The sequence below is a fragment of the Strigops habroptila genome, chromosome 14 (assembly GCF_004027225.2).
Source record: "Strigops habroptila isolate Jane chromosome 14, bStrHab1.2.pri, whole genome shotgun sequence".
Taxonomy (NCBI): Eukaryota; Metazoa; Chordata; class Aves; order Psittaciformes; family Psittacidae; genus Strigops; species Strigops habroptila.
In genome coordinates this window covers 3,415,371-3,537,266 of record NC_044290.2, presented here as the reverse complement: position 1 = coordinate 3,537,266, position 121,896 = coordinate 3,415,371, and the positions used below count along the sequence as shown (strand labels likewise).

The window sequence follows — 121,896 nt, the reverse complement described above, 5'->3', positions numbered from 1 at the left end:
TCAAAACAAAGTATTTTGCCAGTTTGTTCCAATTTCATGTGTACTCATCATGTCTAGATGTGACGTTACCATTTGTCCACCAAGAAAAGCCATTTCCCAGTGGCTCCTTCCTCTGCCCGTGTTCAGTTATCTGAACCGCACAGCTGAGCTGCAGGAGGCATCCTTGAGGATGCAGCATCCTCCAGCACATTGCAGAGGGGATGTCTGTAGAGGAAAGGGATGTTCTCCAATTGCCACTTTGTCCCTTCACCATGAGAGGACCAGCACGGACACAGCAGTTTCCTGTAGGGAAATACTGTATTTTCCCAGTGCCTGCAGGAGAAATGGTGGAAAAACACATAAGAAAAAAAAAAGTAATCCTTGTAGCCAACTTGGAAATAATATTTTAGCTGGGCTGGAGAGAGTCTATCGGCATATTTGATCCATGCACCACGTGTGCTGGGGAGCCAAGGGAGTTCTGAACAGAGCAGAAAGCAAGAGCACTTGCAGGGTATAAAATGTAGTTTTAAAGCCTTCCCACTAGCCTCAGCGCGTGTCAGATTCTTGTACTTTCACTTCAGCTTTTGTTGTCTGCTGGTTCGCCCCAGGCGTTTCACAGCTCAGCCGCAGGGATGGACAAATCTCTCCATGGCACGGACCAACCGGTGCATGTTTGACACCAGCTCTGATGTCCCCTGGTTTCAGTGGGGCAGCTGCATCAAAACCCATAGTGCTTTCTTCTTACACAGTGCATCATGGTGGTCTGGAAAGATGTGGAGGAAGGAAAGCCTGAGGCAGCATTCCCAAGTCAACACCATGGCTCTATGCAGGCAGGTACAACCAGCCGTGGCCTGTGTGTGCAGTGCCCCAGGCTTGCTGGACATGTGAGCTCTGATCCACCCCTCTGGGGTCCCATCTCCTCCCTGCCCATGCCATCACCCTGCCTGGGAGCAGCGTGGATGTCTGCCCCTGCACTGATGCCTGTGCAGTGCAAAGAGCCTTCCCAAGGCACCAGGCTCTCGGTCTGTTCTCCAAGTCCTCTGTTCCATGTCATCACAGCCATGCAGCCACACAACCCCTAGTGATAAATTCATCACTTACGCAATGGCTTGCCTCCTAAAACCCTCTTCAGGGAACAATTCTCCTATGTCTGATACAGTGACTAATTGATAACTTTCTTTAAGGGGACTGCACGATAACTTTCTTTAAGGCAGTATATTATGATCAGTGGGTTTTCCAAGGAGCGTGCTGCTCTCTTAATTCTCACCTTCATTATTTCAATATCTCTGTAAAATGGATTTCTAATGGATCTATATTGCCATAAAACTTTAGGGATGGTGGGTGGGTGTCAATAAATTCTTTGCAATCTGAGCGGCTCTGCCAGTCAGGTCAGGAGCAGAGTGACAGGCTCTGACGAGAAGCCAGGGCTTGACTCAGGACTGCAGCTTCCAGCAGTGTGACCTTCCCTGATTTGACCCCATCCTGCTGCCTCTGAACACCTTGCAAAACTTCATTAAGCAACATGACTAGTATCTGTCACAAGCAATTCTTTCTCTCTCACGTCTCCACCCCAGGGATAAAGTCAGATCAGCTCTGCCAGGAATGCAGAAGCTGCCCTAGGTACAATCCAGCCTGAAGTGGTGATACCTGCTAAGTCTGTGCAGGATAATAGTCATGGCATCAGAGCATTTTCACCCAAAGCTACCAAAGCAGGCAATAAATGTACGTTATATTGGCATCAATCCCCTTCAAAATATTTTTGCCACTGTGCTGGAAGGCAACAGCCACTATTCCCAGCTTAACCAAAGAAAGAAGTGGATGTTATGGCCCTTCAAACATATGGGGAGATTTTAGAGAGGTCAAGTTATTCCTACGATTATTAACATTGGGCAAAACTCTTTTACCATTGGATCCATCTGCCTGGTCTCACGAAAACTGCTCAAGAATCTCATTTATTTCTCATCCGGGTTCATGGGCTATAATAACTCATTTTTACCTTGGACATTGAAGGAGATGGCCCAGCAACTGATTAGGAACAAGCTGCAGCCATCAGCATTTGCCATTCTGCCATCCTTTGCCCTGAAGAGCTCCCAGGAACGGGAGCTGTAGGAGTGAGGGTGATGCCTACACTTCCTAACATGCGTGGTATAAAGATGTCCTCTACCAGAAGCATAGGAGACTGGAGTCAGATGTGTTGGCTTGTTTCACTGCTAGCGTTTGAGGTCAGAGGTGTGTTATAGAGTCCTGCTGCAAAACCCCACCACGGACTATGGTTTGTCCTATGGAAACGGTGTTTGGCTGCCACTGGCATTGTGGAGGCAATGCAGGAGTAGTGCCTCGCCTGAGGACTTGGGTTTCTTTTCTTTCTGAAGGATTTGCAACTCTGACAGCCTGACCTGTTTTGACGTGGATGGCTCAAACAGCTGCACCAGAATGAAAAACCCAAGGGATGAAAATTCTTCTGAAACAAGTGGTAGGGAGGAGAAAGTCTTCTAGCACACACACCCCTGCCAGCTATCAAAACAGGTCAGGCTGGTGTATACAGCAAATTAACCTTTGGGTGGACCGCATCCAACTCTGCTTTATTTCCATGGGGACAAGAGACTTTGCACATAGGTAGGAAAACCCAAAAGCACCTTGAGTTTTGGGCGCATCATGAAAACAGCTCCCCTGCTTTCTGTACATGCATGAGGCTCTCTGTATGAAGGTAAAAATCAACAACCTGAAGCTAACTCTGAAAAACCTTTTTCTGAAAGGCCTTTTCAGCAAGGAAGCACTGGCACCTTCCTCCCAGTGCATTGAAAGGTTGAGTCATCTTTTTATTTCCCTTTCTGCTGCAGGATTTTTATTACAGACCCTTGGCTTGGCATCCCCCCATCAGCCTGCCAGTGCCAGATGTAACACTTCAGCATTTCACTGGGGCTTTGCACACTTGGTGGTGGGTTTTCTGTAACATCTGCAGCCATGCCTGGATGATGAGCACCACTAGAACAATCTGTGTCTTCCCTCTGCTTGTTCAAATCCACTTGTACCAATAAATGATGACCATGAAGGTAAAAACCAGAGCAAGATAAACCTATTCTTGGGAATACTTTTATTCTCAGAAGCACCACAGGAAACTTGCATCTCTGCACCTTTCTCCAGCCTATAGATCTCGTGTGCTGTGTTCACGTTACAACCTCTAAAATGTTGCTTCCTCTCCCTAAAAGCAAGCCATAGGGTCAAGTCCTGGGCTCTGCCCCCTCTGCTAAGGTCGGTTATGTATTTATTGTTAAACAGCTATTGATAATAAGCAGAATGCTTTATTGTAGCTGCTGTGAGCTGCAATAAAGCGGGGTAGAGTCATGCGCTTCTTGCTTGCTTTTTGGCCTCAGGACACGCATGTTCTTGTTTATACAATAGCTCTGCTTGGAGAGCAAGAATAAAAAGTATGTTGTCTTCCCCCCTTACCAGATTGCTGTTTAGCATCATGCTACATCTCTCTCGTGGGAAATACAGGTTAGAGACTCACAGGTTGGGGAGGGGATTGAATCCAGATGTTATGTTTTCTGGGCAAGTGTTTGAAATATTTGGTTATTATACAAAAAAGGGCAGCAGCTCTTCCAGCTCAGGGGTAATAGATGGGCTTTCAGCCTCCTGTGATGATGCTCACTGCAGTGGGTTTGCTGATGTTAAATGCCTGTGCCAGGGATGAGGAGGAACCCGAGGCAGTGGGTTTTCAGGAATTCTTTCTACTTTGGGCCAGTGCCATGGAGAGGACATTTCATAACTGGATACAACCACCCCAAAGTGGTTGCCTCACATCAGGGCATTGTCCCACCAAGCGGGCAAAGAACGTTATTCTTTTTGCATGGGGAGAGAAATATAAGTTATTAAAATGAGGTTTTCCATTACAAGAATGACTTGTAAGTTCATTTAAGCATTCACCCTAAAGATGCAGTTTGTTGGTGGGGTGGCCAGGAGGGATGTTTGCGTCCCTTCGAAGGGAATGGACTCCATGTAAGTGTTGCACTCACCCATAACCCCCTTGGAAACCTGGAGAAAAGCCTGTTTTGTCCTGGATTCTGCCCTGCCAGTGCAGTCATATATAAAAGCATCAGCTCACACAAGGGAGGGAGGGATTTTGAGGTATAGCTTCACCTGTGTGGGATCTGGGAAATCTTGTTCAGCATCAGAGAGCAGATTCTTTAAGGCATGAGGCTGCATGTCCTTAAAGCATGGCTAGTGCTGGTGTCAGGCTCTGTGGTTAATCTTGTGTGTGCTTTTTATTGCTTGGTAAGAAGTGCTGGGTGAGTATTTTGACTCATTTCTGTACTTGGCTGGATCGTAGAAAAATAAGCAAGAAGTGTAAAGTCTACAGTGGAATTTTGCCTCGGTGCGGTTAAGCCATCCCAACACAGCTTAGCTTAGCTTTGTTACTCTCAGCAAAGAAAACATCGTATCTGCATGAGTACCTGGTGCTTCACGCTCATCCCCATCCACTCAACATGTCCAGCACCCCATGAACATTTTGCTCACAGCCCTTTCCCCAAGCACAGGCGCATTGGGACACTTGAGGTTTACAGGCAGCGGTGCAAACACTGGAATTCCTTCTCCTCTGCAAGCAATGATCCGCTGGCGTTGTATGTCTCTTTTCCTTCCCTTCACACTAGCTCACATCTGTTCTTACTCATGTGTGACAAAAAAAGACTACCTGAGTGCTGGGGGGAAGGAGAGAGTTCAAAGGCAGCAGCAGATGCCCAAAGCCGTGGCTCCCATGCCAGAGCAGCTCCGGAAAACACAGCTCGAGGAGAAGCCTGAGCCCCACCGGGGTCCTGTGAAGGGGCTGTTAGGGGACAGATGTGTGCTACATGGTGCCAGCCGTCACCAGCCACTGCACAGCCTCAGCCCGTGGCACTGAGGGTGCAAATGCACCAGGATCCCTGCGAGCTCCCAGGAGCAGGGAGCAAACCCCCAGGCAAAATCCCACAAGGAGACCAAAGCTGGGGAAAAAAATCAAGTTTTCACTGGATAAAGGGTATATAATGCTAAAAGTGCTCAGGTAAGGAAGGTTTATTAGAATGGATTTTTACCCTTTACAGATAGTATTTTAGAACGTGGGTATCAAACACAAAGGGCTCCCTGTGTCCCTGTGGCTGAGGTTATATCAAGCTCTTTACGATCATTTTGCCAGGGCCTAGAAAACATATAGTTACACAAATTGCTTTCAGTTTTATTCCATTTTGACAATTCAGGGTCTCCAGCAACTTGGCGTCACTGATGAGCCAGCCATTCATGGAAATATTTGCGTGTTCAAAGTGTGTTTTGAATTACAAATATTTGCATGTTCACAACACATAATTTTGGGGCCACATCTGCCCAGGAACATTCCTCCGTGCAAGTGCCAAGCAGGATTTTTGGCCTAGTGCAGCCTCCTGTGGGTACATTCTGAGTACAAGGATGCTCCTGGTCCACGCGCAGGTGCAAAGGGCACGTGGCTTTATCGGGTTCTGCTGCGTCCATGGGGCTGTTGGCTTATCAGGAGAGCAAAATCTCTTCCGCAAGAGGCAGTGTGGCAACCTCCTGCTGCTCTGGTGCGGTCCCTGTGGGAAGGAGTCTATAGGTGCTGCCCTACATTTAAGTTAAGAGCAAGCGTGGAGCTGTGCCAATGACTTGCAGTGGCACCGGAGCTGCTCCTGGGGTTGCACAAGGAGCACGGAGGCATTTTCACTCTACTCCAGGTCTGCCACCATTGTGGTGTATGAATTCACTCCTGGTGAAAGGTGCCAGACTGACATTCAAAATGTGGGAAACATCCCCACCCCCCCCCACCCCATGTAATATTTTTTCCTTTCTTTGTGCTGATGAAGTACAATGGGACATTTAAATCTGATTTTAACATCATTTTGCATCTACACAGACCACGGTCTGACCTGGAGAAGACACTTTGTTCTGACTACAATTATGTGATAGTTCATATCTGATTATTTTTTGTCTTCCACCCAGTATTCCGGTTGCAGTCTGGCACAATATGGGCTCCCTCCAGTGGTCAAGGGGCTCCTGGTGCCGCTTGCCCGGGAGCTGCCAGGATGGCTTTGGCTCACAAATCCCAACAGAAATCATATTGGGACTGTCCTTTCCTTATTTCCCCCCATCTCCTGCTGTGTGTGTCATCCCACTTGCAGCTGTGAACGCCCTGCTCTGTAACCCACATTCAGTCAATTTGGAAGCGGAACGGCCTGCGCAAATAAAGATCCGGGCTGTAGATTTCCTTGCAGTTCCCAAAACGTTCACTGCAGGAGGGGGAGAGGAAGCAGAGGAGGAGAGGGGATCTGCTGAGAGACCTAGACACAACAATTTCTAACGAAAATGACTCATTTTTGTTTGCATTCCACTCTTGCTGTGGTGTTTTGAGAACAGATCCCGAGTTTCGCCTCAAACCCGCAAACAGTTAATGTGGTTTTGGGGGGGGGTGAACCAGGAGGCTCCCCCTGGAGCGTGTCTCCCTGCTCCTCAGTGAACTCCTCCACAGTTCCTTGCGCCTCCCTGGTTCGGTTCCCCACGAGTTCATGCACAACATTTCATTTGCCAGTATTGTTTGTCAGCACTGAGGTGGGGACGCATGTCCCTGCTGGTGGCTGGATCCAGCCTGGGCCCGGGCGCTGGCAGCAGGATCCAGGAGCGTGTTCTGGAGGGCTGTGTGTACCTGTGCATACATGTCCAGCCTAAACCGAGTGTGCAGTGCGATGTGTACCTGTGCATACATGTACCTGTGCATGCATGTGCCTGTGCGCATGTGTGTATGTGCATGCGTGTGCCTGCACGTGGATATGCCTGTGCATATGTGTGCCTGTGCATATGTGCCTGTGCATGTGTCTGCGTATGTATGTGCATGCATGTGCCTGTGCCTGTGTCAGCATATGTATGTGCATACATGTGCCTGTGCCTGCCTGTGTATGCATCTGTACATGTATGTGCACACCTGTGCCCGTGCATCTGTGCATGTGTTGCGTGTGTGTATGTATATGTTCAATGTGTGTTTGTGCATGCACACGTGCAATGTGTATCCGCGCATAGAGTATGTGCACACGTGTGCCTCTGCATGCATGCATATGTGCGTAAACACATGGGGCACATCCACTCAAGCCACACGCACCCTGTATCCCTATATGTGCTCGGGTACACATAAACCCGGCAGGATTATTTCTAAGGGCGAGAGACCGCGGGGCCGGGACGCTTTTGGGGTGCAGCGGGACCCTGCTCCCCCCCGAGGGGCCCATCCCGCGGGGGTCCTACAGCGCGGTGCTGGTTTATGGTTCGCAGGGCTCGCTTGCACGGGGTGTGTGTGTGTGTGTGTGTGTGTGTGTGTGTGTGTCAGTGCCCGCACCCCCGTTCCTCTGTGTGTGTCGTCCCCCCCCCCGAACCCCCAACCCGGGGGGGAGGGGGGGGGGTCCCGGACGCAGCGGCGGGAAGAGCGCGCGCGCGCCGCCGCGGGTAAAGGAGGTGGGGGGGGTGCGGTGTGGAGTGGGCGGGGCCTCGGCGCTGTTTGGCTGCGGCCGCCGCGCTCATTTGCATGTGGCGGGGAGCTCCCCTGTCACGTGGCCCCGCGCGCGCGGGGAGGCGGGGTGGGGGGGTGGGTGCAGACTTCCTGTTTGAGGTCAGCGCGCGGAGGGGAGGGGAGAGGGGGGGGGGAGCGCGCGGCGGCGCCTGCCCGCGGTCTCGCGCTGCCTGGCGGGGCTCTTGTCAGTCAGCAACAAAATGGCCGCGGCGGCAGCAGCAGCACCAGCTCTGCTCCTCAGGACGGCGGCGGCGGCGACGGCCCTGGCGGTGGCGGAGGCAGAGGCAGCAGCAGCGGCGGCGGCGGCAGCGCGGAGGAGCGGGGGACCGGCGCGGCAGCACTGAGCCCGGCACCGCCTGCCCTGCGAGCGGACGAGGCGAGAGCGAGCGACGGAGAGAGGCGCTGCGGCCCCCCCCCTCCCCCCCTCCACTCACCCCAGCCTCCGCCAGCGAGCCCGGCTTGACTGACTGACTGACCGACCGGCTCTGCCCGCGGCGCTGCTGCAGCCCCTGGGGAGACGCTGCCGCCTCGGCCTCCAGCTTCCCTCCGCTCCCCCTGGGGGCACCGGGGGCCCTGCCCTAGGGCGAGGGGCTCCGCTGCTGCAGCCTCCTGCCGCCCGGATCCCTGTGGAGGAGACGGAGCGAGCCCGCGGGATCTCCCTCCTCCTGCCCGCGGCTCCCCTGTGCGAGCGAGGCAGACAGACTGCTGGGCTTCCCCGCTCCCCCCCGGCGCGTCCCCTCAACCCTCCCTCCCTGAAAGACTTTGCTGGATCCTCCCCCCCCTCCCCGGATCCCCTCCCCGCGCCCGCTCCTTCCTGCCAGAGCGGCTGCGGAATCCTCCTCCCGCCCAGGGGCTGGTGGGTCGCTTCGGGCTCCCCGCGATAGAAGCGCGGATCCTCCTCCCCGAGAGACTGCCGCGGGCCCTGCGCCCCACGATCGACCCCGAGCCAGACCCGGCGGGACGCCCCTGCCCCGAGCCCATGTGAGACTCCGGATCCCCCGTGGCTCCGTGCTGGGATTTTTTTAATTTCTTTTCTCCTTTTTTTTTTTTCCTTTTTTTTGAGGGGGGATCCATCTTAAAACTATCTTCTGGATCCCGGTTTCTCTTTTTAATTTGCACTTTTAAAAAAAACCCCTCAGATGCTCCTCCATGTGGACTGAGAACCCATCAAGACACACACACGAGAACTCATCCCGATCAACTCCAAATCCTGGCGTTCGTGGGTTTTGCTGCAACACGTAAAAACAAACTTGTATTTAAGACATACTCGTGCAAAAATTTAGCTGGGGACTTCAACGTGTATTTTGGTCTTGGTTTCTTGGTCTTATTTTTATTTTTCCTTTTTTGCTTCACTGGAAATCAAGAGCTTGTTTTGGAATTGGACCTGCTTTCGCTGCACTTCTTCTCTGGGCTGGATAACACTGAAGCTCTTTGCTTTTCTACTTGGATAGTGTTTTCCTGTTGATCTGCTGGGGGTTTTTTTTTTTCTTCTGTGTGGCAAATTTTTAGATCTTTTTTTCCTTTTTTTTCTTTTTTTTTTTTTTGAGGGAGGTTAAACAAACGACAACAACAAAAATCTAATTTTCTTTTTTTTTTTGGCCGTGTGAGATTTTTTCGTATTCAGATTCGTGAAATTACGGGTACACTTACAAAAACAAAACTAAAAAAAAAAAAAGGCATTAAACTAAGAAAGGAACACGTCAGAAAGACCCCTACACGGTAGACAAAATACTTGTTTCCTTACAGCAAGACTGAATCGAAAGCTGCCAAAGAGCCCCATAAAGAAAAGACTAAAAGGTAAGAAGGGGGAATAGGCTCTCTAATCTGGGCATGGTAGAAGTCACTTTCATGGTAGTGAAAGGGACCTGTTAAGGCAGCCTTGATCTCTTCCTTCCGAGTCTAACCCAGATTATTATTAGTATTTTTTACTGTTAGTGAAGTAACACCCCAAAACAATAAAAAGTCCATTGATTTTAACCCTTTTTTTTTTCTTTGAACAACTTGCAGAAATACAGTTTTTTCCATGCTAGAATGAATTCAGTGGTTTTCTATGTACCTTTTCCCAGTTCAAACAGCTGGTGTGTGCAAAACAGCAAAGTGCCATTCCTGGGGCTGTCGTGCGCCTTGGACAGTAAGACAGCTTCTCTTCTAGCCGTGAGCGCCTGCACTTGTTTTATAACTTAACACGCCTGGAAATTACCCTGGTGGAAAAGATCCCAAGTCTGGGATCTTTCCAAGTGGGATCCCAAGTGGGAGGTTGTGGGTATGGTCAGCAGCGATGCGCTCGTTGGGCGAGCAGCTGAGCCTCCAGCCCTGGCCTTCGTGGCTGCTTTCTGGTACAAGTTCCCACCTCTAGATCCATTCTTTTTCCCTCTCCCGGTGTAATGAGACTGTGAGAATCTACTGGAATTTTCTCCTGAGCATTCAGAGAGTTTTTCGTCGAAACCTGAAATACCCAGTGGGGGAGAGAACATTAAAGGGTTTGTGCTTTTAACTGGGAAGAAACTGGGGAGGGCTGAGCTGTTAACCGGAGCAATGTGGCAACACTGAAAGTTTATTAATTGTTTGAATCTTCTTTGTTTGTATCACAAGTTTGTGTCAAAGGTTAATCTTAATACGTAATTAGTTGACGGTCCAATTACAGGATTTATCGAACTCAATTGGTTTTTATTTCCCTCTTTTTCCATCCAATCCAATCCTACTAGTCTTGCTTTGTGGCTACCTTAGTTTCTGCTACAACTGGAGCGTTATCTGTGGGAAGATATTTATTGAGTTAATGTAAGAGTTTAAATTTAGAAATAATCTGTAGTACGTCATACCCATGGCAGTTCCATACAGCTACATACGAGAGCGCAGAGATGGATCTGACGAATTTAGGCTGATTTATAGACTGCAGTTTGCTCTGGACGTGAAGCCAGTGAAGGTAATAAGAACCCCACTAAACCCCGGTGTTGGGGGGCTGCTGCAGGGGCAGGGGGGTTTGCAGTGCTCGGTGGAGCTGAGGACAATGCCAGTGCAGAGCAGCAGGAGAACATCTGCACTGCTTCTGGGCAAGCCGTGCCTTTAGAATCTTGCCCTAATCACGTATAGTGGGTGGGTTTTTTGGATTCACCTGCTCCTCAGAATAAAAATGCAGTTTCCGATCGGATATTACTTAATTTATCCAAAGGAACACGGCAGTTCTCCCTGCTTCCCCCCTGTGTTTCCCAGGGAAGTAGTAGGTGACTTGCAGTGGGTGCAGCCTGTGCTTAGCAAATCGCATAGTTCTCCCTAATTGCGGTTCCTCAAATTCAGAAAGCCCTCGGATATCTGTCTGGCCTCTCCAATGGGATTTGTGAACCCAAAATGGTGCGTGCTGGGCAGCCTGCCCCCCGGATGCGATGGTGTTTCTGCTGCGGCTGCTGGGATTGTTTCCACAACGTTGAAGTATCAATGTCAGACTTTGTACACAACTAGTGAGGAAAAACTGCTTTAGCCGGTGGGAGGCTTGTTCTTTAATTTGTGGGACTAATGATGTATTTGGGGGTGAGATCACGGAGGCTGTGTTATGCACGGCTGTTGGGTGCTGTGACTGTTGAGCCTATGAAGAAAACTACAATAAATCAGATCAATACCAACTTTTTTAAGTAGACATGGCTGTTTAAGGGGACTAACAGTAGGGAAATAATGCCTTGTATCGCTTTGACCTTATCTTCAGAGGAGAACATATCTTTTCTGACTCGAAGTTACCTGGCTGGCACGCAGCTTGTGTGATAAGGTGGGTTCAGCCCTGGCTGAGCGGGTGCTGCCAGCAGGAAAACTGCTGGAGCCTGGAGCAGTTCAGGGCTTCCTTCAGGGCAAGAGTGATGCAGATTCATAGCGGCAGTATTTTAGGCAGTATTCTGTACTTTTGACTAAGCATTTCTAGTAATGAAAAAACCAGGGCAAACAAACATCTTTATTGAGAGCTCTGCTGGATCGCAGTGTAGTAGATCCTACGTATTTTAACGCTTCTGTTCTCGGTGTGGATTCTCATACTGACAGATGTAAATATCGGAATGCATGAGCCTCAAAGCTGACTTGAACCTACTGGTGAATGATATACAGTCCGTTTATGTGTGCAGTTACATCTGTTGCATGGGTTGTTTTGCAGTGAGGCTGTCACTGGTGCAGGGTGTCAGTCCCACTTGCTGGGAATGTACTTGTGGGGAGCCGCGGGCTGTGCCATTGCTGTGCTAGCACAAAGTGTAGCCGAGTTTACTTTGGAATACTGCCCTTGGGTCTTGATGTTAAGAAGCATTTGGTAACTTCAAGGTTCACCCTTTTGACCTGGCATCTTTGCACTTTTGCAAATCTGATCACCTGTGCATGGATAAAGCTTATCTCACCTGCTATTGCAAAGCCTGCTGAAGCTTGCTGGGATGAGTGAAAAATCCAGCTCTTTGGCTTCATTTCTTTTCCGGGGTTTATCTTTCCCATTAAAATATATATGCTTTTGATGACTTTTGTGATCTTTAGCTGGTGTTTAAGGGAAAGAAGGTATAGGGGGTTTTTGGGTTTTTTTGTTTGAAGGAGCTTTTTAAGATTTTGGATAATAAGAGGATGAAATTTCCTTAATATGAGAAGTAACATAATTGGACGTATGAGTGCTTTTAACCTGAAGGTTCTTAGTTCACGTTCTCAAAACTTCCAAGTTCCATACTTTGCCTATTTGGAGTAACAATAAAGGGGTAAAGTTAAAGGTTCTGTCAAGCAGGGGCTGTAATTGCTTTGTGTCTTGAAGCAAGCTGTTGCTGAATTGCAACCTTATACACAGTACAGCTTTAAATTAGTCTAGAAATAAACCCTGTTATTTTTCTGGTTTTTGTTCAGAAAGGCCAGGGAGTTTTATTCATTTAAGGGATTTGCAGCCTGCTGTTAACTCGAGTGCCCCATGCTTTTACAGTCCGTCCAGTGCGATGTGGACACCTTTCCTCCTTCGTGTCAAGTTAGGTATTAAAAGCCCAATGGCAGCATTTACTTTCAGTTTTAGCTGTGCAGACTTAACCAGGGCTGCCGTATGTGGGAACGGGTAATACGTTAACTAAGCAGCTGGCCTTGCCGAGATAAACACGCTCCTTCCCCAGTGCTGTCATCTGGCCCCCTTCCAAACCAAGCTGGAGGAGGAGGAGGTCGGGGTGGAGCCATCCCTTGCTTCAGCAAAGAGAGGCTTTCATTTAGAAAGAATTGCTAGATAGCACTGAAGTGCACATTTAAAAATAAACCGGCCGAACCTTAAGTAAACAAAATAATCTCTGTTGATGACTTGCAGCTCAGTGCCTGTTCCTGTGCTGCCTTTCTTTGAAGGTACAACTGAAATGTGGCATGCAGATTGCTGCTCTGTGAAAAAGATTGGTGCTTTATGTAAGACTTTGAACATGAGAACTGCTGAAAAATTTATCCTCTTTGGTTACAGGAGAGATGTGCAGCACAAAAGTGCTATTGTTTTAATTGTTTAAAATTCAGATTACAAGATAATGGTAATACCATTAGAAGGTTTCCCTTTGGCCTAGCAGCTGCAGGTAGGAGCCTGTCGATCCCTTAGTATTAAAGATGAATGATAAGGAAACCTCTTAAATGCCTGTGACACGGCAGTCTAGCCAATTTAGGATCAGCTGATGCCTTCTAGTGATAATGTCTTGAGGTTTTCAGCTGTATTATGAAGATATCAGCCAGGGCAAATAGTATTTAGAAGAGCAGTATACGTTATTGAATGGGGAGATGATGTAGAAGTGACAGTAAATTGCATTACTAAATGATCTATGTGCTGTGCAGAGTCTCTTCACCAGTAAATGCTAGTGGTAAAATGAAAGATGATTATTCTTAATGTATGAAAGCAGAGGAATCAAAGTATTATTTGATCTTCCTTTAGGAATCTGAGCTATTGATGAAAACCATCTACCAAAAGCACGGCTTAGTTTTGTATCTTAATTACCAGCTGTAGTTATGCTTATTTTATCATTACTTAAACATGATTAACTTTATTTTGATTCCCGTACACAGTTATAACTGTTTTCTGAAACTTTATTTGTGCAGCTTCCTACCTTGTCGCTAATATGTTTTAAGACCTGTACTAAAGAAAAATGTCTGAATTTGATCATAACAACAAACTGTTCTTGCACAGAATAGCAACAGTGCTCTTTAAGCCTGTATCAAAGATTGTATCACTTGCAGAAAATGCTGAAGTACTTTAAAACATGCATCTGATTCTTTGTCTTTTTAAGAAATGTCACTTCTCTCTGTCTCCATCCCAATAAAAAGGCTTCTTTCATTGAAGACATCTGTAAAATAACCAGCTGTTCTCAAGTCTCATGGTTCAGGGTACCAAGCATCAAAATGTGAGCTAGTTTTGGGCTTAGCCCTGGGTGTGCATCAGCACTGTAATTTTTCAGTGTTGAGATCTAGAATGTAGTTGGAATTCAATGTTAAAACATTAGAAGCTTTGATGGTAGTGAGGTCTGCTTTCTGGAGCTCTTCCCTGTGGGTTTCCAGCCAAGGATGGCTTGCAAGTGAGAACAGTTATCTGTGCTGCAGCAGTGATGTTTTATGGCTGGGTGCCCAGATTGTCTAGCTCTGCACTCAGCTTTATAGTTTGCCTTTGAGGGCTATGGAGGTGGAAGTCATTTGTAATAAACAGCTATCTGCAGTTTGCTTTTTCGCTGTTTTGAAATGTACAGCCATTTAAAAAAATGGCAAACTAGATGCACATTTACTTAGATTTCAATCAGGAAAAGATGTTTTAGGAGCTCGCTTATGAGACATGTGAACAATTGCTTATTGCTTTGGATTAAAAATAGCTAATAGTTATCCCTTGGCTTTTGGGCTTTTTTAGCAGGAAGCTCTGGATTGCTGGAGAATGAGATTTTTCTAAGTTTTCTTCTTTTTTTTTTTTTCTTTAATTTCCATTGGCATCCTGTGTGGTCATGAAACCCCAGACAAAAATATGTTTATAGGTCTCAAAATAGTTATCATGCAACTACCAGCTATAGGCTTATTTAGGAAAGATAACACCCACCCCCCCCCTTTCACCACCCAGGTGGTGGAAGAAAACCACCCCCCGGGGCTGTGAAGTGCTCAGTGTGACCCATGGGCGTTTTCTGGAGGCAGATCCATTCTTTTTTTATCCCTTCCACCTCCAACCCCTCTCCATTCTTGTTAACCGGGTCTCCCCATGTTTTCCTGTGATGACTTTCTGAAGGGATACTTGGTAGTGCCTTTATTATGATCTTGGTCAAGAGCTAACTCCTAGAATGCCATATCTGGTTTTTCTTAGATGTGCTCTTTTCCTTCCTATTCCTTCCCCTGCCCCTGCTTCTGTGTGCTCTCTGCTTGAAGTTTCCAGTTTTCTCGCTCGTACTATGTTGCAAGACTTCCTGATGAGAAATGGAAGAGCTTTTTGGTTTATTTGAGGGCTACAGAGCACTTACAGTGGCTTGGATACCAGTCTGGGTGGTCGGTGTGTACACATATCGATTGTTAGTTCAAGCCGACTTCTGCCAAGTCTATTTTAAGCTCAGCCAGATATCTCTGTTGTGTCAGTCTGCTTCCCAGTCCTCCTGTGGACTCTCAGGTCTTCTAGTTCTTCAGAATTCCAAACCTTTTTCATGGCTGATGGTAACATCATGGGTTTTGACAATGGAGATGCTTGTTTTTAAACAGTAGCTGGTTACTGGTAAACAAAAGAACATCAGCCCAGTGCTTGAACACAAACCATCTAGAAAAAAACAGCAGTTCAGTGACAGTGCAAAACCAAATTCAGCTGTACAGATGCATGATGTGCTGACTGCCATTTCACTGGATTTTCGTACAAGGTCATTAATAGAAGACCACAGAAGGTGGTCTTTGGCATTGGTTGTAATGTTTTTGCTTGAACTCTATGTATGTTCATTATAGCCTTGAAGATACTTCATATGAAATGGGAAGTTAAAAACTTTACTAGCACTGCAGGCATAGCCTAATGGCCTGTGTGTAAATCAAGTAAGACTTTACACAGTGTATTACCAAAGCCAGTCTGGAGTAGGATTCTTCACTAACATCATTCTTTTCTATCTGTAGGTCTCAATTCCCTCTTCTCTCAATGTTTTTAATCAATTGCACAAGCTTACTTAACACAGGAGAATTGCTTCCAGTGGATTTTTCCCACATTTTCAGCCTTGAAATGGATGCTCCACATGCAAGCTTGCCATTTACTCCCTGGCCATGTAACAGAAGATGTTACATCTCTGCAAATCTAATAATTCCTGTCTCTTCATGGTCTCATGGCATTAATGCTGTAAGCACACAGTATTGTACCACCTTCTTGTTTTGTAATGCTGCAAAATACTGCTGTTAGTTAAATATAACCTATTGGTATAAGAGTGCTGATCACATCTGTTCATAACACAACTCTTCATTTTCCTGCTTATGAAACTACGTAGTTTCTCTTTGCATAACATCAGCTGATGTATGCTATAAAGAGGTATATATTTATCTGTTTAAGCCTTTCAAAAATAAATTAATATGGAAAATGCATCATGCTCTGATAAGGAAGGAAAAAAGCCTGGTGGTAGCGATCTAAATGCTATTTAGTATTTTCTGGTATGATCATTGTGGAACAGAGCTGTGTGATCCAGATGTGGAACTAAATTTGGTCTGTCACAGTAATAGAATTGCTGCTATTGAGGAGGAGAGTCTGTATTCATAGCACCGGTTCAGGTGAAAGGCACTGTTATATGGGAATTACTGGGCTTAGTGAATGTGTCATCTTTTTACTGTTTCTGTTCTTCTAATGAAACTTTTACAAGTCCTTCACTTTTAAAAAGAACAATCCAAGTTAAGGAAGTCTCAGAGGGCACTACATCTCATGGTGTAGTGATGTCAGTCTCTGCATTGTGCTACCACATTTACGTGTGATGTTTGACTAAAGCAATTGTTGTGTTACTGGATGGATGCTCACATAGTGACTTGCTTAAAGAGGCCCTCAACTTTAAGTTTTTTCTTGCATTTGTGAAGTTGAAATGTTCTTCACTGCAGTGACAACAGCTCCACCCCCATGCTTTTGAAGCAAATAACCCAGACTGATGGATATCATCTGTTTTAGCTGGATGATACTGAAACACTCTGATAGTCCAGCTGCACTGGAACTGTGGTTTCCCCCCCAGCCCAATCCATCTATCAGCATCCAGACAAGCAAGCACTGATCTTTGTGGAATTCTGTCTGCATCTACTGATCAGATGATGGACTTGGAGACATTTTGGATGTATTACTGAGAATATTTGCTCCCCTGGGTGTTTCATGGACTAACCGAAGGCATAAAAGTTATTACCAAGATCATAATTGACCATAAATTGATTTCCAAAGTGGTATTTACTGCAACTGGTTTTCCTGTCTTGGAAGATCATTTATGGCTATTTCCTTTCCCTGTCTCTTCCCCCATCCTGTCTCTCTTGTCCCCATGAAGATGCTATTCATGTGCTAAGTTGAGAAGTGGATGATGGCCCATTCTTATGGGAACTCTGATATTCTAATTTGTTAATAATTGGCAGGAATTGGCATCCAGATGCTTTTACTATTGAAAATGAAGTGGAGGAACAGAGAACTTTAAAACTTGATTAACTTAATGGGAATCAGGATGATGTTTTCAGCAATGCAGAGTTCGTCTTTTAAACTCTGGGAAATTCATGGGGGAAAGGTTCTAGTTTGGACCTTGCTGTTTCCTTCATTTTGTATGATAGAATGGCTTTTTCTGAATTTTGTGGATTCCATTTCAAGCCTAATGATAGGTACAGAGTAATGTAAAGGTTCTTACCTCACGTGAGTTACGTTGCTATATGAATTTTCAAAACAGCATTGTGGCTGAAGATGCGCTAAATAGCTTCAAAAAGTATTTAAGTTGAATGATGGTTGGGCAGTGTTTTGGTTTTTGTAGTTAAGCACTAAGAAAATATAAGAAGTGTTTAAAACAATGAAGTAGAATTCATTTGTGTTTAAACTTTCACATATTCATGGTGCACAACTTTTAGTACAGTTTAATAGTATGTTTTGTCTTCCTCGACTCTGATAAAATCTGGCGTTAACCTCCTGCAGAGAATTCCAGGACTCCTGACATTTTATTGTGACTCTTGATTAGCTCACCAGGGTTCCTGCTAAGAATTCTTCTTTCATTCATTTGATAAATTGAATTCCCTATTCACAGTGCCTTTAAATAGAATGGTATTTGGAAAACTTGAAGACAACAACTTGAATGTTCAATGAGCTCACCCAGCAAATGTAAAAATGCAGCAGGAGGAAATTATGGGTTTGTGTATTCTGAAGTCTTTTAGAAGAATAAACGTTTTAGAAGAATGTAAATCTCCATCTTCATCTTACCTTTAAATTTATTTCCCTTCTGGTTTCTACAAGGAGGAGTTCTGTGGACATCTGTTTTCCCTTTTTCATCTTATCTTGCCTTGTTATGTCAGGAGCTGTGCATCCACCTAACTTAGGTCTGTGCCTGGGAGCAAGGATAATCAGGTGGTTTACACCCATAGTGTGGAACATCAGCTCTCCGAGGCAGCCTGTGTGCAGTGTGGAGAGCATCTTGTTCTTTACACCCAGTGTACCCTAGACTAGCTTACGCACACCTTGTAGCTGCCTTATGCCATTTATGTTCTTTTACCATGTACCCCCTTCCTGTTGCTGCTGCACTGGCAGGGCTTGCACTGTGGAGTATGTTCTGAGCTCTACAATATGAGGAATAGTGTTGTTACTTTTCTAATTCTAAATATTGAGACACATCTCCCTATGAGGCCACTGTCCTTTTACTCCGCCATCCAGGTCTCTCTCCATGAGCCTCCTGGAGTTGAGGTTTGCAGCAGCGTCCTGCACCTCCCCTGGTTCGTTCCGAGTGACATCCAGGGATCTCGGCAGTGGGATGGCAGAGGCCCCTTCCCTGTGTGGGATGCCACCTTCAGGGGCTGAGCAGGACTAAGGGAAGTGCAGATGCATTTTTCTACTGTGCCCGTGGCAGGAGCTCTACCTAAACAAGAGGTATTTCTTCCAGACCTCACCTTCCAGGGCCTTTTTAATCCCACCGGAGCCACTGCTGTAAGCTACTGTCTTTTGTTGAAGATGCGTTGGCACCACCTTTTCCCCAAAATAAGCATCATAAACATATTTGTCTTTAGCACACATGCTGTTGCCTACTTTTTTTGATCCTGTAGGTTGTGACTTCTAGCTTGACCTGAGTGAGAGTACCAGCCTGGCTTTCAGCTCCTGCAGTGAGTTGAATGTGCTTTCATCTGCTGGTAACGAAGGGATTGGGCTCAGAAAGAGTTGAGTACTGGAATGTGACTGTGATGGAAGAGGGGGAAAGAAGGAGTAGGGGTGTTGGAAATCCCCACGGGTGAAATAGTACATAATTTTAGTTATGCAAGCTTGGGTTTCTTTTTAACAAGCATAAAGGTTTAGTGGTGTTTGTCCGAAGGCTGTGAGGGTCTGCCACACACACAGAGGCAGGGTTCCTGTTGTCTGTCTTGCAGCACACATTGTCCCTCCTGTCCTGTTGCTGTCCAGCAGGCGACCTGCTTTGCAGTATCTCTGTGAAGTACCCCAGGAAGCATGCTCCTCTGACATGCCCTTCAAGTAGAGCTGAACAGTTGGAGCCAGAAACTTGCCCGTAGGTTGCTTCTGCTTCTAGGTTAGTTCATCAGTGGTACTTGGTTGAACAATTTCACTGGGTGCTGAGGCGCCGGCACAGGGTGCCCAGAGAAGCTGTGGCTGCCCCATCCCTGGCAGTGTTCAAGGCCAGGTTGGACACAGGGGCTTGGAGCAACCTGCTCTAGTGGAAGGTGTCCCTGCCCGTGGCAGGGGTTGGAGCTGGATGAGCTTTAAGGTCCCTTCAACACAAACCAGTCTGATTCTATGTTCCTATAATTCATCAGCATGGGGCTTTGCCTCTGTTGGCACCGGGCTCTTGTCTTCTGAAGTATTTGCAGAAACGAAAATAGCAAACATAGTATCTGGAGAGAGACCAAGATGCTGCGCTCTTGCTGAGCTGCTGGATTCTAAAGCTGGTTTCCTTTGTGTATTATGTCCCAGGAAGGTTGGGAAGAGCTCTGGACCAGATGCTAGATCAGCTGCTGGTAAATATCATCAGGCCAGGGAGGGAGACAGTGCTGTGAGAGTAAACTGGGTTATCTGCACTGTTTATGGTGTGTGGCTTAAATTTCCCAGAGAGGAGTAGGTCCATGTTTGCTGGAGGAGGAGAGATGCTGTTCATAGCATGTTTCTTGCTGCTTCTAGCCTGCTTTGAGTGGTGGATGTAATGCAAGCTGGGGGTTTTAGGGGTGTTTCTTTTCCTTGGTCCTTGCATAGCGGTGCACGTGATGGGATACTTGAGGTCTGCTGAGGTGTTGTCAGCAGACTGAGGGAGCAAATTCTGATACAGTTCATGCCTGAAATGTGTACAAGGGTGAGGTTTTGTGTAATGTTCTAGACCATGTCCACATTTCCCTACTAAGTACTTAAGTTGCTCCAGAGTGGAATGTTACATATACATTAATCAGACTGTGCTATGGAGAGCAGCACCTTCGCAGGAGAGGTGGTGTACCTGTGTGACAGCAGCTTCATTCCCTGTAGTATAATCTACACTAGTGTGTTAATTTAGATTAGGAGTTTCATGTTTAAGGAAACCTTCTGATTGTCCTTGGTTGCTGTGCTTTGACATCATGGAGTGGTCTTGCAGAGCAAGTATTGGTTTCCTTTTAAATAAAACTTCCTCTGTGATTTGCTCCAAGGTTGCAGTTAATACTTTTCTGCTGCAGGTGAGCATTTGGTGCGTGGGAGCAGGCTGGGCCTCCTCTCAAGTCGTAAAGTCAGCTGGAATGGGGATCATGTGGCTCCCAAGTCCTCTGCACATACAGTTTTGCTCTGCAATTCTACTCCTATTAATCTGCACTACTTACTAATGAAGGTGTAACATACATCTCCTGAAACATTCCCATTTGCACGTTAGGATGGTCTTGCTTTCTGGTAATGATCCAGGAGACTCTCCACAAAAGGAAGTCCGTAGATGAAAAACAAAACCCCCAAACCCTGCACCATTCAGTGGGACTTGGGCAGTGCTCAGATATGGACTCATCAAACTTCTGATGTCTCACCACCTACAGTTGATCTTCATTGTGAGTTTATACAGGCTTTTTCTTTGGGTTTTTTCCCTGCTTCTCGTGGCTGGTAATCAACTAGTAGGAGCTAAAAGAAGGTCAGCATGCTTTTAAAAAATGTCCTGAATGATAATAACTACCTAGTCTGCTTTATTTTTGTTCTAATCTAATTTACTTCAGTGGTTGTTTACCTTGTGTGTACATGAAGTAAGGTCAGCACAAGTCAACACTGGGTGAATTGAAAACTTCCACTTAGAGCCTGGGTCCTGCAGAACAACAGCAGCTGGCGCTTTCCTTGAGGTCCTGCCAGTATTTTATTACTCTTTTACCAGTAATCCAGCATGACCATGTACTACTGCTGGAGATGCAGCCTTGAGACAAGGTGTGTAACACAGATGGGGTTTTTTTCTTCTGATCATGGGATTTCTATTTTACAGATTGGAAGAGCAAGATTATTAATTCAGTCTCTTGGGCAACTTGAAATCACTCTGTAATTTCAGTAAGATATTTTAATTGAATATGTTGCTTTTCACACCCTGTTCTCAACTAATGCCATAGTGTTCTTCGGTGTCTTTAAACAGCAGCTTCATTCTGCTCCTGCACAAATTACAGTTCTGAATGAAGTTGTCTGTGCACATATTGCATCTCAGTCAAGCGTGCTGTGGTTTAAAGAAAGCCTGGAAGGGAGTACAGAGGGATCAAGTCTAATCCCTCGCAATTACAGGCTAAGGTGGAGAAGGGTCCACAGAGCATCATAGGCCTGAAGATATCTACCAGTACTCTGTAACAAATCATGTAAATGCAAACACACAAGGAAGACCTGGAACCAAAACTACATTGTACAGTAAGAGGAAACATCAGAGCATTAGTGCTCTGTTTCCATGCAGGAATTTACGTGGAATTTCTTAAGTGACCTCAGAAATCAGACTGCTGGGCCTGTTGGGAGATAGATTTGTTTTACGTGCATCAAGGTAAGTTGGCCAGATACTGGGAGCATCAGAGCACCAGGCCCACAGTTGTTAGCGGTGGGGGATATTTTGATGCTTCAGAGGAAGGGAAGGAATCCCCTGTCAAGGCAAATAATGTATTAAAGAGTGACAAGTGCAGGACCGGGGCACAATTTGACAGTGAGAAACTCCAGCACAAGAGATTAATAAATTATAAATTGAGGTCAAACAAAACCACTTCCTAAGCTCCATTTATGGTTCCCTGTAGGAACAAATTTTGCACCCAAACCTGCAAATTACTGGGTTTAGTTTCAAGCTGCGTGGTCACGCCTGTATATGTAACTTATCCATATACTGATCCTGTCCACAGTGGTGTGACTGAGGGCTTTTCCCCCCATTAATTCCCTTGGAAGGATATTGCAGGATTTTACTTTGTGAATGGGTAGAGGCCTCCTGTTTCCAGTCTAATGGTTTCTGTCAAGGAGTTGGTGTGGTCTTGTATCAGTGTTACTTCATAAAAAGCCTTCCTTTCTTGAGGTATTTTTCCTCTTCTCTCCTCTGAATGTATATTTATAAAGATTTGGTGTGTCTTTAATGTGTGGGGTGGTTTGGTTTGTTTGCGTGGTTTTTAAATGGTACAGTCTGGAAGATTATTTTTATAATGCCTAATCCAAATCTTTGTACAATTTAAATTCAGTGCTACTTAGCACAGCTAAAGTAGAAAGATTTTACTCCATTCTTCTCTTATCTCTAACACCTACTTGAACGAAGGGGTTGCAGTCTCTTTAGATGTAAGTTTTTGCCAAGGGCCCTGCCTTTTTGATCTCTGATCCTTCTTGTTTCTGTTTTCTGGCCTCTCTTCAGTTGCTGTATGTCTGTTGCTGTAGACAGTCCCAAACTGGACACACAACAGCAGCTGATGAATTTCTGACCATATGTGACATTGTTGCTTTGCCTTTGGATTGAGAGCTGCTGAAACATCTCATTTTTATCTCCCTGAAACTGGTGTTTAGCCAGTTGTTCTCTATACTGTATTCATACATATGATTATGAAGCCAGCAAAGTACTTAATAAGAATGTTTGACATGTGGCATCCTGCAACAAAAATCCATTGGTTCTCTGCCTTGTTGGAAAGGGAGGTGCTGGGATGAATTGTTTTGTGGGTGTTTTATTGTGATTTTGCTTAGCTTGTGTTCTCTACCTTGTTCTTGGTAAAAACCCCAACAAAAATTACCATGTTCTTATTAACGAAACTTTGCATTTTGCCTGAAAAAGTCCGTTGCTTCTGTTATTTCCCATTTGTCCTCATAAAAAATACCTGGAACTATGGGATAGGGAAAAAACCCTAGGCTTTGTTATCCCCACAGATTCTTGTGGGGGAGATTCAGCTGTTACTGATGTTTTTATCCTCTCCCCTTTTAAGTACACGCACAGTCTTAGCCATTTGTTAGTCTTCCAGAGTGCCATCCATCTTCTGCTGATTCTTTGGGGTAATCTGGGATGACTTAGACACAGTTGGTCTTATGGTAAATTATATCAGGCCCAGCCAGCGGAGAAACATCCGATTTCTCTAGGGCCTTTTTAAGCTGTTCTTACTTTTGCCTGTTTTCCTATTGGGAGTGGTAGCAAAATGTTTAGTTCCATCTCCTTTTTTCCTTGCCAGTTTGTGGAAGTTTTCCTGAGAAGTTTGATCATTCCTTCTTCTCAAATTTGGGGAAAAAGGGACGTAAGAAACACATCTTGACATTCTTGCTTGCAGTTGCATCCAGCCCTTTTGGGCAAGGAAACCAGAATGATAAATGGCAGAGATCCTGGGGCAGGAGCAGGTTGGTTGGTGGCTCCTTGCGGTCCTGCTACCAGTGTGGGGCAAAGCCTCCCTACACAGGGAAGAGCACTATGAAATCCCTCCGTGAAGCCATCATCATGTGCAGGCTCAGCACCGGTTCAGATGGTTGTTGGCCATCTGTTCCCAGCTGACCTCTTTAGGGAAGGCTAAAGCAGAAAGAGCAGTACTATCACTTTACCCCTCGTAGGGTCATCTGTCCTGCTTTCCTACCAAGTATCGAAGCTAATGCTTCCCCTTGCTCATTAATGAAGCACTGAAAGGTTGATTAATTGTTACTTTTTATGTGCGCAATGCACATAGTTGTTGGCCTTCCTCATTTTCATCCCCATGTGTTTGTGCTGGCATTTTTTCATATTCTTTCATATTTGAGCTAGTTTTATGTGCTGCTTCTCTCTTTTGAGGCGGTTGGAGAGCTTGTGGTTATGGACCAGCTTGACTCTTCTTGATTAATGACTGAGCCTCTATCAAGGGAAAAAAGCTGCACTTTTAAAGTCACACCAGCTCCTTGCCTTCACCAGTATTTACTCCAGAAAGGTCACAGGGAGCTGGGCTGGATAAAGATGAAGCAGGAAGCAAAATTGGTGTTAGGCAGATGTGGAGTTTTAGTCTCCCTGTTCTAGCTGTCATGAAAACAGAGACTGCTGATGATACGGCGACCTCTTGCTTTGTGTAGGATTCCTGCTTTACATTAAGGTGTAGCATTGTCATTTAGATTCTTGGTGATTTTCACAACTATCAGTTTTTCCAGCATAAAGTAGGGTGTGAATTTAAGTTGCAAGAGAGGCATTCCATAATTAAGCTATGGGAGCTATTATCTCAGTGGGGTAAAGCAGGCAAAGGCATTTGTAGACCAAGGTAAGAATGCTGTTCTGAAGTGGTATTCCAGGCAGTTTTCCTATGTAAATAAATATACCTTCAGCATCTTAAATCTATGCAAACAGAACTCATTAGGGTTAGATTTGGAGCTGTGTCACATGGAGGGACAAGAGAGGCAGGTCTCTGTCTAGTCCTTTGCCATTGCAGGAACTACTGAACACTAAAACACTGCATGGGTAATAAATAACCTTGCATGGAATGACACAAATAGTGTCTACTTGAAGTTTAAGAGCACGATATTCCCAAAAGGTATATTGCAAAATCCTGTTAGGATGTCACATGCGTGGTAATTCACAGTGCCAGCTGTGGCTTCAGATGTGAAAGCAATCCAGTGTCTGGTACCAGCTAGAAAACTGAAGTTCTCACGTAGCTTAATAGGTAAAATCAGCATAGATTTGTTAATTTGATAGTTTTTAAAGGGATTATTAAGCCCTTCTGCAACAGGCATTGCCAGGACACAGCCATAGTTGTGTCAGGCTGTCTGACCGTGACCTGCATTTCATTTTAGCTTGCTTTGCTATTCAGAGAGAGCTCTTTGAAGCGTGGGTCCTTCAAAGCTAACCTTGGTTTAGGTTTGATTTAATAAGCTAATTGCAATCTATAAAAGGAACACTCGATGCTATAGTAGAACTCTTTGCTCTCTGCTCATCCCCCGTGATTCTGATACATCAAATCTATATATACATGAAAAAGGCAAACTCCTACAAGTATATTTTAAGACACTTCTGGTTTAAATCATATGAGCTTTGTATTCATATTTTTTTTTTAGCGTATTTCCTGTAATAAAGATTAAATTGTCACTCAGGAAGTAAAACTGCAACACATGCCTTTAACAATGTAATCAAACTTTATATAGCAATGTTTTTATTGTTTTCCTTTTGTTTTGCTCTTGGATGACTAATTTCTGCCTAGAAGTGACAGTGAGAGTTGCCGTCTGAGAGGCCACTTGGAGCTTTATTTCTATTTTAAGCATATTTAAAGCACATGTATTCAGAAGTGTCATTATGTAAATCAGGTTTGATAATGGAACTCCATTAAAAATTCCAGTATCATTTTCTGAGGTAATCTGAGGTGAATTTAATCTTAGAAATGAAAGAAAACCCCTAAACAAACCCAAACAGGTTTTCACTAGGAGTGGCACTTCTACCTCTCATGTTGTAATTGATATGATAATAAAATACATTGTATTTTTAATGGAGCAAAATGTTTGCTCTTGTTTCATTTGGAAAATCCTCTGACATGGTGTATTACCTGTGTAAGGGAGGGAATAACATATAATATTGCTTGGGAAACAGCAAAACAGAACCACCTTTAGAGGACGAAGAGCCTGGAAATAGAGCAGTTGATAGTTGGAGTCCAGGGTAAGTGATGAGAATTTGGCAGGGATGGAAGGTGGTCCCCAACATTGGACAGCTTTAAAATTCAGCTGGACAGGGTGCTGGGCCATCTAGAATGGGCCATGCTTTTACCAGGAAAGGTTGGACCAGATGATCCTTGAGGTCTCTTCCAACCTGGGATTCTGTGAGGCTGTGGGATGAACTTCGAGGCGGGGGGAAGCTTAACAAGAAAGTTGGGAAATAGCTACTTTAACAGCTTACAGAAAACTCTGCACATTAAGCGCTGGTGGTGGGTTTTTGTTTTAAATACTGCACTAACTATTTAAATGTCATTGTGGTGGTCTGGAATTGCTGTAATGTCACAGGTTTTCTTAAGTACTAGCAAGGGAAAACCAGGAGGTTCCTCGTTTCACACTAACTTGTTTCATTCACCTGCTTTAAAAACACAAAAAAGGCTGTGGAACTTCCCTTGGCAATAGCATGAGAGTTTGGGAGAGTTCCCTTGAAGGCGCGGGCTTTGTAGAGTCTGATGTGACTTGGGTAGGGAGCACTGGAAATGAAGGGGCTGGATGTTGTTACTTTGTAGTGACTGAAATCCTGGGGACTTCTGTTCTCCTCCGGAGTGAAGAGGACTAAAGGCAGATCTGTTATGGTTTCAACTCCGTTTCTTGTGGTAAAGTCAGTCATCACTTTCTGCAGAGTCCTAGAACAAGCCATTTAAAAGTACAACTTCAAGTACCCTTTTCTGAAGTGCAGTGTTAAGTACATGATGCTAATACCCACCTGCAACTCTTCAGAGCCAATGTTTCTCAAACGTTGATTTACAGCACAGTATTTGAAAGGTGGCCCTTTGAAGTTGGCACACGGTTGAGCAGTCATGCAGGTGATGAATTTTTGCTCATGACAGAAAGTGATATAGCATTTAAAATACAAATATCTAATGCCACTTTCCATGTCCTGACCTCCAGTTGTGCACCGAGCACTTCCAGATGTGCCTGACCTCCAGCTGCTGTTCCAGACTCTGGGGCCTGCTGTATCTGTCACTTCTGTAAATAGTTTGAGTGCTGTCAGGTGTCTAAAAGGAAAGGACCTGTGTGTTTAGACCTCTGGGTTGCTCAGTGTGATGTTTATTGTCTGGGGTAGCACACAGGAAGGGAAAGCTGCTTTTGGTTTAGTCTGGAGTGCTGTGTAACATCTCTGCAAGCAGTGAAGCATCTGCAGTGGCCAAACCCAGTATTTTCAGGCAAGTGAAAAAGCTAAAAACTAAACCACCCTTCAACAGCCAAAATCTCAAAAAATGGACTACAATATTCCTTTTCTTTTTAATAAAAAGGGAAACTATAGAATAATGTGCAAACATGTTAAAAGGGAAATAAAGACACAGTTAAAAGGGAAAATGTGACAGGGGGGAATGTTTGAAGACGTGATGTGCAAAATCTGTTTCTCCCTTAGATAAAGAACCCCCAGCCCCTGCAGACCTGTTGTAAATCTGTAACTATATAAGTACAATGATCTTTACCCTCCTCCCCCCCCCCAACCAAAAATAAAGGAGGACTGTGAGCTTTGGCAAGTTAAAAGCAATAATAAGTCAGGCTACAAATGATCTCAGTGAATAATTGGGAGACATCAAATCTAATAATAGTAATAGTCGTGGTTTGAGCCCATCAGAAATGGAGTATTCTCAGAAGATCCGTAAGGCTGATAAATGATCAGGACCTGAAGAGCTGTCAAGGAAGATGAAATGGTTGTAGAGAAGTCAATGAATTACTTGCATTGGTATTTATTTGAAAGGATGTTGGGAGGGTCATTGTTATAACCATTTGTTATGGTGAGGGACAAAGAAAGCAAGGATGGTGAGGTTTCCTATAGATCATCTTGATTTGGGATAACTTAGGTTAAATTTTAACCAAGATACTACTGAAACAGTTGTCTTGTATTCCTGCAAATTCTTCAGATAGAATTTATAGGATGAACACAAAATACAATGATTTGAATTCATCTTGGCCTGAGTTTACAACTTCTTGAGAACAAAATTAATGCATATGAGAAACGAATACAGGATGTGTTTGATCAGAGAAAGAAAAACGGTTGGAAAATACTGCATTCACTCCTGATCTTTAAGGTTCCAAATTGATTCTTTCTGAATTTTCATTGCTTGCTATTTTATTTGTCACTGGTTTCAATTTTGGAACAGTTTTTTTCAATGCTTTTATTACAGCCGCCTTTTTTAGACGTGAGATGGAGAAAGTTAGCAATAGAAGTATGAATTATTTACCTTCCTAGATAAACTTTTACCTTATTGAAAAGCTCTTCCCAACCTTTATTCTTATCAGGGAGAAAGAACAAGAAACACAAGAAGAGGAACATTTGATGGAAGAAAAGAAAAAGAAAAAGCAGGAAGAAAAGAAAAAGAAGGAAGGTGCTCAGAAAAAGGTTTGTTTTCAATGATATATTCACTTTTATGTGTAACATACTGACACTGACTCTGCAGCCTTTACTTCTGTGAGTAATTGTGACACAAGTGACCAGTCCTGTTGACTTTGAGTGAGGCTGGGCTCAGAAAATTCCTGCAAAAGCAGTTGTGGCAGTTTATTAGCACTCCCCAAGCTCTTACCATCTCCTGATGTTACTGCTCCCACCACTGTCTCACATGAACATGCCTCTTCCATGGCAATGCAAAGTCAGCTGGATTAGTCTCCACTGGTACTGAAGTGGCTTAAGATTCTGAGGCTGTTGCACATTTTGTGTGGTGTGCATTTTCCTGCCTCATTTTCTGGATTAAACAGTTTTAATCTTAAATAGCCCTTAGGAGGTGGGTAGGAATTGATCACTGTCTTTTCCAGTGTAAAAATTATTTGACATCAACAAAGTGGGTAGATTCTGAACAGGTAAAAAAAAAAAAGATGGGTCTTCATAAAAGTGTGCACTTAATCTGTGTAGGCTAATAGTTTGTATGGGTTCAAAGGGATACTGCACAAAGTCAGGGAAGTTAATTTTTTGAGTGTTAAAAAGTTCATAACTGAACTGTTTGATTCAGGAAGCCTCTGAAGTGGGAGAAGGCTGGGGCCAGACTGCTCTCCAGGTTTTGTACTGTCTCTTTGGCATCAGTTTTCCTTACATTCCTAATACCTGGAGTTAAACTAGCATTTCCAGTCCTTCATTGGAGCTGATGCCTGATTCATGCTAGCAGTTTCTCCAAAAAGTTAGGCCCGAAGCCCTATAATTGTTAGGTATCATTTTGAGTATAGACAAGTAGTTGATTTGTTTTGTTCTTTTCTTCTTTCAGGCTGCTGAACAAAAAACCAAAGGTAAAGTCACGTTTATTCTTTGTGAACCCTTTGATATTTCTGTAAGTTTGTTTAAAAACTGTGCTTGTACTCTTTATTCTTTGTGTCATTTTAAGGGGGAGAGTGTATCTTATTAGGATAGTTTTGTTGGAGAAGCTGGGTATATGTTGGGATTCTAAGCATAAGCTTTTCTCTTTGCTTATCTTGCTGGGTATCATGTGGCACGCTTTTGACAGGAATATATGGACTAAATTCCTGTGAAACATAACACGTGTCATCTTTTGTCTCAGATTGAGATGGATGTAGTTTTCCATTTAGTTGCTACTAATTATTTATCTATCTCAAAATCAACTAATTGCCACCCAGAAGGGTCAATCTTTCTTCCTGCTTGTAGGATTCAACTCAGTTTAGTGAGTAAACTCAACTCATGGAACCTATGAGAAAGTTATTTTCCCAACTGCCTTTTATTCCCTTCTGTGTGGATTTTCTGCTTGGTAAGTGAGTTAAACTGGTCTGCAGCATGGCCCAGGAAGCAGCAGAGATACACAAAACATTTTCCTCTCTGTGGCAATGAACTCTTAAGTGTCCTAGGAGAAATGTTAACAAAGCTATGGCCTTAAAAAAGGCAAGGAAGAGAGTTGAGGTGATGCCTCTCTTCTGGCTTACAGGTATTTTGTCTAGTCTGTCCTTTGATTCACATGACAGGACACAGGACTCAGGGCTGTAGAACAGTTCTGAATGAGTTAATACACACTTATTTATTGCTGGGTAATTAGGTGACAGACAGGCAAGTAGAGCTTCCCAGATTCCCAAAGACTGGGAATTAGAGCAGAGCCAAGCCTAACATATGGGGTTGACAAAACAACTTATGTTTCAAACACTTTTTATGTGTTCATAGAGCAGAAATTAAGTATTGCTTCGGTAATACTGAATTCAGAAAGATAAAGTTGTAACTACGCGATGAAGAAACTGTAACAAGTGATTTATTGTAGCTGTCCTTTTCTTTCTACATTTTTCTTATGTAGAAAGTGTGAAATGAGAAAATTTTAGTCTGAATTTTGTTTCTTCTGCCCTGTGAGATCTCATGTAGTTTGTAGCAGTGGATTTTGCTTTCAGAAGAAAGCAGCCCACAGCTAAGCCCCTCAAAATCTGAAGTACATGAAGAAATTCAGAATTTAGATACATTAGAGCAATTTCTATCTAAATGGAATATTTGGTTCCACAGTATTACATGTTTTGTTCTCTGTATAGGCTTGTTCCTGTATGAAAAGGTTTCACTGTTCTATAAAGTTCATTTTCATGTGTTAATACAGTGGCTCTTCGTTTCTGTTGACACCGAAACAGACAGTGCCTTCTGCCTTCTCCTGTGGGATATTATTGTTTCAGCTTTGGTTTGCATTGCTTGAAAATGGCAAGTTAAAGTTTTTGAGGGTAGCATGAGAGTAACTGCAGTTTTTCAGGTACGCTTGAGAGTTTGCTTCCTGAAAGTTTGAATTTTTTTTGGTCCATTATCCCTATATTTAAGCATCCCATGCTACTGCTGTAGAATAGAATTGGAAAGAAGTCAACAGGAAATAAAGGTAGTTATGTTAAAGATTAAGCAGTTCTGGCTTTTACTATTCATCTATCGGAAGCAATAATTCACCTTTTTGTAGTTAGACTTCATTGGAAAGAGTTGGCCTGGCCTGTAGAGAAGCCAAACCTCTCCTGTTCATGTGCAGTGCAGGGGGCAGTGATTATTTACAGTCCTGTGGATGAACCACCTTCTCTTTTCCTTTAGCGGGCAATTATTAGTTGCTTTACAGATTGGTCTGTGGGAATGTTTTATTTCCACTTCATTATACTGTTCTCTTACATTTAGCTTGAGGAGGGATGTACAGAAGATTATGCTAGGTAGCACGAGTGTCTTAAAATATAGCAATACTCAAAATTAATAAGAGGAAGAAATTGACTGAATGTTTTTCATAGACTATTTGACGATGACTGTAAACTTTACTGCAGCACTGCACCAAGTATTCTATTTTTATTTTCAAGGTTGAGTGACAAATGCTACTAGAACTAAAAGGCAACACAGGCATTATTACTGATTTCAGTTGATTTATTTCATATCTAGGCAATTAAATTCATTCTAAAGACAGGACAACACAGTAAAACTGGGGGTACTGACTGCAGCAGGTACTGGGTGCCAATGGACAGGATGTACTAAAGCTTAAAACTGGGGTGGGACTGAACCTTTTGCTAAATATCCCTATTGCCAGTTTTTGGTAGGTAGGATCTTTATAAATATGACTTAATGTAGCTGCTTGTGGTAACTTAAAAGAAGAAATTGCTTCCTTTTCTGTATGTGTCATTCAGTTCTGCAGCTGGGTTGCTATAGCAATGGGAGATGCTTCGGGTCATACAGGAGAAAAATAAGTTATACAACTGGAGATGGGATATGGAAGGGTTTCAGCTGATGGGGGACAGTATGTTTATACTGTTCCTTCTTTGCTCTCAGCAATATTTTTGAAGGAGGTGGCGCTTTCTTGGAGTAGCTAGGAATGGACAAACAGTGGGAGATGTGATGGTAGGAAAGCTTAGCTCTTCCATTTGGCTTCTTCTGTACTTGAAACCTGTGCTGTGATGAAGGTATTTTTTGTTTTTTAATGACTATTAAGACTTAAATGTATTTCTCTAGCACAATGGGAAATGTGGATCTAGTGTCCTATCTAACAATTAACTCCTATGCTTTGTATGTGTAGTTACAATTGGTTGTAGGGTGATACGGGCTGTTGCATGTTCAGTTGCGGAGGCCTCAGGAAAGAGAAACTGGTAAGGAGGAAAGAGGTTTCGTCTGTGTGTGTGTATATGTGGTGTGTTGTCAGTTAAATATTGCTCTGAGGCCTCAGCCTGAGCTGAATGTTTCCATTAGTGATGTGGAGCACAAAACCCTTCCAAAATAAACAGGCATTTCCACCAACAGAGGAAAGGTATGTGGCTGCTGCTGAAGGTACTGGTCCAGGGGTAGGAAGTGCTCCCTTACGCAGCTCTGGCCTCTATTTAAAACAATTTAAATTATTCTTTCTGTTTAAACAAGGATCCATGTCTTGAAGTCTTCTCTACATAACAGCTTCTTCAGCTTCTGATGGGTTTTTTTCTGCAGCATTGTTTGCCAGAGTATTTTTGTTAGGCTGAATCTTTTATAAATACCCTGTTGGCAACAATTCTAGGGAATGTGTGAAAGGAAGAAAGATTGAAGAGCTGATAAGGAGCTGAAATGTTTCTCAATTACTTGAAAACAAATGAAAGTAGTCTTCCTGTTCAGCTGGAGAGGAGCACTGCAGAATGAGATGAGGTGGGAAATGAACATGGTTTTATTGCGCGCTGCGTATTGTACTTCCACGTTACTGTTCTTTTATGGTAATTCTTTTGAGAACAGGACTATTGAGCACAACCTGTTAGTGTTTATTTTAACCGTGTAAACTCTTGCCAGTTGATATGCACTTGATGAAGAAACTTTGTGTATAAAAGCTTTTGTAATGAAAACATTGAGCTGTAGCTACCAGTAAGAGTTTTGGACTGTGTGGTAAATAGTCCCTAGTATGGTAAATGGCTGTTATTAATAACTACAGGGGGCTTTAAGAGCTACGCTTGTGATAAATACGATGAGGTCAGGTATTTTGCTGCCTCTGTTTCCTCTAGCCATCTTGCTGCAAGTTTAGTCAGCGCAGCTGTGATGGGTTCCTGGGCTGCTTTACTCCCATCCCAGCTGAATTCTACGCGCTTTGTGTAAAACAAAATTCAGGTGCTGGTAGAAAAGAGCTTAAATGTTTTGTTACTCAAGCAATCCACCATAGTAATTGGAAGGCAAAGTATCTGTCCAGTTCTCCAGCATTACCTACAATGGAAGCAAGTGTTAAATGTGTAAACATAGAAGTAAAAAGAGTTAAGTGTAGACCGTTTTTAGTCTAAGAGAAGATTTTGGTAAATATTTTAGTAGAAATGTTAGTCTGGAAAATATTGTTCTCCCTTTAGTCTAAACCAGAGATGGTCAGTCTGCCTTTTTGAAATTCTTGATCGTCATAGGTCTGTCTTTAGCATGTTCAGGGCATGTGACTTGGAAGAGATGTGGGCTTTCCAAGGGGAAAATGGGAACTTCAGCTCACGGTTTATGGGATGAAGCAGGATGGCAGAAGCTGTAATAGCTGCAATAATCCTGGAATTCAGCAGCCTGCTCAGCGCTGGCTGTCCTCTGTTAAAGTGGTACAGTGAATCCTGAGAGGAGCATCATTCCCTTCCATTTGTGGTCTGTTTCTGGAGCTTTCCCTTCCCCCAGGCTGTCTGTACCGTGTGCCTTGGGGACTCCTCACCGAGTGATGATTTTAATATGCAACTTGCAGAGTCAGGAAGGTTGTTTGCAGACTGAGAGATTATTCTACTAAGGTAGAGGCTTTAATGCATTTAATTTTGGGGCGCTTCAAAGAACAGAAAGCATTCAACAGTATGTGGTTGATAAACCATTTGTGGTGTCACAAATGTTGGTTTGCTTTTTTGAGCTTCCTTTTAAAATGTGCATAGTGTTTTTATCCTACAAGCAGTACTGTATATTTTCTCTGGAGGAACATGCTCAACTGTATTGTGAATGGGAGTTTTAAAAGGAAAAGAGTGGATAAAAAGCTCTGAGATCCCATCCCCTGCTCTGGCATTTCTGTTTGGATGACAGAAGTAATGGCATACCTTTCTTCAAAGCCAGGTATTTTCATTTCCAAATCAGCTGCGTAGATGGTTGCATAGTTTGAAATTGATTCCTCACTTCCCCTGCCCAAATGGGCTGTTAGAAGGTTCTCTGCTTGTACATGTTTGGATGTGAATTACTTTCCTGTAGCCTACACTCAATTCAGCTCATAGAGAAACGCAGTTTTATGTGCATTCATAGTGTCCTCTTTCTGCCTATGGTGGATTGTTACTGATGTTTAATGGTAGTTCCATAGAAAATACCCCATCCCTGGCAGTGTTCAAGGCCAGGTTGGACACAGGGGCTTGGAGCAACCTGCTCTAGTGGAAGGTGTCCCTGCCCGTGGCAGGGGGTTGGAACTGGATGAGCTTTAAGGTCCCTTCCAACCCAAACCAGTCTGGGATTCTATGAAATAAGGAAAACTCAGTATTTTAAGTAGGATTATGACAATATGTAACACAACTGGTTTTCTTAAAATATGTTTTGAGTTTTTCTGGTTTGTGTCATGTTATTGTAGGAGCTAGCAGAGGTTTTTACCTAAGATTAGGAGATGTGTTTCAGCCTACAAATCAGGTATGATTTACAACAGACTTACAACCTCTGACTCATTTGAGTATTTATAGTTTCTGCTTGAATATCTGCTGCTGCCATCTTGTTAGTTAAGTGCTGTGTTTGTACTGAACTGTGGAACGTTGTACTCACAAAATGTGTCATAAATCATCATTGCAGAAGGAGGGGGGGCACTGTAATAACTGTTTCAATTAGGTCTTAATATGTAGTCGTTTGATAACCTAATGATAACCTATTGTCATATGTTAAGGTTTTATAACACAAAAATATTTTCTTTCTGATAACCGTTGTCATGGTGGTGTTTTGCTATTACAAGTATCTTTAAACAAACATGGATTTGTTCTTATAACAGAGATATCGCTTCTCTGATAGAGAAGTAATTATGTTTTTACAATCTGCAAAGAATAGAGTGTGAGGATAATTCACAGAGTCCCTGCCATAGTACTGGGTGGAAAGGAGGAGAAAATACAAAAAGATGAGAGCAGTCAGGGGGAGAAATTTGCATATTCCAGGAGACAAAGCAAGAAGAATGAGCTGGGAGGCTTGGAGTTAACTAGTACAGGGCAAACTTTGGTTTCCTGCTTGCTGCTCCAGGTGGGATGGCTGTGACAAGCCATCTTGAGTTTTTGGTGGCAGTAGTTCAGTGTTACTTAACACACTTTTTGCTCTCATAAACGTTAGCAACATTATGAGTATCTTAAAATGCAGTTCAAATCAACTTTGCCATTTTGAAGTGAAGGAGAAAAAAGTAACAAGGAAGTGCATGGATAATGTTTACACTGCAAGCTGTGTTTGGCTCTGTGAGCGTTTTCTGTGTTGGACTTTCTGGTTTGCTAGTCAAAGGTGTCCAACTGGAGATTAACGGTGGTGTTGAGTACTGTTGACTTTTTGCAGGAGAGAGCACTTTTCAAGGCTGGACACCCTGATCTCTACAACCAAGGAGTGTCAGTTCTGAAGGTTTAAGCCTTCTGTAGCTCTTGTGAAGCTGTAGACTCTTTTAGCTTTCCATAAACACTCTTTTCAGACAACGAGGCACCAAAACAATTAGTACATGTTTCTGGCAAAAACTTGTAAGGAACAACACACACACATACAAACCTCCAGGGTTATTTGACAATAAAATGGAAACCATGAGAGAGACTCTTCCTGAGGTGCTCCTCTCCTGAGCTGGATTTACAGTACAGCTGCCCCCTGAAGAGATGCAGAGCGCTTTGGCGACGTGTCCTAGAGTTGCTGCTGCTTCTGACCACTCAAGTAGGCACCTCCAGTCCTGTTCAATGGTTGCCTTGTAAGCTCTGCAGATTCCTCAGCTGGACATAGAAGAGTAGGTAAGAGCTTAAATCAGAGATCCTTGATATTATTAGCATTCCTCAGAGGTAGTTTTTAATCTCCTTAGAGATAGTCAGTTATAGTTTGCAATCATGCAAGTTCAGGCATGTGCTTATAGTAGAAATACAGACAGAATATTGCTCTAGTCTTCTACGTTGTTTGCTTTTTCTCAGTTTCCTCAATTAGGAAATGATCTGGGCTTATCAGATTGAGGATGGCAACAGCCTGACCTGTATATATTTAGTTTTAAAACCGGGTGAAAATGGGAGCTTTCAAACACTGTTATTTTTCAACTGTTCTAAATGTTGTAAGGGTCGATACCCTGCTTAAAGGCAGTAGGACTACATGTTCTCATCAGATTTCTCTTTACATTGTTTGTTGTCGAATAAATTTCAAGCCTGGGACATTATCTCTACAAGAGTACTCCATGAAGAGAGAATAAGAACAAATTAGATAACACCAGTTGGGCTTTTCTCATCTAGACCTAATTGGCAGGGTGCCCCTTGGTGGGTAATGCCTTTCAGATAAATCCCTGGCTTGCTTTCTGAAAAACAAAACAACTGCCAATACAGTTGTTGACAACTGTATATTATAGAATATAAATTTTAACACAGCTACACAAATGATAATAGTGGTAGTTAGGATCAAACGGCATGCTGTTTTATGGTTATTTATCTGCCCGCAGTGGGTGCTTTCATACTCCACGATAGACTGCTTTTTTGTTAACGGGCATTGCCTAATGCAGTGTGTTTAAGCATGTAGGCTGTGACACGGTCAAACTGCTGCACTTGCTGGTATCACAACAGGTCAGACAATAGTGTATATTCTGTTCTATCAGTTTGCTTATCAAATAACTCTTTTCCAGTTATTAATAGAATGTTGTCTGATACTTGTCGATCAGACCATATAATAGTAGAGACCAGATGCATTTTTCCAGTTTAACATGCCAGTGCCATGGTCTGCTTCTGCTGATAGTAACAGATGCAGAACACTCACCCTACACCTCTCAGCTTTCTTATCCAGCCAGCAGAGTCCAGGATTTGTTTTCCTGGAAGTGGCTTTATGGCACAGCTCACCTATTTTACCAGTGTGGTCCTTTCCTTTCTGAATTCCAGCCTGTCATTCGCTTTCACCCTTATTTTAAAGAAACACACGCATGAAGGCAGCTTCTTGTCTGCCTTAGGGGCTGTCTGAGGTCATTCTTTCATGGAAAGCTGTCAGCTGCTGTGATGCCTTCTTCATGAAAACTTATCAGCTTTGATTTGCCTGCAGTGTCCTGACCGCTTCCCATTATTAGATTATCATCTTGCTACCTGGAGGAGGCTTGTATCACATATAGATATCCTATCTAAAAGATCTGCAAACTGTGAGCTTGAAGAGAGCTTACAGTTACATCAGGAAATGGATCAGCTTGGTTTGATAATAATTGTTTTGAGATACATGCCAGTTTTCTACTGTTACTTGGTCCCTTCCTTGGGAAGGATGAAAGCAGCTTTGAACTGTAACACTGGTGCATGCTGTTGGGGCAGTTACTTTACAAATGTTGAACAGGGTTATCTTGGGAAAACGAAGGAAATGAAAACGTGTTTTGATTCTTTTACACTGTGTGTGAAGCCTTTGGCCTGAGGGACTTCATGTTCTCCTGTTGACTGTCTGCTGTTGACATTCCTCTACTCTGAGAACCTAGGCTGCCTCTTGACTTCCCTTGTGTTTTGCTAGATTATTGTAATGCTTTTCCTGAGTTGTTAAAGGTGGTAGCCCATACTTTACAAATCCTACAGGACTGCTTAAAATGTCTGTTTAACCAGCTCACGCTTGGTAAATGCTCTGAAGCATTCTGGTCGGGTTTGCATCATGCGTCTCATCAGTCAGGTTATTCCTGAACTGGTTTAGGCAGTGTAGTGTGCATTAGCATCCAAAGAGGTGGTTACTCATGAGGTGGATTGTAGATCCAAGATCACCATGAGAGGAGGTGATTTTCCTTTCAAGCATCCTGCCCTAGCTTTGTGGCATGGCAGCAGTGGCTCATACTAAGCAGTCTTGTGGGACCTGCGTTTAATAGCACCACTAAATGCTTTGGACGCTCCTCAGCTGCCCTGAGCGTGTCAGCAACTATTATTACTGTTTGCCCAAAGGGAACAGTTGAACTTGAGGCATTATTCAAGCTCCCGATTGCCTCTTCTCATGTTAACAGAAGTAGTTTTCCTCTGTCTTATCACAGTTTCCTGAAGATTCATCTTCCCGTTTCCAGGATTCTCTTAGTGTTTCTGACATAATTTCCAGTGTGGCTGCTTCTGCTGTCTCTTTTTTTCAGCAGTCTTTATGGAGCCAGACTATCAGCTTTCCAAGGCCAGACAGGCTCTCATGAACTCCTGTTTTGAAGAACCTGAGTTACTACGCTCCAGAACTGTCGAGTCCTCAGCTCCATTAAAAACTCAGATGCCACAGTGAAGCCTTAGAATCGAAGGACTACATACATGCCTTTAGATGAGCAAAAAGGGATTGTCTTCTCCATCCTCCCCCTGTCAAACAGGCCAAACAGATGTTCATGAGAGACGTTTTGATTATTGTTGGAAAGTTGTCTTCATGCTCAGCCTGAACAGTCTTTCCTATAACTTAAGGCCTTTCTTTCTTGGCTGATTTCTCAGTATGTGGAGAGCAGATCTTGGCCCTCCTCTGCAAACATGAGCATCAAGCAAGAAAGTGAAATCACGTCAGAATTTCACCTGTAGATGTATGACTTGTTCTTCTAAAAAGAAGAGCAATAAAGAGAAGGTGAGTAGAGAGTAAAGGTAGTTTTGCATATTGCTACAGAACTGACTGTTGAGAGTTTTGAAGGTACAATAGCAATACACTTATCAAGTTGAAAGGTCAGTTTGAAAATGTTTTAAAAAGGCCAAAATTCTAAATTACTTTCTCCTGTCTTAGCTATTCTCACTGTCTCTTGATGGGTTTGTAGTGTCCTGGCCATTCAGATATATTTTTGTGCAGTATTTGGGTAACAGAGTCAATTCCATGAGCACGTGCAGTGTTTTTCCAGTTTGGTCCCTGAATACTAAAGTACATTTTAACTATGAAGACTTTGTGATTTGGTGCCTTGTTATGGCTACTCAGACTTTTAAGTTAGAATTAGGTTTTGGGGTTTTTTTTTAATTTCTGGATAACAACTTTGATATAGAGTAACCATGAACAGTGAAATCCATAATCCCATTTCACTGGTACCCAGAATGTAGGTGGGATGTAAAGCTTACCTTGTTCTGCTCCGTTGGGTTGTTGCTGCATTAACGTGCCCTTGCTTTCCTCATTTGCTTTTATGCCTGTTTTCCAGTTGAGACTCAGAAAATGTTTTAAGACTTATTTACCATATTCTTTTAATGGAAGAACTGTCTTTCCTGTGGGTGTTTAACAGAACATGAACTGAACCTTGCGCTTGGGCTCATGTTGTGGTCATCAGCATGGCCAGTGGTAGATACGACAGTACCATGTGCTCCCCCTGCTGTTAATAGCTGCCTTCTCACACGGAAATGAAGTTTCTTTCTCAAAACTAAAGTCATAACGTGGTTTGTAATTCTGAGAGATGATTAATGTTAGATAGGGCCCATTTTTGCCTGAAGTATCTTGGCAAGTCTTCAATGAGTAAAAGTCAGGGTCATCTGGACAGCGTTAATACCATCAGGTGGCAATTATAACTTGCCCTTTATTTACACTGGGAGCTGAGGGCATTTAGATTTGCCTCCCAGCTGACTATCCTACTCAAATGTGCAAGAAACTACTTTAAATAACAAAGTTAATAATACATTATTAGGTAAATCTGTAATGCCGTTAAAAGAGCTGTTATTTTTGCAGCCTGCCCAGGCAGGCTTGGCATTTTCCTCTTTCTTTGCACTTGGATTTAGTGCAGAAAGTTTTCTTTTTGTCTGCAAAAAGCAGCAATACAACTCTTTGGAAACTGGACACCATCACTGAAAGTGTGGCAATTTACCAAAAGCTTGAGAGTGTGTATGTGTGTGGAAGAAAAACCTTAGGGTGTCACATATTCAACCAAGCTGTATTTCACAGGTGAACAGTTCTTATAATGCTGGTGTTCTTTCTTTTGGATAAGTCTGAGCACTTCTGTATGAAATAAACATGTGTTATGTATGTGGAGTAATTAGATATTCCTTCTGAGTAAAGGGAAGACGTGTCTAAAATAAACTGAGCAGAATTTTTGAATTAAAATGAAGTAATAATATTAAGTTATTATTAGTAATCTTTATTAAAACATCTTTAATTTCTTTTTAACATTCATGTAATAGAATCTGATTTACTGGGAGTGGCATTTAATTAATTTAATTCAATTTAGAGAGTTAACTCTATTACATATTAGTACAGAAAATTACCTCTGAACAGTCATTTCTCACTGGTGACATGCAATAAGTTAATTTAGCTGGGAGTTGGTTTGGGTGCATTGTGAGTTCTTGGTGAAAGTTGCTATGGTGACAGCCCCATCAACCAGAGCTGTCATCTCCAACAACAAATACCCCAGCTCCGCTTGGTGCGGTGACACTGCTGCTGCCAGGCTGTAAACACGCACAGATGGATCCTCTCTGCTCCCTGCTTGTTTCTCATCCTGGTCTTTTCAGTGAACTTGGTCGTTTAAATCCTCAGTGATGCCAAGGCTGCATTGCACGGAGAAGGGAAAAGCCGCCTGAGGAATGCTCAGTCATTGACAGACCTGCTGCGGCTGTACCCTTCCCACAAAAGGGGTTTTCTCTCAGACTCTGTTCAACAAATTGAACTGAGGTTGGGCTTTTTTTTTCTTTCCAGCTTCATCTTGGCTGCAGTGAAACGATGGCAGAATCCCAGTCAGGTTTTAGTTTGCTTTTATTGAGGAAATTTTCCCGAAGAATCTGAAAAGCAGCAGGTCTGCAAACGGCTGGAGCTGCCTTCTTCATGTGTCTGAATAATTTAAAGCCTGTTTTTCATATGTGGCATTAATGCACAATGGCACTGGAGACATAAAAAATCTGTTCAGCTTAAACTGAATTAATGAAGAGTTTTTCTTTAGATTCTGTGTTGAATCTGAAATGAAGAGTTTGCTTCAGATTCTCCTGCCACGGGCAGGGACACCTTCCACTAGAGCAGGTTGCTCAAAGCCTCGTCCAACCTGGCCTTGAATTTAGTTCGGTTTATCTGAGTAAAGGCTCATTTTTATGGAGGGGCGTCACATTCTTTATCAGCCACTCATTTCCAAAGGCAGAAGAGTGACATTTCCATAGGGCCGCTTGTCTTTTCCAATACTAGGGACTGCATCCAAAATTGGATGTTTTTCTTTATATAAAATCTGTGAAGTTTTGTAGGTACAGTCTCAAATGGTAACAATGTCCCTGTGGGTTTTGTATGTCTTTAAGAACTTACTTCCTCAAAGCCTTGATTCTCCAAACAATCTTGGTAGAAATTAAATATAGATGAACACATCCTCAGTTAGCCCAGTAAGGATTCAGACTTTGAAATATAAGGCCAGAATATTTCAGGTTTAGCTTTCTTTGAGTTGGCTGCATACAGAGTTTCTCTGGGTGATGCTACCTGAGACTTGCAATACATCCACGCTGCAGGTCCACACTGGACTCACTGCTGGCACTGCTGACTGATTTAAATGAATAGCTCAGGTATCTCTACACTATCTTTAGGACTGTAGTATAAACATACTTCTAAACCTTCTTTTGAGATAGAATGTGAACTGGAAGGGTTATGCCAAAATTACAGAGACCTTTTACTAGTTGCTCACAAAGTTGTTACTATTTTAGTATCACACATAAAACACTCATGTGGTATAATAAATGTACATGACAGTAGAGTCAAGGCTTGGTGTTTACACAGGACTCTAGTCAAGTTCATGTGTAGCAGCAATCCATGATAGAAATGCTGGATTTATGAGGTATCCCTTTACAGTACCCAACCACTTTTATATTTAAAACTGGAAGCATTTACACTGTAATTCACTCTCTTTAATCCCTAATGGAAGAGCTGCCTTCAGCTTCTCTTTAGTCCTGAGCAGCCGTACGGGGTGAGCTGGGCCCTCTGGGCTCTGAACGGATTCTGCTGCAGGAGGGCTGGTTCTAACAGCAGTTGTTTGACATGGAGTAGGCACGAATGACAGTTCCTAAAGCACAGGTTTGTTTATAATAGGCTCTTTTGCCTCTGCTTACTTAAATATAAACCCCGCAGGTTAATGTGTAAGATGGTTATCCACCAGATTGCCCTGCTTTCTGACTTGTTTTAAGCAAGTCTCAAGGCTTGTCCATGTGAACTGTAACCTGTAGATGTGGAACTGTTCAAAGCTCTTGTATACAGTAAACTGATCGACACAGAGATAATTCTAGTTATCAATTACTTGTATAATTGTCAAATACTAGTTACTGTGAATCTTCATATTTATCTGTTTGTGTGAATGGTTTAACAGTGATGGGATTTCTGCTGTAAAGAATATCTCCTGTTCAGTCTGTGCCTGGATGTGGCCTGGGGAATGAAGCAAAAAGAACGTTGCTGGTGTGATGACATAGCACCTTCTGTAAATTTGTTAAAAAAGAACCCCAAAAAACACCACAAAACCCACAAAAAAACCCCAAACCTTTTGAATGCGAAAACTGTGTATAAACCATTGTGTAATGAGATTAAAGGCACACACCTTAAAATTAAAGGATTTGATTCCTACTTCTGCCCAGACTTCTTATGTGGCTCTGTATGAAGTTACTGAATCTGTTATTAGATGCTTGGATTTCCCACTAGTACTCTCAGTGATGGTAGTGTTAGCATTGCGTAATTGAACTCCAAGCTGTTTCCTCTCTCTCTGACTCTTACATTGTCTGGTTACTGATGGGAGCAAGACTTGGGAAGTATTTGGAGGGTGAGCACATGCTTGTGGCTTGTACCTGATATGTAAAATGGTGTAATCCTTCCCTGTGCTACTGACTCGTTGAGATTGTGTTTGTGAGACTCCTGTATCCTGTTGGTGGGCTACAACTTCATGTGTTTCCCTAGCGACTCTTTTTAAAAGCAGTTGGTTGAGTTTAAGTTTCTGAATGCTCAGGGAAGGAGCACGAGACCTGGAATCTAGCTGTGAAGGGGGCTGAGCTTGCTTATAGGAAAGTCTTCTATCAGAAACCTGAACAAACTCTGCAAATGTTTCGAAACACCAGCTGAGCAATCCCTCTCTTCCTTCAGAGCTGCCCTCAATTCATTGTAGAGTAGTAGTTTCATGCACAAGCTAATTCACCTCAGCAGTGCCTCTATCTCCTTTCTGTCCTTTTTAGACAGTTCTTAATGCCGTTGTTTCTTAATATTATTAACACAAGTGATTAAAAACTTCCAATAGCTTCATTGTTTTCTTTTTGGGATAGGCGAGTTGCCTTACTAATGTCAGTGTATTGTCCTGCTCTGGAGGTGGGAATTGAGTTAACAGGAGTCTGAATTTAAAGCTACATGTATGACAACATGTTAAATGAAATACGCCCGTGCTGAAATGTCAGAGGCTTCAGGACAAATATAGTCTAGAGACCAGCTTCTAGCAGGATGGATTTACTTATTTATTTGTCATTGTTTTAGGGTGGGTACAAATGTAGACAAGTCTCTGTGTAGTGAAATGTACCTGATTAATACTGGGGTTTGAGTTACATGAATTCATAAGTGCGGCTTCACATCACCTGTAAGTGGAGAACTATCGCTTGAAAGAAGACAGAGGAATTGTTAAGTTCACCTCCTGAAGGAATGCAGCTATAATTTAACTGTTCCATTACCCAGAATCTTGGTTCATAACTTGGACTTTCAAGTTTGAGGGCTGATGTATATGGTCCAACTTCTACTCATCAATTAGGCTGTGGTAACCCCATGTGTGTGCAGTCAGAGCCTTCAATAAACAGGAAAGAGTGTGACTTGCAGTGAAAAAGCATCATATTTGCTTTGGATTATCAATGTATTGTTGGTGCCAACCTATCAACCTAATTAGGTGTACCATTTTTAATGGCACAGCTAATTAATTGTGAATTGAAAATCAGAATTCTAATCAGTGCTAACAGGGAGGAAAGCAGTGAGGAAAATACTAAAGCTGTAAAAAGTGTAAGTATTCTTCACAAGGTTGCTGCATGTGAGACCTGACTGAATAATGTAGAATGGGATTGAAGAAAACTTCTAAAACATATGTTGAATCACACAAACCAGGTTTTGTAGCTTCCAAAAGTATTTGGCAGTGTCTGTGCTGACAGATCTGAAAGAAAAAAATGCAGATGCTGTTCCAGAGAGGGAAACAAAATGTAGTATCTGAGCTGTGAAGTATGCAAAGATCTATGTTTTTATTAGGAGCTTCTCCAATTCCGAAGAGAAAAGTAAAATCCAGGTTTGTATCAATAGAGGTGGGCTGGGATTATTTGCTGCACATTAGATCAGCAGCTGGGTGGGCTGTGATGGGATACAAAGAGGATGCAGACCCACTTGTGGTGGAGGGATAAAGTGTCATTCCGTATTCATACAATTCCACGTTCATGTTAATCTAGAACAGAATGGAGAGCCTCTGGACAAGTGGGGCTGATGGAAAGAACACGTTTTAAACATTTAAAAACCAGCTGGAGAGAGTGCTGTGGCTTTTTTCTTTGTCATGGCTGAAGGACGTGGGAGAGCTGAGTAAGATGGATTTGGAGCTCCATTTTACATTTAGGATTGTGGAAAATAATGCTAGAAAGGTTTTTGAGAGGTCATCTGTTCCACCCTCTTGCCCTGAGACAAGATCACCAAACCTGTATCATGTTTGCAGATAACCCTTAATCATCCTTATTGTTAGAAATGTAAATCTTAATCTCCCTGGCTGCTATTTAAACCCAGCAAGCCTTGTTTTACTGTGGGATGGAGCAAATTATTTCCTCCTTCTCCTTTGTATTTTTTTCTTGTTTTGCATGCTCAGTGTCTTCTAGACTGAACTACTTCTTTGCCTTCTGTCTGCTGTGGTAGTCCATGTTTCCAGATTCCTGTTTCCTTTGTACTTCTTCCAGGTGGTCCAGCTCTTTCTTGAAGACAGATGATCAGCTCTAGGTACAAGCACTGCCTTAGTGAAGGCTGTAAGATGCCAGACTGAAGTAGAAGGATTACTTTGGGCCTTGTAGCTGGTTATTTATTCCATTACAACATTTGTCTTCTTACAGTAGCCTGATCTTTTTACTTCAGTTTGTGATCTGCTGAAACACTGCATCTTCTTCAGCAGAACTGCTGTTGGGTGAGGTGTTTGCTGTTCTGCCTTTAATTCCTCCTGCCTAATAACGTGACTTTCCTTACTGAATTTCAGCTGCTTTTTTCACACCACTTCTCTCATTTATCATGGCTGAGTTCTGATCCTATCACTCAGCAATCTGATCACCCCCATCTTCTCTCTCCCCAGCTTGGTGTCATTGGCAGATTTAATATGGATATTCTCTAGTCCATCATCCACTTGTTAATGAAAGAACAATGTAGGCTTGGATCAGGTCCCCGTGGAATCTATTCTGAAGCATACTTCTGTTTTGACAGCAAACCATTGATTCTCCCAGAGAATATTTCAACCGGTTTACATTTAGCTCACATTTCCCCAATTTGCTTATGACAATACCAAGTAAAAAGTCATGTCAGAAACCATGACAAAGTTAAGATGCATAGAGAGAGCTTTGGATAGTGAGACACAGGTGGAAAATGTGAGGAAATGGAGGACTTGTTTGGACTGAAGCAGATGACTGGATCTAAGCGGAGGGAGGAACAAATGAGTGTCAGGGTAGGTGTTAGGGGATTTGTGGTGTTGATGGAGTCCTGAATGTTTCCCTGTTTCAGACCTTTGCATAAAGCCAACAGTTAAGAAGGTAACACCTGTAATGAAATGAAGTAGGAAGAAAACCAGAAGATGATGAGATAAAGATGGTAAGAGCTAACAAGGGCTGGATTTAGGGAAAGCTTGGCTATCTCAAATGGTTCTGATAAAGTGGGTGTATTGAGACACCAAGTTCTAGCGAAGGAAATGCCCTTAGAAACCTCAGAAGTTCTTACAGCTCCGTTTACAGAGAGAAATTGGGCTGAGAGGTGCCATGGAGAGGGGCAGGTATCAAGAGTGGGGCAACGGTGGGTTTATTAAGACACGCTTGAAACATGCACGTCCTGGTGGGAGGACCCTGGCACGCAGAGAGAAGAGAAGAAGAAGGGGAAGAGAGTAAATGGTGTGAATGTGGGTAGGGTGGTGTGTGGAAAGGATGTGGAATTGCCTGAGAAGACACAAGGACAACAGGTCTTTGTGACTAAGCAGCTCACAAACTTCAGTGCTAGTGATTTGGGGAGGTCTTGTTTGCATGGCCTCATAACATGCAGAAAGACATGAGGCCCTTACATTGCAGGTATAGTGTGTGTTCTTCCATCAGTAACTGAGGCAGGATCTGTTTATAACTTGCTAATTCAAATATTTAAATTCCTCCATTAGTCCATGATTTATGAAGCTATTATTTGTTTCATTTTTCCTGTTAATTCCTGTTAATTTTCCCCAAAAGATTCCTACTCTCTTTGTTGATATCGCTGTTAACTTCTGCAGAAATAGTGCAGGCTCGTAGTAGCTTTAGAAATACTCTATATAAAACTATGGAAAAATGCTCTAGTAAATAGATTTTTCTGGGTACGTTTTTGGCCCAGTTTCCTAAGGAAATTAAGCTTATGAGATGGGGTTGTATTCCTGTCTCAGTCTCCCTGTTTAGCTTTAGGCTGATCCTCACCAAATTTGGTAGGAGGTCCACAGAGATTCCTGGAGGTGTGCACCTGCGTGCAAAACAGCTCCTTATTTAGTGCCATTTATTCCCTTTCCATCTGCTGAGGTCTTAAGTGTGAAGTTAATGGTTCTGTGTTCTAGGTAGCGTGCCAGCTGGCAGTGGGGAGCTTTGGACAACCCACAGGACTGCCAACACCGATGTCTGTTTAAGAAAAGTTGGTTTAGTACTTCAAAAATGATGATATGCAGCCGAATGGAATACATTTTCCAGCTTGCTTTAATATCTCGATGGTTCTAGCAGATCGAGGAATAAAGATTAAAATAAAACGTTTAATTTTTAATGGGGTAATATGGGAGTCTCACTGTTGGGAAGATGATTTGTGACTGGCTCATCACTGTGAGCCCTGTAAGTTCATATGATGTCCTCATAAAATAGTGGTTTCCCACAGATGATTGTAAAATCTTTCTGGATGACACATTTTCAAAGGTTTCTCAGCATCAAAATTAGGAATTAATTATGGTGGATAGTTCCCTGCTAACCTCACGCAGTGATCGTATGGCTGAATACAGTTACAGAATACATGATGCTCATATCTTCGTGAAGCCTGTGAAGTGTGTTCAGGTGAGCAGATCAGGCTGGGAGCTGCAGGGTTTGAATTCACCCTTACATAGGTACCTTCTCGTGCAAACCCAGAACCATTTGTGCATGGTTGGAGAGCTCCATCAGCCAACAAACACATTGGTAAACATCACTGAAACATTACTCCACAACAAGCAGAAAAGCCTTCACCTGTAAGTATGTCCTGAATAAAATATCTCTTTCTTGAAAGAGATTCTTAAAACCTGTTCTTTTTTCTGCTGTTGTAAAAAGCCTTTTCGGTTGTGATTTGGGTTTAGGCTGGTGCAGTTCTATATGGGTGGATTCTGAGCTTTGATTCCTTTTTCTTTTCTGGAGTTGCAAGCTCTGCCAAGTTTCATTCATTATGCAGTGTGTAACTGCATTAATAGTTTTAATCGGTTGCATTATATATAAAACATTAATAGTTTTAAGAGGTAACATGTAAGCAATAGCAATTATTAAGAACTAAAGCCAGGTTGGACAGAGCAACCTGATCCGGTGGAAGGTATCCCTGCCTGTGGCACAGGGTTGGAACTGGATGAGTTCCATTGGGTTGGAACTCAAACCAATCTGTGATTGTATGAGAGCTGGTTTGTGGAGGCGTGAGGCTGAGGCTGGCTGTACAACCACACTGTGTACCATTGCTGCTGCTAAAGCAGAGGAGACTGGAGCAGGGATGAGGGATTGGATAGTCTTATCTTTTCAAGGAACTTCCTTCATTATCTCCTACCACTAAATTACACAAAATTGGGTTGTTGAAGATGGTCGAGAAATCCTAACAATTGATTTAAAGGTTTTCCATGAACTTTGCAGCTTGCTCTAAATTCCAAGCCTGACTTGAAATTTCCTAGTTATAAAGTCAAGTTCTGTGTACAAGGACTAAATTGGTAGAAGTGAGAGAAGTCTGTAGAGACTGTTGGAAAAAGAGGTTATTAGAAGTGGGGTGTTGAAAAACTGAAGAAGGAGGCAGGAAAGGTTGCAAAAGTCAAGAGAAGGAAGTGGAAAGGAAACGTCTGGAAGAGGAAGTAGAAGATGCGTTGTCGTCAGTTAGGAGGTCAAATGGCAAGGGGGGGGAATAAAGTTAAACTGGGAAAAGACTTTGTTCTGAGTATTGGATAAATGATACGTTGAGGAATTGGTACAAAATTGAAGGATTTCTTTAAATAAAAGGTGTTAAAGTTCTAAGGCCATCATAACACATACTTTTTCACTTTTAACCCTGAATGTGGGCTTTGATGTTAAATTGCAGCTTCTGGTTACATTTTGCCATTTTGGGTAATAGTCAAAACTAATTTTGGGATTCTCTTGGCTTTAGATTGTAACTTTTTTGCATTTTTCTTTCAGGAGGAGTTTGTGTATTTGGAGGAAGGGAAGGTGCAAACAGAAAATTACCCACTTTTGTATAGAAACATTGGGAAGTAGGGTTTTGTGCGATAGTTTACTGAAATACCTGTACTTTTGCCAGTAGATGTCACTGTGGATAAAAAATACCAGCGCTTAGTAGACAAAGGAGATAATTTGCTAAATGAAAATTCATCCTTTGAAAGTAGATTGGGGGGGCAACATTTTTTTCCTAAAGGAGGCCTTTTTTCACCATATAAAAATGGGTTTCTGACTAATCAGGACATCTGGTTTTGCCCACTACAATCCTGTATTTTTGGGTTATCTTCACCCGACTTGGGTAAGTTCATGGCTTTCTGTCTGACTTCAGAGTGGGGGTTTGTGTATGAGCGTGCTCCTGATGGGCTTGATTTTGAAAGCATTTAGTGTTTGGAGGTTGCTTTAATAAGCAGCAGTCGTCACTGCAGTGTGTATGTGCGGGGAATTGGACATGGAGGAAGTGGCTTCATTAAGGTTGATTTGGAGGGGGGAGCAAAGATGAGGAAAAAAATTGCCCATATGATTGGCTGGGAGAATAGCTCTGAATTATGGGATCCATCTGTTTCCTGTAATGAATTCATAAACCCATCAAACAATGACCTGAACGAATTGCTGAAGGAAAAAAATAATACACTGGCATGATATGTTTAACGCAGTGAGGCATTGGCATTGTATAATCAAAAATTCTTCTCACATCCAGCACTTTGTAATGGAGCTGCTGTGTTTAATAGAAGCTGTAAATAAATCCTGTCACAGTAGCAGCCAAGAATGCATTTCTGGGTTTAACTGTTTCTCTTCTGGAATGTCTGGTCCTTGAAGGCTTTAGAAATGCAAGTTTTATAAAGGAGCGTGGGGGCTTCTGAAATATAGAGAAATGTTAATGAGGTGAATGAAAGGAAAAAGCTGCCATAAATCAGTATTATGTGGCTTAACCAGTTTCTTTCATTTATGCATGTTCTTTCCTTATGTCATAGAAATGTACTTAAAAGCTATTGTTGTAATTGAAATCTGTTAGACTGATCCTATTCATTATATTAATAAAATCCACCTACAATTGCTTGTAACACTTTCTTATGCAGTTGGGATTCCCGAGATTGTAATCATCAAAAAGCATATGGAGTAATTATTGGATTTGTTTGGGTAAAATTGGATTAACAAGTTTAGATACCATTAAGTACTGATAATTATTACAAGCAAGCTCATTGTTTAGCGTATGTACAGCTCTCAATGCAGAATAAGCAGATACCCATCACAAACATCTTAAGAGCAAGCAATCTCAAGGCTTTTATTTTACTCCTTTAATTGTAGTTTTGCAAGAGGCTTTCTACTTAAATGTTTGTGCTACTTAATCAATGTGCTAGTTCTGAAAATCACTTTGTATTCAATCCTTTCCCCCTCTTATATTTTGAACAATATTTTTTGCATTAAAGCAAATTTCACCGTTAAGGCTAAATTTTAATGCCTGGGTTTCACACAGCTGCCAACCTCCCATTAGCTGTGACAGTGCATGACTTGAGGTGCAGGGGTGGGCAGGCTGCTCTGGCGGGACCGTGAGAGCTCTCTCCAGAGTGGCAGCTTGGCCCTTGGGGCTGATTAAGTGTCGAGAGCACAGAGCAGCAGCGGCACAGGCAGCCCCTGCTGACTGTATGCAAAAGGTTCCTGTCTGCTGGGCTTTTTTTAGGATGCAGTTGGCTACAACATGACGTCTTTGTACATTGCGTGTTCTGCAAGGGATAGCCATAGTCTCAAAATACATCCCTGGGAGGAAGGAGAAGGTTTAAGAGGCTTGTAAAGAGGTTCTTAGAGCAAATATCACATGACAGTTAATAATTAGGAATCTAATGTAGACGCTTTGAAGGGTAGGTGTTTCTCACAGTGCATAGCAAAGGGAAATTGCTGTTTAAACATTGCTGAAGATGAGACTAATAAATAGGTGTGAGGGTTTTTCAAAGAATACAGTCCTATTGTCTTTGTAACATATATTCCGCAAATATTAATGCTGTATTTAAAGGCTAATTTCTAGCCAGATACAAAGCTGGAATTTGGGAATCAAGCGTGTTCCTATGATGTTGTTCACTCTTTTTGCTTTATGTCCTTTCAGTAGTGTAATTAAACGGTTATTTTCTAGCTACCGTGATTTGTATACACAGTATTTGTGTAAGAGCTTCATTGAACTAGTCTTAGAGATGTTGATGTACAAAATAAAAGCCACGTTGCTGTGTTGATTGCAGAAAACCCAGTAATGCTAACATGCAGAAATGTTATTCTAAAATCTGGTGGGTTTGATATTTTAATTTGCTTTGTTCAGATACGTAGAAGGAAAGATTGTTTTCCAACACTGAAATTGGGTTTCTCTGGCCACACCTCTGCAATGAAGCAGCTTTGTTAATTTACACTAAAGTAAAGGGTGTTGTGGACTCTATGACTTGCATTAGTGATGGTTGCATTCATATATATGCACACCTATTTGGAAGTATCAGATGTGATAGATGGATGCAGTACTGAGAATATAATGTTTTCTAAAAAGCAGCCTGCCTTGCTCTGTGAAATACAGAATCCCAGACTGGTTTGGGTTGGAAAAGACCTTGAAGCTCATCCAGTTCCAACCCCCTGCCACGGGCAGGATGTTTCCAATTAATTAATATTCCTTAAGAAAATTTTGGAACCAGGCAAACATTGACTCTGCTGGCATTGTGCCATTAGTGGGTTTAATTCTCTTGTACACTTCTTTAGTTCCATGGAAAAATCACTCCTTAGTTTAACAAAATAATAAGTATTAGAGAAGGCTGCAGTTTGTCCCTTTGCCATGTGTTTGTCCCTTCCAGGCTTTTCCCCAGCTGACCAGGACCTCGGAGTACTTTGGTGTTGGATGGCCAGAGCTGAGCTGGTCAGGGAGAGGCATTTGATGGCAACTGAGGAGCAGTCCCCATCCTCACCTGGCCATGGCTTCTTGCCTGACCCCTCTGCCTGCTCTTCCCTGGTGTTCCCTCTGCTCTGCTGGCACAAGGGCTGGGGGCTGGTCCGTTATCCCAGTCGGAGAAGCTTCCTGGCTGAAATGGTTAATTGTTTTTGATGGAGCAGACTAGGTCTAGAGCGTGCTTTCTCAGTCTTGTGGCCTCGGGCAGATTGCAAACAGCTTCATCCTCTGCAGAAGTATAGAGTACTTCAGATTGCAGTGTTTGTGAATGCTTACATGTCTATAATAATAGTAGTAATACCACAAGTAATACCTCTCATTTTCCCATTCATCAACGTTTCAATCATTCAGAGGATCAGTTTCATAGATTATACTATTGTTTTTTGAAGGCCAGGTAGAGTGGTAAAATCAGCAGGACTTAAAACAGACCCATTAAAACTAAGTAATATTATGTATTGATGGGTGACAGATTTATATTGAAAGCAAAATAGTTTTCACATACATGTTGAATATGCAAATTTTTGAGATTTAAAATTAATTCCACATTTTGTGCCATTTTTTAGATATTTTTTATCTTATTTTTAGATTTTTTTATCTACTTTTTTAATTGTCAGAGTTAGGATAAACTTAGTTTCTGAAGCTGGTGGTATATTTTGAAAAAGCAAAGGTGGTTTTATTTTATTCTCTGCTCTTCAGATATTACTAGTTCTTTTTTATATATTCAGAGTTCCTTTTTTGTGTTAGAAATAAGCAAAGGTGAAAGGTTATTTAGGCTTCCAAAGGCAGAAGCAAAGTGCTGATGTTTGCTGTCAAACTGGTGTCCAAGCCCCTGCTTGCTTTGAAAAACCCCCGTTGACAGCACCATGATGCCTGTTCGCTGCCGCTGCTGTGGAGATCCATCAGTTCTTCAGGTGTGTCAAACCCTGAAGGGAGGCTCCGTGCTGGTTTTATGCTGGTAAACCCCACCTCAGACTGGGGTGGCCCTGGACTGCTGGTTTAAGGCAAGGTTAGTATGGGGCTTATCAAACATATGCCTGGAGTGCAAATGCAGAAAATTGGAGTCCTGAAATGCTTGATGCAAAGGCCATGAGAAAGCAAAAGCTTTGTGTGAGTGCTGAATAAGCTGGTGGATCAGGTCACTTACCTTGTTTTTTTAGGAGATCATTAGGAGTCTGCAAATTCGTGCTTTCATGGCTATAGGCAGTGTGATTTGATGTTAATATTAGCAGTCTCACATCCAAAACTGAAGAATTGCTGAATTAAAAAGGCGGTGAGTGCTCTGGATGGGTGCAGTAGCTTGGCATGCAGTTCAAATGGGATTCTGTTCGGTACTGAATTGTCGCATCTTCTCTCTCTACTCCTTCTTCTCTTCTAAGCCATACAGATTTGTTACAGTAAGGAATAAAAGGTTCAAATACTGTAACAGGCAGTGCCTAAGCAGAGAATCACCAGAATTTATCCTTATTTTTAAGACCTTATGCTGTTTTAATTCCAGTAGTGTTTATAGGACATTGTATTTTGTCCTGGTAGTAAAGAAGTGGTGAAAACTGTGGAAAGGGAAGAGCGGAGGCAGTATTTAATATGTGAACTTGGTTGTGTATATACGAATTTCTCAGTCTTCTGCTGATGTGCTCTCTCCTTGTGTAGTGGGTACCAGGTATATAGTAACCAGCATCTCTGTTGTGTGCTGCTGACTTCTTATGCAGCCTGTGGAGTGGGAAGGGTGGGAGGTAAGGCCAGGGCTTTGTATGGTTAAAACCAGACCCGCAGGCTCTCACAAGGAGTTGGGGCCTTTATCAACTGTATTCTAGTACATGAAGTTTACAGCTGTACAAAACCTGGTTTTTTAGATGTAGGTTTCAAAACTGTTCCATGAAATGTTTCAGGAGGCTACATACATAGTAGTACACTAACCCTGAGTTCCAGTCGTAACACTTTTGTATTTAGAATGTATTCTTTATGTATTTTATAGTCCATAGAATGATAGCGCGGTTTGTGTAGAAGGAGACCTTAAAGCTCACCCAGTCCCAACCCCCTGCCACGGGCAGGGACACCTTCCACTGGAGCAGGTTGCTCCAAGCCCCTATGTCCAACCTGGCCTTGAACACTGCCAGGGATGGGGCAGCCACAGCTTCTCTGGGCACCCTGTGCCAGCGCCTCAGCACCCTCACAGGGAGGTAAACCCTCACGTATTTTGCCAACTGTTGTTGGGGAGGCTGAAAAGCATTATCCGTTTTCTCAGTTACAGAATAAACCCCACCAAACACAACTCTTCTGATACTAAAGCCATTCTTGTTTTTGTTCTTTTCTATGTAGTGCCAGAACCTATTAAGACCAGTTTAAGCCAGCCCCAACCTGCCGGTACCGGTACCAGTACTTCCACCAGCACTATTACCAACAGCAGCAATGGCAAGCGTGCGTCTGCAAATGGGCAGCAGCCAACTGCATCCCGTTACCTGCCTCGTGAGGTGCCTCCACGCTTCCGCCAGCAAGAACAGAAGCAGCTCCTAAAGCGGGGCCAGCCACTGCCCACCGGGACTCTGACCGGCACCAGCCCAGCGCAAGGCACTGGCCAAGCAGGGGCAAGTCCTCCTCCGCAGCAAGGAGCAGGTGGACAGCATCATCCCAGTAAGACCCAAACGGGTAAGAATTGAAGCCCAGTGGGATACCAGCTCCTTCTTTATGTGGTTCTGCCCTCCGTTGTTAGCACGAGTGTTGCAGAAACTTAAGGAATGTTCAGAATTGTCTTTAAATATCAGGATTTCCAGCCAAGGTTATGCTCTTTTCCTTGCAGAATACAGTGTGTCATTTCCAGGATCCAGTTTGAAAACATTCTCTTACCTATTTAGATGCTCAGACCTATGGGGTTGTCTTGCAGTTGTTTTCTATTTCTTTGATAGCTATAATGGATGCAATCCTTAGGAAATGTAAATATTTCTTTACTTTCTTACAGAAGCATTGTTGATTTAGGTATTTCCAAGTTTTCATATATTGTTTTGGCAATTTTAATGCTTTTTAAAGATAATTTTGCATGTAATTATAGGAAAATAAGAAATAGGAACTTGGCTAATGTTATGTTGTGACACTTCTATGCCTTTACCTGCTTATGCTCTCAATTGTTATTTTCACATTAGGAAAATACTGAAGCTGCTAATGAGAAAAGCAGCAGCTCTCTTTTTATTTGCCCTTCTGTGCTAGAGAAATGTAACTTCTGCAGCAGGGATGAGCTTAGCCACTGTTTGGTGTATATCACCTTTTTCATCATGTCTCTGTGTGTATGTCATGTTTGGCAAAGCAGGGAGTGTTCTAAGACATAGTTATCTATGGCTTAGAAGAGGTTATCTGGAGTAAGTCACACGAGGCGGGTTTGATTTCTTGGATATTAGTGATTTCTGTATGATCTCAAGTGTTGCTCATTATCACTCATTAATGCTGTCAAACATCACAAAATTTGGATCTGAACTGTCTGCAGTTTTTCCCTTTGGGCATTAATGAATCTTTCACTATGTTGCTGTACTTGCTGCTGAGCTGAACTCCAGCAGAGAAAATTATTTGGTGTTGTCCTTAGAAGTTTTAGTTAGATAAGAAAATCGCCACTCTTGGAAATGAAAGCTTTTATAGTTATTGAGATGCATTTGAAAATATTCAGCTACTCTCCAGAAAGAGAAATCTGAAAAGGCAAAATAAAACAATAGTTTATTTACTTAAATGCTGGGGGTTTTAGGGAGGAAAGAGGTTCTACTTGTAGTCTTGAGCATTTGACTTTAGCGAGAGGGAGAGTAACGAGTTCTCACCAGTTAGAGCAGCATTCTCATCTTCTTTGCAAAGCATAGCAGCAGGGATGGTGGCTGGCATTTATGGCTCCTTTTTGATTTGGAGATGTTTGTAAACTGTCAGACTAATGTTCTATGTTAGATTAATATATATGTTTATTATTTTCAGAAATCCAGTAATGATTTATATAGTAGACAGATTGACAAGCTCAAGTGGCTCAGGCTGTCTGAGGGTCAGTACTAGACATCTTCCAAACATCATTACAGACGTATCTGAAACATCCTTGATGTTTAAGAAACATGCAGTAAATCATTAAATGAAGTCCACCATAAATCATAACATAATCCATAAAAGAACTTGGCTTGGAAGAGTGCAGCACTAGCTGTCTGACTTGGATCTTGCTGGATGCATTTCTACCTGAGGTTTTAGGCTTCTTTTCCCGACTCCTATTTAAACTTGCTGTATTAAATAAGCACTTTTTGCGAGGCTGACAAGCTACAGAAACTGTCAGCAGATGTTTTACACTGTTGAATTATTTTGGGTTTTTATTCTTTTGCTACGTTTGTGTTACCATTGTAAACAGAACACAGTGAAAGCTGGTACAAATGAGAGGAAGAGGAGTGCAGCTGCTTTTCAGCTTCATATTATGTTCCATATTGCACAAAGTTAACCCGTATCAAACTCAGCAATCACTTGAAAGCAATTAGTGCAGAGAGTCAGAATTGTCAGGTTGTTGTTTACTATGTAAAATCATAAGAAAAGCTTTCAAAGGCACCAGAGAATCCATGCACCGTTCTTGGAGCAGGGAAGAGAATCTTAGACAAGCTAAATCTTTGGCGACATTCTTAGTCTGCTGACAGAAAGAGGTTGTGTTTTGAGACTGAAATGGTTGCATCTTCCTCATAGAAAGAACTTGCTGAGTACTAGAGCTCATTTAGTTCTCTTTCCAGCAGGTGGAGCATCAGTTCTCGTTTACTAACTATGAGCAGGAGGGAAAAAGAAATCTATCTAGCTCAGGTTAATTATAACCTGTTAATTATAACAGTGTGCCTGGCTGCTTGATGAGGCTGGGAGGAGTGTGGAATATCTCACTTCAGAGAGACCTTTGTAGCCATGAACTACATATTACTACAGTCTTACTCGGTCTCTCATACTGACTTCGTCTTCACCTTGACAAGCATAAAGAGCAAAGTAAGAATATCCAGGGAAGACCAAAACCTATTCAACTCAGCTGTTAGGAGTTGAGTAACTATTAGCCTTAGTAAAAATGTTGGTATTCTCTATCACAAAACCCTCCAGCACTTAGGTTAGGAATTTTCCATGAAATATAATTCCAACTGGGTCGTATTTTTGTGTGAGTATGAAAAGAATTGTAAACATGAGGATTCTCACTGAGCAGTACTTTGTCAGAAGGAAACTTTTCACCTTCCTCCTCTTTCCATCAGTAGGAACTATATTGCTTTAAATGACCCTCTGGTTCCCTGGGTATTTAATTTACTAAGACGTCTTTTCAAGTAGTTCTCAGGGGAAATGAGGGAAAGGAACAAAAAGCATCAGAAGTTGTCCAGAAGAATCAGTGTTGGGTGCCTGCTGCACATACACGGGAATTTTGTCTGTCTGAACAGCACCTGCATTGTAGAAGAGTGATCACTTCATGGCTGTTGTTGGACATCTTCAAAGTCCGGAGGCAGTCAAGAGCACCTCAGTGCTTTGGGTTTTCTCCCTCTCTGGTAACCTGAGGGCCTGACCAGAGCTTGTTAGACCTGGGCTGTGGACTGCCCAAGGAAGTCTCCATATGTGGCTTCGTTATACTCCTGATGAACAACAGTAACTTTCTTTTTATGGATGAGCTGGTATTAATCACAGAGCCAGGATCCGTGTCCACCAGCATCTTGTATGCGGAAGATCCTTCATGGAAATTCATGTCTGTAGCTTTTCTTTTTATATGGTCGTATTCCTTCAGAGTTAACTTGAAATTATGCAACCACGTTCCTTCCAGGCCGTGTTTATAACTACCTGGATGCAAGGAATGCTGCTGCAGAGGCATTGCAAGCCTCTTCACTGTAAACATCACACTGTTTTATCTCTTTATTCTCGTATCAGCAGTCTCTGTTATCTACTGCCTTGGCCTAACCAAAGCACTTACCAGGACTCTAACTGCAGTGTCATGAATTAAAAAGGATGTTCTGCCAATGTAAGTCGAGTGGGAATTAATGACCACTAATATATATTTCTTGTTGGGGCTGTCATCTGGAAATACCAGTGAAGTGGATGCGAATATTGATTTCTTTGTTTCTCTTTTAAGGCAATTCCAAAACATGAACTAGACAAACTTAAGAGAAGAAATTAAAGCGTTTCATATCGCATAGAATATTTTAGAAACTTACCCCTTGAAAACAGTCTTTTATGCATTGTTAACTATAATGAAACTGTTTTCTGCACTACTTTAGAGCATTTTTTTGTAGAATAGTTACTTGTCAGGAACTTATCTTGAGCTACAATGTTTATTCTTGAGATGCCCCCTCAGTAATTAATCCTTTGCAGGATTAGACCAAAGGAAAGGTGCAGTTCAGGAGCAGTAATCTAGTTTGTTATTTTTGCTTGGAGATGGAGCTTTTTATCTCTTCCCTCCCCACTTTGCTAACTAACTCCAGTAAATGCAGTGAATACTTAACTTCTTTAAGGTGTGAGGCATTAGTGGAATGGTCTTTTTGCCATGTGATCTCAAATAACTTAGGTAATTTCTGAAAGCTACCATGGGAGATTAAAAATAGCCAGTAATGTAATCCTCCTTTGTCTCTTTACAAAGTGTGAAGTTTGTATAGGAGTCTCCAGGCAGCCCCTGGGTGTTTGATGATTGTAAGAACAAAGATCAAAAGAAATAAGCAGTTTTTCTTGAAGATGCCTTTCACTTTTCTGCAACTCAGCAATGTGAAACCAGCATCTGTCAACTCAACAGGAACGTGCCATGTCCTGCAGGAGTCGTGATGAAACTTCAGTGGAGTGTTTTGTGGAAGGGAGCTGTAACATGTTTCCAAAGTCTAAAAAGAAGTGAAAGCAAGTAATTCATCCAGATGCAAAACCACACAAGCATTGTGGAAACTGAAGAGTTGAGCTTTTAATTTGTGCTCTGTTGTTTCTTGGGAAGTGAGAATTTGACAGCAGTTAGAGGTTTGTTTTCCTGCTGTGGCATGATGCCAGATTCTGTGCTGAACTTTCTTCTTTTTATGAAGCTTGAAGTTTTACTTCATTTTTCAAGACTTCTTTAGCTGCAGTTTGCATATTCATGCTTGTGGCACAGGTATGGTCATGTTGGTGTTGGGGACAGTTGGAAGTTGCTGAGTTGCTGTTGTGTGGCAGGTTAACTCTTCTTAGAGATCTGTTTGTATTAATTTTGTGTTTGATAATTTTTTTAGGAAGAAAGGTAAAAAAAACCCCCCTACTTACTGTTCAAATCATGTCCAACATTACTAATTTCAAACATCTACTCCTTTAACTGTGGGCTGTTTAGAGTTACTTCTAATAGGGCAATTCTAGGCAGTTGCAAAGTCAAATTTGGAGAAGAGTTTTAGGAAGAGATAATGTCTTTTCTAAACCCAGTCAATATAGTTGGAATACACAGATAAGCTTTGACATCCAGGTTTTTCATTGGAGTAGTGACCTTCGTGCTAAAAGCATGTTTGAACAATGGCCCAGTTTAGCTCATTGTACACTATGCAGATGGTACGTGAGGCACATGTGTGCAAAAGTAGTTCCAAAGTGTATGAGCAAGGTCTCCTATCAACAGTTTGAAATAAGATTTAGCTTGATTTCCTGACAGCATGGCAAATGGATGGATTTCTTGACAAATAAAGCACATGAAAACTGCCTTTATGGAAATGGTTTGCCGAATTTTCTCTCTTTGGGCCCATATTCTGTAATTCCATTAGCAGAATATCTTTGCTGGCTAGACATTGCTGTGGTTTTTGCTTCTAGTTGGAAAGTTACAGAATTAAAACCGGAAACTTTAGAAATCGATTTATTGTCGATCTTCTGTAAGTAGAGGGTTTTTTATGCAATGGTTAAACCACTAAATGCTCTAAAGTAGAGATCAGGGATTAGATAGTACATTTATTCCTCTTGCTTGCACACATTGTATGTATGTAATTTCACACTCTATATAGCAAATACACTTTTTCAAAGTGTACTACATGATACCTGGAACATGTGCTATCTTGTGGCTGTTGATCTCAGGTGAAGGAACTAGCACGGTGATATTCCTTTGTAAACACAAGAGTCAGCTATTTATCCTACTTCTGTGGAAGGTAACTGTATATAGCAAACACATAATGCTTATTATCTGCAGTAAAACTCAACAGCTTCCAGTTTTTGCATCACTTGACTAGGTGTTGGCCACGAGCAGTTCACTGTACAGCTCATCACTGTACGCAAAGCTGCTGCAATGCGGCTGTGTAAAAGTTTTCCTACTAATGGGATCAGATGTGATGTTATGCCATTTGTATAAAAAAGTACGGAAATTACTAGAATTTGTTTTGATTGCATCTTGTCTCATCGAATTAGTGTTGTAAAGGGATGCTCAGGTACTGCCAGAGGTTGCATGAGTGGGGACTGTGCTGCTTTCTTCTCATTTTGTTCCTCGGGGCTTTGTTTAGCATTTGGTAGTGCATGTCCCTGGAGATGAGGCACTCTTCCCAAAGGTCACTGGTGACAGGTATATGTTTAGACAAAAGGAAGTTAAAAACCATTGTACAAGGACAAAAATGTAGCAGTGAACCTGGAGATGGGATCTAGGCAGTACTGCCTGGATGTGCTCCGGAGTGATGAGCATACTCTGAAATGCAGTAATGAGGAAGCCTGTGGGAAGTGAGTCTCGGCCACAAAAAGGTTTTGTCTCCCGTGTAAATGTTGAGAAATGCCATATAGTGCTTTGAATATAGACGGAGAAGTAGCAACCTCTGTGTAGCACAAACACGGGCATTATAAATGAAAAATGATGGTGAAACCTCATCAGTAAACTAATCTTTGGAATGAATTTTTCTGTATTGTGTGTGTTATGTGACATCAGGCAGCCAAGCGTGAAAAATTAATCTGCTGCTTCAAATTTATTTGACAGAGGTTAGAATTTTTTCCTGGGAGAAGGAAAAACGGACATCTGTAAAGGCTAAATAGCTGAGATGCCTTTAGAGTTCTGCTGTCCTCCCTTGCAAAGATCGGGGCTGTGCTAAAGCATGATGACTCAAAGGCCTCTGCTTTTGCTTTAGAATCACGAACCTGCATCCTTCCTTCAGCCTCACTGTAGATGGCTGTGCTCTGCTGTGAGCCAGGTACATGAACTGCCAGGGTGTCTGCGGGGAAAAAGGTCGGGAGACAGAGTCTGGCAACTTATTAAACTCTGCAGATGGCAGTTTTCTGGCAAACCATGTGGAGAGACTGAGTAGCAGGACCTGTCTCTGGTGGTGGTGAAGTGAAAAATAGAAAGAAACTAAGGTCAAAGTGACCAGGAAGTCAGAGTTTGGTCCTTGGGAAGAGCAGTAAGGGAGTAATGTCATATGAAAGTTGTTGGAAGGCTGAATTGGTACAACTCAGGAGGCAGGTATGATACTACAAGAAACACATGAAAACCAAAGATGCTTGTAGCTGTTAGGGGAAAAAAAAAACTGCAAACCCAACAAAAAACAGTGAACAAAAATATAATGCTTCCGTAAGTGCATTAGTAGTAAAAGGAAGGCCAGTGGAACTGGTCTGGTGGTGAACAGGGAGAACCATTGATAGATGGCATGAGGGATACTGTAAATGACTTTTCCCTGCATCTGTAAACTAATGATAGACGTAGGACTAAGGCTATAGTGAGTTAGAGTATGTAAGGAAATAAAATGTTTCCAGTCGTCTGGAAGTGCTGAAATTCATAGTGGACTACATAGATGATGGGTTGGAGCACTCTGGCCCACTGGCATTCCTTCAGTGTAAGAAAATCAACCAACCAGTGTTGAAAGGTGAGAAAGGAGGAACCGAGGGACTGCAGATCAGAGTGATCTGCTAGAATGATATCAGAAAAAATAACCGAAGCAGCTAGTTTTGTGCATTTAGAGCTTTGCAAGAGAGAAGGGCAGAGCCAGCATGGGTTTGTGGAGAGGAGGCCATGTCAATGGAGAGTAGTTCCCTGTCAAGCGTGTGACAGGCAAAATGGGAAGGGAGATCACGCCCTAAAAGTCGACTTTGTCCCGCCTGCGGTAGCACCTCGGAAGACTTTCTAGTGATAGATGTGTGGCGGTGCAAAGAAGTGGGAAGTATAAGACAAAAGTATTGTGAGAAGTGTCATAGCTGCTCAGGAGGATGTAGGCAGGGGTTAGCTGTCAGTCCTCACTGGCAGCATGAGAACATTTCAGTGAGAGTGCACATTGGTATTCTTCAATGTTTGCATCAGTCTTTTGGCTATAAACAACACCCATCATTAAAAGTTTGTATGATACCAACTGGAGAAGAGTGCAAGGCAACTGGGAGACAAAATTACCGTCTGGAATAGTGGTGACAAAATTGTGTAATTGAATAAGAAATAAAAGGGAAAAGTTCTTTCTTTTGGCCAGACCAGCTCTGTGCACAAACATGGGTATGTGAGTATCACACTGCGGATACAGGTCTGAAGTTGGTCACAGGGTAAATAGATTAATAGTGTCACACTGTTGAAAAGGAGACAGACATACTGAGGGATACGAACATTGCTGCTTTCCATGAGGCACTTCTGATAAGGCCTCTGAATATTGAGTTCAGTTTTTGGTACTGTGCCTTCAGAGGGAGGTGAAGCAGCTGGGAGAAGAGCAGAGGAATGGAACAGAAACAAGCCTTGCAAGGTGGGAAGGAATTGGAGCTCCTAAGTCAGAGGAAGACTGGAGTTATAAATGCAGGAATACCTAAATGACTGCTGCAGGGAAGAAATGATCTGTTCTGTATGCCTGTGATGGATCAGATAAGAAATAATGGGCTTAAATTTCAACAAGGAAGATTAAGGTTAGACATTAGGAGAAACGTGCCAGTATGAAAGCTATCTGAAGAAGTGAGATAGAGCACTTGGGAATGTGCAGTCTCCATTGCTGGAGGGCTTCTTCCTTGGTGGGTTGGGTAGATGTCACCTAGTATGTATCAGGAATGGTTCCTTGGATCAGGTGAGTGTTCTGCATGACCTCTCAAATCCCCTTCTCCAGTCTGCAGATATCTGTAAGAAGTTCAGATTTCTCAAACACGTGCCCTGTCGAGGTTGTTACAAGATGGGGCACATGGAAGGGAGCAGACACTCTCTGCTGGCACAGGCTGGAGTGGGAGCTGTGCTTTATGTCTCCCCAAACTGGTGTGGGGTCTTGCATTGCCTTCCTGTGTCCTCCTGACTGGTAAAAAACGGCCCCTTGAAGAGCTGCCCTTTGTAAGTACCTGCCTCTGCATGGAAGTTGATTACAGGAAGTTTATGTTATTGATAAAAGAAAATACAGGGAACATGGGAGTATATGATACGTTCTCTTCCAGTTTCAATATAGCATTTTAATCAATGGGAATTTTAATCATGTATAGCTGGTATTGAATGTAATAAGCCACAACGATATTGTCAATGTAAAGTTACTGCAAAATTGACTCTCCAGCTTAGTTTCTGGTTGCATTTGAAATAGTTTTCTGAATGGAAACTAACCCAAGCAGGTTAGATTTTCATTCATCTGGTGTTTTCAAAATAAGGTTGAACCCAACCAGCATTCAGATACTCTTGCAAAGAAACAGAGAATAAATGTCTTCAGAAGGAAACCAGCTATTTTCAGGGGTATTTCAGTGGAACAGTTCTTGAGCCAAGAATAGCAGCAGCGATTGTGCTTTGGTAGTGAAGTGGCAGCAATTCTGAGAATGCAGCCAACCTTTTAAAGAGACATCAGTGATGTGTGACCCGGTGCAGGAGGGAGAAACTGCACCAAGGAATCATAGAATCATGGAATGGTTTGGGTTGGAAGGGACCTTAAAGCTCATCTAATTCTAACCCCCTGCCACGGGCAAGGACACCTTCCACTAGAGCAGGTTGCTCGAAGCCACAGCAGATTGAAAACGTGTTCCATTTACTGTGTAATTAATATGTATTTGGGGCAAATAGGAGGAAGACAAAGGAAGTGAGAAGGGGAAATGGTTGTAAGGGGGTTGCATTGGTCATACTGGAAGTTAATGTGTAAATTATCCTTTTGGATTCGTGTATATTTGAATTAACACAAATTACGTATATGTATTGATAAAAATTCTCTACGTGTGTTCTCAGAATTGGTGATGTTATTTAGGTCCTGAAAACATTAAGCTGCTCCCCCTTCTGTTCACACTTTATGCGTTCATACGTCTTAAAGCAAACCGGTGCTCTGCGGTTGATAAAAGATGGTCGGTCCCCGCTTCTGCAGGAGGCAGCAGTCGCCCTTATCCTTGCTACAGTATTAGGGCAGTTCTTCTTGGCGTTTATAAACAACAGCGCCTTTGATTAATAACGCTCTCGTGTTTGCCACTTACATCTGCATTAGATAGAGGCTGGGAAGTCATTAAGGGCTTGGCGACACGCCAGTGTACATCTGGGGCTTGGTCTGCTGCTCGGGTGGGAGCTGGCGGTGGGGCAGGAGGAGGACAGCGGGCAGGAGCTGTTGGTGTAGGGCAGGGAGGAGGACACTGGGCAGGAGCTGCTGTCAGACAGGGAGGAGGACTATGGCAGGAGCCGCTGTCAGGCAGGGAGGAAAATGCCGGGCAGGAGGAAGAAGCTGCTCTGAGGGCAGGGAGGAGGACGCTGGGCAGGAGCTGCTGTCGGGGCTGGCACTCAGCAGTTCTTCTCTTGGCTGACTTTCAAAAGCGGGAGAAAAGCAGCTAGGGTGCTAATTGTAGCTGGGTCCTGAAGTGAAAATGTTTTGTGACAGTTGAAAGAATTTAAAGAGGAAGGAAGATCGGTTTAGTGTCAGCTGCAATTAGATAATCAAAGCTTAAAAATCCTACTCTGTTGATACCTTCACCCAGAGTTAAGGAGCAGAGTGAGGGGAAGGGGGAGGAGGGCTGTGCGTGGAAAGGGCATTTCCATAGCTAGTGCAGCCGAGGCCCGGCCGAGCTTGCAGGTTGTCTGGGCGCACGCTTGCACAGAGAGATTTTCTTGGCAGCTCTACAGGATGAGGCTTACTCTGTACACAGCCGACATATTGAAGCCGGGAGCCCTGGAGAGCATAGATGCAGGAGTAGAAACAGCTCCGCACACAATGTAGCGTCTCCTAGGATGGTTGGGCGGCTCCTTTCTCCAGGTATTTTATTACCCATCAGCCCTTTTTTAGAGCCAAAAGGAAAAAAAAAAAAAAGGGGGAGAGAGAAAGTAACCCTAACCCTGAGAAAATAGCATCTGGTTCTGTTAAATCAATTTCTTACATAACATTTCAGCGGAGAGCAGCAGCACAGCGTCCGCAGCTCTTGGCTGCATTTCAGGTTTGATAAAATGGCGTCTTCGCAGCGAGCTGCTTGCTAAAGATATGTTGCACTGAGCAGGAAAAAATGCAATCGTTTGGTGTTTGCTGCTGCTGCTTTTTGTTGTGGAGAGGTTTAGTGGAGTCTCTGATAATAATGAAAACTGTTGTTTTGGTTTGGCTTGTTAATGCGTTTTAAAAGCTTTTCAGCATCAGAGGAAAGGAACTACATTTTAATGTCGTAACAGGATAACGGGCTTTGCCACTCGTGTACTTAACTGTGGTTTAGTATTAAAATAAAGGTGCTTTATTCAGTGCTTCCATCTCTTTCCTGTAATTTCCACGTTATGTTATGCTGTTCAAGGTTTCAGCTTCCTCACATCTGAGACTTGTTTTAAGGAGCTCTCTAAGTGGCTTCAGAGAGATGACAGTTTTCAGATCTGTCCTCTGTCTCAGCGTATGGATAGAGTTGGATGTGGCAGAGAACCTGAAACATTAGCACTGCAATTCCCAGATTTTCTACTTTACTGTATTCTGTTCTTCTTTATGAAATTAGGCTGCATTTTGTCTAGCACTGAAAATGTTTCTGTCAATTCTTGTTTAATTTAGATTTAGAAAAATTCATGTATAGTCTTTTAAAGATCTGCTCATGTTGAATTGAAAACTATCTCTTTTTTGGGAGGGGAGAAAGTAATTTGCTCTTTTTGCTCACTTCTTACTCAGAATTACTAAGCTTTACGTGACAAGTAAAATCCCCAGTAGGGCTGTCACCGGCCTTTGGGATTTTTCCCTATTCTGCATGTCACAGCAAAGAACAACCTCACCTGTCATCTGTCCTTTGGGCAATACAGGCTGAGCCAATGAGGCAGGTTGTTGTTATGCTGACTAACATGAATTGAAAAATAAAACTAGTAATAAGAGAGGGAGTCACTGTTAGAGCTGATTTAAAATTGGACGAGCAAAACTTCTTAATAGTGTGGATCTTATTAAAAGTTTATCCCAGGATTTGCCATTCCACACCCTCTCCATACATCCGTTCCTGATACGTTATACTTGAGGATGCATCATTTTACTGCGCAGCATTTGAACTAATTACTGTAATAGGAGTTATGACGATACAGTTACTTTAACTTGTCTGAATAAAAATGAAAAGAAATATTATTGTAAATGACATCTTCACAAGGATCAAAGTTTTGGGTCAGTTGCATGCGCAGGCAAAAACATTTTGCTTTTCTAAGAAACGCATGCAACAGCTTTTCTCATTTCACTCTACTCATACATTACATTTAGAATCTTATGTAAACATGAAACTGCTTTTGCAACTAATTACTCATCTTCGTTTTCAAACACAGCCTAAAATGTTTCCTATCTTTAGTAAGTACTAAGTTGAAGTTGGTTAAGTATGTTGGGAACAGGGTGTAGGGACAGCAGCAATCTCCTCCCACCCCATTAATGATATTCTTGAGAAACCAAACCAAACCCCTCATGGTTGTTTGTAATACAAATAGCATACATTTATGATGGCAATTTGACAGAAGTTGTCTGCTTGTTTAAAATAGATCTGGTTTATATATATACATACATAAAAAAATATAAAAAGATATAAATGTATATAAAAATATATAAAAAATAGATGTTATATATATAAAATAGATAAAATCTGTTATCCTCAGATTTTTCCTTCGTGATTGCTGAAGAAATGGTATTAGGAAATTATGAAAGATGCGTAATTAAGATTCTTAAACACCAATTACTCATTTAAAAGTCCATTTCACTTTGTGGTGTAGTAGCACTACGATTTGCTAACGCAAAATACCTGTGGTTCCTGTTCCTCGTGCTGTGCTTAAATCTTTGCTCAGTTGACAGAGGAAGGATAGAAATTGTTTTGGGGGACTGCAATGCTTTTAGTTCTGATCTTTGCATAAATAAAGAGGAAGTAATTCGTAAGAATTTTTTTAGTGTCCCATGGATTCCCATTTCAGTCTCAACAGCTTTGAAAAGACAGGAAAATATTGGCAATTTCTGTGAAGATTTGGTTTCCTGGAAAGTTGGAGGAAATCTGTGTGTTCAAAAAAAACCAAACCCAACTCCAAACAAACAGAAAAATTCAGGATTTAATCATGTAAAATACTTTGCTTTCATTCTTTTCCCCAAATGTTTAAAGTCCTTATGGATGAAGTGTAAGACTGTGCTATTAGTTATTTAGTTTATGGGAATTAACTCCTTTTAGTCTAGAGAAAATGGAAAAATGTCTTTTGGTTATTTGCTTCTAGAGACAAGAACATAAAAATTACTCTCTTCAGGATCCATTCTGTACTCGAACTGTGAAGTTTTTTGGCAGCAAAGTCACAGTTTTTGCAGCTTTCTGTTTACTTTGTGAAATCTTTTTTCCACCCTGTTTCTTACAAGCTTTATAGCAGCAGCCTTTGGTGTTAGAACCAGTTATTGCAGGTCTCTGGTTTTGCTCTTATTTTTGCATCTCTGGCTTGGAAAAGGTCCCAGGGTGGTCCCAGACCAGGGAGGTGACTCCAGAGCAGGGGAGGCACAGCACAGGTACGCTGCTGCTTACGGAATTACTGTAATCCCTATCCAAGTAATTCCTTAGAGGTTATCAGTGGTTGTTGAGGCCATAATCTGAACCTTGGTAAGAGGAACTGTGCTGATGGTACATAAAGAGGAGTAACTGTGGAGTTGCAAACCCTGGAAAAGCAAAGGGGTTTGAGCTGCGTGTGTGTGGCTTCCATGCCAAACATACTTGGTGTGACACTGTCTGGAGTAGATGTGCTTATCCAGGCTGAGACACTTGGCCATTTTCTATTTTTAATATGGACGTGGACATCTCTTGGGTTTTATAGTTCTTCCCCTTCACTTTTTTTCCTCCTTGTTACTCTGACTGCTCTTCAAAATCCTGTCTTATTTAAAGAACCATTCTGCTCCCTGCTTTCAGCAGTCTGTCTAAGCTGTTCTCTCACCTTCCTGTTCCATTCCCACCCGTTCCCTTTACTTTCTGTCTCTGTGCTCTCAAACTTGAGCCATGCTTTAACCACTGTGTCTGGGGGAGAGGAGAAAGCAAAGGCAATGATTAAACAAGCAGCTGCCTTTCATCTCTTCTGGCCGGTCTTGGTGCCATTCTCGGGAGTATTGAGACATCTTGCACTGGGCTCTTGATCCTTCTCCTCAGACCTGCCCTGCAGAGACACTCACACTTGCCTCGGGCAGCACCATCATTCTCCCAGGCACTCACACATGTAGCTTGGGTTTCAGCTTTGACAAGACCTTTTTTATTGGAACAGTGTATTTCAAGGCACTTTTAAATCTTCCTGTCATGTCTGAAACACAGTCAGTGCCGAATCTCACCACCCACAGTGCAAAGTAAAAAAGCCTCACAGAGCTCCTCTTATCTGATTCCTTGGTTGCCTCAACTTCTTATCTTCTGGCCTGGACTGCTCCTGCTTTTTTTTTTCTGCTCATTCCTACTTGCTCATTTTTCTGACCCCGCTGATCCTTTTAAAGCCATTACATAGGCTTTCCCTCCCCTTCCCCATCTTATCTGGGATTCTGCTCTCTATTCAACACGTGTGTAGCAAACCCAGATTATGAGGTAAATTTTCAACCTTCTTCCTTAGCCTTACAAAGTAACCAGTTGGCTTTATCTGGGAATAACATGATGCTTTTTTCCTTTCTAGCCATTGCATGTAGGGGAGAGAATGCAGGGAAATCCGGGTGGCTCCTTTCACGTTCTCATTTGGATTTGTCATACACATGTCAATTATTTAGCTCTTTCTGTGAAAAGCTAGGCTTTTCCTCGCATCATGAGAAGACAGGTGAGCAGCTAAGGCTGTTTTCCCTTCCTTTCTCCATAGTTTTGCTTCAATTGACTTAAATAATAAAAAGAAAGAAACCAAAACCCAACAAGAAGTAAAGAAAGATGCATTCTGTCCTGGTTTCTTCATCTTGATAAGTCTTAATGAGCCAACCAAGTAATCACCCCCCTTTCTTAAAAAGCTACAGGTGAAATGTGTGAATGAGACTTCATCAAAGAGAGAGAGCTTTTTTTGTTGTTGTTCTGGGAACAGTTTTTTTGCAGTATTAGAACAGCTCTAATTGGAGGCAGTCAGAGGAGCTAATCACATGCAAATATTTGTCATTTAAATTAATGCATGTTAGGCGTCCACTGGTAACAGCTGATTTGGGAGATTTGTTGCATCCGTCTTCCCTGCAATATATCCCTCTTATTCAAGTAATAAAAAAATCGAAGTCCTGTTTCTGCAAGTAAAAATAATTGACATCCAGAATTTGTAACTTATGGATATGCAGTTTTCTCCCTTATTTAGACAACCAGTTAAGAGGAACTGTTCCGCAGATCATCTGTAGTACATATCCCTAGGATCAGGCCGAATTACTTGCTGTAAAATTCCCATCAAAAGAAACTAGCAGGAGTAATCTGTACTAGAAATCTTGTAGAGAGCAATGGGGATGGAAAGTAAATGCAAAACCTTGAACTAAGCTTGATTCTTAGCATGAGAAGTGCTATGTTTTGCAATTTAACATGGTACCCCAGCAAGCAATGAGATGCTCAAGAGCTTTTGTTTCATTTTTTGGATTAGTTTCTCTGAGGATGTGGGCAGTGCTCTGAAAATACTGTCTTCTTAGTACGTGTGTGGCATAGCACTGATTTCTATTGGTTTTGGGGGGAAATTGGGCTGTATGTGCAAGTGCAAAGCTGCATGTAACCCTTTAAAAGACATAAGTGTCTTGACAAAACTCTCTGTTATTTAGAAATGCTACTAAATGTAAGTTACAGTAGAGGTGTTTAAATGTATAATTGAACTGAATAGAAAAGGTGCCTGCCTGTTTGTTCCTTTATTTACAGGAAGGGTTAAAAACCTAAATGCAGTGTGAGTGTAGTGTGTCGAAGGTGATGTTTGTGGTATCTAATGGCAGGCAAACACATGTTTTTTGTTAATGCTCTTTCTTTGTGTTTCTCTGAAGAATGAGAATTGAGTCAAAATAAATGCGAAGAGTTTGCTAGATACTCTCCTTGTGTTTTTTCCAAATTTGCTTTTTAGATTTGTCACACAGATTAGTGTGTTTGCTATCGTTATTTATTGCCTGCTTATTATTTTTACTAGTATACTAAGGGATACAAAACACTTCTGTTGCTCTGTTCTAAAACTGGATCGTTCCATTATTTTAATTGAGAGGTTTGCCAGATTAAAAAGCAACTAAATATGAGCATCATGCTTTATTGTAGTGGGGAAAATTGCTGTATTATGTTAGAGAACGTACTCTAAATTTTAACAGACTGCAGTGTTGTAACTAGCAGATAGTGCGTAACTGAGGGCTTTTGCTGTGCTTGAAGAGCAGACTCATTTTTAACTTTTAACCTTGTTGGATCATTTCAGATCTCAGCCACAGTGGATTGGGAGACCATTATGAGAATTCCCACTGGGGACAGCAGCCCGCTTTCAGGAGTGAAGGCAACTGCAGCTGGGATAAAGTGATAATAGACAGGACTGACAAGGAAGCGTGGCCTTCCATTACCGGAGCTGAGACTGAGTCTGCCTCAGAATGTACTACAGACACTGACTCTGCCTCCAACTGTGGCTCAGAGAACAGTAGCATGGCTACAGGGAGTGCCCAAGGCAACTTCACTGGACATACAAAGAAAACTAATGGCAATAATGGCGCCAACGGAGCACTCGTCCAAAGCACTTCTAACCAGAGTGCCCTTGGAGCTGGTGGAGCAAACGGTAACGGCAACTCGGCCAGAGTGTGGGGGGTGGCTGCGGGCTCCAGCTCTGGCCTAGCTCACTGCTCTGCCAGTGCTGGGGATGGAAAGATGGACAACATGATGGGAGATGGTAGAAGTCAGAACTGTTGGGGTGCTTCCAACTCGAATGCTGGCATTAATCTTAACCTTAACCCTAATGCCAATCCAGCTGCCTGGCCTGTACTTGGACATGAAGGAACTGTGGGAGCAGGCAACCCTTCCAGTATTTGCAGTCCAGTCAGTGCCATAGGTCAGAACATGGGCAACCAGAATGGGAACCCAACAGGCACCTTAGGTGCTTGGGGAAACTTGCTGCCGCAAGAGAGCACAGAACCACAAACGTCCACTTCTCAGAATGTGTCTTTCAGCGTACAACCTCAGAACCTTAACACTGATGGACCAAATAACACTAACCCCATGAACTCTTCACCAAACCCTATCAATGCAATGCAGACAAATGGACTGCCGAACTGGGGGATGGCTGTTGGTATGGGGGCCATCATCCCGCCCCACCTGCAAGGCCTTCCTGGTGCTAACGGAACATCAGTTTCTCAAGTCAGCGGGGGCAGTGGTGAAGGAATGAGCAGTTCAGTGTGGGGGATGTCCCCAGCTAATCCTGCCACAGGAAACAGCAATTCTGGGTTCAGTCAGGGGAATGGAGACACTGTGAACTCAGCATTAAGTGCTAAACAAAATGGATCCAGCAGTGCTGTGCAAAAGGAAGGAAACGGAGCGAGCGCGTGGGATTCGGGGCCTCCTTCTGGTCCTGGGGTACTAGCGTGGGGCAGGGGTGGTGGCAACGGTGGTGTTGGTAGTATGCATTCTGGAGCGTGGGGCCACCCCAACCGGACCACCAGTAACGGTGTGAACGGGGAATGGGGCAAGCCCCCAAACCAGCATTCCAATAGTGACGTCAACGGGAAAGGATCAACAGGGTGGGATAGCTCTAGTGTTACCAGTCCGAATCCTGCCATGCAGCAGGGCAATGAACAAATAAACTCTTGGGCCAAAGCTGCAGCATCTGGCACCACGGCTAGTGAAGGAAGTAATGACAGCGGTGGGAGTCAAAATGAAGGCAGTACTGGAAGGGAGGGGGCTGGAGAGGGCAGGAGGAGAGACAAAGGGATAATAGACCAAGGGCAAGTTCAGTTGCCAAGAAATGACCTTGACCCCAGGGTCCTGTCCAATACAGGGTGGGGACAGACCCCTGTAAAGCAAAACACTGCCTGGGAATTTGAAGAGTCCCCAAGGTCTGAACGAAAGAATGACAATGGAACAGAGGCCTGGGGTTGTGCAGCTACTCAATCTTCAAACTCAGGGGGGAAGAACGATGGGTCCATCATGAACAGTACAAATACCTCTTCAGTATCTGGGTGGGTCAACTCTCCACCGGCAGCTGTTCCAACAAATACAGGTTGGGGAGACAATAACAACAAAGCACCAAATGGCCCAGGGGGATGGGGAGAGTCAGCAAGCTCTACTACTGTTAATAATGCTGCTGCTGCCAAAAGCGGCCACGCTTGGAGTGGGACTGCGAATCAGGAGGACAAATCACCTACCTGGGGTGAACCTCAGAAACCCAAATCTCAAAACTGGGGAGATGGACAGAAATCAAATCCAAGCTGGACTTCAGGAGGTGGAGATTGGACAGATTCATCATCTGTTCCTGGACACTTGGGTGATGGGAAGAAGAATGGATCTGGATGGGATTCTGACAGTAGATCAGGGTCTGGTTGGAATGATTCCACGAGGTCTGGGACCAATGGGTGGGGAAATGGCACAAACAGCAAGGCTAATACAGGTACAAGTTGGGGGGAATCTTTAAAGCCAAGCCCCCAACAAAACTGGGCTAATAAACCCCAGGACAACAATGTAAGTAACTGGGGAGGAGCTGCTTCTGTCAAACAGACGGGGTCAGGGTGGGTTGGTGGGCCAGTGCCAGCCAAACAAAAAGAGAACTGTGAGGCAACTGGCTGGGAAGAGCCATCTCCACCGTCCATTCGCCGCAAGATGGAAATTGATGATGGTACCTCAGCTTGGGGCGACCCAAATTACAACAACAACAAGACTGTAAACATGTGGGATAGAAATAATCCTATAATTCAGAGCAGTACCACAACCAATACCACCACCACTAGCACCATTATCAACACCAACATGGTTGAACCTCAGCCATCGCACCAGTCAAGTGCCCAGCCAAACCGGTCCCCGCTGCTTGGTCCAGGTATGAAAATGGTTTTATAACATGCTTTATACAGATTACTGAATGTTGTCTGACTGTGGTTATACATTAAAGATAGAAATATTTATGTCATACAGTGAGTTTATTTGTATACTCTGAAACAGCATTAACTTCTTATCTTGAGGACAACAGCACCCATCGAACCTGACATGCAGAATTCCATAGTCCTTGAAAGGCTTGAAACAGTATCTGGTCAGTAATGTGCTGGATCCTTAGACGGTTGATCCATATTTATTTCGTCAGCTCTTCCACTGTTACTTAGCACTTTCTTTGAATTCAACCCTTGGAGAGTTTGGGGCCTTTTGGCTAACCTTTATTCTCTTATCTTCTTGTACCCTTGCTCGGTCCTTGTTCAGGCAGAATGCATCTGTTTCTTTTCTGCATCCTGTATGTCTTGGCACCAGATGTGGTTTAAGGGTTGCATGAATTCAGGCTGTTGTCTGTTATGAAGAAGTGATTCTCTTCCGTACTTCGGGTCTCAAGCATGGGTAGTACCCTGGACTTGTATGTGATTCTCATAAAGGCAGATTGGTTAAAGATGTTAATATTCAGGCTGGCTGGGAAAAGTTATTCTGAGTTCAGCTGTGTTCCAAAGACAAGTTTTTAGGCATCTAGGTATTTTTCTGATCAAAGACAGAGTACTGCTGTAGACAAGCATCAGGGAATAGAAATGGGGAAAAAGAGGAAACCGCTTAGGGGGAGGTATTGAAATAAAAGTTTCTGGGAGCTCTGCTCTATATCATGACCACAGACTTCTCAAAATAAATCTAGTCTTGCAGTGCTCTTTGAAATTCTTCATCTGATTTTTGTCTCCAAGTTTCTGTTTCGTCTTTGTCGTGCCTAAATATTGACTTTTTCACCATGTTTTTTTACAAGTGGGATTTGTTCTCTTATTTCCATCATTTTTCTCTTTGATGTTTTGAAGTAATTAAAACTTACTGTAATATCTGTTTTAAAATAGTCTCCTGTTCCCTGCTGTGGTCAAATATTTTAATGGTTGAGAGTATCTATTGTAATAAAATAACACGTGCTTCAGGAGGAGAAATCTTTAAATAGCTTTGTCCTTGATCAGTCTGACATACGTGCTCTATAATCCATTTACCTGACACGTATTTCATCCATATTTAAAACTTTACCCATGAGACTGACGATTCCAATTTCTGAATTGTAGCGGAGAGATCACGGAAGTAGGGTTTTGGTGGAGTTTTTTCCAGTAAGCTGATTTTTGGATGATTACATTGGTGCTTGTCAGACTGTTTGTATACAACAATGTATTGTTAATGCTGCTCAAATAATCTAACACCTTGCAGAGGAGGGGAGGTGCAGAACTTACTGTTCTGAGTCCTTCAGATGTTGAAAATGGAATTTAAAAGCTAGTGCTAATCTACGGCAATTCTTCTGGTGAATAGATGGTAGCAAAGGAAGGATTTCTTTGAAGTAATGTCTGTGCAATCAGAGAACTGCTGATTAATGGTAACCATCTACTCCTTAAAATGACGGTCTTGTGCATCTTGCAGAAATGTTAATTGGAAGGATTTGAAGATCCTAAAGCAAAACCAACAGAAGACAGTTTAAAATAGGGTTCTGATATTAAAATTTAGATCAAGTTATTGAGGGCATTAAGTTAGGCTTCTTGTGTATTTTTGCTTACGTACAGTTGTGCACATAGGTACGGATCTGAAAGCCATACCTGGGGCTGTTTTGAAGGATTATTGTTGAGTCTGCAGCTGGAAGCTAGGAGCAATCCCCTGAGCCTTTATGTGTTACGCCCATCTGTACTTTTGACTGTGCCCAAGAGGGCCACAGTGGGGTCATGTGCTTATGTTACACAGAGAGAGAGCAAAGAATACCATTTAAACAGATCCTATCAGCTTCCTTATTCACAGTGCAGGAGACCTGATTTAACATCTCCAGCACCCAGCAGCTGTACAGCAGTATCCTGTTGGTCTTTGTGCAAATCTGCACAGACTTCAAACATCTATGGATCATGTCCCACCTGGGACAGCTGAGAGATGAGAAGTGAGTCCTGAGTGGATTTCCAGTGACACAGGCCTGGGCTTGCAGTTTGGTGTCGTGCTGTTAAACCTTATTTTTTCCTACTCCAAGTCCCCATCCTGTTGGCTATGCATTTCCAACCTCTATAGTAAGGGAGACAAGAATCCTGTAGCCAGGGGACTTCTTTAATCCACAGCCACATTTCATCCAACAACAATTATTTTCCATCTACAGTATTTCCATGCAAAACATGATTGTGTAATTAAAGGCTGTGCCATAAGGCACAGGTTACGTGCTTATCTAAGATCTTACAACACAGGAACTAAGTAGTTACCACTGGCATTTTGTCTTCTGCATGGGTATGGCGTGCTTTGACAATCATTTTTATGATTCCTTGTTATTCAAGGAATATGCTGAATAAGGAAACATGGATTCTGTTCCTGTGTAAGTGTTGTGTAGCTGTAAGATGGCAGTCACACATCCTGAAAGCAAAGAAGTGGATTTTAATTCTGCTGTACAGCACTAGTTAGCTGTTCACAAAGGAGCAGCAGCCCCTTTTGGGTTCTGTGTTTATACTGTATTAGTTTAGAAGTAGAGGCCAAGTTGCAGTCTTGTTATTCAAGTTGTCACCCATCCCCAGAAGGTCTCAAAGTTCTTTGAATACAGAACTTAAAAGCTATTGATGGGAAGCAGATGTTGGGACGCACTTGTTGAAAATACATAATGCTCAGAGGAATTCCTTTTTCTGTCAAAAAAAAAGGGTGGTATGTGGATAATGTGATAAATGTTGTCCTTTCTGGCTATAGGAGCTTGGTACCAAAGCACTGGTGAGTTGTTTAGGAAGACGAGCAGAAAGCCAGTGTAGTGGTTTGGATTTAGATTTCATTTTTATCTGAATTAGTTGTGCATAATTCTTAGTAGCACTTTTAACTCTTGCAACTTTGATACAATGGGAATAAGAAGTGAGAAAAGGTTTTGCAAGCAGGGATGATTAAAAGAGAGGGGTTTGGATCCCAGACAGCACAAGGTCCTTCCTCCAAATGCTGAAGGGTGGACTTGATGCTTTCCTGTTCCCATTAGGTGGTTAGAGCCTGGCGGGTTTCCAGCCACCCATCCTCACCGAGAAAAGAAACAGCAAAACATAATGTAAGCTTCCCTCTGGAGATGTTAGGTTGAAATTCAGGACTTCTGAAAGCTCTGAGCATCATCTGCTCCTTTTACATTCCTGTGCTGTTGTCTTGGTGGCAACTTCTGTGACATTCGTAGCATGTAATTGCTGTGAAGCAGAGAATGCAAGTGATGTGTTTTCTTTACTTTGAACTTTAATCAGAATGGATTTGAGACCAGATCACCTTTGAGCTCCGTTAGGATGCTCATGTAAAAACCTAAAACCCTGTGCTCAGCCCTCTAACAGCCAGGTTCTGGGAACAGCCAAGTGATCCTGAGGAACCTGCCCTCCATTTCTGCACAAGGTTGATCTCAGTGCTGAAAGCCAAATGAGAGCTTCCCTAATGCTTCCCTAAATCATGGAGCTCCACCACGTGAACTGCAATGCCTTTCAAAAAACGAAGACTTCAAATGTTAAGGGTTACAGGTGACATATATATATATATAAAAAAACCCCTCCCTTTTACGCCCTCCCCACCCCCATAGCTTATTTCTTTTCTATTATTAGCAGATTAACGAGTGACTATTTAGTAAACAATTTCTTTTCTACCTAATTTTTTCCTTTTCCATCGACATCAGGTTCTAATATTTGGGTTGCCTGTATTGTAGTCATATGCTCTGCTATTTATCACAGGCCAAACAACTTCAAGGAAAACAATCCCTGCCATCCAAATGGCTATAGGGTTATTTTGAGGGAAAACAACTGCATCCTGCCACAGCTTAGTTAGCATTTCACTTTCCCTTGAGGATTTCCTCTTGGCTGTGGCCCAATGTTAATTATGTTTTTATTTCTATAAAACAAAGCTCTGCCAATGTGTCCATGTTTATTACTCGCTGTGATCTTTTTGTTTCTTGCAATTTGAACAGTATTTTAAAACTTCAGTATTAAAACCTCACTTTTCTTGCCAGAGAACCCTTTAACAGAGCACATTCTGTTGCAAAATAACATGCAGCAGATCTGGGTGGTTGCGGAGGCATGGAGCTGTAGGAAAAGCCTAAATGAGTATTATTTTCATAAAGAAAATAAGCCTTCTGTGAGCAGTATTTTTGAAAACATGAGGTGGGTTCAGGTTTGGAGATCCCTGTGAAGGTGTTTTCCTTCCAAACAGCCATGTAAAGGAGTTTAAAAGTAGCTTCTTTGCCTTCATTCGATCCCCCTGTAAAGCCGTTTGCGAGCTGCCCTTATGGTGAGGTGTGTGATAACCCTGGGAAGCATCACGCTGCTAGAGACAAGCTGTTGGGACTACAAAATCTTTGAACTAATATTCCACCCGCGTCTGTTTCAAATGTGGAACATACTGGGTTATTGAAAAAAAAAAAATGAGGAAAAACCTTGTTTAGAAAAGAAAGTCCTTTGGAGAATACAAAGGAAATGTCTTCTTTCACCTGTAGGATTTGCAGCATTCACTCCCAAGTGTATTTTTATTGACCTTTTTAAAATTTCTAAAGTAGTCATATGGAGTCATGGAAAGGCAGCACAGAGACATGGATGTATTCATACAGTAACGTGAAGACCGCAGGTACTTGACACAGAGGGAAGAGCAGGTTTGTACCTGATGAGTACTCTGGAATTCACATACACAAATGATTTCTCCAGCAGCCTTCAGGTTTGATTTACTCATTCCCTGCGCTTCATTTGCTCTGTTAATATACTTTTGAAAACTTGTAGGTGATGCATTTTTTTCTGCTTTTATGTATTTGCACGTATTCTCTTTAGCAATGGCTGGCTCCCTCATTATTTGTAATCCCGTCTTATTTACTCCTCAGTGCATTTAAAGCACTTAACTCGAAATAACTTTGACATTACACATCTGTGGTCTTTAATCAACTTTGTTGAGTTTATAGTAAAGGGAACACAAGGACCAGTTCTTATGGAGTTTTTATCCTACAACCTAGCACACTTTGCCTTTTTAGTGTATGAATTTTGTACTCTAAGGTTGATTTCATAAACTGAATTACTTTGAGTTTCCAGTCTAGGTTGCACGAGCTCGGGGGAATATCAGTATTCTACGCTCTGTTGGTATTTGTATTCCTGTGGGTGCTTTAGAGATGTTTTGTTTTCGGTTTCATTTGCCTGCAGTTAATCTTTTTCAGATGCCATTGTGATTAAATACACGCAGTTGTCTGACTAGGTTACCCCCTGAGTAGCGAGGCAGAAATTCCAATAAAGTGTTCCTTAAATAAAGTTGGCTTCAAGGTACAAGCGGGCGGCTTGAAGAAGTGTTTTAGGTGCAACACCAAGGAAGTGTTAAGTAGAGGTTCATTTATATATGTACACATGTGTCTCTGTGAGTCTGCCTCCTGTACACAAAATAAACAGAAATATAAGATAGGTTGGTAGAGGTTAGAACACAGTATTTTTGTTTCAAATGGAAAGCACTTTACTGAGAAGGTGAAATTTAGGGTTGTTTCAGGAGTATGTTTTAAACCACAATGAACGTTGCTGGTAGTGAAGGAGCTTTATTAAGCTGCATGTTCCTGAACACGTAGGCTTAGTCTGGTTGTGTTTTATGCCATATGCACTTTGATCCGTATCTGAGAGATCTGCAGTCGCTTTAGGAAATAGAGCCTAAAATAAATCTGTAATACGGGAACACCGGAGCGGTGGGCAGATCTGAGCCCATCTATTTGAAAGGAATTTTCTTCTCTGCTAGCCAGTGTTGGAGTTATTATTGGCCACATATGTTGCCTGCAGTTTCTAGTACAGAAATCCTGTGAAAATCAGTAAGTTGTGCAAAGACTTAGTGCTCACTGAAACACTGTTGCTTAGTTTAATGTATTTCAAGGTACTCTTAAAGAAAGTTCTTTTGTGCAACTTCCTTGCTGTTGCCTACTTACCCCAGGTGTCGGTTTGTGTAGGAAATGTTACGTTTCTGCTCTTTGAATCCTTTCAAGAGTATTTTTACAGATAGCATCAGGAAGCAAAAAAGGAATAGTGCTGCAGCAAAGTAGGCATCTAGTGCTTAGATTATGAAATACCCAGCCTTCTTAATATTCATCTCCAATAAAAAGACAACCAGTTCCTGAATTAACAGCCTAGTTAACAGTGGAAATTTCAAGCAGGCTGAATTCTGCAATGCTTATTGAGGTCGTGGTTGGAATGGAATGCTTTTTGTGATAATTATAGAAAAATGGGTTAATATCAGGTATGGTGTATGTAAAACTTTTGTTTTCTTGCCTGTTACGTATCTGTCTGCTTGGTATGTTAAAAAGTGCTTCGAACTCCCATCTATGATCCAGATTGTCTCTTCAGAAAAAAAACCAAACACCTTTTTTTTTAAGAGGTAATGGTTGTTTTAAATTCAGTTTGCACTTTTGCTGTGTTGCTCTTTAGGACTTACTAGCTGTATGGCTGTTCCTGGCACATTCAACTTCAGTGCTAAAATCGGTGTCATATGGATTTAAGCGCATTACATTCAAGCCAAGCCAGACTAAGAAGGTTTCTTTAGAGTAGGTTACGTCTTTCAGTGAGTTAAAATAATACTCTGTAGGAAAACAAAGGCTTCTACCTGCCGTTCCTCATGATTTGACTATAGGTTTTAATTGCAGTCTTGTTTAGTTCTCCTTAAAAGTCATATTTATTATAATGTAGAGGCTCAGTGATGAAGGGGTACGTAGGGAACACAGTCAACCACAAGCTGTAATAAAAGCTTTAAGGAGTGCATGCAACATATAATCTATGTGGAAAGTGGTAACAAATATCCTACTTTGTAGGGCATGAGAAAAGAGGTCTTAGAATGTATAAATAGTAAAAAGGAGCTAAAATAGTTTAAAATCTTTCAGGAGGCAAGGCCCAGCTCAGATTTGGGTCCAGGTCTCCTGAATGCTCATACTGCTGTGTGTGCTTCCCAAGCCCTGTTTGGTCTGCTCGGAGTATTCCCGATGTACACAGCTGCTCCCTTGGGACCAGGTCTGGTGCTCACGTGGCAGCCAGGCTGCTTCCAGCTACGTTATAAATACTCTTTCTGTCTTGCCAACTTGGTATTGATTAAGAAAAAGACTTTTGAGACCAAATCAAAGGGATTTTATTTTCATATGCTTAATTAGAGTCACTGTGTCTGCTTACTGGTTCATGCTGTTTCTTTAATAAGTTGTCCATCTTTGAAAGTATTGATGGAAGAAACCTTTCCTCTTGTCACTGTTCTTTTCTCCTTCCTCTTGCTTCAGCAGGCTGGGGAGAAATGCCTGCTGTCCACACAAAGACCGAAGCTTCTTGGGGAGAGCCGTCATCCCCTTCTGCTGCAGTTGATAATGGCACTTCAGCATGGGGGAAACCCCCCAGCAGTGGTACAGGGTGGGGAGATAATCCTGCCGAGTCGGCAGGGACATACGGAAGAACAAATGCTCCAGCTGCTGCCCCAGCACTGTGCAAACCAGGTACGTGCGTGGACCTCACTGCCATGAGAGGATGGGGAAAAACAGGGCAAAGTGCCTCTGTTCTCTGCCAGTATTTTTAAACATCACTTCTGGATTTTTGTGCAGTTAAATCAGAGCCTGTTTTAATCATTTCATTCTCAAAACAGCATTAGCTGTCTCAGAATGTTGCTATTCCACATACCACATTAATACAAAAATACGAATACAGTGCATCAAGTCAATAAATTTAAAGGCATTCCTTAGAGTATTTTTGTGTACTGCAGAAGGATTATAGTAGAGATGCAGGGAACAGTGAAACTGCAAAAGAGTGTGAATAGTACTTATTTCTAGGTGCCTAAAAGAAACCTGTACTGGGTTGAGAAGCAACTGAGCTCAGTCAAGATAAAGGAAAAGCAACACATGAGGACACCTAGACAACCTCACTGTTTGGTTAAACTGAGGGAAGGGATGTCTTCTCCAGCTGTTAAAGCTGTTGACAGGTTCAGGAACATCCTGAAAGACTGACTGCTTCACAGTTCCCAACTAATGTTACTTAATAAAAATGCCCTGTCTCTAAGTGCCCTGAAGGCGACTGTGCATGCTTTAGACTTCTGCTTTGGTTGTGGAAGTCTTTACTTTTCACTCCTGCAAAATACTTCACTGAGAAGGAGTTAAAAGGCCCAGAAAACATAAAACAAGGAGAAGGTCTTAAGATGAGTAATCCCAGCTTTGAACAGAGCAAACAGAATAAAACAGAATGAGGTGACAAAACCTTGTCATTGAATGTGAGGTGCTCCCTGCAGCCCATGTGTCCTTTCAGATTCCATTCTTCTGAGGTGGGAATTGAGTTTCTGACCGTTAATGACCTTGAAATTTGGTTTTATTCATGGGAAGAATGTGGCAGTTTAAAATGCTGAGATTCATTGAAAGCAAAATAGCACTTAGCAAGTGTATGGTCATACTTTAGGTTCCTTGTTACTAGGAGACGGGAATGACCATGACCACAGTTCAGTACAAAGCAAGACTTGCTGTTGCTGAACTTTTTCTTCTCTGAAGTATTCAGAGAAGTTTTCTTTTTTGTTAGCTTCAAAGAAGGCATCCTTATCGTTTAATACCAGTTAAGCTATTTGATGAATCTCTGTACCTCTTGAAAATACTCAGATGTTAACATACTGGATATGGCATAAAAAGATATTCCTGTTAATTTTGCAGGAAATTGAATAAGGTTTTTCTTCTTCCTCTTTCTTTTCCCTCCAGCTTCAAAATCTATGCAAGAAGGCTGGGGCAGTGGTGGGGATGAAGTGAATCTCAGTACTAGTCAGTGGGAAGATGAAGAAGGAGATATGTGGAATAATACTGCTTCACAAGAGAGCAGTTCCTCCTGTAATTCCTGGGGGAATGCCCCGAAGAAAGGACTTCAAAAGGTAAGACAAAAATCAAGGTACTTTCTGAAAAGGAGTGGAATTAGTGTAACATTTCTAGAGTAATTGTTCTGTTGCATTACACCTGAACTCTTAAATTAGACCTCTGATACCTGAACACGAAGACAGCTTGCCACTACAGTGGTTCAAGTACAGCCTACCTTGTCTCCAGGGGAAAACGGGAGAACTTTGCACCTTGTTTCCAGGGGAAAATGGGAGAACTTTGTACCTTGTTTCCAAGGGAAAACGGGAGAGCTTTGACTTTAAGCACGTCAGATGCTTTGGGAGGTTTTGTTGTTGCTTTTGTTTTCTGTAAGTTTTAAAGCTTTCATGTATTGTAAAATGATAATGTATTAACAGAAACAAAAAGTGGTAAGGGGGCTTTCAGACACTTTCCATGGTGGTAGAAAAGCAAACAGTAGTTTGTGATGAAATGGTTCAACAAAAAATACCTGTTTCCTATTTTGTGATTTGTATTTCTTAACTTGCTCATTGTAAGTTTTGTACTGGTATGAGAACAAAGCAAACCTGTATTAATGCTGCACTCCATCAGGAACATACTTCTATGTTAGGAAGTTTTCCATTGCAGTCTTTATTTCAGGACAAGGCCAGGCTGTAACTTAAAGGAATTGGGAATGCATTTAGCCAGTTTGTTTGTTATTCCATTAGCCAACAGTTAGGACAGTGATTTGATCAAGTATGGTTGTTTCTTGTACTGTCCGCAGCCCAAAACAAATCCACGCTTGTCCCTTGGTACTTTCTGGAGAACTGAAAGGAAGAGACTTCTTAAGGATTTTGTGATAGAAAAGCTGCACAGAGATCTTTTAAAGGTGTTTATCTAGACGCTCTTGTTTGTTTTTAAGAAAATACACTGAGTAACATTCTTAACTTCAAGGTTGCAAACTTGGTTTTGGGAATGTTTTTCAGGAAGTGTTGTACTATTTCAGAAACTTTAACTAAAATGAAATTTGTAAATTCAAAGGTGGCTTTAATTCAGTGGTGAGCCAATCAAATACTAAATAGTACACTGAACACCTCTTCAGCTGAGATATAATTTGCACACTTTGTGGGGGAAGAGAATCATAGTTACGTTGTTCGGAGGGTTCTTCAATCCTTTCTAAATTAATGTACTAATACATCTTTCAGTAGCATGTATTATTAATATGAAAAACTTACCATCTATTTTATGTACATCTCACTAGTATGAACGTGGGAACCAGACCATTAATGGAATCTCCCAATTTATTTACTAAGGGCATGAAGACATCTAACAAGCAAGATGAGGCCTGGATCATGAACCGTCTGATAAAACAGCTCACAGACATGGGCTTCCCTGTGAGTAGTGTTCACAGACAGAACACCCATGGCCCAGCTTTGGTAGCTTCTGACTGACAGTGTTTCAGACTGTAGCCACAAAAAGATCTTCAGTCTATTCTTCAGGCTGGGAAGTAGTTCTGTTACCTGCATTTAGACGTTTCATTTTATTTAGACTTCCCTGTGAGGGTGCTGAGGCGCTGGCACAGGGTGCCCAGAGAAGCTGTGGCTGCCCCATCCCTGGCAGTGTTCAAGGCCAGGTTGGACACAGGGGCTTGGGAGCAACCTGCTCTAGTGGAAGGGTTGGAACTGGATGAGCTTTAAGGTCCCTTCTCACCTAAATCATTCCATGATCCTATGATTATTCTAGTTTCAGAAATCTCCACCGTAAGCTACTAGAGTGCTCTCTGAGATCACTCGATGATACGCTTCGCATGATGACATTTAGAGATGAAGTTCAGAGTTTCATAAAACAGGTGTTAACAGTCCTGTTCCCCTTTCCTTACTAAACAGATAAGGTTATAGTATAGCTGATTTGGTTTTCTTAGAGGAAGGCATATTTTAGTGATATTTAAGTTGCCCGTAGAAAATGGGAAGACGGATTTAAACAGAACAGTAGGATTTGACCTTCTAGATCTGTTACTTACTTGACAAACTGAAACTTGATTGTGAGAATTGCTGAAAACAGAAAAGAAAGTGTGCACAGACATTATTTGTGCTGCTGAGTAAATACGAAACTCAACACTTAAGAGACTTCTCTGTTTTCTCTGTTTGCTTTGAAACCATATAAGCATGGATATTTTTTCTCTAAACATAATTTGTATGTTTGACAGAGAGAGCCAGCAGAAGAGGCCTTGAAGAGCAACAATATGAATCTCGATCAGGCCATGAGTAAGTATCTGTGTAAGTAATTTTTTCTTCCTGTAAATCAACACAGGAACCATTCATGAGTCTGAGAGTTTAATCTTATCCAGATTATGGATAATATTTATTTTCTCGCTTTTGCTTTCTTAAGCAAAACCTACTTCTCTGAACTGCTGATAGCCAATCCATTGTCTTTGTGTTGCCTTTTTCAATACATTTCCCTTTTCTGTGAAGGTGCTCTGCTGGAAAAGAAGGTGGAAATGGACAAGCGTGGAATGGGAGTAACCGACTATAATGGAATGGTCACCAAACCCCTTGGCTGCCGCCCACCACCAATCTCCAAAGAGTCTTCCATGGACCGCCCCACCTTCCTTGACAAGGTAAGTTCAGGAATGTGAATGATATACAAGTCAAAACAGTACACAGTGTAGAAATGCTGATGATTTCCACTGTCTGTTTAGAAAGCTGATAGATAATTACGTACTGCTTTTTTTCTTTTCCTCTCTTTTTGCCATCTTGTGGGGAATTTAAACCTTGTGGAAAGGACCAATGATTTGATCCCCACATAGGAATAAACAGTGGTCATCTCCAGTGTTACGCTTGAAAAGAAAACTTAGTAAGGGATCAGTAGTGCAGTGGAACTAGAAATGGGAAGAACAAGGAAATGGAGCACAGAAAGCCTTTCACTCTGCAAGAGTCCAGAGTCAGTTATCCTTACCCAAATTAACAAGCAGGCAGGACCAAGGCTAAAATCTTGAAGAATTAGGCTTCTAATTCCTGAGTTTTGAGTTCCTTACAGATTTCAGTAAAAGTTCAGTACTTAATAGGAACAAAGACCTGAGGTATTTGTGTTAAGAGCAGACACACAAAATCATAAATAGCTTCTCCGATGAGCTTCCTTTTCTGTGATCATGTATGACAAATTTTCCAGCACCGTGTAATGGCTGAGAAGGCAGCTCCAGAAGTTAATGGTGTCCAAGATGCAAACTAAAGAGAAGGATGTAGGGAAAAGCACAGCCAAATCTTCAGCAGGAAAGATGATTTCCAACCTGACAAAGTCCTACAAATCCCTCAGAATCCTCCCCCAAATTATTAATAAGGGAAGAAAAATCTCCTGGTGCTCTTCTTTATTTCACAGATTATTTGAAATATTCTTAAAGATGGGATGGGTGGTTTCTGAATGCAGAAATATGGGCTTTTCACAAACAATGCTGAAACCTATTCATTTTACACAAGCTGTTTGCAGGATGTGAGACAGAAGTGATCTCCAGTCTTGTTAACACAGGCTGTATTAAAAACTTTACCGACTCTGAATAGTGGTTATCCGAGCAGCCCTTCACCCTCTCTTTTCTTAGAGTCTTAACTATAGTGTTATCCTTAAAGTTATGGTTTCTGTTGTGACAGGTTCCCAGGTGTTGTGCTAAGAAAATTGGCATGGTGCTGCTCTAGGACATCTGATGAATACTGACCTTTTCATGACAGCTATGACTGTTTGCGCTGTCATCACAGGCTAAACAGTTTGCTGAGTTTTAGTGTTGGTACAATGCAAACTGTAAACAAGTTAATTTGATTAAACACAAAAGGATCTTACATAATTACGGGTTATTTATATGAAGCTAAAATTAGCATCTACACGAAATTTGCTTTAGAAGGTCCTGGCATATCAAAAGGTTTTGTGATAGTTCAGTGCTGCCACAGTGCTGCAGAATTGAGTGTAATGGCAGCTTCCTGCAAAGATTATATATTGGAAAACTGCTCTTCTGCTTTTGGGGAATAATAACATTTGTTCCTTCTGGGCTCCCTACTTATAATGGACACCACGTCATTCAGATATGGTTTTGTTCCCAAAATCAGACTGAACTGATTGTGTATTTCCTACAATGTCTGGCTCAGTCTGGGTCATCTTCCTTTTTTTCCCTTCCTGCCATGTAAAGTTCATTCTTAACTATGGCAAATCCGTTTGCTAATGGCAAACTTTAATGAATATGTTGATTGAAAGATCTCTCTCCTGAAGAAGGTCACAAAATTCACGTGGGCATGCCAGTTAACCTTTTATTTTCTAGGGTAACAGGATCTTGAGCAGTACAATTATTGCCAGAGAGGTGCATTATGTGCAGCATGATGCGTAATTACAGAAACGTATGTTAAACACCACCACTGAGAAGGGAGTTCTACAATCGTTAATATTCATACAGCGAGTAAAATCTGTCAGTCTAGGCATAATCTGTCACGGTGACTTTACTATAATGAAGGAAATAATCCCAAACTATATTTGTTAGCTATCAGAGTGTTGAGCAACTTGGTAAGTGAATTAAGCAAATTGAGTTTCTACTCTAAGAATAGATATTTTTTCCAAGGAAATTCTTTTCAGATTTACAGCTCATGCTGCTGGAGCAACTTCTCCAAACCCTCCTTGCCCTTTGAGGTACTATTTCAGAGTATTTAGCCTGGAGCTGTCTTGCTTCCTGCTCAGGTCAGTCTTGGTCAGTGAAAAAGCTCTTTGCACAGCTGAAGCACTCCAGTCAACGTTCCTTATTTTACTTACTGTCTTAGCAAGTCATTATCCTTTTGCTTGGCTTTGCTGAGCCTCAAATAAGTTATGTGAGGTTCCTCTTCTTGTCATTGTAAGTTGAGTTAGTGTGCTCACTGCTACCCCTCTTTCTCAGCTGATTCCCTCTCAGCTCGCCTGAGTTGAGACTCCAGGATTTTTCTCCTGCATTTTCTCTGACAGGTAAAGCCAGCACTTACTCTTTTTTTTTTTTTAACCTTATGCATTTGAGGAGAGAGAATTTACAGCCCTGACATTTGCTTCTGAACCCACTGAACTCCCTGTTCTCTCTGGATTAGTAGTGGTCTGTGCAGTTAAACTTCACCTTTGACTGTTTGCTTTCACTTGCTCCTCAGTATTTGCTGCAGATACTCTTTATTCTGTGTCACACTGAGTCAATCTTTGGCGCTTGGTTTGTTAATTGTATTATTTGTCAGGATGTTATCTTGCCCTATAACACCATGAAAGGAGAAGGGAGAAAATCCAGTGGCTTCAAGGAAATAAAGATCCAGCCTAGCAATACCCTGATATGTTATCTTATGCTTGGTGGTGATCACACTGTACTTGGGTATCAGGTTTGCTTGAAGATGTCTCCTGATGTCATCCGGAGCCATCCAATTTGTAAGAAAAGCATGTGAGATTTTCCTGGAAGCATCTTTAAAAATACCAGAAATAAGCCTAGAGTGCTTCAAAGGATCTTTCCTGAAAGTGGAGGGATTTGGGTTGGGTACCTCCCACTCCAGAGTTCTGGGACTCAAGTTTGGGGTGCATTCTCACCACACCTATTGAGTGTTCTAAGCTCCGAAGGAAAACGTGGTGGTCTGCACTGATCACCACATAATTGAGAATCTTGAACCATATAGAGATGTCACTTAATTTTTTAGCATAGTCAGGTGCAAGTGTTGAACTCTGGACTGTTGCATTAGTTGTGGTCAAAAGTCAGGTCAGTTCTAAAGAGACATACCATCAGCCTACTTCGGCACTAGTGCAAGCTCGCCCTGTGTGAGGCTTCTGTTAGCCCCCTGGCAGACTTGTTTTCCCTCCTGCTCTCCTCTACCTTTGAATTCTTAAGCTTTCTCCCATAATGCCAGCAGAGAGGCCTGTCTTCTTTGCCCTGATGCTGCTTCTAAACTTTCTCCCAAATTCTTGAGCGTGTAGGAGACTGTGAAATTCTCACCTGACAAATTAAGTCTCCTTTTCACTCCTGTCTCTGACAGGTAAAGCTAATTTTCTGATTAGCCCTTCCTCTCTGCTGTTGAGAAATCCAGGTCTACAAGCCTTGATGCCTGTTGACTGCAGTCGCGTTCTTCCAAAATATTCTCACTAGGCTGCTTCCTTGTTTCTGATTCGAGCACAATGTTGGAATCTTTTCCTAATCATAGAATGGTCAGGTTTTAAGTCCATTTAAAAAAGTTTAAAGCAGTGCTGGATTGAGCATGACGATGACCATTCAGATCTAGGCGGTTTGTTTAATTGATTAGCCTGTGTGAGAAATGTAACATAAATCTGTAAGAAAACCACTGAAGAGGAAAGGTTAGGTAGGAAAGATTACTCTTCAGGAAACAATTATTACATAAAGGATCCTGAAAAATAATGGGTCACAAACTATGGTCAGCAGTACAGGTGTCACCTCTTCTAGGATGAATATGACTGAGGAGTACTTGATGTTGACCAAGATCCACTTACAGAGCACAGCTTTGTGCAGCACAGTGGGCACATTATTACAAAAATACAACAAAATATGAACAATTGTTATAAAATTGCTACAGAAGACATTTGCTGCAGTTCAGCCAAGGAACCCACTTGTGAAGGTGGCTGTGCAGCAAGAGTCTGCTTGTTCTGGATATTAGATGCCCAGGTCTCCAGTGTGGCTTGTCCTCCATCATCCCTGGCACTGCCTATGTCCAAAATGAGAAAAAAAAATGGGAAGGAGACAAGACTTGAATAAATTTGAGGGGCTGGGAGGGATCACTTTGGTCTTTCGTGGTCAATAGGCCTGTTCACATAGGAAGCAATGGCATCTGAAGGAGAGAGCGCACACGGAGCTTGAAATGATTTTCACTTTAAAGGGGGAAGGGTAGAATTGTAAACATATGTCTGTGATCTAAGGAGAAATCCTTGAACCTGTTCCTGTCATGCAAGCTGCAGTTGTTTGTGGAGTGTGACTGATGTCCAGTAGAATGTAAAATATCTTGAGCTGCAAGGCCTTGGGGATATCATTAGAAAATGTCAGTGTCCCCCTCAGGATAGTCAGATAGCATGTCAAGTGTCACTTTGCCTCATAGTAAAGAAACTTTCTTTGAATCAAAGGGGAGCTGTTGAAAATGCATTTTTCAGGATTAACCTAGAACATAAAATTTACCAAGCATGCTTGCTGCATTCGCTCATTTATTTGGGTCTCTGTTTTGTGGACTGGGCTGCTTTTGTAACAAGGGAGGTTTATCAGTATCTCACAATCTTCTGGGGCATTGAATTTATTGGTTGAAAGTACGTAGCTTCTCACCTGTTTAAAACCCTTTTTTTGCAGTGAATGTGTTGCCTGAAAAACACCAGTCCAGCACATTGCAAATTAAAGATTTTTCGCTCTGCCTGTTTTTGGAGCTCTACTTTGTACACAGTGTTATTTGATCATACTTGCTGCAGGCTTCCCAGACATCAAAGCACAGTTTGAGATAGAACTCAGTACCCCACTGTATTACTAGCTAGATATCTACCTGTTTGATTGAAGGTTATATGTTTTTATTTTATTTTCTAACTTGCTGTTTGCCCCCTGTGGGCACTGCCTTCTGTGCCTCATATCCATGTTCAGCCGTTCCCTGCAACCCAGTTACCAGAGGGGGCCCTTATGTCTTGCTAAAATCTTCCTCCTCCTTGGGGGACACTAAGGCAGGGTCTTAATTGCTTTCTCAGGAAGGCCACACACACAACATTATCATTATTGGGTTTAAGTATTTTTGTTCATTGGGTGCGTTAGAGTGTAATGTTTCATAGTGGCTAATAATAACTCAGTGCTGTGTGAATATTAAAAAAGGCTCATGTGTCTCCGTTAGGAAAGGGGATTAAAGCAAAAATGCTTTTTTAAGAGCAGTGCTATGATGTGGAATCAAATACACACTGGCGTCAGATCAGCTGATCTGGCCTTTCCCAAGTCCTGGGTTAGCAAAAGCAGTATGGCCTGTGCCTGTGCTCTGCTGCTGAGAGTTCACCAAACAAGAGACTTCCCTGAAACGTGCTGGGTCTCTTCCCTTTCCACCTTTCAGTCTGGTGGAGAGGAGAGGAGAAGATCTAAGGGGGAGGAGATGATGGCCACCTAATAGCTCTGCTAGAATGAATCCCTCCTTTCCTTCTGGAGAAGTGGGTGAGGGTGATTGTGCGTTTGTGAATTAAGTGCAACAAATTAAGAAAAACAGTACCTTAATCCAGTTTCTCTCTTTTTTCTCCCTTCACTTCATACTTCCATTCCCTGTTATTCATACCCTTATTTTTTATTATTATTGTTATTATTTAATATTCTTATCCATCCCATGCCCTTTTGTATTCCCATGGGACACTGTTTGTGCTGCCTGCTCCTGGGCGCCGCACACAGCTCACCCTTTCTTTCTCCAATCAGGATGGCGGCCTAGTGGAAGAGCCCACTACTTCACCATTTTTGCCTTCACCAAGCCTGAAGCTCCCCCTTTCAAACAGTGCACTCCCTAATCAGACCCTGGGCGGGATTGCCTCAGGGCTGGGCATGCAAAACTTGAATTCTTCTAGACAGGTAAGGCTGTCGGGGGAGATTCTCAGTTCAATTTTAGCTCTCTTGGACTCGCTGCTAGTGCCCGTCACTGAAAGTGGGTGCAACATCTTTGTTCACATGAAGTATCAATGGGAAAACTTCCCTGCTGTGTAAACATTTCATGTTATAGGACATTAAAACAACTGCTTAGTAGTAATTAGCCTGCTAATTACACGCATCCATTGAGAAGAGACACTAGTGTTATGGATTTATACCATTATCCCTAGTATAGCTCTGCCTTGATTGATGTGAGGTTTCGTGTTTTGAGGCGTTGCTAATGGTCACAGAATCTAAGGCAGAGACATTGCTCTAATTTATCTTTCCTGGCTGGCATAATTACTCAGCGATGAGATGGGTGAGAGGTGATAGAGGCTTTTTTATTCCTGCTGTAAGTGGCAAGACAGCTCATAGCTTTGACAGGTGAGAAAGGAGCTGTGCTTCTAGCACCTCTGGTCAGATCAAGAGGGATGTTTTGGCCCCTGGGTAGAACATAGAATCATTCACGTTGGAAAAGATCTTTAAGATCATCAAGTCCAGCTGTTCACCCAGCACTGCCAAGTCCACCACTAACCTGTGTCCCTCAGGGACACATCCACACATCTTTTAAATCCCTCTAGGGATGGTGACTCCGCCACTGCCCTGGGCAGCCTGTTCCAGTGCTGGGCAACCCTTTTGGTGAAGCCATTTTTCCTAATAGTCTATTTAAACCTCCCCTGGCACAGCTTGAGGCCATTTGCTCTTGTCCTGTCGCTTGTTATGTGGGAGAAGAGACCGATCCCCACCTCACTATGCTGAAACCAAAAGAAAAGGAGGAAAGAAGATGGAGGGAAAGACTGATAAACACCACGAGACTGAGAGTCCATAAACTACTGTTGATTATGTAAAGGGGTTTTTTGCCATGTAAATTGAAGTTCCAGCAAAGATAAGAAATAACAGCACAGAAGAGCCCTCTGTCATTCTGTGGTGGCTTTTCTTACGTATATTCTTTCAAAGTTAGTTTTCTAAAGGCAATACTTGTCAAGCACTTACAGCCCATTAAGCATATCTTTTAGAAGCAGAGACTGCACTAATAGCATGTCCATTATCAGTAGGTTGGTAAAATGGCTAAGTATAAAAACTGCCTAGCTAATTTAAGGACTGGGATGCTGTGAGTTTAATGACTCCATTCTCCTGGCTCTTGCTACACAAACATTTTTGGCGAGTATTTTTCACTGTTCACCTTGTGACCCTCTAGGGTTATGCATCCTTACAAAAGCAATCTTCAACTTCAGCTGTCTTTTGTTCAGGCATCTGTACAATGTTTTGGAGGTTTGGGATGTTGTGATCTTTGCCATGCCTGATTCTAAACCTGATTGTCAATACACTGTGGAGGTGCTGGTTTCTTTGTCTGTGCCTGTCATAATCACTGAGGAAATAAGTAACTTCCAGGTTATATGTTGAGTGATGTGTTTAAATGCCAATGTCTGTCTTGTCCTGCTGTAGATACCGAGTGGCAATCTGGGTATGTTTGGCAATAGCGGAGCAGCACAAGCCAGGACCATGCAACAGCCGCAGCAACCGCCAGTGCAACCTCTTAATTCATCCCAGCCTAGTCTTCGTGCTCAAGTGCCTCAGTTTCTATCCCCTCAGGTTAGACAACACTTCCACTCATGAATTTTCCTTTTCCCTGGAACTCTTCCATATGCACTCTCCTTTCCATATGCATTCTGTCATGCTCCTGAGGCTTTGCAGCTACTCTTGCTGCAGCTACTCTAGGCTGTATCTGTGTTGATTTATTTACGAGCCAGTAAGCATATTACATTGGTAAGATGGTCTAGTGTGTATGTTCTGTAGGTTATCTGTGGGCACATTCCTTTTTAGGAAAAAAGTAGTGTTTCAAGAATGCTGAGGAGTTTGTTCCCAGCTCTTTTCCTATAAATGGACATTTGAGTATGGTTATTAAGATTTGTAGTAGAGCCTCTTGTTAATTTTTGGTAGTTCATGGTAGTACTGCTAATACTATTTTCCAGCTGACGTCTTGTGACTCTTATTAATGGCTTACACAGTTGCCAGTGTTAGAAGTAAATGTACAATGTTTAATACACTTTTCTTTCTTAGGTTCAAGCACAGCTTTTGCAGTTTGCAGCAAAAAACATTGGTCTCAGCCCTGCACAGTTAACCTCGCCAATTAATAATCCTCAGCATATGACGATGTTGAACCAGCTCTATCAGCTGCAGCTGGTAAGTGAGAAGACATGGCAAATAAGGTCTAAAACTGAATCTGAAGACATGAAGATAAAATAAGAGAATGGTTAACTAAATTTTAAATGCATGTGACAGATCTTTAAAACAATCAGGTGCTGATTTCTTTGGTAAAGTTGCTTTTTAAAGAAACAAAATTGTGTTTTTTGCCTCAGGCTTTGTAGTCATTTGTGGAATAATTATCCTTTACAGCTGATCACTAGAACTTTGTACTGATATGAGTACCATAGTATATTCTCAAACCTCACTACTTCTGTATATTACATGCCAACATACGCAATGATTGACCAAGTGGGAGATTTGTGTCACAACATAACAAAGAGAAATCTCAGCAGTGCCAGTCCCCTGAATTACCTGGAGAACGGCCTTCAGTGGCCTCAAGAAATAATAAAGTGTAGGGTAAACTTCCTGTAATTAATGGCATGTATATTAAACACAGCATGTGATGAGAACTAGTTGGTTTTGGAAAGCTGTGTACTTCATTGTATTGGCAAATTTTACATACATCTGAAGATATTTAATTGGATTTTAAGAATATTTTAAAAAGCTGTACTGCTAACAGTAAGTATTTGCTAGGTTTAAACCTCCAACTGAGGATGACAAACTAGCTTAGTTGCTGATCTTAATGTGCTTAGTCCAAGTCTTTTATTAGTAACAGTGTTTGATACTGTTACTCATTTCCGGTTATGTTTCCTGGTTTTGAGGAGCACAGCATTGATTTCATGCCATGGTAACAATTGAACAGTACCCAGCTACTTGAAAAATATCTGTACAGAACTCCTTTGGATTTTAAATTCACGTTTTTCAAAGAAACACCTTGAAAAAGAAATTTACTGCTCCATGACCCACATTAAAATATGTGGAATTTTTCTGGAGTAAAGCAGCATAACTGATTAAATACCAGGTGTTGTCAGAACTCAAAATGTCCAATAGGAGAACTGACTATTGGTGTTTATCTTATTTGTAAGATATTATAAACTTCTATTTTAATTTTTGCTTTGTGTTGCAATTTTTTCAGGGAAAAAAAGTAGACTCTTAGCTTTAATGACCTCTTATTGCTCACAAACTTACTCATCAGGTTTTTTATTGACGTGTTTGGTTTAATGAAAAAAGACAAGCAAAAAACGAACACTGGACTTAAATGTGTTATAAAATACATTTGTAACAAGATTGTTACTTTTGCTTCCTTGGAGTTTTCAGAAAACTCCCAATGTTTCTGTCTTTTCTATTTTATAATGTACCAGAGTAGTTCAGACAAGCGTGTTTGGCTTTGTGTATGTGAGTTACGACCTCTGACCTCTCACTTCTGTCTCGTAGGCGTACCAACGTTTACAAATCCAGCAGCAGATGTTACAGGCTCAGCGTAACGTTTCCGGACCCATGAGACAACAGGAGCAGCAAGTAGGTTTGCCTGCTGGTTCAATCTGTCTGCAAGAGTTTGTCTTCAGTAGCTTAAAGAGATTGTACTGCTTATAGCAAAGCAGCTGTAGCATCCTTAGAAACAATAATGTAGTGCATGGCTTGAGTATTGACAGGAAAGAGTGCTAAAGCAATGAAGCTATTTTACAGCATTCAGTTATTGGAGGAAAGCTCTTCAACTCTTAATATGGTCAATTTTTATTTGTAAAGAGATCTATTGTGTTATTTCACTGTAGTTTCAGGCACAAGAAATCTAGTGTCTTTTTGTTCAGTTGAGCATTTATTGATTCTTTTCCTTGCCAGGTTGCACGTACAATCAATAACATGCAGCAGCAGATCCAGCAGCACCAGCGCCAGCTGGCCCAGGCCCTGCTTATGAAGCAGCAGCCTCCCCCTCCACATCTATCTTTGCACCCCTCTGCAGGCAAATCAGCCATGGATAGCTTTTCACCCCATCCCCAGGCTCCCGGCCTACCTGACCTGCAGACCAAAGAGCAACAGTCTTCACCGAACACCTTTGCTCCTTACCCTCTTGGTAAGTGTCCTGGATTAAAGCAGTTCCGTATGAAAAAGACAGAGGGAAGATATTTCCTTAATTCAGCATCTAAATATTTTGCTCCACTGTATAACAAATACAGAAATAGAAAGATATGTTTATTAAATCGTGTTGAAATGCCAAAGCAAAATCATGGTGCTACACACCTATCTGCTAGCAGCGGCTCAGGAGGGCTGTATTTGCTTACCTGTACTCTGGCTACAAATATCAGAACAGAAGATTTGCATAATTAAGTACCTACCTGCCTTGCTATTTATGAACTAAATATACATTAACAGTGTCATGTTGTAAAACATGCAAATGTCATATTGATAAACAGGAATATCATCTGGAAGTCATGCAAAGTCAGCTTTCCACTCTAATCAGTGCTGGTAAGGCATCGAGTTTGGTCAGTGTATTTCAAGAAGGATATGGCTCAGTTTGAAGGAATGCAGAGTGAGTGTTGTGCAAATGATGATGAGATGTTTCAAAACCATGACTGCTAAGGAAAAAAGGGAAATCCTCTGGTCACTTTAGTCTGAAGAGTAGACTTAAAAGATATGCAGGGATCTTCAAAATGTAAAAGATACCTACAAAGAGTTTTCTTGCATGTGGCTAATGCAAGAGGTAATAAACTTCTGTTGTGTAAAAGGAGATCTAGTTAAACATTAAAGATCACATATTTGCTCTCAGCAAAGCAGATTACTGGAATAAATAACCTGGGAAGTTTCTGAAATGTTCCTCACTGGTCAGTCCGTGGTAGGTTAGACACAGATCTGTCAAATGTGATTGATGTCAAAATAATTAATTCAGCCTTGAGACAGCATGAGCAAAACAACCTTTCAGACCTATTTCCTGTGTGATTGTTTGAATGCTACCTCATTTATGACATAAAGGAATTAATTTAATCTCTTTGTGACTCTTTATGCTGTGTACAATAGAATTGCCAAGCTGTATCTACCATGCAGCAGTTTAGAAGGTAATTCTGACTGCTATGGTGAGCTGTTAGAGGAGGGAGCATCAGAAGGCAAAAGAATTTATGAATTAAAGTCTAAGAGGTTCTTATCATATCTCAGCTTCCTGTCATCTGCTGACATTCAGGATTATATATCAAAAAGGACCCAGATTCGTGTCCCAGAACCGTGTCAGAATTGTTCCCTAAATACAGTCCGAGTGATTTCATTCTGCGTATATAAAATATATGCCCAAATACTACAATACCTGCTCTAATGAATGGCCGCTGTTTGTATGACCTTCTCATTAGTTGCTTTCTTTGGGATTTGTACAGTGTTGTTAGCAAAATGAAATGGCAGACATCGTGGGCATGCACTGGTGAGACATTAGGAACATTTTGGTTCCTAATGCAGTGGAATGCTGCAGATTCCTCACTGGTTTAAACGTAGCATGCCAGTGCACTCTTCCAGAAGGCCTTTCCAGAGACAAGAGACTGCAAGTAAAAATACTAACAGCTTTAAAATAGCATCCCTACATCTTTTCTTTTGTTTCCACTTTTAGCAAAGTTTTCACATTTTCTGAATTCATGGGAGTTGCATTGGTGTTCCCATAAAAGCAAAAGTTCTTGACAGCAGTTGCAAATAAGCATAGTAATTTACTGTACACATGTACAGATGTCTGAAAGTCAGCGTTTTGTAACTCCTTTAGCTAGGTTTTTAAACACATCTTTTAATCCCTCAGTCTATTACGGATATCTAATGACCTATTTCCCCTTAGCTGGACTGAACCCGAACATGAATGTAAATAACATGGACATTACCGGTGGTTTGTCAGTGAAGGACACTTCTCAGTCCCAGTCTCGCCTTCCTCAGTGGACACACCCCAACTCAATGGATAATCTGTCTAGTGCTGCTTCTTCGCTTGACCAGAACTCCAGCAAGCACGGTATGTTATATTTAATCTCAGTGTGAGCCTGGCTTCTTGAGACTTCACGCTTATTGCAATGGCATTTTTTTATTCTCAAGTTACTGTTTGCAGTAGGTGGTTGGTACAAAGTGCCCTTTGAGACTGGAGTACTTTTAAAATTGTTTCTGCAGTCACATTCAGCAATGCATCTTAAGTGCTTGCAGCTATTGCTTCCTACATGCAGTGTAGGAATGCTTTTTCCATTTGCTGAATTTTCTTGCTCAAAACATGGAGTTCAGGTAAAACAAGCCACCAGTGTTGGCAAAACAAGTCCCACAGTCTTCTCCTTACTCCAGATCTGCGTAAGTTTCATCCAGAATAACCTTACATTGTCTTTCTCCCACAATTTTTCCAGTATCGCCAACCTTTCACAGCCAGTCCTGTACACAGGCACGATGCAGTACATGATTACCCACCCTGGGAGTTAGGAGCACAAACTTCACATTTTTCCAGAAGTGATTGCTAATCTGTTTGAACACTTTTATCCCTAATGCCTCCAGTATCCTGTGTCGTTTATTCCTTAATTCCTGCACCAAGTTTACTCTGGTAGAACATGGTACTGTTAACTTTATTGCATCCTGGATTTTATGATGAGAAGCATGCATTATTTCTTTTATAATCGTTTATTCTGCAAGTAGTTGTACTGGTTATGCCAAATTGTTTTTGATAGTTTGTAGGACATGAGAATGGCATTCCAAATCATCCACCCCATCTGCAATGAACACCTAGGGAAGAGGGCTTGCTTACAGGGATATTCCTTAGTATGCTGTTTCAGCAAACTCCTATCTGCTATCAGTGCAACAATTTGAATTACTTAGTCTCTTTTTGGCAGTAGTGTAATGCACACTTCTGTAGCTGGAGTGTCTAGATTGTACCAGTGGTGTATCTCACAGCTGTAATTCCTAGGAAGGCTTCAGAGGCTGTTAAGCCTTGCTTACTGTGTTTACATGTCAATTTTCTTTTCTACCTTTGTAATACAGAAAGAAAAGAAAAAAAGAAAAAAACTATAGGGAGTGATGAAATTCCATACCCAAAATTAGTGCCACTCCTAACCAAAGCCTTTCCGTTTCATTCCTTACAGGTGCTATACCTGGAGGTTTAAGTATTGGTCCTCCGGGAAAGTCCTCCATTGATGACTCTTACAGCCGGTATGATCTGATGCAGAACAGTGAATCACCCGCCAGTCCACCCGTAGCTGTTCCTCACAGCTGGTCACGTGCCAAAACTGATAGTGATAAAATTTCCAATGGCTCCAGCATAAACTGGCCACCAGGTAACAACATCCAAAGAGTTCGTGTCAAACTGATGTCCTTAAAACACAGCTTTGTTTATTGAATCTTTATGCCTTCTGCTACACAGGAACTTTGGAGAATTATGACTTTATGTACTCTTCTTTTTATTATATTTGAAACAGAGTTTCATCCAGGAGTGCCATGGAAAGGACTGCAGAATATTGATCCTGAAAATGACCCTGATGTTACTCCTGGAAGTGTTCCAACTGGGCCTACCATAAACACCACGATACAGGATGTTAATCGCTATCTTCTCAAGAGTGGAGGTAAACACACAAATCATGTGCACAAATGTGTATAGTTTCTTCTTTCCAAAAAAGGTGACTTCATGTATTATGGATGTAGTATATTTTTGCATGTAATCCTAATGCTTCTGCTCTGAACTTTCACTGAAAATCAGAAATACTTGATTTAAATAGGGGACTAAAAGGTTTCTCGTTTTCTGTGGGAAATATCTTTATATTGGAAAAGGGTATGAGATGTAATACAAACTTCTGTGGTCTCTGGAAGTTTTTGTAACCTGTAACACCTTGTTTTGAACAAGATTTTACTCTCCATCCTGACCACCCTCCTGCACACAGTTTGTGAAATACTCAGAAGACACAACACAAAAGTCCAAGAGTTGTTGCTGAAGCAGCAGGCTTCTGTCCCACTACTTAATTGTAGCTTTGTTAGAAGATCAGTCAGCAAAATTAATTAGAGCTGTTTTATCCCTGAAACCATCAAAGCAAAAAGGGAATTGGCTAGTCAACTAGTATTCCCAGTGCCGTTTCCATTCCTTTTGTCTTGGCAGTTCTTACTTCAGAATTAAAAGGGCATTCTCTAAAACAATAAGCCATTGGGACTATGCTACTTGTTAACTAGATGCACTGCAATTGGATCAAGGGTAAGGTGGCTTGGTTTAATTGTGCTCAGTGTGCCAATATAGGGAAGTAATCTGCTGTCTGTTAGAGCACTCTAATATGCATAGGAATAGTATAATCAGGTTGGCAAGAAGGACCTGTCAGGATTAAAAATGTAGGGTTTGTTCTAATAGTTACATCTATGATACCTGTGTAGATTGTAAATCAGAACCATCATTGCTCTAGGCTTGTTAACTCAGGCAAAGGGATGTGAACTGTGAGGGAAAGGAGGCAGGGGTTTTCATTGCTTCGAATTAGTTGTCTCTAACCTGAAAACGACCTTTATTGAAGCTGAAACATGAAGTATTTGTGTGCATGACTAATGTTGAATTAACTTTTAATGACCCCAGTGTACTGCGAGGGGTAGGTAACCTGAATGGTTTGAAGTTCTAAAAAGAAAAGGGTAGGCAGAATTCAGTCATAGTTCAGGTATGGTGCACCCAAGATACACTCCTATTAGGCCAGAAACCTAGCCCTGCAGAGCTGTAGTTAGATGCTGCCTACTGCAGGTCTTCCTGCTTTATAGAAGGCAAGTACACATTAGCGCTCTTGGGGTGTAATTTGTCTGTGGAATGAGAAATAATCATCCTACTTAGAGAGGGTCAGTATAGATGAGCTTTGGAGAAGTAAACAGGTCCTCAAGAGCCAAAACCTTCTGAAAAGCAGTGACTGTTGGGGTCCATGTGTGCTTCTTTTCCTCATTAGCTTTTTAGCTTACTAATGATATAATTTAAATTGAAAATGTAGCTGCTGAATCTGTCTCTTTATGCTTGTATAAGCGGGGTGTTTGCTCCTAGGTAAATTTATCTGTTATTGTCAGTACGCCTCCATACGAGCTTGGGCCTTTCATGACATGCTGCCGGGAAGAGGCTGTCTTTGAATACTGCAGCTTGAGTACACAGACTGTATTAACAGAGCAGATCTCCAGTTAGAGGGCCAGGCTGTGGTGTATACCGTCCTTGCACTGCACACACAGAAAGAGACAAAACCTAAGCTTTTGGGTTGATTTTTGTTTCATTCTGTTTGCTGAGGAAGCTTTGCAGGGTCAGCCAGCCTTAGCCACCTGAAATCAGGGATGAATTCAGCTCTCTGGGCATATGGGCCTTTGAATCTGATAAAATTTCCTCACTCCTGCCTAGGGAATAGAGTATTTCCAGAGAAGGCCTTGATCTAGTGTTGTTTCACTTGAGACTGATGTCTGTTTTGATGTCCTTCGGAGTGTGGTGGGTCTAGATAAGGTAAAGTTTGGTTGGTTGCAGTTCCAGTTGGATATATAGCCTGTTTTTTATTGAGCTGTGAGGGGTGAGATTGCCCTTTTACTTAGTCCCTTCTACCTCAGTACAGAGCTCTTTTCTAAAGAACTCACGTATTTTTATTAGTCAGTTAAAGATGTTTCAGTGTCACAGTCCGTCTGTGTATGTCAGGAATGATAAGTCACCTAGGAAACACACTTAATTTTGCTGGTGGCTAGAGAGAATACTTCCAGCTCTTCGGGTATTTATAATGAAGATATTTTATTTTATGTTCAGTTTCTTTCACTTGCTGCCACTAAGGAAATTGTATGTATGCTTAGATAGCTCCTCAGATTGTAAATGGTTTACCAAGGTGGTTTCAGGCTATTTCATTTAATGTTATCAGTTTGCGAAGAGATTGCTAAAATATATCCTTACTTTACTGAAAGTCTGCAAAAATCTAAAGATGTTTGTGGGCATTAGGATGTAGGAGAAGTGCTTACCCTGAGTAATTTAGGACAAATCACCCATGGTAAGAGGTTAGTTTATCATACGCATCTATGCTCATCTACAGTTGCCATTGCTTACGTCAGCCAGCAGAGCACCTTAATGAATGAAGCCTGTTCCTTGAGACTAAACAGTTCAATGCCGATTTTTTTGAGTCATGTATCTTAAAGGAAATGCAGAGTTTATCTTCTGCACAGGTGCTAGTAAATTTGCTACTGTGCCAGCTTTCTTTTCTTTTCTACTAAAGACTTCTGCTTCACTTTGTCATGCTTTCTATAACATTTCATTCCTAGACTTCTGAGACCAGGCTGATTAAGGAAAATGCCTTGCATGGTTTGTATTTGCACATAATAGATTTGCTTATGTCACACCAAACATCATTATGCCCATCTTTCTTAGTTGCTTCTCTGCTGGTTCTGCAGGGTCATCCCCAACATCATCTCAGAATGCCACGCTGCCTTCATCGAGTGCCTGGCCGCTTAGTGCCTCCGGCTACAGTAGCTCTTTCAGCAGCATTGCATCTGCACCTAGCATTGCAGGTACGAAAAATGGCCTTTCTACTTTCACATCCTTCTGCATTCTGAGAAAAGGCCCTAGAAAGTGCTTTCCTAGTTACTACAGTAGTGCTACTATAGACAGAAACCTGGTTTTCAGTATTGTGCTAGGTAGTAGGCAGCTCTCCTGGCAGCTCTTCAGTGGTGAGTTGGATGGTATGCCTGGAATTGTGCTAAGGAAAAATGTATTTATTCCACTAGTGCCACGTGCTATCATTCTGTTTTGGCATTGAGATCTCTTAATGACTATTTCCATTGCAGCTTTGAGGAGGAATATTGTCTAGGCCTCAATAGAAACACTGCTGCTAAACCCTTCCAGTAAGATCTGATGTGAAATTTTTGTTAATAAACTCACTGTTAAAAGTGAACCATCTTCAGCTCAGGAAAAGGTTTAGTACCACCTCAGGGAGGTACTCTGCATGGCTCTGAAGGGGTTGGGTTTGGGGCTCTTAAGTGTCTTCTCATAGTCAAGCCAAAGCCCAAGGCTCCCTTACATGGCTGAGCTTGTGGGTGGTCTAAATAAATTACCCCATTCATTTTAATGAGCTTTACATTCTGGAGCATCTCTGTCTGCAAATCACAGAGACATTGCTTGTGGACTAGCTACCTAAATATCCAGTTTGTCCCCGTTATAAAAATGTGTTGTGGCTCTTGTGTGGATTGTATTAACATTTTCATATCTAATCAATGAAAACCCTCTTCTTTGAATAAAGGAAAGTGCAACCTCCAGGTCATACTGCAGAATGGAAAACAAAAAGGGGTTGTGTGAAACATTTTACTCAAGTGAAAGGAAAAGAACGGCTTGCTTTCCTTTTATTTGCCATGCATTTCTGCTTTATTTGCTTTTTATTGTTTTGCAGTGTCACCTAATCTTTGTGTTAACCCCATGAGAAGTAGTGACATAGCAACATCTAATCTGTGGTAATGTGCATGAATCATGTGCTGAGCTGCTCTGAGTTCTAACACTCGGGCTTTTTTACCTTTTCTCCCCATCATTTTACCCTTGTTTAATGCGTTCATCATCATTGTCAAATTATTTTTGCTGCTGCAGTGTGCAAGAAGATGGGAGAGTGGTCGCCCTTTCACTTAAATTGTTATGATTCAGTGTAAAATCATTGAGTTAGATGATTCAGATAAATAGAGAAAATTCGGGGAGTGTGCGTATAGAACTGAGGCTGTGATTTGGCAACTGGTAAATTTGGCTCTAGGACTGATAAAACCCCTCAATGGCTGCCTGATGCAAAGCACTGATTCAGGATAAGCTTCATCTGCCAGTTCAAATCTGGGTTTAAAAAAATCCACAAGATTTTGGCATCTTGGCCTTTGTCAGGCCAAGTATTTTCTTCCTGCCTGCAATCAGCATTAAAGCATTAAGGCAGCATAACCACAATATCATTTGCTCTGGCAGGAGATGTAGTGATGTGACCATTTCAGTCCATTCCATGTGCTGCTAATGTTAGTATCAGTGTGGGGCTGTGCTATGAGAAGGAAATAGGACTCAAATTTCACAACGTATGTTGGTACAAGGAAGAAAGTCAAGGATGTGCAAGTCTAAAGTTGAATAAAGGGGTTTGGTTTGGTATGCAGAATTTGAATCAATTTTGTCTGCCACTGAATGCTAAACTGTATTTGCTATTCTTGGGTTGTTTTATTATTTTATAAAACTCTGATTTGGCAGGAACAGTAGTAAGATATAAAATAACCAACTCAACAGTGAAAAGTTTCAGTGACAGGTTGTGATCTGGTCTAATCTTCTGAAGACTTCATCTTTTGCAAAGACTCTTGAGAAAAAGAGTATTTGTTACTTTGCCTATTCAGAAATCCAGGTTTGGTTGGGTTTTATCTTTGGAATTTTAGTAATATATCAGAAGAACATATGGCTATACTGATGACTTCATATTAGATAAAATGAGTTGGGTAAGAAAAAGTGGTTAAGATCTATTAACCCTTTGAGAGAGACAATCTTCAAGTGTTTCATGATGATTTAAATGAAATTAGATTTTAAATACTCAAGTCCATTTTCTGGTCTTTTTTTTCATGTTTTGTCTTTTATGAGAAATGAAACTAGTAGGAGATTTTCAAAAGGGAACTTTATTTTTTCTTTCTGTTGCAGGTAAATTGTCAGACATCAAGTCTACATGGTCCTCTGGCCCAATCTCTCACACACAAGCCTCTCTATCCCATGAACTATGGAAGGTACCCAGAAACACTACTGCTCCTACAAGACCACCTCCGGGCTTAACAAATACCAAGCCATCATCGACGTGGGGTGCCAGTCCCCTGGGCTGGACCAGCTCTTACTCCTCTGGTACGCCTGACTCCTGTGTTTTAGCACACCACAGTGCCTTCTTTTTAGAGCTGTTTGCTTTTATTCTGTGCTGCGGTAGTGAGGCACCGCATAGCTGTGTATTAGGCTCCAGAAACTTGAGGTCTAATGCAAGTAGAGTGCATCTGTTCAGGGGTTGAAACTTGTGTGCATTTATTTTAGTTAGGGTAAACTGTAAGTGAAGCTCTCACCTTTCAGGTGGTCATATTAGTAATTTTACATAGTCATTGCCAAATCATTAAACTCCAACTAAGACATTTTTTTGCCCCGTTTCCTTAATCTCTAAAAATATCTTTTAAACATGTGTCTTGTTTGTGGTATAATCTATGACTGCTTACAAGGCTTCAAGATGAGCAAATCAGCCCATGGAATTTAATATGGAACACATTTTTGGAGCATGGATGTGAAGCATTTAGGACCTGATGGCATTGCAGGGCCCTCAGGGAATGTCTTAACTTTTTCCATGCAGGCTCTTTTTTCAGATGTTGTTTTGCTTAAATATAAATATTAGAAACCATGGATCTGGTATATGTATCATGTTTGTGAAGTAGTCAGCTTCAAACGCAAGTATTACACTGATTTTATAAAGCTGACTGGTTTATTAATCTGCTTTCACTAAGTTGGGAATTAAATGTCCCTCTTCTTGCCATTTATTTGTATCTGTTTTCTTCACCAAAACCCCACCTGGTGGGCAGATATTGCTGATTACAGGATTCTCTCTGGAGCCTGAGTGTGGTCACACATGTGACTACAGATGTACTGTGGTTTCTGAAACACCACTCATATATATCCAGCTTGTTCAGTTCCTCATTGTAAAACCCCAGGCTGAAGTTTGAAAAGCAGGTTTTGTTGGTTACGTCCTTGTATCTTTAATCGTTGGCAGTGCAGAAATATGTTTTGAATAAGTCATATACATTAATCTATCATTGGCAAGATAGCAGAATGCTGCAGTACTATAAAAATCTTTTAATAGCAAGCAGCAATCTGAGCTTGGACATCTGAATTGCTTTTAAAATATGGCTTCCAGATTAATCCTCATTTAACCTGAAGATACAGTTTGTTGCAGTGTCATACCTGCACCCACTAGTTCTCTAATAGTTACTGTGGGAGTGTGAAAATGCCACAGATCTTGTACCTGTGACGAAAGCAGGTTTTCATTCAGCAAAGACAACAATAACTCAAGATGTGAGGAAGCTGACGCAGGATTTGTTTTCAGTAGCAGTAATCCTTGCTAATATGTTGTGATTCCAGATAAGTTTTCTTCTTGTAATATGCTCCCCACACCATGATAATATGTTTTGTTGTGGCATTTGGATTGTAGGTTCTGCATGGAGTACTGACAGCTCAGGGAGAACAAGCAGCTGGCTGGTTCTTCGAAACCTCACACCCCAGGTAAACAGAATTGTCCACAGCTAGTTCTGAAAAGGGACTTGTGACGTTTCAGAGATTATAAGAACATTTATCATCCTTGGTCATTTGGTTTGTTTGAAGGGAAAATAATCACTATGCATTTATTATGTGTGTATCTTCTACAAGGAATTTGTTAAGTTTTGAAAGTGCTGTCAAATCAAGTATGAATTTTGAAGACCCCAATTATTCATTCAGTGTGCAGTTTTTTGTATGTGTAAGTTTGGAGGTGAATGATTATTTACAACAGATACAGAGATGTAGAATCTGCTTTTCCTATGGGTTTTGCTTTGGTGGTTCTTCTCCTAAGTCTGTCAAGTCCTCCAGGTGGTGTCATTCACAAAGAAGAACATAAGCCACAAAGCCTTGAATGTAGACATCCATATTAACCTTGGGGGAAATTTAATTGTATTTATGAACAGTATTTTTTCCTTTGACTTATTTCTGGATTTCCGTAGACTTTTAATGATAAAAATAATTTGTATAACCTAAATTGGGAAATTCTGTGCACTGGATTGTAGGGAAGCCTTAAAAAGACAGGATGTCTCACTCAATGAAGACAGTGATAAGTCTGTAATGAAATTCTTCTTATGGAAGAAAAGCTTTCCTTTTACCTGTACTTATTCTTCAGCTTTTAAAATTTGTTTAGTTAACAAGCATTAAAAGTAAAACCACAGAAATACAGATAACCTTTCCCCTCTCTTCCCTCTTACCAGATTGATGGTTCCACACTGCGAACACTGTGTTTGCAACATGGCCCTTTAATAACATTCCACTTGAACCTGACACAAGGGAATGCTGTGGTCCGATACAGTTCCAAGGAGGAAGCAGCCAAGGCCCAGAAGTCTCTGCATATGTACGTTTCTGCTCTCTTTCCTTTGTTATGAAGCCAGTTTTATCTGCAAGCTATTTTCTTAGGTGTTTATTCAGTAGGACTCAGAACTGATCACTAGTTAGTTTAATCTGATTTTAAAAATTACCTTATGAGATAGAGAAAAAATAACTGGGGGCTAGATGCTTATGTACTACTGAATAAGAGGTCATTAAGAACTTGGTAATTGATATTCACCATGAATAACGTTCTCAGTAAGGATTTGTCAGCTCTAAGGCTGCACAGAATTTGTAAGATGTGATAAGAGTTCTAAAGGAAGCAGAGAGAGCGTGAGACGAGGTTTTAGCTTCAGAGAGCAACAGAAAGGACAGAACAATGATAGATAAAGAATATGTTCATGTGGCCACCATTTTAAAGGAGGAATGAAAAGAATTGAAGGAAATGAATGACAATAAAACGTGCTTCTGAGGGATTTTAAAATCCATGGAACTAATTGGCACTAGCAAGAGCTGGAGAATTTTGGGTGATAAAATCGGTGACGTTGGGAAGAATAAGCATATTCTGACATGTATATTGAGAATATAGAGACTGATGTTTCAAAAGAGTGCTTAAGTGCTTGGAGTTAGGAAGCAACTTTCTGTATCAACAAGTTATAGCACAAGTATAATGAAAAATACTGATCATAGAGGGAACACCACTTGGAACTAGGTGTACTACTGTCCTGATTGCCTTCCCTATACTTAGAAATGTGGGAGCAATGGTTATTCCATAGGTAAAGTTGCAACTACTTTCCCGTTATTGGAAAGTAGATTAACAGAAATTGTACTAATAATATTAATTACCATGTTGCTTTCTTAACTGTTGACCATTCTGTTGACCCCACTGTGAGGGTGGTGAGGCACTGGCACAGGTTGCCCTAAGAAGTGGTAAATGCTCCATCCCTGGCAGTGTTCAAAGCCAGGTTGGACAGAGCCTTGGGCGACATGGTCTGGTGTGGGGCATCCCTGCTCATGGCAGGGGGTTGGATCTAGATGATCTTTCCAACCCAAACCATTCTATGATTCCTTAATGAAATATTACAAAGCAGCATTCAGAACAGTTGGAGATGAAAAATTGACCCATCTTGGGTTACGTCAGTTTAGATGTGCACATCAGTTAAAAGAAATAACGCCAGAGGCAAAATTAATATGTGAGTTTAAAGAGAAATGCTTATTTTAAATATGCAGATGGTAATGTCCTTACACTGTCAGTGATCTGGAAGGCCTCCCTATAAAGTGGTTTTTTTTAATAGGTTGTGGCATAGCTACAGTTATACTGCTGGTGAGGACAGGATAGACCTTTGTGAATGAAAAGGCTTGAGCTATAAATGTGCTTGGTTTGCTGGCAGGGTGTCAATGGTAAAATACAATGGGGTTTGTGGAAGCCAGCAGGACAGTATTAGAGTTTCAAGAGATACCAGCCACTATCTATTACACAGATAAATGTTTACATGGACTTGATCGCTGGAAAATACATCACAGAGCCAGCAGTCTCATATCCCAGCTTATAGTGGGATATGTACTATAGCAATAGTGTGGCCAGCAGGATGTGGACGGGGATTGTCCCCCTGTGCTGGGCACTGGTGAGGCTGCACCTCAAATGCTGTGTTCAGTTCTGGGCCCCTCACTACAAGAGAGACATTGAGGTGCTGAAGCGGGGCCAGAGAAGGGCACAGGAGCTGGTGCAGGGCCTGGAGCACAAGTGTGATGAGGAACGGCTGAGGGCCCTGGTGGGTTTAGTCTGGAGAAGAGAAGGCTCAGGGGGGACCTTCTCGCTCTCTGCAACTGCCTGACAGGAGGATGGAGCCAGGAGGGGGCTGGTGTCTTCTCCTAAGTAACAAGTGATAGGGTTAGGAGAGAACAGCCTCAAGTTGCACTAGGGGAGGTTTAGATTGGATATTGGGAAAAATGTCTTTACAGAAAGAGTTGTCCAGCACCGGAACAGGCTGCCCAGGGCAGTGAAGTCACCATCCCTGGAGGTGTTTAAAACGTGTAGATGTGGCGCTTAGGGACATGGTTTAGTGGTGGACTTGGCAATGCTGGGTTAACGGTTGGAAGCATGCCTGGTTTTCAAAGACTGCGTTTGGATCTCTTCACTTACACATTTAGGAAAGGTAGAAATTCTCGAGATGGGATTTTCGGCAAGGAGCGTTTGCACAAACCCAGCTTGTTGATGGCATCCAAACCAGAGGCCATGGTCAGACGATGAGGGGGGAAGAGCCATCACAAACATGTGTATTGCAACGAAGGCATAGTTGTTGATGTGTGTGTGTTAGAGTTACACACCATGCAGCAGTGAGACTGAACTAACACAGAGATCCAGAGGTTTAGGCAGATAGTGCCAGGTAGGTTTATCTTCTCCTCTTTAGAAGATCTTAAGTTGCAAAATAAATTCTAGAAGAAATTCTAGAAGGTTCTTGGAAGAATTCTGCATCCATTGCGTTAGTCATGCAGTTATTCTTGTCAAATATACACAAAGGAAATTAATTCTAAACATACTATTAAAGAAACGTGAGCTTTCAGGAAATGTGGCTGGGAGGAAGACAAAACCTTCAACTTTGCAGGACGTGTGGTGAGTTGCATTGAAGTACAAACCAAATTTCCAAGTACAGATGTTGCAAATGTGTTCCCAACACAGCCAGATGAGCTTTAGGGTCCCTTCCAACCCAAACCATTCTGTGATATCCATCTTGGATGTTTCCAGAAGTCCCCTTTGCACCCCTTGTTTCGTGTCACTCCACCTTTTCTCTCTGCCCTCAGGTGTGTCCTGGGAAACACTACTATCCTGGCCGAGTTTGCTGGTGAGGAAGAAGTCAACCGTTTCTTAGCACAAGGCCAGGCGCTGCCACCCACCTCCAGCTGGCAGTCCAACACTGGAACCAACCAGACCCGCCTGGGCTCCTCCAGCAGCTCCCACGGCTTGGTGCGCAATGACGCCGGGCACTGGAACACTCCCTGCCTGGGGGGCAAGGGGAGCAGCGACCTGCTCTGGGGTGGGGTGCCCCAGTACTCCAGCAGCCTTTGGGGACCCCCAAGCACCGACGACGGCAGAGTTATCGGCAGCCCGACACCTTTGAATACTCTTCTTCCGGGTGATCTTCTCAGTGGGGAGTCCATCTAGGAAACCAGAGAAACAAAATGGAAAATAACAATCATCAGCACTAAAGGAAAAATAGAATTGTAACCCTTTCCAGTCCCGGGCTTGATGAAGAATCCAGCTTTAACAGATCAGACTGGCAGCCCTTTTTAGTACCTCTGTCCAATATCGACTATGAAACTGCAGAAGTCCTTGTGAACTGTTCATGAAACAGTATGGGCTACTTTTGGTCAGTGTCACATGCTAATGACAGGTTTTATTGTTTTTTGTTTTCATGGCTTTTTGTTTTATGTTGTCTTTTTATGTTTGTATGGTGATTTTTTCAAAACAAAGTATAAAAGCTGCTTAGAATAGGTCTATCATGAAGGGCACTTTTCAGAATTTGGGCTGGAAAGGGTTATTTTATCAACTGGGGGGGGGGGGAGGGAGAGGAAGGGGGAAATGAAAGCCTATTTAAAATGAGCCTGTGACTATTATGCACATTACCAGAGGCGGACCCAATAATCAGAAAGGGTGAAGTGTGATATTTACCATTGGTACAGAAAAGAGACGAGTTGGAATGGTAACTACGGACTGTACAGGTTGAGCTGGGGGGAGGGCAGGGTCGGGCTATCTCTGTGTCCACTACTCCCATGGATCTGCCTATGCACATTTCCCTTGTTTCATTACTTTTTTCATGTCATTTTTTTAATCCCAAAAATATAAAAAAGTAAAAAAAAAAAATCAAAAAAAAATCCACAAAAAAAAAAAACCCCACCAAACAACAAAAAAACCCCCCACCCACCCAACAAACCACAAACCATATCAACATGCAAATACTTGAATCCAGCAGGCCAATAACAAAATGTGAACACTTTCTGAGTCGAATTATTACACTTCCAGGTCGGCATCAGTACACAAAAACCAGGCTCTAAGGATTTTTGTTCTTCAAGTTCAGCCTCTGTTTGTGTTGGAACAGCTGTATGTGTGTGTGCGGGTGCCTGTGCGGGTGTGTGTGTCCCTGTGTGCCCGGGGAGGGGGGGTTCACTAAAAGGGTGAATTTTCTCCTTTTATTCAGTATATGCTTTTTATTTGCTCATTGGTCAAATGTTTAATTGTTATTAGCTTCTAACTTTGCACTGAGTGTCCGCAGCCCTTCTTGTAGCTAATCCTAGAATGGTCAAAAGTAAAATAAAAGGAAAAAAAAAAAAATAAGGAAAAGAAACTGATAGAAGGGGCCGGCGACAATTCACGTGTAAATGTTTACTCAAGGACTCTTATCGCATTTTAAAAATGACAGTGTGTATCTCTGGAGAATAATATGTATATCTACCTTTAGCAGCTTTTTATTGTGGACTAATGCAAGAAAATTACCGGAGTATTGCACCATTTTTCCATTCGGAATATAAAGTTTAACAAAAAAAAAAAATACTCTTGTTGAACTGTGGCCATAGATAATTGTAAAGAGTTGATAGTTCCCTTGCAAGCAGGAACAGAAACAAGCACTTGGACATAGGTTTTGACTGCTTTTGGAGGAGCCAGGAGTTGTGGCTCCCACCTGTTTACAGACCTTTTTTTCCTCCTTCAAACTTTAAAATAAAAAAAAAAAAAAGGAATTAAAAAAAAAAAAAAGAAAACAAAGAAAAAAACCTAAAAATAAAAAGGAAAAAAAAAAAAACAAACTTCCATCGTAAAGAAAAACTTATTTTCAGAATGAAGATATGCTACTTCAGAGCTCTGGGATTGAACAGTGTTGTTGTATTATCCTTTTCTTTGGCCATTGCTGTGTACTATTTTTTTTTGTTTGGGTTGTTGTTTTTTCCTCCTCTTCGTCAAAGTGGCGAAAACTTTGTGATCACTATCTTGCACATGGTGGAAGATGTCTCAGGAAAGCCGGGTTTCCCGAGGAGCAACTCCACACCATTTCATGTATTTTTAAAACCCAACTCCTAGCACTGAAGATATTATTTAAAAAAAAAAAAAAAACAAAAAACAAAAAAAAAAAACCACAAAAAAAAAAAAAAACAAAAAAAAACCAAAAAAAAAAAAAAAAAAAAAAAAAGAAAATAAAAAAAAAAACAGTAAGAAAGAAGAAAATACCTAATCTAATGTGTAGCAGTTACATATTTACCAAATAATGGACTCAAAAAGAAATAGATGTTTGAAGAGTGCTTTATATATTAAAAAAAAAAAGAATTGCTTTATGTTTAAAAGAAAAAAGATCAATGTTTTTGATTGTTTTGAAAGGAAGAAAGACAATGGAATAACATACACGTCATGTATGTTTTAAAAATTATATGAACATTGTGCTCCCTGCCTGCTTGGATCAGGAAACTTGTGCATTACATTTTTGGTTTCTTTTTGGTTTTCTTTCTGTTTTTTTGGTTTTGTTTTTCTTTTTTTTTTTTTTTGAAGATTAGCTTTTTAATGGTTTTATCAGATGTAAAGGGTCCTGCAAGATTGCAAATTAACAAAAGCTGGTTTTATAGAGGATCATGAACTATGCACAAACTGGGTTCAAGACTTGTTTTTTCTTTTCTCTCAAGGTTTAGTAGTGTATTTAGCTGAATAACCTCTCCTCAGAGTAATTGCATCTCATTGCCATTACACGCCTCCAACATATATATTTTATATATCTATATATACACACACACTTATATAAAATATGTATGTGTGTATGTGCGTGTTTACATAAAATTTTCCATGCTGAACTTTAGTATTGAGTTGTAGAAGAACTCCTGATATTTTAAAATTGGGAATGAAAATTTCTGTTTTACGGTTGGGGGGGGGGGGGGGCGGGAGGGTATTTTGGGGCTTTTTTGGGTTGGTTGGGGTTTTTTTGGGTTTTGGTTTTTTTTTTTTTTTTGCCTTTCCTTTTGGATTAAAGATGTCTGTAACTCTGAGATTAAAAAACAAACCAACAATTGTGGCTTTTAATGTTTATTCTCCTCATAGAATGTGATTGTTAAAGAACATGCACCGAAAGTTGCTTTCAAGAGTACGAAGATTCTTTGAAACTTAATAAATTGCAGTTTTTTCTTGGCTGTTGAAATAATGTGTATTTTTCTTTTATGCAGGGAATACTGAAAATATAAATATATATATTGTTAAGGTATTTCATGGAAGAAGTTTAACTCTTTCAATGTTAATGAGAATCAAGTGTACAGCCAGGCAGATCCTTCCTGCAAGCGTCATCGCACACCTTCAGTCTTCGTGTTGGTGATGGCATTCCCATACCTGGAATGCTTGTACCATGAACCCTTGGCTTAGTGCATCCAAGAGTGCTGCAGTAATCTCTTTTTTTGCTAGAATGATGGTTTTCTCATTTATTCATGTCTTTAGTCATGTAGAGGATGACTTGTTGGCACTGTTGCGAGGCTGAAGGCTCCACTCTAGCTCTACCACCCCATTGCCTCCTGTTCTCTGGACCTGGATCTCTTCAGCTCTAAACCACCAGTTTCACTAACTTGTATGAGGTGGGCAAATAGCCTGTAAATAAGGTAGAAACAGCAAAATATTTTCAAGTTTGGTCTTTCAGGTTTTGAAATTAAGGTATTTCTAGTGGCTGACATTAGGCACAGGAGGTGAAGCACAGGAAGTCCGTGGAGGGACCTGACCTCGCTCCATCTCGTCTACAGATGAGCTTACCTTCTCCTCCAGCCTCATCAAATCAGTTCTTCACCTCTTGGTGCCACCAAGGTGGTTCGTACAGGCAGTGGGATTGACAGGTCTATAGCTACGAGTTGGTGCAGTAAAACTCAGTCCACTGATTCAGTTGAAAAGGGAAAAACCTAGCCTGGATTAATCGGAAAACGGTCCACAGGCCTGGACAGCTCTACCCATACCACGACTGTCACCTGTCCTTGCTGTCACCAGGACCATCGGCTACTCTGCCATAAACTATACATTAAATAAGAAAGGCCTGTGGGGCTGGGGGAACCCAAGCAACTCTTGAGAGTTGTTGGCAGTTTGCTGCAGATAGGATATAGTTAAAAATTGCCAGATCTAGACTCGGGGTGGGTAATTCCGTTCTCTAACCAGAAATACCCAGCCTGAAGCCTCTTGATTTTTTTTTAATTGCTACTGCCCCAAAGTTGCACAGATGTTTGAAACGAAACTCTCAGAAGAGAGTTGTGTTCTGTTTTCTTCTGCTTCCTTGGTCTTTTGTTTGCTTTCAGTTCTCTTTGGGGTTTTTCCTTAGCAAGGAGGTCTCTTGAGTTTCAGGGTCCCTGGGTTTTGTTTGCCTGGACATCAAAGTCCCTTACGGAGTTGGGTGTTTTAGCCAACAAGAGCTTTTGTCTTCCATAAGGTTGGCAGAGACGGCTTTTTGCAAGTCAGGTGCACTCTTAAAATTTAGTATCCACCCTGCTATGTTAAAAGAAATACAGCTCATGGCCAAAATCAGTCTTCGGATGTTTGTGTAGCTCCTTTTATTTTCAGTGTCATACTCTTTTCTGCTTTAATGCTACTCAATATTTCTGCAATGGTAAAGCTAGCTCCTGATGAGAAGGATTCTCCTTATGGCTCCAGAATCTTTACCAGAAAACATGTTTTAACAATTTTGTGTTTTTCTGTACGTTGCATTTGCTGTACCTGCCATACCACTTCCACTGCATGGCTCCCCTGTCTTTAGGCCAAGAGAATTTCTCTTTCCTAAATGGTCTGAAACTGTCAAACTTCTTCTTAGTTCCTTGTCTAGTTTGTGGGTGGCACCGGCAAAGCAGATGGGTTTGCTCTTCTGCTCCAGAAATATATTATTGTTCTTGATAATTCAATATATGATTGTGTATGTGAAGGAGCTTTTAAATCAAAACAAATGTATATGGGTATCTGTATATGTTAAGAATTACTGGAGTTGTAAGAGTCTGGAAATGGAATTGAAAAACCCTTTAGGATTTGGGTTATGGGCAGCTATATTGTGGAGCATAACCTGTGGTACCAGAACAAAGGTGACCTGTAAGGATCATCTCCCGCTGTTGTGTATGAACTGCTGCTAGATGTCTGTCACGTTGTACCGATGGAGGTGTGCTCACTGTATCGCTGTGTTTGATGCTGAATGTACAAGCTCTGCTCAAGTCCTGCGTAGCCAGTTTCAGGGAAGGGGAGTTCTGCCATACTGGATATGGAGCTCACACAAACTCTTGTTGTAACCTGTGCGGATGCCTGGTGTCCCCACTCAGCCTCAAGGTAAAGGGCAGCTCCGTACATGTCTGGGAATGTCTGTGATTCACAGTGTTCTCCTTAGTGGGAATTCGAAGGAGACCATGGGCCCGTCCACCCACCGCACAGGACGACTTTAGCTCCCTGCAGGTCTCTTGGACTGTTTCACCCAGGTCCTTGTGTTGCTTTGAAGGCAGTAACGTACCCGTGAAACCTTAATGTCTATGGGAGCAGCCCAACTTTTGTCCTCTCACATTCCCCCTCGTTCCGAAGGAGTCTCTTCCAGTAATATACACGTGCTCTTGGAATTTGGGAGAGGCACCGCCAACACTCTTCCACATTGTAGCTTTCCTGAGGGAGGACAGACTACTCATGCCCATGTTCTAGTGGGGTCTAGGTGTCTCCCTCCAGCGGATACACCCAATCGCTCAGGTTAACTATTGCTTGCTGCAAGTTGCCAGACTCCATCCTCCAACGGCCAATCCAGCCTGTGCAAAGACCATCGAGTTGACCATTTGGAATGCCTCACGCTCCCATCGTTATCCTCTCTCTAATGAAGATGCTTCATTAGGAATGAATATGACACTTCTTGTCCTGTGTGTGCCCCCGGTGTTTGGTTTTTTACTGTCAGATGCATTGGAAACAAGTTGCTTGTAAATTTTCTCTAATGAAAACGTGGTCCCAGTGCAGTCATGATTTCAGGGTTATTAAAAATGGTCTAAAACACAATAAGCTGGAAGATTGCTTTGCTTTCAATAAATACTATGATTAGTAAAGGTGGTTTGCCTTGAACCACACCTCTGTCTGTCCAGAGTTAATGAAAGAGTTTATTGGTTTCAGTGTTCCATTTTGTTCAGGGGAATGGGCTTGATAACATCCAAAAGTGTGGCAGATTCCTCTGTAATTGCTCTGTAGTTTTATCTCTTGGAGCCCCACTTCTCCTTTATTTCCCCACTTCTTAATTTATCTTAAATTATTCTTAAACTATACCAAAGGATGTATTCAAGCAGACTAACAACCTGTGTTACTGATGGTGCTGGAAAGGAGCAGATTCTCATCTCATTTTTGCAGTAGGTCTCATGGTTTTGGCTACATTATTCATGGTTTACAATTATGTTTTACTGTCTGTACACCACAGGAGCATGAAAAAAAAAAACCCCAACAGATTTTTCATTATTTTTATCTGATTCCAAGTGGAAACCCGCTTTTTCAGCCTTTTCTTGGCACTTGTCTGTCTCCTTCCTATCTCTTCTCTCCCAATAGATGACAGGAAACTTCTGATAAAGGCAGAGATGATTATTCTGCAGGTAAAGCATTGCCACTTCTACCAGTGTGAGGTATACAGGCTGCCTACTCAGAAATACATAATAGATAACTGTGCTCAGTAAGAGATTCAGCACAAGCATGAAACACCTGAAATACATAAGAGGGAACAGACATCAATGGCCATCGCTGAGCAGGAACAGCCTGTAGGAAGAGTGCGAATTGGCAAACAGCTCTGATTACCTTGTGACGCTTTTACTGCTGAACAGCTTCCAAAAAAACTACCAGGATGGGGAGAGCTGCCCTTTGCCAACACCTCCGAGTGTGCAGCATCACAAGCAGGATGTAGCTGGTAAGGAGGGTGAGAACCCAGGGATGGGGCTAGAAGGAAGTGTGTGAGGATCTCGTTGATTTTTGGGTGAGTTTCATTTCTGAAACAGCTCAAAATTGCTCAAATTAAGGAAAAAACACCACAAAGGAGCCAACAAATTGGTTTTCCTTGGTAGCTCTGTCTCAGCAATAGTTTTCTTACTACCACCAATATGAAAACAGGAGGATGTAGTAAGGGTGGTTTTCAAGCTACCTGTACTAGTCTAATATCCTTTATTTCTTGCTCCTCAGCATGGTTACTACATGGTGCTGTCTCCCTGAACTGCTTTTTAAGCTTTTGATGCCTCCTAGTCTGTGAGTATACACAATAACCTGGATGGGAGTGAAGTTGGGAGCAGATTCAATCATTTCCCCAGGGTGCTTCAGCATCTTTGTAAAACACCTTTTCCTGAGGCTTTTCTGACACGCAGCTGCAAGATGTGAAGTTGAGCACTCGGGACCAGTGACTCCAGCCCAGCACCAGGCCCTGGAGCCTGGGTGCTGCTGCTTTCAATTAGAGACTAAAACTGGGATTGATGCTGATAAAGCTGATGATACTTTGTCTGCAGCAGAACACTATTTGTTGACTAGTTAGTGGAGATTAAGCACAAAGCACTAAAACCCTCACAATAAGAAATTTAAGGCACAGAGCAAGTAAGTTTTGCTTTTGTCCTTAGAGGAGGGAAGAGGAAGTATCCAAAAATAATCACAGGTGACAGATTGTGTCTTTTAGTACAGACATCTCCAAGATAGTGCTTTTTATCGCTGTATAGTTCAGACACTGATTGTTTAATCTCTTTTATAAAATCCAGATAAATGCTAAAACATTGGCAATTCACCATCTGAGAAACTTTCCTGACATGAACCTAGAGGGAATCAGTTGAAGTAGTCTCCTTTTCCCTTTGTTCCTCCAATGAGTCTAGGAGGCCAAACACCACATCTCCCAAATGGGTTCTTCTTAGCATTCCTGTCCATACAGGGCATTTGAATTGCAGAATCCTCGCTGGCATAGGGAGTGATTGATGGATTCTTAAAAACACTTTGCAGTCAGTGGTAGGACAATAGAGGCATCAGTCGTGTGCCTGGCTTCTGTCTTGTGTGGGACCTGAGAGAGAATAGCATGTTAGAGGATTTATCCGGTCTTTTAGTGGACATCATGGCAGAGGCCAGGAGTTCATGGTCTGCGACACAAGGAAATCACTTCTCAGCATCTCGGCTTCTCCCCACTGGTTACGAGGTGGTAACACAAGGGATGTGGGGGCTTCCAGCAGAGCAGGCACCACTGGGTCTTGCTGCCCTGCGATTAAGGGCCAGAGCCTTAACAGGGATGAGCAAACTTGTAATGAAAAGCTGGGAAGACACAGCACAGAGTGGAGATTCCTGCTTGTTTGGCCCTCCCTCAGCCAGGGCAGCCAGCCCCTGCCCGGCTCCAGAAGCCAGCCTGCATTCCCAAGGCTGGGAAGAGGTGCTACCTACCCATTCACTGCTGGCAGCACCTGGGCCAAGAGAACAAAACCCACTTTTCCTCTCTTTTCCCGTCTGGACAAGCCCTGTTTTATTAAGGTCCATTCAGGAGCTTACGCTGTGTTCCCTGAAGGCTGCCTGGATCCCTAGCACTGGAAAGAAGCAGGACACAAACTCAGGTGTTTACAGACTAGTGCAGTCTCCTAAATGGAGACTTTGCTTGTGTCAAGCAAAGTTCTGCACTTCTTCCCTGTTGCTTGAGATGGCAACTAAAAGGCAAAGCACTGTAAATCCTCTTTGGGAATGCTTCCACCCCTGCAGCACACAGAGCCCTGAGCTCCTGCAGCCTATTCTAGCTGGGAAGGTGGGTGTCCAAAGGGTTCACAGGAATAGTAATATCAATGCTGACCAACTCTAGGCTTTCCGGATGTTGCAGACTAACATTTTCCTCTCACATACCCAGCTCCATACAGCGAAATGTCTCCTCAGGAGGAGCTGGACACTGCCTAAACCTCCGGTGAGTTCTCTTTCAGAGCTGTTCCTATGAGCAGTGCTCAGCCCTTGGTTCTTCGCTGGCCTCGTCCCCGTTCCCGTGCGTTCGTGGTGCACCAGTCGGGATGAAGAGCATCGCTGGGGAGCAGCAGCCACCTCGTCGCAGGCCTCTCCTCGCACAAAATGTCCTCTCTGTAATTCCCACTTTGCCCACGAGATGGTGACAGGGAATTGCTCCGAGCAGCCGCCGCCCGAGACCTCGCTTAGCAAAAGGCCCTAAAGACAAACATCGCTGACAAACACCCAACGACTGAGCGCCGCTTTTCGGGTTAAATGTTTTGCTTTCAGATGCGGTGACCTTGTTTAAGTGTTTGTGCTTCACAACAATCAGGACCTGAGCAGCACCCAGCACCCATCAGGCACATGGGGGCTTGCAGCTCCCCCCCCCCACCCTTTATATCTAACCTGAACTTCCCCTGTTTCAGTTTGAACCCATCACCCCTTGTCCTATCACTACAGCCCCTGATGAAGGTCCCTCTCCAGCATCCTTGTAGCCCCCTTCAGACACTGGAAGCTGCTCTGAGGTCTCCACGCAGCTTCTCTTCTCCAGGCTCAACAGCCCCAATGTTCTCAGCCTGTCTCCATACGGGAGCTGCTCCAGCCCCTGACTGTCCTTGTGGCCTCCTCTGGACTTGCTCCAACACCTCCATGTCCCTCTCGTGTTGAGGACACCAGAGCTGCACACAGTGCTGCAGTGGGGTCTCACCAGAGAGCAGAGCAGAGGGGCTGTCATGCTCATCTCCCTTCCCCTGCACCAGAGCCCTGTACACATAGAACATCTACAAAAAGTCAACTCAAACATAAACTGCAGCTAATTCACTAAGACGACCAGTGTGATGAAACCTCCCCAGTCCCAGGGGTGAGATTGGGAGAGTGAGTGCTGCTGCTGCCCGGGCTGTCGATGCCATCCTGGGGACAGTGGTGTCATGCCTGCGTGTGGCTCATCCAGACCAAGGCTTTTCCCTGGATCTGTGCCCCCTGGCACTGTAGCAGCCTCATGTTAATGGAGACAGAGCGGCACCGATTGCCCCCGAGGCCATGATCGCCGGCATCCTCCCTCCTCATGCTGGAGCTGCTGCTCTGGAGGCGAGAGCCCTTTCATCTTTCTGTGCCCCCAACCCAAGGAGACCAAGAGATGTGGCTGAGGCTGCAGGTGCTCAGGGTTGCATTAGCTGAGCCCTTCAGGGCAGAGCTGAGCCTGGGCAGCCCGGATGGATGTTTGGATGGATCCTGCCCTCCTCCGGCTTTCTCCTGAAGCCCCAGCACAAAGCATCTTCCCCAGCTGCCCTGTCCTGGGAGGGGAAGCAGAAGGAAGGGCACATTTTGCTCCTCTTATTCACACTCCCTCATGACTGTGGGATGTCTGCAGGATGTGCACAGCTTGGGGTATCATACACTCTATCTCCACTCACCTGGGCTCAGTTTCCCATGCTGCAGACACACTTCGGTCAGTACCTATGTGTCTGGGAAAGAAAAGCCATTTCACCTACTGCCACTTGTTCTTAGAGTCACAGAACGGTTTGGGTTGGAAAGGGCCTGAAGATCATCCAGTTCCAACCCCCATTTCTTTCTTGTTGAAAGAAAATGAACTGCAGGTGTTTGGTTCAGGTGCCCTGCAATCCTGCATGGGGAAGAGACATCTAAAAGGCTCTTGTTCTGCCAGAATCCCTGCACGGCAAATGCTTCCTAACCCCAGCTTCCACACCATGTTCCTGCATGGCCAAAGCTTGCTAACCCCAGCACCCAAGCAGGGCAGCTGTGTGTAACCCCAGCACCCAAGCAGGGCAGCTGTGTGTAACCCCAGCTAAGCAGCCCCATGCAACAGGACTTCATGTGAGTGCTGCAAAAAAGCAACCCCAAACCTGCAATGCCCCAGAGAGGGGGTTGTGCAGGTCAGAGACAGAAGGGCTGGGGAGCGCTGCCCTTCATCCCAGCGACATCTCTGCCCTTCATCCCAACTTGAGGACCGCCACTGGCAGGGCCGGAGTGGCAGGAAGGGGGTCTATAAGGCAGCCGGGCATCGGGTGTGGGAGATGTGCTCCTGGGTGAGCTCCTCCAATGGCTCCACTGATTGCTGGAGCCCAGTACTGCAGGGGCACGTGGAGGTGTGTTAGTTAAGAGGGTCCCTGCACATCCTGCACCTCAGTCTGCAGCTCCTGCACCTCGGTCTTTGCATCTTCTGCACCTCCAGCATCTTGGTTTCCATCTCTTGCAGCTCCAGCATCTCAGTTTCTGCATCTTCTGCAGCTCCGGCATCTCGGTCAGCACTAGTGTTTGCTGTTTCCCATGGGTCATGGGCCAGGGATGGCTGGGAGTGGGGGGCCTGAAGCACCCAGGGGTTATTGCTCTGCCAGGGGAGCCAGTGGTGGGCATGGGGAGCTCAGGGAGCCTGGGGAGGACCTGGGATCTCACCAGGGTGTGAGGAGCTGTTTCTAGACCTTACTGCAGACCAAAACACACACGAGGGTGCTGGCAGGCAGCCTTGCTCATCCCAGCTTCCTAATTATACACTGCAAAGAGGTTTTCTTCTGCTTTTAGCATAATATTGTAAACCAAAAGGCCTGGTGCCCCTGAGTCTAACCGTGCTCCAAAACAAACAAAATCCCTCTCTGCACATTGTGAAACTGCTGCAGGGCTGCTTGATTAGCAAGAGGTCAGGTCATTGGGGCAGGACCTGCTGCACCACCCAGAGGTGCCTCACCATGGGCAGGTCACCCCGGTTGGGGCCAAGGGTGGGCAGCGCGGGCAGGGATGGCCCTGACCCCACCCGGGTGGCCCTGCTGCTGGGTGCAGCCGAGGTGCAGCATCACTGTGGCTGCATCCATCACCCCTGTCCCCACTGCACTGGGTCAGCTGCTGAAAGGGAACGTTCTTTGTATTTCATTCCCTGCAGGTAGGAGCCGTTTTCCCCAGTACAGGGCTCTGCCCTGAGCTGCTCTGCGTGTCCCTGAGGTGCTGGGTGAGCAGCACATGGTACGTGGCTGTGAGGCAGAGAGTGGTGAGGGCATCCTGAACCATGCAGCAGACCTTCCCCACTGCCTGCCCCTGGCCTCATCCTCCCTCAGGCTCCAGGAGGAGGAATTTTCCTGCCTGGAGGTCACTGTCCTTGTGCCAGTGCCCGTGGGGAGGTGTCTGCAGGGTGCCCCAGCGAGGGATGCCCACAGGGTGGCTGGGTGCTCCCTGCCAGCACCTCCTCCTCTGCCCGGGTTGGGAAGGGGCTGAGATAATGAGAGCGATCCTGCATCGGCCTGCCCGGCTGGGCTGAGCAGAGACACACCGTGCTGTAGGGCTGGGCTCCTGAAAGCTGGGGACCCCAAAGTGCCCAGCTCCCTTGGGTCTGGACCAGAGTGGATGATTCTTTAATCCACCAGTCTTTAATGACTTTATTTATTGTGTTTGTGTGGCTGTTGAGCAGGTTAAATGCTCGTTACTGCCCTTCTGTGCCCTTCTCCCACTCCTTTTAGTATCTCCTTTTAATGTGTTTATGGTTTTTATTTCAGTGGATCAGCTGTCTTTTAATGGTTGTTGTGCTTTTCTGTACTTGGATGTTATAAGAGAGATTTAAATTTTAGTTACTCATGCTTGGTAAAAACTTTAGAGGTTAAATTGCCAGGAAAACCTTAACACCAAGTGTCCTGATGCTGCCAGTGGAGGCTGGGGAGCTGGGCAGGCTCCCCCAGGGCTCCAGATAAGCATGGAGCATGGAGGAGGCAAAGCAAACTTAAACAGGGGAGATTGAGATGAGCTCTTAGGGAGAAGCTCTTCCCTGTGAGGGTGCTGAGGCGCTGGCACAGGGTGCCCAGAGAAGCTGTGGCTGCCCCATCCCTGGCAGTGTTCAAGGCCAGGTTGGACACAGGGGCTTGGAGCAACCTGCTCTAGCGGAAGGTGTCCCTGCCCGTGGCAGGGGGTTGGAACTGGATGAGCTTTAAGGTCCCTTCCAACCCAAACCAGTCTCAGTTTCTATGAAACTCAGTCATAAGGGGTCTGGGCATAAACCCCTGATATCAGGCACTGCAGCGTTTGAAGTACAACAGAAAGAAACCCAGACATTTTTGAGCTCCACTTTGCAGCAATGTGTTTATTAGGTATGCTTAAAAATAAAAGAAGAAGAGAAGAGAAACTTAAAGAGATGCACAGACTGCCCTATCACATGCTCTACCACCCAGGTACAAAACCAAAACCACTTTGGACACCAGACGTGTTGTAACTGCAGACGTGCCAGGAGGCTGTACATGGAGTGCTTGGGGTGAGGTGACACAGGATCCAGATGAGACCCAGAAGAGCGGCACCGGTGGGTGCGAGGCAGCTGCACGATGCCCACATCTGCCTTTTGATGGACACAGACACAGCCCCGCTGCTTGTCTGCCTGCCCCAGCGTGTGAGGAGCTGCCTGGCTGCTGCCTGGGCGCTCGCTGGGCACAGACGCAGCATGCTGGCTGACCGGCGGCTGTTTCCCAGGTACACCTCCTGCCTCTTCAGGAACTCACCCTCTCCCCGCACCCCTCCTGCACCCAGCATCCCTTCCAAGTCCCTCCTCCTGCTCATCTCCAACTCTCACCGGTCCCGGTGGGCTGGGTGGGGATGAGGAGGGAAGGGGTGGGAGGTTGCAGGGTTGGTTCTGGCCAAGGCAGCGCCTCTCCCCACCCAGCCCACCTGAGATTCCAGCCGGTCCCGCTGCCTCCGGCACCTTCCTCCCAGCCCCGGGTGTCTGGCTCAGCACATGGAGCAGCTGTTGGTCTTGTTCATGGGAGGCCTCAGCGCCTGCTCCTTGGGCAGCGTCTCCCTCCTCTTGCAGAGCGCCGGGCTGAGCCGGCTGGGCAGGTTGGCTTGCTGCAGCAGCTCCCTGAAGACCTCCAGGACGTTCTCGTTGTCCTTGGCCGACGTCTCCACAAAGCGGCTGTTCCAGTCCAGCT

The 121,896-nt window shown here is 42.6% G+C and overlaps 2 protein-coding genes across 12 annotated transcripts in view; one reads left to right on the top strand and one right to left on the bottom strand.

Annotated features, from left to right (window-relative positions):
* Nucleotides 1–7,656: 7,656 nt before the first annotated feature.
* Nucleotides 7,657–108,843, top strand: TNRC6C (trinucleotide repeat containing adaptor 6C). Of its 11 annotated transcripts, none has more exons than XM_030506608.1 (24): nucleotides 7,657–9,313; nucleotides 27,996–28,095; nucleotides 28,949–28,970; nucleotides 53,536–53,862; nucleotides 69,842–72,433; nucleotides 79,781–79,990; nucleotides 81,227–81,393; nucleotides 82,116–82,220; nucleotides 82,645–82,725; nucleotides 83,538–83,595; nucleotides 83,803–83,948; nucleotides 89,703–89,876; nucleotides 91,377–91,523; nucleotides 91,992–92,114; nucleotides 93,453–93,536; nucleotides 93,858–94,089; nucleotides 95,821–95,988; nucleotides 97,091–97,282; nucleotides 97,424–97,567; nucleotides 100,365–100,481; nucleotides 102,610–102,804; nucleotides 104,144–104,214; nucleotides 104,946–105,085; nucleotides 107,860–108,843. In XM_030506608.1, exons 2-24 carry the CDS (start codon nucleotides 28,033–28,035, stop codon nucleotides 108,218–108,220), a joined length of 5,919 nt encoding a protein of 1,972 aa, XP_030362468.1. In that variant the 5' UTR covers nucleotides 7,657–9,313; nucleotides 27,996–28,032; the 3' UTR covers nucleotides 108,221–108,843. The 11 variants fall into 11 exon arrangements, with proteins under 11 accessions (XP_030362468.1, XP_030362470.1, XP_030362466.1 ...); XM_030506610.1 differs by lacking the exon at nucleotides 7,657–9,313 and adding an exon at nucleotides 9,499–9,996; XM_030506606.1 differs by lacking the exon at nucleotides 7,657–9,313 and adding an exon at nucleotides 10,003–10,429 and having other exon boundaries at nucleotides 79,784–79,990; nucleotides 89,727–89,876; nucleotides 107,860–108,300.
* Nucleotides 108,844–121,041: 12,198 nt separating this feature from the next.
* The window catches only part of LOC115616666 (GTP-binding protein Rhes-like), a 1,655-nt gene continuing 800 nt past the window's right edge, over nucleotides 121,042–121,896 (bottom strand). The window contains exon 1 of the mRNA XM_032920290.1: nucleotides 121,042–121,896. This exon is cut by the window's right edge and continues 800 nt beyond it. Within this exon, the coding sequence (XP_032776181.1) occupies nucleotides 121,697–121,896 (200 nt within the window). The 3' untranslated portion in view covers nucleotides 121,042–121,696.

Excerpts from the sequence above, each read along its gene's own strand:
- TNRC6C (XM_030506605.1), top strand. The coding sequence starts at position 10,338 with ATGGCAGTTCCATACAGCTACATACGAGAGCGCAGAGATGGATCTGAC. Across the intron at positions 28,971-53,535 it reads TGCTGAACAAAAAACCAAAG|TGCCAGAACCTATTAAGACC; the intron begins GTAAAGTCACGT and ends TTTTCTATGTAG. Across the intron at positions 72,434-79,780 it reads GTCCCCGCTGCTTGGTCCAG|CAGGCTGGGGAGAAATGCCT; the intron begins GTATGAAAATGG and ends CTCTTGCTTCAG.